The sequence below is a fragment of the Ctenopharyngodon idella genome, unplaced genomic scaffold (genome assembly GCF_019924925.1).
Source record: "Ctenopharyngodon idella isolate HZGC_01 unplaced genomic scaffold, HZGC01 HZGC01CH25, whole genome shotgun sequence".
Taxonomy (NCBI): domain Eukaryota; kingdom Metazoa; phylum Chordata; class Actinopteri; order Cypriniformes; family Xenocyprididae; genus Ctenopharyngodon; species Ctenopharyngodon idella.
In genome coordinates, this window is record NW_026138716.1 from 644,133 (window position 1) to 788,311 (window position 144,179).

At 37.9% G+C, this 144,179-nt stretch overlaps 4 protein-coding genes, 5 long non-coding RNA genes and 1 pseudogene across 19 annotated transcripts; 7 read left to right on the forward strand and 3 right to left on the reverse strand.

The window, feature by feature from the left end:
- The first annotated feature begins 499 nt into the window (after positions 1–499).
- LOC127507917 (cytoplasmic polyadenylation element-binding protein 1-like) lies at positions 500–28,812 on the forward strand. Of its 9 annotated transcripts, none has more exons than XM_051885337.1 (16): positions 500–629; positions 5,671–5,805; positions 6,670–6,794; positions 6,917–7,172; positions 8,866–9,099; positions 11,450–11,526; positions 11,649–11,904; positions 14,266–14,342; positions 14,465–14,720; positions 16,385–16,498; positions 23,342–23,431; positions 23,804–23,940; positions 24,026–24,224; positions 27,501–27,595; positions 27,679–27,759; positions 28,540–28,812. In XM_051885337.1, exons 2-16 carry the CDS (start codon positions 5,697–5,699, stop codon positions 28,651–28,653), a joined length of 2,220 nt encoding a protein of 739 aa, XP_051741297.1. In that variant the 5' UTR covers positions 500–629; positions 5,671–5,696; the 3' UTR covers positions 28,654–28,812. The 9 variants fall into 9 exon arrangements, with proteins under 9 accessions (XP_051741297.1, XP_051741296.1, XP_051741298.1 ...); XM_051885336.1 differs by lacking the exon at positions 500–629 and adding an exon at positions 4,184–4,331; XM_051885338.1 differs by lacking the exons at positions 500–629; positions 16,385–16,498 and adding an exon at positions 4,184–4,331.
- Positions 28,813–28,814: 2 nt separating this feature from the next.
- On the reverse strand, positions 28,815–31,292 carry LOC127507925 (transcriptional regulator Myc-2-like). The gene is made up of 2 exons (XM_051885375.1): positions 29,847–31,292; positions 28,815–29,698 (listed from the first exon to the last, which is right to left on the reverse strand). The coding sequence occupies exons 1-2, from the start codon at positions 30,379–30,381 to the stop codon at positions 29,142–29,144; spliced, it is 1,092 nt and encodes a 363-aa protein (XP_051741335.1). The 5' UTR covers positions 30,382–31,292; the 3' UTR covers positions 28,815–29,141.
- A 7,792-nt stretch (positions 31,293–39,084) lies between these two features.
- LOC127507933 (synaptic vesicle glycoprotein 2B-like) lies at positions 39,085–44,913 on the reverse strand (annotated as a pseudogene).
- Positions 44,914–47,335: 2,422 nt separating this feature from the next.
- Positions 47,336–48,245, forward strand: LOC127507930 (gremlin-2-like). The gene has a single exon (XM_051885383.1). The coding sequence runs from the start codon at positions 47,344–47,346 to the stop codon at positions 47,842–47,844; it is 501 nt and encodes a 166-aa protein (XP_051741343.1). The 5' UTR covers positions 47,336–47,343; the 3' UTR covers positions 47,845–48,245.
- Positions 48,246–59,993: 11,748 nt separating this feature from the next.
- On the forward strand, positions 59,994–84,046 carry LOC127507950 (uncharacterized). Its single transcript, XR_007928610.1, has 9 exons — positions 59,994–60,258; positions 61,425–61,553; positions 80,079–80,854; positions 80,960–81,684; positions 81,796–81,947; positions 82,056–82,259; positions 82,361–82,566; positions 82,689–83,254; positions 83,367–84,046. It is a non-coding gene; the product is annotated as an uncharacterized LOC127507950 (long non-coding RNA).
- On the reverse strand, positions 64,981–69,088 carry LOC127507954 (uncharacterized). Its single transcript, XR_007928615.1, has 3 exons — positions 68,358–69,088; positions 67,634–68,216; positions 64,981–67,557 (listed from the first exon to the last, which is right to left on the reverse strand). It is a non-coding gene; the product is annotated as an uncharacterized LOC127507954 (long non-coding RNA).
- On the forward strand, positions 73,310–74,374 carry LOC127507961 (uncharacterized). The gene is made up of 3 exons (XR_007928623.1): positions 73,310–73,415; positions 74,120–74,167; positions 74,310–74,374. It is a non-coding gene; the product is annotated as an uncharacterized LOC127507961 (long non-coding RNA).
- Positions 84,047–87,460: 3,414 nt separating the features above from the next.
- LOC127507962 (uncharacterized) lies at positions 87,461–97,780 on the forward strand. Of its 3 annotated transcripts, none has more exons than XR_007928624.1 (3): positions 87,461–88,103; positions 88,720–88,826; positions 97,718–97,780. It is a non-coding gene; the product is annotated as an uncharacterized LOC127507962 (long non-coding RNA). The 3 variants fall into 3 exon arrangements; XR_007928625.1 differs by lacking the exon at positions 88,720–88,826 and adding an exon at positions 97,130–97,236; XR_007928626.1 differs by lacking the exon at positions 97,718–97,780 and adding an exon at positions 89,308–89,370.
- A 908-nt stretch (positions 97,781–98,688) lies between these two features.
- On the forward strand, positions 98,689–105,956 carry LOC127507913 (uncharacterized). The gene is made up of 5 exons (XM_051885310.1): positions 98,689–98,726; positions 101,190–104,986; positions 105,080–105,208; positions 105,286–105,453; positions 105,553–105,956. Exons 1-2 carry the CDS (start codon positions 98,689–98,691, stop codon positions 102,289–102,291), a joined length of 1,140 nt encoding a protein of 379 aa, XP_051741270.1. The 3' UTR covers positions 102,292–104,986; positions 105,080–105,208; positions 105,286–105,453; positions 105,553–105,956.
- A 22,315-nt stretch (positions 105,957–128,271) lies between these two features.
- LOC127507958 (uncharacterized) lies at positions 128,272–132,360 on the forward strand. The gene is made up of 4 exons (XR_007928620.1): positions 128,272–128,978; positions 129,120–129,699; positions 129,776–130,064; positions 130,204–132,360. It is a non-coding gene; the product is annotated as an uncharacterized LOC127507958 (long non-coding RNA).
- The last annotated feature ends 11,819 nt before the right edge of the window (positions 132,361–144,179 follow it).

Below are 144,179 nucleotides of genomic sequence, written 5' to 3' on the forward strand. Positions count from 1 at the left end.
AGCAGTAGTATTAAATGTATTAAAAATATACTTGCAATGCAAATAGTATGTTAATAATACATTTGTATTCCCAACAGGCTTATTTGAAGTGCATTAAAAATATATTGAATTGCATTTTTCCAAACAGTATAATAGAAGTACATTGGTAATAAATATATGCTTAATTACACTTTTAAGAAGCATGCTAAACACAAGCATACTTTTAGTGAAGTTAATGTATTTACAGAAAACATATACTTATGTTACTCTTACTTAAAGTATATTTTTTGTGTACTTTAAGAACATTCAATTTTAGTGGGTTTAAATACATCATGTGTAGGCCTACTGCAATATATTATAAATATTTATATATTTGTAATTTTAATATTTTCAAAAGAAAGATATTTTGAAAAACATTTTTAGCCGTTACAATGTGTAAACAATATGTTACAACGCGTGTAACGCACGTGACGAAACCTGATTGGTTCCAAGGCCATTGAACGGCTTTTGATTGGTTCCGGATCGCTCGGTCTGTGCGCGTGAATGTCGCATGCGCGCCCGATGCTGAGATCATTCACTTGTTTAGTTGAGGATTGAATTAGTATGTCGTGCAGCAGCGTTTATCAGTCATTTTAATGGATTTCCGCAGGGTAAGTCTCAAAAGCTAGCGAGCTCACTGCTTAAAACAGTTATTAGGTGTTGTTTATATTATTTATCTTCCTTATGTATGCCTTAATGATCATAATCTTTTCTGTAAGCACTGGGCTATTTTTATTATACAGAGCTAAACTGTATATCGTCACCGCAGAAATTCTGTCTCTACATCCCAGCAAGCGGAATATACTTTTTAGTTACTTTCTTTAATTACTTCTCATGTTACGTTTGTAACCCTGGTTCCCTGAATAGGGAACGAAGCAGCGTCGATGTTCCCATGAAAGGGAACTGACTGCCGTCCGCGGGAGCGCGCATCATGGTTAAAAGGTATCGTCCCTGTTTCTACACGTCTACAGCTGCTTTTATCATGATCAAACAGCCATAATCTGCAAATACATATAACTCTGTGTCCGTGGTAATATGTCCGTGATAATAACAAAGAAACTTTTCCTGTAACGGATTAATCAAAATTATTAATTTAATTAATTTTCCGTTTATTGCTTAATCGAGCCTGATTTTTACGTGATTATAACAGAAAGCCTATTTACTTGCTTTGTGCCAAACAATCCAGTCCTTTTTACCAGGTAAAATATTTTGTAACATTTCTGCCTGAAAATGACTTGATTTCATTCATTGCTGTTATATTTGTAAGATTATAGCTCATTCAGTCCTTTTTACCTGTTGAAATACCTTTAAATGACCAATAAAATCCATTAAATGCAGTTTTACACCTGCTGAAAAGTGATTACAGCCTCTATTTATTGAGTAAACTGTCCTTTCTGCCTCAAAATGACTTGATTTCATTCATGGCTGCTATATTTGACAGATTACAGCTAATTCGGTCATTTTTACCTGTTGAAATACCTTTAAATGGTCAATAAAACCCATAAAATGCAGATTTACACCTGCCGAAAAGTGATTACAGCTTCTATTTTTTGACTAAACTGTTCTTTCTGCCTCAAAATGACTTGATTTCATTCTTGGTTGTTATATTTGACAGATAATAGCTCATTCAGTCATTTTTACCTGTTGTAATATCTTTAAATGGCCAATACAACCCATAAATTGCAGTTTTACACCTACTGAAAAGTGATTACAATCTATTTATGGACTGAACTGTTCTTTCTGCCTCAAAATGACTTGATTTCATTAATGAGGGTTATATTTGACAGATTCTAGCTCGTTCAGTCCTTTGTACCTGTTGAAATACCTTTAAATGGCCAATAAAACCCATAAAATGCAGATTTACACCTGCCGAAAAGTGATTACAGCCTCTACTTATTGACTGAACTGTTCTTTCTGCCTCAAAATGACTGAATTTCATTCATGGCTGCTATATTTGACAGGTAGGTGTAAAACTGCAATTTATGGGTTGTATTGGCCATTTAAAGGTATTACAACAGGTAAAAATGACTGAATGAGCTGTAATCTGTCAAATATAACCCTCATGAATGAAATCAAGTCATTTTGAGGCAGAAAGAACAGTTCAGTCCATAAATAGAGGCTGTCATCACTTTTCGGCAAGTGTAAAAATGCATTTTATGGGTTGTATTGGCCATTTAAAGATATTACAACAGGTAAAAATAACTGAATGAGCTATTATCTGTCAAATATAACAACCAAGAAGGAAATCAAGTCATTTTGAGGCAGAAAGAACAGTTCAGTCCACAAATAGAGGCTGTAATCACTTTTCGGCAGGTGTAAATCTGCATTTAATGGATTTTATTGGTCATTTAAAGATATTTCAACAGGTAAAAAGGACTGAATGAGCTATAATCTTACAAATATAACAGCAATGAATGAAATCAAGTCATTTTCAGGCAGAAATGTTACAAAATATTTTGTTTGGCACAAAGCAAGTAAATAGGCTTTCTGTTATAATCACGTAAAAATCAGGCTCGATTAAGCAATAAACGGAAAATTAATTAAATTAATAATTTTGATTAATCCGTTACAGGAAAAGTTTCTTTGTTATTATCACGGACATATTACCACGGACACAGAGTTATATGTATTTGCAGATTATGGCTGTTTGATCATGATAAAAGCAGCTGTAGACGTGTAGAAACAGGGACGATACCTTTTAACCATGATGTGCGCGCTCCCGCGGACGGCAGTCAGTTTTCGGCAGACGATCAATTTTCGGCACGACACCTGTCAACCAAACAAGCACATTCTTTCCACGAGTGTTGTCGTGAGTCGCGCTCTCACTGATTTCTGATGATCAGTATCTCACTAAATTAAATAATTCAATAAATACCTATTTACAATAAGCACTTACAATAAGGTTTTCACATGGCCCTATGACCCTGCCGAGGGTGTGACTCATACATGGAGTGGGATTTTTTGATTGCCAGTACGATATAATTTCTTTCAAACTAATTACACACATTAAATTTTCAGTAAACACATGCAAACTACACTCTGACATCCTTACCAATATACCCACACAATTATAGCTGCATTATTTTTCAAATTGACTCTATAATAGACTATAATATGCATAAGCAGAAAACACAAATAAAGCGAGTATTTCTTTTATATGCCAAATTTGAAAATATGGCACAATCTAGTAAATAATGGTAAAAGTGTAAAATTTGAAGCCTTGCCGATAGAATGAATGCCTATTTGCAAATATTGTATCATTTTATAGTCAAATGGCCCTGGGTTAAAAAATTGCAGTTTTAATGGGTTTCAATGTGGACATTTTTGTCCTTAAGGTCCTGAGTGTGAGTATTTTTTGTACGAAGGGTAAAATTGATTTTTTGAAGGAAATGAGGGTAAAATATTAAAATTCCAATAAAAATAAACACCTGAGCCAAAATTCATGTAGTTGGTATTAACAAAGGCACACTTATAACAAAAAACAAAACTGAAATGGACAAAAATGTCCATAAGGTTGCACAAGGGTTAACCCTTGATTGCACTTTTTCACTTGTTATTGTTTTTGTACGGAGATAAAAGGTATGCTTGAATTTGAAGTAGAAGTTCAGAAGCCTGTTTTTCCACCACAAGAAAATGCAGATTTTTTTAGTCTGGTAGATTTTATACAAAGTTTGAGTTCACACAGGTGTCCTCACAGCCAAACCTATAAATATGTGGTGCTTGAGGGGTTGATCATTTCATTGTTTGAAGAGACGTTACTCAGCAGAGGAAGCTCTGAAGCTAGTGTTGCCCACTGACAGTGAGCACACAGGTGCATTAGAAGCCGAGGATGTAAAGAAACCGATCTGTTAAAATTCTGAAAATAAATTCTGAAAATAATATTTCTATGACCGTTTTTTGGTATGGACATTTTTGTCCATTATGGACCTAAGTGTTAGTTTTTTAAAAAATCTGACACTACATAAAAAATATAAATGCCTCAAAATTAATGTTGTTGTTCTTCATTGACCCACCCAAGAATCTAATAAGCAAAGAAAAAAAATTCTGCTTAGCATTTAGTTTATGAAAATAAACTACTATTTTTAATTTTTTCATAAAAAAACACCTATACTTTACAAAAAGGTCTCAGTAAGGTCAACGAAGCGGAAATTGCGATTGTCTGGCATCCGAAATGAGAGGGCGGGACTTGATTTCGTCCTTCGGGAATTGATTGGATCGTTGGAAGTTGGCCGTTGCTAACAAAATGGAGGCCGAGCAGAACGTGCGTTTGGAGTCTGTTATGGCGGAGTTATCTCCACCAGTCTCACGTTATTGTAAGAGCTTTATTTTTTGAGGATGACAAGAGAGAGAGCGAGCGAGCGCGCGAGAGACTGACTGACTGACTGACTGTGCGTGTCCGTTGGCACGGAGCGAGCGTTTTCGGTTCATTCCTATTGGGAGTGAAACGGTTCTCGGTAAAACATCGATCCGTACCGTTCTGCACACTCGGTTCGGCACGCACTTGCACCGCGGTTCATCTCATATCTGACGACGCATGCGCATCTATAATATGGTTTGTAGAAAATAAATAAAACAGACAGACAGAGTTAGGCTAATGTATGTTTCTGTCGATGGATACACATTCTGGCTTCTTGCGCGAGCTCTGTGAGAAGGTTTGTGCACTCATCCGATCCTAAGCGCGTGTATAGCGCGCAAAAATTCATTGAGGTCCCTTTTAAGTCTTGTTCTTGAACGGACAAATTCACACAAAATTATGTCAACATGCCCGTCTTGGCGAGTTCAGTATCAGTGTACTGGTCCGTGTATTATGTCTTAAAGAGACAGCAGCCCTTGCATTCCTGCTGTCTGAATGTGTTTTTAATAATTTACACAGTAAAGATCACATGCAATGTTGTTTTACATTTTATTAGCTACTTTATTCAATTTCTGTACCTGAAAACTGGATACATGAAAAACCTGAAAAGCTTTGTTTATTTGTATCTTTGCTTTACTGTATTTATTTGTGCCGTTTGATTATTTGTTCTTATTTTCATAATTTTTATTTGACAGTAGTAATTTTTTACCTGAACATAGCACATACCGAACCGTACTGAAACCGTGAGCCTAAAACCATGATACAAACCGAACCGTGAGTAATCTGAACCATTGCACCCCTAATTCCTATGGAAGTTGAGCGACACTCAACTTCTACAATGAATCTTAAAAAAACGCTCTGGTCGCTTGTTCTGCTCCAGTAGACACGCAGTCTGACTGACTGACTAAGCGTGTCCTCCATCAGGTTCCTTTCAATGTTTGAGGGTACTGTACACCCCAAAAACTGGCATCAGCCCCAACGACAGCATTTTCCTCTTACGTCACTGGATCTGCTGGTGGTGCACGGACAAATTATTGATAATAAATACTACAATATTCCATTAAAAAAAAAATAAGAGTTGTCAATTTGATTTCATGCCGACTTTAACAGACTTTAAAAAAAAAAAAAGCTAAAAATGTTGAAATGAACATTAACTAAGATTAATAGATGCTTTAGTAGTATTTTGTTTAGAAATATAGTGTTATTTTAGACTAGGGTGACTGTTGTCAGACTAATGTTAACCAATGATAACCAAACAGCTATCAAAGAACTGTTTTAGCAAACCCTCTCTCTCTCAGATGCTTCGGGCACAAGCTACTCTCCGATGGATAGCAGAGACCACCTGGATCCTGTGGCTCCTCTGCAAAGTCTTAATGACATAAGTCTGGACCTTTCATGGAGCCGTCCAGATCCCCAGCACTCGACCCAGCCCGGTGAGTGAACCTGTGTGCCCAATGTGATGTTTAGAGCTTTGTATGGCCGCTCCTATCTGCCTGTTGAAGCTAGTTTCAGACACTTTGGGAGTTGGTGAGTGAACTGACAAAAAATCATTGCGTTTGTCTTGATCATCTGAGAATATAACATATATATGATATAAATAACAATAGAGAATATATTTTATAATACAAATATTTAAAAAATCGTGTAAAGATAAGACTTGACGTCAGAGAATCTATATTTATATACAAGGTATAAACTTTATTTATACTCAAGCATTAACCTCAGTCAGTGTTGTTGAATTTAAATAAAATATACAAATTTATACCTTGTACTGACATTTCTTAAAGTATGTCAGTGTTATTGTTTCATCTCAAGATTCACACCAGTAATGTTTTTTTTTCTTCTAAGTTTGTAAAAGCTACTAAAATGTCCTAATTGAACTAAGGCCTGGTTTAATCTAAGCCCTGTCTGTGAAACCAGGCCTTTATGTACTTTTAAACTGTAATTGTAATTTATTCCAGTGATCAAAGCTGAATTTTCAGCATCATTACTCCAGTCTTCAGTGTCACATGATCCTTCAGAAATCATTCTGATATGATGATTTGATGCTCAAGAAACATTTATGATTATTATCAGTGCTGAAAACAGTTGTGTGGCTTAATTTTGTGGAAACCATGATACATTTTTTCAGGCTTCTTTGCTGGAAAAAAGAGCTGTATTTATTTGAAAGAAATATTTTGTAATATTATAAATGTCTTTACTTTCCATTTTGATAAATTTAATACTTCCTTGCTGAATAAAATTGAATTTCTTTCAAAATAAAATCGTACTGAAAGGTAGTGTAAATAAATGTGTAGTATTAGGAGGAGCAGATCCAATGGACCGCTTCTGCAGCCTGTTACCAGCACTAGAGTCTCCTTCTGGATCCAGCAGTCTCGTCAACACAGAGAAAAGTGCCATTTCTGTAGGATTCGACCACCTGGTGAGCAACAACATTCCAATCTGATACGGAACCCAGAAGAGTGCAGTGGAACCTTTCAAACATTCTGTTTGTCAGTTTTTCAGTAGTTACAGTGCAGTTATTTGTTTGTGCATCTCCATCAGGTCTCTCTCAGAGCTTCAACCCCGTCACCTCCGGCGCTGCCTGAACTGCAGGCGGAGGGTGTGAAACTGGACGAAGTTGCCCATTGGAAGCAGAATCCCCTGAGCATCTTCACGAATGCCCCCAGTGCTCAGGCTGAAGGACCAGTGGTTGGGTGCTGCTCCACAGGTCCCATCTGGCCCGGCTCGGACGCTTTTGACTTGAAGAAACCTTCGTTCTACATTGAGAGAGAAGCGATGCGTCATGAACAAGCTTCAGGTACATTTACATTAGACACCTATGTTAAACTATTAGATTCTCTATGCATGATATTTATGTAACTTAATTTATGTAACTTAATTGATGAATTTTGCAACATTAAAGGCTTAGTTCACCCAAAAATGAAAATTAACCCATGATTTACTCACCCCCATCCTAGGTGTATATCAGTGCGTTAATATGCACCCTTATAATGCAATTATAATGGGATTTTAGTAATATTGTGATTAAACTTGACCTCATGTAAACGCAGTAATTCGATTAAAGCAATGCGATTAAGCTCTTAATCACTCTGTATCTTCATCCAGACGGCGTGAAGAACGCAACGGTAGTGTAGGCAAACCCGGCATCGTGATGTTCATCACAGCGCCAAATAATATCCAGTACGTCCATAAAAATGTATTTTGAATCTGATATGAGTAGATGATACTTATTAGCGAATAATAAGAGTAATGAAAGATGCATGTAAACTGGAGTGAAGAGTTCTGTCGAGTCATGTGAACATCTTACTGCGATTAACACCTTACTCTGATTATGAGAAATAATCGCATTATTGGAGCACATGTAGACGCAGTCTATGACTATCTTCTTTCATACGAACACAATCAGTGATTTATTTAAAAATATCCTTAGTCCTCCAAGCTTTATAATGGTTGTGAATGGGGGGCCAGATTTTGAAGCTCAGAAAAATTCATCCATCCATTATAAAAAATAATCCATACGGCTTCAGGGGGTTAATAAAGGCCTTCTGAAGTGAAGCGAGGCGTTTTGTAAGAAAAATATTCATATTTAAAACTGTATAAATTCAAATAACTAGCTTCCGGCAGACGACCGTACGCATACTGCTCAAGTCAACTTGCGCCAAACGAGTAATCCACTGACGCGATGTATTACGCTGGATGTAGGAGTATCGTAAGCTTAGACGCGTCTCGCGGTTCAAACTACGGTGTTTTGTTTTGCTCTTTCCTCTGCACTTCCACGTTTGTCATTATGTCGTGCATCAGGTCAGAGGTCACTCTTCCGGCGGAAGTCGATGTGTACAGGCGTTTATAGTTATTATAGCTATTATATTTTAAATATGGATATTCTTCTTACAGAAACCCATCACTTCTCTTTAGAAGGCCTTTATTAACCCTCTGGAGCCATATGGATTACTTTTATGATGGAGGGATGCAGTTTTTTTAAAATCCCCCCCCCTTCACTACCATTATAAAGCTCGGAGGATCCAGGATATTTTTAAATATATATCTGATTGTGTTCGTCTGAAAGAAGATAGTCATGTACACACCTAAGATGAGTTGAGGGTGAGATTTTTTTAAGATGCACAGATGAAGTCGAACTACTTTTAACTTGACATGCCATCTCAAACATGTGATGTGAGAGTGCCATATATCAAATTAACCCTATAAAACCTACTGTAGTATAGTATAGTAATTTCAGTTGAGTTTCAAGAACATTTTCTGGACTGAAGCAACTTACTTGATTATCCATAATTAGAAAAATCATGTTAAACTGTGAATATCAAATATGATACGTCAGTCTTTTGAGGAATGTTTTTTTTGTACATCTCTCAATCATCATTGTATTGTACACAATCACTGTTCATAAAAATTACAGTGGTTATACCTATTATAAAGATTTTATTGATTTACATTTCAAGAATTTCATCTTACTTTTTGGTCATAAATATCAGTCTCTCTCAGAGCTTCAACCCCGTCACCTCCGGCGCTGCCTGAACTGCACGAAGTTGCCCATTGGAAGCAGAATCCCCTGAGCATCTTCACGAATGCCCCCAGTGCTCAGGCTGAAGGACCAGTGGTTGGGTGCTGCTCCACAGGTCCCATCTGGCCCGGCTCGGACGCTTTTGACTTGAAGAAACCTTCGTTCTACATTGAGAGAGAAGCGATGCGTCATGAACAAGCTGCAGGTACATTTACATTAGCCACCTATGTTAAACTATTAGATTCTCTGTGCATGATATTTATCAATGTAACTTAATTGATGAATTTTGCAACATTAAAGGCTTAGTTCACCCAAAAATGAAAATTAACCCATGATTTACTGAATGCCGTATGTTGTTCACACATGATACTTATTAGCGAATAATAAGAGTAATGAAAGATGCATGTAAACTGGAGTGAAGAGTTCTGTCGAGTCATGTAAACATCTTACTGCGATTAACACCTTACTCTGATTATGAGAAATAATCGCATTATTGGAGCACATGTAGACGCAGTCTATGACTATCTTCTTTCATACGAACACAATCAGTGATTTATTTAAAAATATCCTTAGTCCTCCAAGCTTTATAATGGTTGTGAATGGGGGGCCAGATTTTGAAGCTCAGAAAAATTCATCCATCCATTATAAAAAATAATCCATACGGCTTCAGGGGGTTAATAAAGGCCTTCTGAAGTGAAGCGAGGCGTTTTGTAAGAAAAATATTCATATTTAAAACTGTATAAATTCAAATAACTAGCTTCCGGCAGACGACCGTACGCATACTGCTCAAGTCAACTTGCGCCAAACAAGTAATCCACTGACGCGATGTATTATGCTGGATGTAGGAGTATCGTAAGCTTAGACGCGTCTCGCGGTTCAAACTACGGTGTTTTGTTTTGCTCTTTCCTCTGCACTTCCACGTTTGTCATTACGTCGTGCATCAGGTCAAAGGTCACTCTTCCGGCGGAAGTCGATGTGTTTTAAATATGGATATTCTTCTTACAGAAACCCATCACTTCTCTTAGAAGGCCTTTATTAACCCTCTGGAGCCATATGGATTACTTTTATGATGGAGGGATGCAGTTTTTTTTAAATCCCCCCCCCCCCTTCACTACCATTATAAAGCTCGGAGGATCCAGGATATTTTTAAATATATATCTGATTGTGTTCGTCTGAAAGAAGATAGTCATATACACACCTAAGATGAGTTGAGGGTGAGATTTTTTTAAGATGCACAGATGAAGTCGAACTACTTTTAACTTGACATGCCATCTCAAACGTGATGTGAGAGTGCCATATATCAAATTAACCCTATAAAACCTACTATAGTATAGTAATTTCAGTTGAGTTTCAAGAACATTTTCTGGACTGAAGCAACTTACTTGATTATCCATAATTAGAAAAATCATGTTAAACTGTGAATTAGTGCTGGGCGATAAAACGATAACGATATGTATCGCGATAGACACGTGATCGATAAAACATTCGATATTTTTTTTATTCTTCGTCGGAAGAAAACAGAGGTTGCGAAGCAAGTTTGGTTGCATTAACAAAGGCACTCGCTTTCTGGTAACCTAGCAACGTAGGGAGTGACACGCTAACAGCCAATCATGTAACAGTATCAACTTTGGTTGCGCCATATCGTTGTCTCGTGCTGGTCTGCTGGATTCCTCTTCAGTAACCGGCGACTGATAAGCAGAAAATCAGTGCTGCAGCGAGTGAGGAAATTGTAAATAAAAGAGGAAAAGTCAGCTCGCCAGTATGGCAGTTTTTTTGGATATTATAAGTCTGACCGTAGTCAGACCAATGTCGTCTGCAAATTATGCAAGACCGTTGTCCCCGCCAAGACTGGTAATACCACGAACTTGATGTACCACCTTAGCCGTGCTCACCCTTTGGAGCACAGCCGTATTCAACCAGCAACATCTGTAGCTGCAACACCGCACAACATTTTAATTATTTGAGTTTTCCATGGTTGTTGACATTTCTGTCTTAATAACTGAGGGGATTATGATCAGAGGAAGGTTAAGTTTAAAATAAAAATGTTTAAATGTAATATATTTTTCTCCTGGTCCTTATTTTAAATGGGTCATAAAAAATATCAATAATTATCGATATCGACCGATATGAAACACTGATATCTGATATTTATGACCAAAAAGTACGATGAAATTCTTGAAATGCTTGAAATGTAAATCAATAAAATCTTTATAATAGGTATAACCACTGTAATTTTTATGAACAGTGATTGTGTACAATACAATGATGATTGAGAGATGTACAAAAAAAACATTCCTCAAAAGACTGACGTATCATATTTGATATTCACAGTAGGGCTGGGCGATATGGCTAAAAACTGTATCACAGCAACTGCACCAAAGTGCATATTTTTGCTCAGTTTGGGCCTCTGAATAAAATTGAGCTGTTTTTTCCCTCCTCAAGTATGAGATCCATATTCTCACTATATCATACCTATGTCAAAAGCTTGATGTATCAAATATGGTATTTATAAAACATATGCAATCTTTTAGATTTCTTTTTATATTTGATACCAGCACTAGAGTCTCCTTCTGGATCCAGCAGTCTCGTCAACACAGAGAAAAGTGCCATTTCTGTAGGATTCGACCACCTGGTGAGCAACAACATTCCAATCTGATACGGAACCCAGAAGAGTGCAGTGGAACCTTTCAAACATTCTGTTTGTCAGTTTTTCAGTAGTTACAGTGCAGTTATTTGTTTGTGCATCTCCATCAGGTCTCTCTCAGAGCTTCAACCCCGTCACCTCCGGCGCTGCCTGAACTGCAGGCGGAGGGTGTGAAACTGGACGAAGTTGCCCATTGGAAGCAGAATCCCCTGAGCATCTTCACGAATGCCCCCAGTGCTCAGGCTGAAGGACCAGTGGTTGGGTGCTGCTCCACAGGTCCCATCTGGCCCGGCTCGGATGCTTTTGACTTGAAGAAACCTTCGTTCTACATTGAGAGAGAAGCGATGCGTCATGAACAAGCTGCAGGTACATTTACATTAGCCACCTATGTTAAACTATTAGATTCTCTGTGCATGATATTTATCAATGTAACTTAATTGATGAATTTTGCAACATTAAAGGCTTAGTTCACCCAAAAATGAAAATTAACCCATGATTTACTGAATGCCGTATGTTGTTCACACATGATACTTATTAGCGAATAATAAGAGTAATGAAAGATGCATGTAAACTGGAGTGAAGAGTTCTGTCGAGTCATGTAAACATCTTACTGCGATTAACACCTTACTCTGATTATGAGAAATAATCGCATTATTGGAGCACATGTAGACGCAGTCTATGACTATCTTCTTTCATACGAACACAATCAGTGATTTATTTAAAAATATCCTTAGTCCTCCAAGCTTTATAATGGTTGTGAATGGGGGGCCAGATTTTGAAGCTCAGAAAAATTCATCCATCCATTATAAAAAATAATCCATACGGCTTCAGGGGGTTAATAAAGGCCTTCTGAAGTGAAGCGAGGCGTTTTGTAAGAAAAATATTCATATTTAAAACTGTATAAATTCAAATAACTAGCTTCCGGCAGACGACCGTACGCATACTGCTCAAGTCAACTTGCGCCAAACGAGTAATCCACTGACGCGATGTATTACGCTGGATGTAGGAGTATCGTAAGCTTAGACGCGTCTCGCGGTTCAAACTACGGTGTTTTGTTTTGCTCTTTCCTCTGCACTTCCACGTTTGTCATTACGTCGTGCATCAGGTCAAAGGTCACTCTTCCGGCGGAAGTCGATGTGTTTTAAATATGGATATTCTTCTTACAGAAACCCATCACTTCTCTTAGAAGGCCTTTATTAACCCTCTGGAGCCATATGGATTACTTTTATGATGGAGGGATGCAGTTTTTTTTAAATCCCCCCCCCCCCCCCCCCCCCCCTTCACTACCATTATAAAGCTCGGAGGATCCAGGATATTTTTAAATATATATCTGATTGTGTTCGTCTGAAAGAAGATAGTCATGTACACACCTAAGATGAGTTGAGGGTGAGATTTTTTTAAGATGCACAGATGAAGTCGAACTACTTTTAACTTGACATGCCATCTCAAACGTGATGTGAGAGTGCCATATATCAAATTAACCCTATAAAACCTACTATAGTATAGTAATTTCAGTTGAGTTTCAAGAACATTTTCTGGACTGAAGCAACTTACTTGATTATCCATAATTAGAAAAATCATGTTAAACTGTGAATTAGTGCTGGGCGATAAAACGATAACGATATGTATCGCGATAGACACGTGATCGATAAAACATTCGATATTTTTTTTATTCTTCGTCGGAAGAAAACAGAGGTTGCGAAGCAAGTTTGGTTGCATTAACAAAGGCACTCGCTTTCTGGTAACCTAGCAACGTAGGGAGTGACACGCTAACAGCCAATCATGTAACAGTATCAACTTTGGTTGCGCCATATCGTTGTCTCGTGCTGGTCTGCTGGATTCCTCTTCAGTAACCGGCGACTGATAAGCAGAAAATCAGTGCTGCAGCGAGTGAGGAAATTGTAAATAAAAGAGGAAAAGTCAGCTCGCCAGTATGGCAGTTTTTTTGGATATTATAAGTCTGACCGTAGTCAGACCAATGTCGTCTGCAAATTATGCAAGACCGTTGTCCCCGCCAAGACTGGTAATACCACGAACTTGATGTACCACCTTAGCCGTGCTCACCCTTTGGAGCACAGCCGTATTCAACCAGCAACATCTGTAGCTGCAACACCGCACAACATTTTAATTATTTGAGTTTTCCATGGTTGTTGACATTTCTGTCTTAATAACTGAGGGGATTATGATCAGAGGAAGGTTAAGTTTAAAATAAAAATGTTTAAATGTAATATATTTTTCTCCTGGTCCTTATTTTAAATGGGTCATAAAAAATATCAATAATTATCGATATCGACCGATATGAAACACTGATATCTGATATTTATGACCAAAAAGTACGATGAAATTCTTGAAATGCTTGAAATGTAAATCAATAAAATCTTTATAATAGGTATAACCACTGTAATTTTTATGAACAGTGATTGTGTACAATACAATGATGATTGAGAGATGTACAAAAAAAACATTCCTCAAAAGACTGACGTATCATATTTGATATTCACAGTAGGGCTGGGCGATATGGCTAAAAACTGTATCACAGCAACTGCACCAAAGTGCATATTTTTGCTCAGTTTGGGCCTCTGAATAAAATTGAGCTGTTTTTTCCCTCCTCAAGTATGAGATCCATATTCTCACTATATCATACCTATGTCAAAAGCTTGATGTATCAAATATGGTATTTATAAAACATATGCAAACTTTTAGATTTCTTTTTATATTTGATACCAGCACTAGAGTCTCCTTCTGGATCCAGCAGTCTCGTCAACACAGAGAAAAGTGACATTTCTGTAGGATTCGACCACCTGGTGAGCAACAACATTCCAATCTGATACGGAACCCAGAAGAGTGCAGTGGAACCTTTCAAACATTCTGTTTGTCAGTTTTTCAGTAGTTACAGTGCAGTTATTTGTTTGTGCATCTCCATCAGGTCTCTCTCAGAGCTTCAACCCCGTCACCTCCGGCGCTGCCTGAACTGCAGGCGGAGGGTGTGAAACTGGACGAAGTTGCCCATTGGAAGCAGAATCCCCTGAGCATCTTCACGAATACTCCCAGTGCTCAGGCTGAAGGACCAGTGGTTGGGTGCTGCTCCACAGGTCCCATCTGGCCCGGCTCGGATGCTTTTGGCTTGAAGAAACCTTCGTTCTACATTGAGAGAGAAGCGAAACGTCATAAACGAGCTGCAGGTACATTTACATTAGCCACCTATGTTAAACTATTAGATTCTCTATGCATGATATTTATCAATGTAACTTAATTGATGAATTTTGCAACATTAAAGGCTTAGTTCACCCAAAAATGAAAATTAACCCATGATTTACTGAATGCCGTATGTTGTTCACACATGATACTTATTAGCGAATAATAAGAGTAATGAAAGATGCATGTAAACTGGAGTGAAGAGTTCTGTCGAGTCATGTAAACATCTTACTGCGATTAACACCTTACTCTGATTATGAGAAATAATCGCATTATTGGAGCACATGTAGACGCAGTCTATGACTATCTTCTTTCATACGAACACAATCAGTGATTTATTTAAAAATATCCTTAGTCCTCCAAGCTTTATAATGGTTGTGAATGGGGGGCCAGATTTTGAAGCTCAGAAAAATTCATCCATCCATTATAAAAAATAATCCATACGGCTTCAGGGGGTTAATAAAGGCCTTCTGAAGTGAAGCGAGGCGTTTTGTAAGAAAAATATTCATATTTAAAACTGTATAAATTCAAATAACTAGTTCAAACTACGGTGTTTTGTTTTGCTCTTTCCTCTGCATTTCCACGTTTGTCATTACGTCGTGCGTCAGGTCAAAGGTCACTCTTCCGGTGGAAGTCGATGTGTTTTAAATATGGATATTCTTCTTACAGAAACCCATCACTTCTCTTTAGAAGGCCTTTATTAACCCTCTGGAGCCATATGGATTACTTTTATGATGGAGGGATGCAGTTTTTTTTAAATCCCCCCCCCCCCCCCCCCCCCCCCCCTTCACTACCATTATAAAGCTCGGAGGATCCAGGATATTTTTAAATATATATCTGATTGTGTTCGTCTGAAAGAAGATAGTCATGTACACACCTAAGATGAGTTGAGGGTGAGATTTTTTTAAGATGCACAGATGAAGTCGAACTACTTTTAACTTGACATGCCATCTCAAACATGTGATGTGAGAGTGCCATATATCAAATTAACCCTATAAAACCTACTGTAGTATAGTATAGTAATTTCAGTTGAGTTTCAAGGACATTTTCTGGACTGAAGCAACTTACTTGATTATCCATAATTAGAAAAATCATGTTAAACTGTGAATATCAAATATGATACGTCAGTCTTTTGAGGAATGTTTTTTTTGTACATCTCTCAATCATCATTGTATTGTACACAATCACTGTTCATAAAAATTACAGTGGTTATACCTATTATAAAGATTTTATTGATTTACATTTCAAGCATTTCAAGAATTTCATCTTACTTTTTGGTCATAAATATCAGCAACTGCACCAAAGTGCATATTTTTGCTCAGTTTGGGCCTCTGAATAAAATTGAGCTGTTTTTTCCCTCCTCAAGTATGAGATCCATATTCTCACTATATCATACCTATGTCAAAAGCTTGATGTATCAAATATGGTATTTATAAAACATATGCAATCTTTTAGATTTCTTTTTATATTTTGCCCAAATCTTAAAGTGTTCCATTAAAAAATATTTTTCTAATTATTTCGTATGTTAAGCTTTACAGGGTTAAAAATGGTTAAACATTAAAATCGCATCTTAAAACTGGCATTTAGTTGCTGCACTCTGTCTAGCTGTTATTGATATTGTAGTGACTTTATGATTGACTGTGTCTCACAGCCGTGAATTATGCCACTTACACCTGGGAAGGGCAACTTCCTCCACGCCACTACGAAAACCCTGTTTACTCCTGTAAAGTGTTCCTGGGAGGTGTGCCGTGGGGCATCACAGATGGTGAGCTGACAAACACACATTGAGATGTGAATTATTATTCACTATTATGCATCACGTCAGAGGATAGTGATAATGAAGGAAGGAGAAGATGGATACAATTCCAGCCGTTTTATTAAAGGGTCATGAAATAGATTTTTTTATTTTATTTTAAAGGGATAGTTCATCCAAACATGAAAATTATCCCATGATTTACTCAATCTCAAGCCATCCTAGGTGTATATGACTCTTTTCTTTCAGACAAACACAATCGGAGATATATTTAAAAAATATCCTGGCTCTTCCAAGGATTTTGATATAAGAGAAGAGGAGCTTGAGTTTGTTGCCCAGCCTTATTTGTTTGAACCTCCGACATTTCTCTTTTAAAAATGATCATTTCTAATTCATGACCTAAGTTTTAAATATGGATATTTTTCTTACAAAAATGCCTTACTTCGCTTCAGAAGGCTTTTATTAACCCCTGGAGCCATATGGATTACTTTTATGATGGATGGACGTGTTGTTTTGGATTCACAATGAGTAAATTGAACAATGAGTAAATCATGGGATAATTTTCATTTTTGGGTGAACTAACCCTTTAATGTTAATTGAAGATTACTTATAATGTTAATCACATTTTAAAACATCTTTAAAATAAATTCAAAATATCTCACTTCCTGTTGGGTTTTCAGATTTTGCTCTCAGGGACTTTTTTGTAGGTATTGGGCTGTTACATGGCTGCCGAATTTCATACCTGAACACGACACGTAGCGCGAAGGGCACTTAATTGAAATTTGCCACACCTAATTCTGAAACCCATATCAGACATAATTTTCACCACTTCTGGCGCGTGTGCAGAGTTTCCTGACTTTTCGATTTTAGCGATATTAGCTCAAAGGGGAAATATGAATAATTATTCATAACTCATTATGATTATTATGATTACTTATGAATATTTGAATCAGTTAATCAGATTAACTTCATGTAGCTACAGTAAAATTACAATCAATCTATCAATTTATTCTGTGAACTGATTGAACATTGATTATTAATTAATTCTAAGAGAAGTATATTTTTCATGGCCATAGAAAAATAATTCTTTCTTAGCATTTACAGCACTTAGAGCTGGTAATAAGATCTAAATCATTTAAGAGACGAATTATTCACAGACGGGGAGTCAGAATACAAATATGTATTGTGCACAAGTTTATTAACTAAATCACGAACACATAACTAAACTAACAAACACATTCTGTCATTAATTACTCACCCTCATGTTTTTCCACACCTGTAAGACCTTTGTTCATCTTCAGAACACAAATTAAGATCTTTTTGATGAAGTCTGAGACGTTTCTGTTTCTCCATAGAGATTCAGCGCAACTACAACTCTACAACTCAAGGTCCAGAAAGGTAGTAAAGCGTTGAGTCAACGCGCGAGTCTGAACACAACACGCGTGAGTCGTGATGCTCTGGGGAACACTTGCGCATGTGCGTTGAGTTGACGTGCGAGTCTGAACACAACACGCGTGAGTCGTGATGCTCTGGGGAACACTTGCGCATGTGCGTTGAGTTGACGTGCGAGTCTGAACACAACACGCGTGAGTCGTGATGCTCTGGGGAACACTTGCGCATGTGCGTTGAGTTGACGTGCGAGTCTGAACACAACACGCGTGAGTCGTGATGCTCTCGGGAACGCACGTTGCAGATCAATATTTTTGTAAATAAAGTGGCAAATTATGTTTTTTTTTTTTTTTTTTGCACAAACAAAGCAATCGCATTGCTTCATAAAATTGAGTTTAAGCCACTGGAGTCACATGGAGTACTTTAATGATGTCTTTTTCGGATTCTTCTGGACCTTGGGGTAAAAGTTGCGTTGGATCACTATGGAGGGACAGAAACCTCTCAGGCTTCATCAAAAATATCTTAATTTGTGTTCCAAAGATGTTTCTTTGTTTAAATTAGCTCAAATTTACAGTTAGATGTAATGTAATTACCTTGACAAACTATACATCATTAAAAAGATCTAAGTCTCAATCTTCAATTTTTGACCTGTTTTACTCTTCAAATCTTATAGTGGCCGTAATTTGTTAATATGCATCAGTAGTTATGAATATGAAAAACGGAGTCGTTACCTTGTCATTGAAATATGAGCGTCAGCCACATCCACTGAGAAAAAAACTCTTGTGAGGTCTTCATGAAAACACTTGACAAAACAACATCCCTCAGGGCTTTTAGCTTAAAAGCATGCACATTTGGAGAAATATTGATGGATTCTCATATGTTTGTCAAATTATACAGAGGAGTAATATTTATTTAATTTTTACCCAAAACGCGCCGTTGTCATCATTATGAGCGCTGGATACTCTGATGTACTGTGTTTTCAATTCATACTGGCAGCCGGAGGGTGCTCTGTGCACCTTTAGTCCACAAATAGCACATGATGAAGAACAGGCATACCATGTCAGAGCCACTGGAAGGCAAGCCTGTAAACTTTAGCCAAAAAAGCGTAACAGCTAATGCTAACGCTCCAGCTTTGGCGGTATGCAGGGAAAGAGCTTTGAACGGTGGGCACTGATGTCACGGCCATTACATGATAGGCTGAGAGGTGCCGCATGTGATTAAGTTAGCCGTTACGCTTTCTCCAATGGTGAGAGATACAGAACAGAAGGTTATTTAAAACACCCCACTTGTAAGTTTGAAGCAAAAACATGGTTTTAATCTCATAAATTGTCGTGTTTTGTTGGTGTGCTAAGCTAACATGCTAGCGAGCCCATAGAGATGCTCCCGTTATGAGCAAATGTAATAAATGCAAATACATCATTTTGAATTGTAAAGCTCGCTGAATTTTTTTTCGTTTTTCAATAAGGTGATATGATACAGTTTCAAAGAAGGTGAAGTGAGAAGTTTGATGAAAGAAAAGAGGGATTAAATCTCTGTGAATGGAAGGTTGTTAGCAGTTATAATAGAGACAAAAGAATAATTAGAGCCATAAGCAGGCTGGAGAGGTGTGAATGGATGAGTGCAGGAGAGAATGAAACTGAAAAAGGCAGTTTGCAACACAAAACCATAGAGGCATGACTGAAAAGGTGGCAATGAACATCAGTTAGCATTTTAATAAATAAAGTCACATGACATGATCTTGAAAAACATTTAATAAAACTGAGTTTTAGACTTATTAACTGCAGATTTGAAATATAATATGGTCAGACATGTGGCTTTAGCTGCAGTGCATTTCTAGATTGCTACAAGGCCAACTTCACTTTTATTTTCATAAAGATATTTCATAAATACATTTCTAATAATTTTACAAAACTTTGAAGCATTTTTTTTAATTGTGATAATAATTTATTATGACTTTACAATAAACTGCAAATTTGCTTTCAAATGAGACTATACTTACGCTTTTAGTTCAAAGGGTTCATGAACTGTATCTGTTTTAGTTTGGGTATGTCATTTCTCTGGATTTTTCGAAAGCGGGGGTGTTAGCTAACAGTCAGTGAGATATCAATAGGGGTCTATCATCTACCATGTCTTTCTCATCCGGTGGAAACTGCCCTGGTGGTTCAAAGAATTCCCATTGCCACAGTCCTTCAGATGAATAGTTGGGGCTGGGAATTGAGGATCTTGTGAGCAAAGAAAATAAAAATAAAATAAAAACACATTTCTCTAAATACATTGTACAGTTCTCAATGTTTAAGCACAGGTTAGAATTCTGCAACACGTCAAAGTGCTTTCTTGCCGTTGCAGTAACTGAATAAAACAAGATAACTTGGGTAACTGAATGGTATTCAAACAAAAACTTTTTCTGTTGCATTTGTTTGGACTGCTCTCTCATTGAATCATCTGGAGCGATTTCTCAGTCAGTAAAACAAACATACAGTAAGGAGACAATAACAAGCGCTGTTTTTCAGTTGTTTTCATCTGTGAACATGCGCTAAATGAATATCTGACAATTTCGTTGTTTTTTGAAATTTTTGGATTTAAAAAAAAAATTAAAACGTCTAGAGATAGGGTAGTCTGCACTCGTTCTGCGGTACCGTTGCTCTCACTGATGGTCCGGGAGGTGCGTAATAGTTAGGCTATATGTGCTTATTTAACTTTTTAGTGTTAAATAAAAAACCCTTTGAATTTAAAATGGACTGAATAAAGCTCTACAAACCTGACGTGCCACGCTGACTGACATGTATGTGCGTGAATCGGGGACACACACACACACACACACACACTCAGAGCAATATTGTAAATTACTGCATAATACATTTTTAACAAGCAGAATAATACAGTCATGATACACACACACAGTCTCACTTTTAGAACAAAAATATGAAGTTTCACTTACCTTCCCTTCGTCTGATGTAAATCTCTCAGAAAATACCGGATGCTGTCAGCGCGCGCAAGATTTGAATGGAGCACGAGCGGGAATAAACGACTCGAAACAACGTCGGGCTAGAAAATAGTTTGAGAAAATGATACAACATAGAATAAAATTTGATGTTATGTTCTGGCAAACATGCCATTTAAAATAGTTTTATGAATTCACATTTACGTTGCTGCTGTGCGCAAGAGCTGCAGTCAATGAAGGGGCCCGGGGGAGGGGAAAGAACAGACTCGAGAGTCGAGACAGTAAACGATTCCAAAAAAATTTGAGTCAAAGGCGTCAGCTCCAAATGCAAAATGTCCATGCATGATATATTATCGATTGTAAACCTGGAGAGTGAGTAGTGTGGATTTCGATCAATCCCAGATTCCCAGCCACTCAAATCTTGCGATTCTGTTAATCAAAAGACTTGTTTAGATTCATTTACTAATAATTCATTCGGTGACAGTTCTGTTGGTAACGTCTTTACACCAGTTGGTGCCTACCATTGAGTGGCTTTTTGAGTATTTTGAGTTAGTTTGAATCATTCAAAACAGGATTAATTTAAAATATGCATATAAAAGATGATTTTTAACTGATAAACACCACAACAACAACAAAAAAAGAGACATGACATCAGAGATTGCTGGTATATTGGAAACCTCTGCACACGTCTAGTGTGTCCGCATAATACAGAATAATTAGTTGTTTCTGCGAATTCATGCGAACTGGAATCATTTTGATAATGTTTTATCTATACATAGGGAAAGAGAAAAGGAAGGAGGCCTTCGCAGGGGATAGTTTAGTTTAGTTAGTGTGTAATCAGAAATATCCTGTGTCCGAAAATCTCTCTCCATTACAAAACAAAAAATCTCCAAACAAACATAATTAGGGCTGCCCCCGACCTAAAGATTTTTCTAGTCAACTATTAATTGTTCATTTAAGCCATTAGTCGACTAATCGCATATTTATATTAATTTAATTACTTAAAAATATACTGAGGACAATACTAAACCGTAATGAACCCTAACTATATATAAAGGCGTAATATAGCCTATTCTGTGCTCAAGCACATGCATAAAGTTTTCTGCAAAGCACCGACAAAAGTAACGATTGTGTCGGGGAAAAACTAGCAAGGAGACATTTTAATTCTGTATTAATAAACTAGTGTTTTCTGAGTCTGTGTTGGCTGCAAAGATGAAGTTGACCATGCTGACTCGCCATCTCCGCTGTACAGTGAACGCGCCTATAAAGAGAAATGCACCTTTCATACGGATTACATAAGCAGAGAGTATTTGTTTTCGATTTGAATTGGTTCGTTTAAAAGTAGACATGTCAAGCTTCACTTTTTCCACATTTTGTTATGTTACAGCCTTATTCCAAAAGGGATTAAATGCATTATTTTCCTCAAAATTCTACAAACAGTCCATAATGACAACGTGAAAGAAGTTTGTTTGAAATCTTTGCAAATTTATTACAAATAAAAAATGAAAAAAAAAATCACATGTACATAAGTATTCACAGCCTTCTTTGGCACCAATTACAGCCTCCAGTCTTTTTGAGTATGATGCTACAAGCTTGGTACACCTATTTTTGGGCAGTTTCTCCCATTCTTCTTTGCAGGACTTCTCTGGGACAGGGATGAGCGCCTTGGAGCAGGTTTTCATCAAGGATGTCTCTGTACATTGCTGCATTCTTCTTTCCCTCGATCTTGACTAGTCTCCCAGTTCCTGCTGCAGCCCTACATATAATCCTCCGACATGATCCAGGACGCTATTAAAAACATAACAGAAATCAAATTCTAATATATTTGCCCGTGTGGCGTCACAAATCCCACAGTATCCAAATGAGCCATTTTGGAGCTTGATTAAATAAATGTTTTGTTTACAATGGGGAGGACATTTTAAGCTCTGAAACTTGGAGGATATGTCAAAAAATCAAGGCAAATTTGATTTCTCATTTCATGACCCCTTTAACAAAAACCAAAAATCAAAGACGGCAATACAAATATAAACTCAAAACTCAGGAGTAGGAGAAAACATTACAGCTTACTTGGTCAGTAGCATAAGGACAATACAGGACACTGAACTGCAAACTTTAGGGGGGTTTAAATACACAGACAAGGCACAGGTGAGGATAAATCAATCAAATAATGAGTAACCATAGAAACAACCTAGAAATGGGGGTTACACTTTATTTTAAGGTGTCTTTGTTATGCTGTAATTTTACATTTAAGTGCTGAGTAATATTAAGTAACTACATGTACTTAAGATTAGAGTTTGGTTTGGTTTAGGGTTAGTTGCATGTAATTATGCATAATTTATAGTTTTTAGTATAGTAACTGCATGTAACATGTGTAACAATGACACTGTAAAATAAAGTGTTACCGAAATGGGAACAAAGGAAACAAAAACTACGGTGTGCAAACTACATAGTCCATGAAAACAGAACTGAACAGAACCGTTACAGTATGTTTCTAGTTGTGAATGACAATTTTTCTCTCTTTGTAGTGATTCTGTTGAACACATTTAGTGTGTTTGGTCCACTGAGAGTTGAGTGGCCTGGTAAAAATGGTAAAAACCCACACAGTCCTCCGGGAGGTAACAATTCTACATCTACAATTCAACAACATCTATCTATAATCATTCATAAAATTCAAAGTTGATTTTCATAATATTCTAACATATTTTTTCAGTATTCATAGTAATGTATTTTTTGAATATATTGATATATTTTTACATTTATATTTATAATATATTTGTATTAATCCTGGTTCCACAAATCAAAGTTCCTTTTATGAACAAAAATTATTAAATTAATAGAAAATGCTTCAGAGATTGTGAATGCAATGAAAAATACATGTTTATTGTGATCAATAAATTAGCATACAAGCAATCAAATATTACACATAAAACACACTTAGACATATTTTTATATGTTTGTTTTTTCAAGTGTTTGTTGTGTTTGTGTAGGTTATGCGTACCTGTTGTTTGAGCGGGAGGAGTCAGTGAAGAGGCTCCTGCAGTCCTGTACTCAACACCGCCTGCAGCCTGATGATTATATCGAGTTCTTCTGCAAACTGTCCAGCAGGCGGATCCAGAGCCAAAATGTGAGAATAACGTGCACTTAAACATAACATACACCGTTTTTGCCCCCTGGCCTCTGACCCCGCTCTCTCACTTCTTCTACTGCAGGTGCAGGTCATCCCGTGGGTTATCTCAGACAACAATTTCGTCCGTTGTCCCTCCCAGCTTCCTTGCTACAAAAGGACTGTGTTTGTGGGCGCTCTGCACAGGATGCTAAATGCAGAAGGTCTGGCCCACATCATGGACAGTCTCTTCGGAGAGGTCACCTACGCAGGCATGAACACAGACATGTACAAATATCCCACAGGTTTGTGTATACTGCTTTCATCTATATTAAGGGCTTTTTTCCTGCCGGCGCGACTTAATTTTGTTAGAGGTTGCACTGGTGCAACCACCACGTTGCACAACTGATCAGAGCTGCCATTTCTGTTTGACATGAGAAACATCAAACGGCAAACGAAACGAACTCGTTTAAACTGTGCAGCGCGGACCGTTTATCAGCACAGAGCAATAATAGACACAAACTCAGTGCGTGCCGATTTCGACCATGTGACACTGCTTACTACGCACCGCTGGGAGATCCAGTGAGAAAGCGTTTGAATTAACTGCAAAATTAATAACATCGCTGTGAGATCTAGTGAGAAGCACTCAAATTCAGCACAGAATTCTCTGCTAAACAACAGATATCAGATCAAATAGCGCTGACATGGAAACCAGGAGTCACCATGGATTTAATGTAGTAACGCTTACTGAAACTATGGTATTGTAGCAGAAATATTTGAATGTTTATACATTATTCATTTCAGGCGTTAAATCTGACGTCACGCAGCGGCGCTTCCGAGTCCAAACGCTCTATCTCATACCACAAGAAAACAACAAACGGTGCTAATATACACACACGATACTACCAAAAAATTATAATCATAACCTTTATCTCCATACCAAAATCCCAGATGGCCAGACAGCGATTCATCTTTTATAAATCGTTAAAATATTAATATCTGTAACGCTGTGAGCACGGAGACTGTTGTGTAGACTGTAAGTATTTTAAATGTTTAACTTTAAAATGTTAAATGTTTATTATGAATAAATAGCGCTCATAAACGGCCGTCGAGATGGCATTCTCAAGTGAAACGAGTCGAGGCTTGGACCCGGAAACAGCGTTCCTTACGTCACGACTTAACAAGCGGATAGGGCTAGCCTATAACCATTCGTATCTCACTCATCTCCGAGTATTCCATGTCTGTTGTGATGTAAATAATAAAGTATTAAAAACCGAAGAGTATTCTAACATGTAAGCAAGAAACTTACGTACACGTATTATCCTCTCATGCCGTTACGTAGTCTATGCAGCATTTTTGACTGTACTTCTGAGAACACATGAGAACACATGTGAGAAACACATTTCAAGAAAAAGTCGGAGTTTGCGCCCACGAAAAGCTCGCTCTGTCTGGATGCGCTTTCCTGTCATACACATATACTGTATGTGCACTTCAATAAGCCCAAAGAACGAAAGTTAATGTGTTTATGCGGGGAGAAACTAGGATAAGGGGCAAAAATCTTGCTGTGATGATCGGTTTATTACTTTAAATGGATAGTGAAAGTAAAAGCAAAACTTTTGTCATCTATCGCTGCATTAAAGGTGCATCCTGTCAGAGATGACGAGATGAATCTACGTCTGTGCCGATAACGGTATTCTATATCCTAGATCTTAATTTTACTGGCTTAATATTTTTCTTATAGGCTATTTTTAGCGAACCATGACAGTGAAAAATGAGATGAATCAATATTTCTTGTTAAACTACGTTTTTTAAGGCTCTGTTTAAAGCTGCTTTTGATTTTCACAGATAACTTTGCTGTGTTCAGACCTAAAGACTGTTATTAGTGTCATTAAATATTTTGTGAATAGTTTGCTATGGAAACAAAAAATGCTGGCAAACAGCAATGCTGTTTTCATCTTGGCTTAAACAACTGTATAAGAATGTTGCGTCTCTTTTATAACAAGCACTATTGACAATTTGTGAATATATCACCTTGAAATTCAATTTTGATGTGGGATATAGTTTTGTATTCTGTTTTAAAAACATTTTCATTGAGGAGTCCTCAATCCTCATGCACGCGTGTCGGTGTCGCAAGTGTAGTTGTGGTGTAGATGTGGTGATGTCGTTATAAAATTAGGCAAATGAATTGTAGGTCCTAATGTTAATTTAATATGAAATATTCCGATTGTCAAATATGTGGAAGTGAATGTGTTTTGTCATTTAAACACCTTTATAATTATCATGTTAGTTGAAATAACTTGTGGTGAGTTTGCACCGCAATTCAGAGGATCTGTCAGATTTACATCACATAAATTTATCACTTTTTTCCAGAAATGCATAAAGTAAGTGACTGGTGAACTGGGAGAAGAGAGTAAACTTTATAGGTGTGAAAAGCAGGTTTGAATTTAGCAGTGACGCACTGAACGTTCTAATCACACCGGTGTGATTGCACGCGTCAAAGGGTTAAAATCGTCACAAAGTCTCATGAAAAACAAAAACTTCTTCAAATCGTGACTGAATTAGACAGAAAGCAAGTAAAGAACACTCCTTTTTTTAATCACTGAAGCTGTCTGTCAGTTCAGTATGGTACATGTAATCAAGCTCAGTGCTTTACTGTCAAATTTCCAATAAATAAACATGTAATTTTATTAGTAACTGCACTTATTAATGCAAAACAATAGTAATATAATTAAATTACCATTATGATTAAAAATAAAATAAAAATAAAACAAAATAAAAAAACCCAGCGCCACCTTCGGTAGAACTTAGCGGCACCAGCGCCACTGCTCTCAAATGTTAGTCTGGAGCCCTGTGTGTTCACATTTGGCAGGTTTGGTTCGATTAAAATGAACTCTGGTGCGATTGTTCTGTTAGTGTGGTTCATTTGAATAAGTGTGAACGCTGCAATCCGAACCCAGGTGCGCACCAAACAAAGGGACCGAAACTCCTGAAAAGATGGGTCTCAGGCCACATCCACACGAACTCTGGTGCTGTTCGACTGAAATATGAATGCAACACGGACCAAAGACATCTAAACGAACCAAAACCAGGACATGATGTCACAAGATGTGAACCTAAAAAGGAGTTCTCAAGCATTCCTGTTTTTTCTTGTAATAGTCGTGATGTTGCCCATTACAGTTCAGTACAAGCGTCAATGACACGTCTTCGTTTGAGTTCCTGTTGCTGTTTTGACTCCTTCACACATTTTATAAACCCTTCATGAGTTCTCAGCTGGTAAAAACACCACCATGTGTAGGCTACGCACATACAGTGAGTGCATTTAGCCCAGCACAGAGCTTTGTTTTGGATGTTCGGTAACTTTTGTCTCAAAACATACATCGTAAAAGCCATTTGTTTTGTTTTGTATCTTTAGGTTTGTTGTTAAAAATGACAGTGTGAACGCTAAGCAAACCAGGACTAAATGTACCATTTTCTTTTTTGGTCCAGTCCAAAAAGATCTAAGAGAACCAAACTACAGTGTGAACACACCCTAAGGATATTTCTACACACATAGAGTGAATGTGTTGCATTTGTTCGTCTAGGTTCTGCCAGAGTGACATTCAGGTATGAGGGGAGCTACTTGAATGCCTTGACTGCAACGTTTGTGCAGATAAAAACCTGCAGGTTTCGCAAGAAGGTACAGAAGAGCAGGACTCAAATATACAGCTTCAAAGACCAGCCCACTGTCTTTACCTCACTCTCTCTCTGTTCCCTCTGTAGATCCAGATTGACCCGTTTCTGGAAGACTCCATATGCCAAATATGTAACCGTGAGCCCGGCCCGTTCTTCTGTAGGGCCCAGGTATGAACGCTGTAAAGCATCAAGAGTTACAGCTCAGTTAACTTAGTTTCAGCATGATTCTGCCCTTTAATGGTGCACACAAACATGCCAAATATTAAAAAGAAAAGGATTACAATGTAAAAGATTATTATTGTGTGCGTAAAGATAAAAATGCTTTGGTGGAATTCCGCTTTTCCCGTAGATGGTCTGCTCACGCTTTAACCTCACACACGAGCAGATCCATATCCTCACTAGAGAAGCGTTCAGTTTATCGCGAGTGCAACTGGTTTTTAAAGGGAAAGGGAGATGAGACTCTGATTGGTTTATTGCACAATACGCCCAAAACACACCCATTACTCATTAAGAGAATAGGGACAACCCTTTTAGACCATGCATAGGGCACGCCGACCATTTTTCCCGTCGTTAAACTAGCAAAAGTGGATTCAGACATGCCCTAAGTGCACTTGCGGCGTGTGCTTTAGACCATGTGCTTAAATCATTAAAATAGGGCCCCAAAAGTGAAATGAATAAGCCTCAGGCTGAAGGAAGTGCATATTTACGCCTGTACAGTAAAGGGCGCAGCTCAAACAAACCTTTCAGCTGTGCCGCCATTTTGAATTGCAGAAGAATCCAGACGCAGTAAAAAGTTCAACAATCTTACTTTAGTAATAAAAATGTCACGTGTCAGTACTGTTAAAAATGATGATTAGAGTACAAAGCATCAACCAAACAAACCACACTCCTGATGTATTGCACTGATATGTACATTTCTTCAACTTTTTTTTTGTTTTTGTTTTTTAGGCTTGTTTTAAATACCACTGTTGGTCATGCTGGCGTTGGCAGCACTCTCTGGATGTATCGAGCAGCAAGCATCAGCCTCTCGTGCGCAACCAGATGGGCCTGAACACCAAATAAACCCAGCACTGGCGTGGTTTATAGACCCACTGCAATCAGGCCCTTTAGACATTTAATGATGTCAAGGGTGGCTGGATTGACATTTGTTGAAAGTGATGTTGTTCTAATGTGATTTTTTTTTTTTTTGTATGGTGCTAATAAAAAGATCCAAACACAACATGTCATCTTGCTGATTCTTTATTACTTTCTAAAACAAAGTGCAGTTGAGGATGAACAGAACTTTTTTTTTTTTTATCTCTCAAAAACCTGCAAATGAACCCACGCTTTTAATTGAAAAAAAAAAATGAAATAAAGTTTCATATTAAGACTCAAGAACATGACTTTTGCACAATGCAAAGTCACAACACTGAAGAACGTTCCTTGCATTGAACATGCGTGTTTCCAAACAGAATTTAATTTGGCATAAAATCCAAAATCTCCTCATTAAAGTCTTTACAGTCAGTCAAAAGTGTTACAGTCCTCAAACTGGCGACATTAGTCCCAGACGTTCACAGTCTCTCGAGCTGTCCCAGTTTGACTTTCAGCTGTTCTTGTCGTTCTCTGAGTTTATCTTTCTTCTGTGTAAGTCTGTGGTTCTCTGTTTCCAGATTTCTGATGCTTTCTTTTGCGCACTGTAAAATCACCACCGTGGAAGCCTTGTCGTTATTGGACAGTTCAGGGATGTTGTCCTGTAGCCTAAGGAGACCGTTCTTTAGCTTGTTGCGCCTCTGCCTCTCCATCGCGTTGTGTGTCATCCGCCTCTCTTTGTCCTCTGTGTCCACAGCCTGTTGCGAGGCCAGACTTTGAGAGTGTCCTGAATTGTGTGTGCTTCGGTGGGAGTCTCCGGACCCTCGGGAGTGTTTGAGAGGGGGCGGGGGAGGAGGAGGAAAGGCGGGCCATGGGATGATGATGTTGTGCTGTTGTTGAATTTTAAAGTGACACACACTGAGAGCAATGAGATTGAGAGCACACTGCTGCTCACGCCGGCTGTCCTCCAACTGCTGCTGGTGTTGAGAACATGTCGGTGTGCTTGACTGCCAGATGGTCACAACATCAGTCTTCTCCACTGTGAAGCACAAACAGTTAAAATCACGTTAGTTACAAGTTTGATACATTGCTTCAATCTGGGAACAAACTAACTACCATCTTTTAAATGGACACAAGTGCATGCATGCAACAGAAAATAAACGTTCTAAATGAATCCAAAGACTCACCAGAATCGCTTGTAGATGATTCTCCTCCGGTGGACAGTGAACCGTAATCAGATGTAGGCTCGATCTGCCCCTGGGTGTCCAGCGGTAAGTCCGCACTCTCCAGAGCTTGAGAAGAGAGCGCCACATTGTGGCAATCCAGAGTACAGCCGGTGATTTCAGCAAAAATCTCAGTGTTAACATCGGAGAGCAAGGGACTCGTGGAGAGCACCGCTGAGAGTTTGTCCTCGATCGGTTTGTCTCCGTCGGTGCGCCACAGGCAGTCCTCCAAGAGCGGATCCTCCGCGGCTGAAGCGCTGTCGGTAAAGTTCCAGTCCAGTTGGAGAAAGTCGTTATCCTCCGTTAAAAGTTCAGACACCAACTCCAACTGGTCCACCGTGGACAAGTTCTTCGCGAGCCCGGGTTTCATCGGAGGGGACTGGGGCGGTGTGGGGATAGACTGCAAATCCTTCATGAGACTCGGGCAAAACTCGTCGTCAAACAGCAGCGGCTTGGAGTCGCAAAGCCAATCGTGCGATGGAGAACAAGCCTGCAACATCTTCGCTGAACCTGTCAGGAAAGCGGATGAGAAAAGAATCCTTTAAAGAGAGGAAAAGTTTGCATCCAAAAGTAAAAGCCCTCCCGGCTTTCAGCTAGCGACTAACAGCGACTTGTTTCTACACAGACTGCGAAGTGTTGTTCTTATGCACTGCCGATTGCAAAGTTTCCCAGCTCACGTGCCCATTTTATTCGTGTTTACAATGGTGGCTTCGCCCAAGTGGGTGGAGTTGTAGTCGATCTTGCCAGTGATGTCACTGAACAGCTGGAAAGGTCCTGCACGAGAGTTGTTCCAAATTAAATTCCTCACATTAAAAAAAAATATTTAAGTCATTCGTTTGACTTTTAAAAAGCTTAATAAACAAAAACGCAGTAAAACATGTTTAAGTCATAAATTAATTAATTCATGCTCGATTTTCAATATTATTGATAATACTACTGTGACTATCTAAAACACCTTTTCTATATTCCTGTGGCATTGAATCAAGTTTTTAAAGTTTTGCTTATGTAAAAAAAACAAAAAACAAAAAAAAACAATTCACTGCAGATCTAAACGTCATTTATACTTTATCAAACTTTTAACAGTATTATTTAAATCGAATGAAACATATAGTTGCACAAAAAGTACACATAGAGTACAAAAAGCATTTAAATTGATGTCAGTGAATGAATAGACAATGAATGAAATGACATGCAATTAGGCCATGTGAAATCGCGTGTTTAAAAAAAAAAAAAACAACAGATCAAAAGTCATAAACTATCTGCAAAACATAAAAAGCAGCATTTGGCGAAAAACAGGTTGAAAACAACGGTCAGTCTAAAATAATTGTTTATAAAATTATTTTAAAAATAGTTGAAAAACCGCAGACCCTCCTTGCGGCGTTACTGTAATTAAATTACTTCTCTGCTGAAAAAGTAAAATAAGGGATTACTGTTCATTTTTAGGTAATTTAATTACAGTTACTTATAATGTACTTGCGTTACATACTGTAAATTAGTTCAACAGTTCTGTATAAATCGATATTGAATTTAAAAATCTAAATTTGACATCTAAAGGTAAAAGTGAACGCTTCCTCTCTAAAGTCGTCATGAAATCAAAATTGACCCTATTTACTTTGTTAGTGCATATTACTAGTCCTGTGGTGAACAATTAATCCGTGCAAGTTAATACACAGAAAAAAAATTGTTTGTCGTGGTAATCTTTAATCAAAATCTGAAAAGGTCTGGAATGGCGTTCCTTCCCAGATGACGTCAGTTTGACGACTTGGGTTGAAAATGCTTGACTTGGGTTGAAAATGCTTAATACTCCCCTCCAACCGCTAGTCTGCTATGAGTGAGAGATGGAGAGGAGGAGCGTTAAAGTAAAACCCTGCCCTCTATTCAATATTCTGTTTCACTTGGAAATACGTCACAACATTGGAGAAAAGTCGTTTGCAACTTCCGGTTCAAGGGGCGATATGACCAAAATCTTATATTACGATATGAGTAATTTTATATCATGATATATTTATTTTTGCTTTAAATAAGATTTTTATGATGTCAACATTTTCCATTTCATTGAAATTTCATAATTATCATCAATTTCAATATAATTAAAAAAATTAATATTAGCCTAAAAAACTCTCAAGCTTACTGAAGACAAACTGATAAAGAAAGAGCAAAGAAAACAAACTACAATAGAACAAAGACGGATAAAAAAGACATACATGAAAAAACTTCAAATGTACAAAGTAATCAAAGGTTTAAAAAACAATGCATAGCCTTTACTGTGTTAGTTAAATATACATTTATTCTTATTAAAGTTACAAAAGCAAGCAGGGAGAGATTTACTCTTTTTTTGTTGTTTGATTTGCATTAATAATGACAGCAGGTACATTTGGATGCTGTCCCTTTAAGACTGACTGCACCGATCCATTCACTCGAGCCTTGTCTTTCTCAACTGTACCTTCACTTAAGACATAAATTACTGTGTTAACTTGCACATACATGGCCACTTTGGCACAACCGTTCAAGCCCAATTAGGTAGCAATAAGCACTCAGTTCAGTGCTCACACGCTCTAGGAGCAGCTGCTTCATGTCGCGCGTCTGACAGCGCTGGAAATGAGTTGTCTTTCGCTGCTAATTGCACTTAAACGGTTTAAAGCCACTTGTTTTAAACCACAATGCTTAAAAACTCATGCAAATTATAATTTTTTTATAATCTTATAAATCTATAATCTTGGTATCGTGACATCCCTATTTGTTACTAAAAAATTTAAGTTTTGTAAAGGTTTTGCTGGCAAATTGTCAATGGATGATAGTAAATTTATTTATTTATTTATTTATTTAACCTAAAATTATGTGCTTGGTGTACCGTTAATCGGTGACGTCACTTACATGGAGCGCAAAAATTAAAGGTGATTTGTACTTCTGCGTCGGATCTCTGCGCCATAGGCTATGTCTGTTTTCATTTATATGAGTATCAAAGCAAAAGCCGAAGAAGAAGGAGCTTGTCATGTCCGTTGTCAGAAAAGCTTACAAACAGAAAGCGGCAGAGAAACAGCAAATAGGTAATGACTTTTGTTGCAGTTTGACTGCACGTGTCCCCTGAAACAGTGTTTTTTCATTCCTATGGAAGCTGAAAACGCTTGCTCTTCTCCGTTTGCTCCGCGCCAGTTTTTTGACCTGAGGGAGGGGTTAGCTACGGTGGACACTCGACGCAGAAGTATAAATCAGGCTTTAGCTGGAACTATTTCAAATACGGCGACAGAAAACCCCCTCTACAACAAAGGGGAAGCTCCAAAGATTGCAGCATTTCTGGAGGAGGCCGCTGACTAAGGAAGCAGGTGAACTGAGAAAGCTCATTAAATAATTTAATATGCATTTATTTCACAATATATTTCACCTATATCGCCATGCATCTGCCATTTTCTTTTGCAAAATTATATATTTTTAATTTATTAGTTTAGAAGGCTTTGACTGACATCCAAGCGTAAGTGACACTGTATGTACACTGAATTCTAAAACTAAAAATATAAATTGTTATCTTAAAAAAAACAAACAAAAAAAACACTTTTTTTTTTTTAATATTATGTATATTATTCTTGCCACCTCTGCTCTAGCTTGGTTCCTTGTAATAAACCTGGCATTTTATACTAAATAATGTTGGATCTGTGACAAATTGCATGTTATGTTCCTAGATCCTTCCATGCTGATGGCCTCCTGCACCCCAGCAGAGCTGAGCGACCTCCTGTCAAAGGCTATGAACCAGATGACTATAGTAAGCAAAACCTCAATCATACAGTACACTACTGTTGAAAACATTATCCTTGAAAGGCCTGTAGGCTAAATAATCAGCTAAATGAGGTAACATAGGTGACAAGTATAATGTTATAATGGTTGTAGTTATAATCATTCATTTAACTATTAAGATAACAGGATATCATGGTCATTAATCTATTTTATTGTATTTCTCTGTCTGTTTTGAGTTATGTTTGCTAGTAAAACACACACACCATACTGTTCCACTCAAAGGTATTTATTTATATACATCTGTTTTTTTTTTACTGATAAATTCTTAAATACTTTTTACTTATAAATGCTGACTGTGGTTTGGGTGGTCGACAATGTGAGTTATTTTTGACAAAATTCTGGTCAGCTTACTCATTGCTCATACTCTTAGCCTCTAATATGTTTGAATTTATATCACCAATGCAATATCAGGGGGTAAAGATATCATTAGAGTTCTTACAGTTATGGCTATACTATGCTCTTGTTTACCAGATGAGATGTAATCCCTGGCGTTTGGTGCTGAGATTCTTCAGGACAAGGCCTTGATGCCATTCACACTCAGTACATGAAGATGGTGAGTTTCACAATAGCTGCACAGTCACAAATCATGAGACTGACACAACAGGCTTTCATCCTTATGAACTTACCATATGTAGGTATGGGTACTAAAACCTGGTATTAAACAGGCACTGGGGCTAAATTATGAAAGACCGCAGTATCGATAAGCTTGGACATTATCGGTTCTGCCATCGGTACTGGAGAAATCACACACACTATTTATTATTGCTTAGGGCTGGGCGATATGACGATATCGTTACCATGAAATAAAATGTCTATCGTTAGAGATTTTGCGATATCGTATATATCGCAGTATGTAAATATATTGCACTATTGACACTTCAGAGTGATGAAATGCATGAATGACAATATAAAGAGCGGGATGTGCTTGATGTTAAAAAGAGTTATTGGCGCAATTAGCCTGAAAAGGAACTCACGCATTTTACTGGTAGTGCACTGTATGAATTTTTGGGTATAATATCCAGGGGAAACAATATAAACCTGCATTGGAAGATACACGCTAAAAAACAGACCACAGAAAGTAAGTGTTTTAGAACGAATAGTGTTGTTGTATAGTTTGTTTCCAGTCCCACTGTAATTGAACTGTAAAATGTAAGTATTAAATGATAATATATTGATGTTTTTGTTTTTACTTATACACAGTAGTAAAGAGAGTGGACAAGTGAAGAGAGATGAAGGGACGGCACCAGGAACTTGAGCTGCGACGGTCTTGGATCACCCAAACTACGCTATGTGTCCAAACACTAAACAAGGCTTTTCTCCTTTACATATTAAATGTATTTAATTTAAGGCAGGGTTTTATTTTTCCTGCATAGTGAATTACAAGGTGGCTGCCTCTGTCAAATTTGATGCTGTCTCCAGCTATTAACAAAACATTCACATGCTCCGATACCCTTTTCCACCAACACGGTTCTGTTGCAGGCTCCTGGCCTGTGTCCATTCTCAAACTGTTCCACGCACCTCCACTGCACAAAAGGGAGTTCCAGGTCGGAAATATCGGTACCCTCCCTCTTCGACATCCTTTGCCAGTCATCACATTCACAACCACCACAGTCAATGCAAGTCAAGGTCCCTGGTCCACAGCTTCACCCATCTTTGTAGGAAGATGAATACTGCATTTCTTGATTTATCTTTAAAATTTACAGTTTTCTTATGGAGTGCCATGCCATGTCTATCCGTCTTACAAAATACTGTCAAACACTGCATATGATGTTCTCTAAATAAAAAAAATAAAAAAATCAAATTATTAAAATACTTAAGAATTTGTGCTTATAAAAAGTGTTTTTTCTTCTTCTTCTTCTTTTTTCTAATCTAGTTGAAGGTACTTCAACTAGGGTTAATCTTTATTATGTAGTTGAGTACATAATAAAGATTTTACTTCTGCATGTGCTGTAATTTGTGCTGTAATTGTACAAAAAAACTTGTATTTTCATATTATATTCTACAGGTTTTTAATATTACCTCTAAACATTGCAAGTTGAGATGTTTTATACAGTATTTTAAGATTTCTAAAATAAAACTGTTTTACAGTCTTGAACGTGGTAATTTATTGAAGGTGTTTGTAATTTGCTGCCACTCATTTGATCGTTTGTAACTTCTTTTTATTGTATGTACAGTAAAACACTTATTTAATATTGTCATGTTCGTACAAACGCAATCTAGGCTAATTTAATGTAAAATAGTGTATTCATCCATGTTGAAGGTAAGAGGGTGAAAACGTCGCATTATCAACGTTGATTCAATTTGCAAAATCAACAGCTAATTCAACCATAAGACGGTGAAACCATGTCGCGATATCAACTGGATTAACTTTCGATTTTGCAAATTAGATCAACGTTAATATTGTGACGTTGTTTTTTAATAATGCTAAAATGTTTTTAAAAGCTATAAAAAAGGCTAAACTGTTCCATGTTTGAGACTATTACAAAGAGTTACCTTTCTATTGTCTATCCGGTCAAGGTTTATAGGGATTTTATAGGGAAGTAATTAGTTGAATTACTTATTGAGTAATTCAATTACTTTTCAGACAGAGTAATTAGCAACGTATTTTAAATACAACATTGATGATGTAGCTAATTGGTAACTTTTTTTGAAGTAACTTACCCAACACTGGTCATAGCCGTGTGTGCTTCATAGGTCCTGAAAACTGAAGCTGCGGGCTCTTTGATCGCCCCCTGGTGGCTGGATGCAGTACAGGTCATAAACCTTGCCCTTCTCCATGCAAGCGAACTGGAGTCGAAACAAAAAAAAAAAAAATTATGCTTCAAATCAAATTTTCCGAAAGATGGTTTTGGTCGTTTAAGGTAGTTGTTTTACATGTGCCATTCATTACTATATATACTTTTTATTTTCAGAAGCAGAAGCGGAGATAGTTTGTGCAACAGCAACAAGGTGAGAATGATCATGAGACACTTTAAGAAGTAGAATATTTTTTTTTAAATTATTTTATTTGTGTAATTTATGAATTGATATGTTCTCTGCACTTGTGTCTTTGTTAATATCTGTTTCTGTCTGTCTGGAACAGGTGCGGGTCCAAACCCATTTGTCAAGACGCTTCTTTGTCCACATGCTGTCCGCCCCACCAGCCCAGAGATTGTGCTGGAGAGCCTCTGACCACAAGTCATAGGTACAGGATAATGTTCATAGTCAAGTCATCTTCATTTCTGTAGCACTTTATACAAAACAGCTGCACAGTAATAAACATGAAAGAAAAATACTAATATTTTATAGTCTGTGCTTCCAAATGACTCCTCAAGCTTTAAAACAGTTGGCAAATTTATAGTGTAACAAATTTACCATAATAGTATTTTCCTCAGACACACCTATTGTTTCACTTCAGAAGACATTGATTCGTCAACTGAGGTCATGTGGATTACCATCATGTTCACTTTGTTTGGTTTTTGACCTTCTTGCTTGAACTCACAGAGATGGATTATTTTTCTTAAAATCTCTGTTTGTATTCCACAGAAAAAGAGAATGTCATAAACATCTGGAACAGCATGAGGGTAAGTAAATGATGAGATGATTTCTGTTTTTGGGTGGATTATCCCTTTAAGTTAGCTTAAATGAATGTGCCTTTGTGATATTCCACTATCCCTTCATTTGTAAAAGTGAAAATGCAGAGCAGAAGTGTAAAAAAAAAAAAAAAAAAAAAGGCTGATTCGACCTCTCCTCAATCATCAGTTTCTTTACTGTACTGTCCAAAAATATGCCCATTAAATATCTTTAAAATCCAGTATACCTGTAATTGTTTTAGTTCCAGTGTAAACAAAAATATCAGGAAATCCAAAACTAGTCAGAAAAGAAAGTGCATGCCCTCTGTACCTGTACAGATGTTCAGTTATTGTTTTGTCTGTTGAACATTTTTATTCACGTTTACATCTTATAGACAACAAATAAAAGTTTTTTAAGTGTCACATGTGAATGTATTTTCTTGGGTTGAAATATATGTAGGGCAAAATATATTTTTAAATGCTTTTGAAAAATATACAAAAAATGGCCAAAAAATATATTTTAGCAAATATATTTTGAAATATATATATTTTTACCATATGGGGCGATGTACCCTAATCCTCCATGATAGAAAACTCGCGCCAAATCTCATCTCATCTCGTCTATCTCATCTCACACACACACACACAAATATATATATATATATATATATATATATATTCCATCTTAAACTATTTAAACGACTATTATAGCCTATATAATTCTTATGTATGCCCTTTTCATGACCCAATATTAAAGAGACAATATGGGTTATTTGCATTTTTGAAAACTCATTTGACACATTAAGTGCAACATGGTTTTCAGGAAATTCCAAAACACCAAGTATGAAAATGATTCTGAATGAGGTTAGTGTACCAAGAACCAGTGAACTTCAGACACATGCACAGCATTACAACACTGCTCGTTTGCTTCAGAAGCTGCCCTGTTTAACAACCTCTCTATATTAGAATAGTGTTTTTAGTGTATCCTTCACACTTTGATCTAAAATGCATTTAATATTTGTATATGTTCCACTAATGAATTGAGATTTAATGTATTCCACTGCACAAAGATGAGCAGAGTATTGCAATGCTCAGTAATAAGTTATGCATTGCTCTTAACTATAAATTTAAATCAAAAATCTACTCTACATTTAAATTAAGTAAAAGTTTGTGAACCCATTGCAAAATCTGTGAAAATGTGACTAATTTGAACAAAATGAGAGATCATACAAAATGCATGTTATTTTTTATTTAGTACTGTCCTGAGTAAGATATTTTACATAAAAGATGTTTACATATAATCCAAAAGACAGAAAAAAATAGCTGAATTTATTAAAATAACCTCATCCATAAGTATGTGAACCATTGATTCCTTAATACTGTAAACATCTTATGTAAAATATCTTATTCAGGACAGTATTAAGTAAAAAAATAACATGCATTTTGTATGATCTCTCTTGTTTTGTTCAAATTATTCACATTTTCAGAGGGCCAGTGGTTTTAAATTTCTTTGTTAGAGCAGACTGATGTGAAATCCTTGCATTGTGTTTTTGTATTCATTTTTGTTTAAACTAACCAGTAAGTTCTTGAAGCATCCAACCATTGGCTGTTCTGTTTAAGTGTGCAAATGTGAAAGTGTTAGGGAAAAAAAAAAAAATATGACTCAAAAGAGAATTATGCAATTAGATACAAATATAGTTAACTGAATATCCTATGATTTCAATTAAAAACTATTAAAATTCATTAATACCATAAAAATGAACTGAAAAGTTGTTAAAAATAACAATGATGATTATAATTTCTATGACTTATTATACAAATACATCAGATTACAGAAATCAAACGGGTTGAGGACAGATTTTGACTTTAATAAGATTAAATTTACTAAAGATTTCAGTACAGAAAACATGGCCGACTTCTCACATTGCACTTGTGCAACATTAAGGCAAATCTGCATATTGTCAGGCTCTTTGGTTTGGTATTTTGGTCCCAAAACCCCACGTTTGGCTTGGCTGTATCCTGTCAGTTCAGTCTGTTTGGTTTGAGGCAGGTGTAGAGCTGCCAGTCCTCCTGCCAGCAGGAGCGCAGACACCATCAGCAGAGGTATGGCACAGTTGGAGTCCACCAGCTGCCCAAAAACTACATTTCCCATGATGGCCCACTCCAGTGGAAACCCCCAGAGCTGATGAGCTGCAAAACAGAAACTGCATTCTGTGAATTCTGTTTAAAGAACCCATATTCTACACTTTCCTATTTATTTTTTAGAATTCATATAATGTTAGTCAAAGTTTCATTGAGGTCATTATTTAGTATTTTTATAACTATTTTCCAGTCTCTAGACCTTTTTTGATACTGTACATTTATTATGTAACTTCTCTATGTACACTAATGGTCAAAAGTTTGGAATAATTAAGATTTTTTTTTAAATGTTGTTGAAAGATGTCTCTTCTGCTCACCAAGGCTGCATTTACTTGCTCAAAAATACAGTAAAAACAGCAATATTGTGAAATATTACCATTTAAACAAACTGTTCTCTATGTGAATATATAGTAAAGTGTAAATTTATTCCGTGATCAAAGCTGCATTTTCAGCATCATTACTCCAGTCTTCAGTGTCACATGATCAAACAGAAATCATTCTGATATGATTTGAAGAAACATTTCTGAAGGATCATGTGACACTGAAGTGATGATGCTGAAAATTCAGCTTTGCCATCACAGGATTTTATTTTAAATATTAAAACAGTTCTTTTACACTGTAACAATATTTCACAATAATACTTTTTTACTGTAATTTTTAATCACTTCTTTCAAAAAGATTTAAAAAAAAAAGCTTCATTATTCCAAACTTTTGGAATTATGATTGGCTGGCCTCTTTGTATGTGAAACTAGTTGCAGTATTACAAGATTACATATGAATACTGGGGTTTACCGTAGTTGTGTGGGGTAAAGTTCCGTCCATCCAGGAGATGACAGAAGCACCGCTGAACACGCAGGACACGATCAGACTCGAGTTTTGGTCTTCACCGCGTAGAAGACGAACACCAGCAAACTGACAGCTACCAGATAGAAACAAAATCATCATTATAGCTGGACTTTCTGCACTTTATTAGTTCTTTAATATCGTGACATAATTAATGTGGTGATGAGGAGTCTCATTTGGTCTAGTTTTAGTAACATTAACCTGCAGTTTTGACTGGAGAGCAGCTTTCACTCTCTGAGCTTTGGACTCGAGACGTGGAGACCCTCCATCCCCGGCTCTCTTAAAAAGCTCCGGAAACCACATCGTTGACTCTACTGAATAAAAAATAAAAAAGGTAATTGCAACTTTTTATCTCAAAATTCCGCCTTTTTTTTCTTGCATTTGGGAGTTATAATGTCAGAATAGAGAGATATACAGCCAGAATTCAGTCTACCCAAATGAAATGCAGAAAAATAAAGTCAGCAGAACGACGCTTCTGGAAGCCAGCGGTCCACTGAACAGCTGTTTCACGGGGTCCAGTGCCTGTAAAAGAAGAAGCAAGGCCATCAAGACCTTAGTAAGGCTTTATGTTTAGCATTAATACCCTTCTAAGAAAATCTGGATAACATATCAAATGTGATCTGAACCTGTTTGACTTGACGGCTGAAGCGTTGACATCTTGAGCTGCTACTGGGTCTGTTTTTCTCTTCATCGTCTTTGGGTCTGATCACAAGACCTACTGCCTGTTAACACACACACACACACACACACACACACAATATACAAAAAAGGAAAGAAAAAGATAAGTAGAACTTACCAGACAGCATTGTAGAGACGCTCCTCTTTCAGCTCAGTTTACCTACTGCTAAAATATTTCCTGCCATCCAGAATGTAGCTAGAGCGCTGATCATAGCTCCCCTCCGCAAACATGGTTGAAACTGGGAAAAAAGAGAGGATGACAGGAATGCATCCATGTATAATCTATCTAAACCTTCAGAATGTCTCTATGTAAAAACTCTTTCGGGATGTTGTTACCCGACTCCACTGAAGAACCGCAGGAGCCAGAAACTCTGGGCCAAACTGGCTACCCCAAACGTGCCATTCACTATCAGAGAAATGACCAGAACACTCCGCCTCCCTCTGTGACCAGCCAGATACCGCCAAACATAACCGCCCACCATCATCCCTGCCAAAGGAAATGGTAGTTATCTTACTGAGGAGCATGAGAAATGGTCAGATGACAGTAATGTGAGCAGTTTCAATCAATGACAATTTCAGACATCTGATAAGGCAAATACAATTCAAAGTGCAACCAAATAGAGAACAAACTGCATTTCTGACCTGACTTAACAGTTTATTTAATAAAAATGACAAGTTAATGTTTCATTTTCCTTGTTTGACCTGCTGTTTAAGAAACCATTTTCTCTTCTGAATCACAAATTCCCATGTTTTTATATTTGTAACATGATCATTATTGATTATTTTTAACTGATATTTAGTTAGAAAAATCAAATGATAATAACCAAGGAATATGCTGGCGGCGAGGAGCCGCATGTCTGCTGAGCTGAGATGAAGGTCGCAGCGTGCCGTTGGGCAGGAGGAACGACACGCACAGGATCTCCACCGCATCTCTGATGTTCGCAGACCCGCAGACGACCAACAGCAGCCAATGGAAGAGCCCGAACCCTGCACACAGACAGAAACATGAGAAACATACGGAACTAAATGTAGGGAAAATAATTCATTCACCTTAAAAACATAAAGGTGAAATAAACATGATTTAACTTGCTTTCTCAACAGCCTCCTCATAAGAATGTTTCTTTGTACTGGACACATGGTCATCTGATGGACACTCATATATCAGTAATATATATATATATATATATATACACACACACACACACACACACACACATCATTTTTTCTTTTATGTTAGATACGATTAATCGATTTGACAGCATTTAGATAGATAGGAGCAAAAACCCTCGTGTTCATGCTGGATCCAGATTTAAGTTTAGTCTATAAAACTGGTGAAAAAAAAGTTTTTAAATCAACTCATCTACTACACTCCACCAGGATATCAACCTCTAGAGATCTAGTCATATTCAACATACATTTTACATGATTAATAATGCATTTTGTCCATATTAGTGGACAATAGCAGGGGTTCTGTGTCTTCATGAGCCCGTCGAAGCATAACATTTCAGATCAAAGCATTTATGAGTCTAAAAATTTGACTTTTGTTCCCATGATTACATGTTTTAATATTTATACTGAATAAAAAAGTATTGGTACTAATAAAAGAAAAGAATGAAATTAAGCAATGGGTTAAGGGAGATTATTTATTATTTTAAAAAAAGAACTATATACAAAGCACAGCATAACAAAACATGAACAATAAAAGAAAGTAAACTATTGAACAAACAAGAACACACAAATCAATCAATACTAATTAACAACCAAATAACAATAAAAACTCTTAGGAAACATGGGGAAAACTAGAAATTAACAAGATTAAAAGTTACATGAAAGCATAAAACAACGTGAAACCAACTATATACACACAACAAAACCAAAGCAACAGCAACCTAAATAAAACAAACGCAGTGTGCTGCTCTTCTAGGGCTTCTCTCTCCACTGGAGAAAGAAGCCCCTCTGTACTATGGCTTTGCTAAATACCCCACGGAGCGTGAGCAGAAGCTGCCGCCTTCGCTGACTTCCTCCAGAGTGACTGTCTAAATAATGAACAAATACAAAAACACATTAACTACAAACAAAAGTTAAGAGCTCAGAAAGAAACTGCAATGAAAACTGTAAAGGTAAAGCGTGTGCTCATACCTGGTTGCCCAGAAAGCATGTCTGTCCTCTTCTGGTCATTTTTAATGACTCACCTGGCCCACTGAGATGCTGGATGGGTCAGAGGAACCACTGCTCTCTCACCCCACAGGCTCGTGCACCTCCTCTTTCTGCTGTGTCATTCTTTCTGTTTCTGTCATGCTTCTTCATTTTCATTCAGGCGCTGCTGCCTTCGCTGACTTCCGTCTAAATAATGAACAAAAACAAAAATTAACTACATACAAAAGTTAAGAACTCAAACACGACGTGTGAACGGCCCCTTAAACACGGTGCATTTCTTCAGATTAATGCAGTGTTGAAGCAAAAGTCAGTGCCGATTGTAATGAACTGCGTATGTGCGTGATAAGGCCTTTGTCACAGGTCCTAGCAGATAGATACAACTGTAAAACGCTCACTGCCATTCGCCGTGCGAGAATGACTGAAAAAAAGAATCGAAATGCGCGCATCGTATCAGATTCCCGGTTCTTTGAAATTTGGAACCGGTTCTCGATACCCAACCCTAGCCTAGACATGAAAACCAAATACAAAACTCTATTTCAATAATCAAACACTGATTTAAAAAAAAAAAAAAAAAAAAAAAAAAAAAAAATCACTAAATGACTGTAGGACCCAGACTAGGGTAAACATGACGCAGTGAATACATAGAAAAGGATTAACAATGGCAAAAATCGTTTGGGAGGAGGTCTGGAAAAGTATGGAATTTTGAAATGGAAAATGTGTAGGAACCCTGTGAACAGTAACTATTTACAGAAAGGATGAAAGTAAGTGCTTTCAAATGTGTGAAGGCATGCTCTGAAAACTGAGTTTGCCTCTCTAACAGTTGGTCAAATGAAACAAAAGCCAAAGAAAACCATATTTGTGTAGCCCCTCCAGTTCGCAGCTGCCCGCTCCAAGCGGGACACAAACCCGGGCCCGTCCGCATGGGAGGTGGGCGCTCTAACAAGGCCACAGTCTCTAGCGCCAGTCACTAGAGATCAGGAGAGTGAGGTTTACACGCACAGCTCTTAGCAGCCTACGTCTGTTAGTTTCTTAAAGCTTCACAAAATGTAGAAGACAAAAAAAGCAATTAAAGACTGAAATTGTAGTCTACAGAGAAGCTTCCTCAAAATAAGAGGGGAACTACTCATTTACATCTAAAGCACACAATCTGCAAATAAAATATCAAAAGCCTCTCTAAGCGTTTTCAACCCAAGTCGTCAAACTGACGTCATCTGGGAAGGAACGCCATTCCAGACCGGAAATAACTTTTCAGATTTTGATTAAAGATTACCACGACAAACAGTTTTTTTTTCTGTGTATTAACTTGCACGGATTAATTGTTCACCACAGGACTAGTAATATGCACTAACAAAGTAAATGGGGTCAATTTTGATTTCATGACGACTTTAAGGCATATTTGAGATGCAACCCTTGGCACGTCATTAGAAGTGTGGTAAACAAATGGAAGAACCACTGATTTATTTTTCCTATAGGGTATATACAGGAATCGTGGAGTTAAATTTAATACCTTTTAAGACCTTTTTTAAGACTTTTCCCATACATTTTAACACCTCATCACCACTTCAAGTTTAACCGGTTACATCAGCGACACTTTAACTTAAATTTACTATATATTGATTGCAAGATAGCACAACTAAACAGTCTTAGTTTGTGATAACTCCTTATCAATGCAACATAATTCAGAAGGGTGGGAACAAAGTACAAGAGAATTATTTGAGTGACTAACCCAATGCAAGGTTTATTAGAAAGAGAAACCAGAAACAAGAATTAGACCAATAAACAAAACAACTGACAAAACTTACTGAAGAGGGAAAATAAAGCTCTCCAAGCATTTGCGCGATAGAGACCTGCATTTTGCATCCCATAGCGGCTTTGTGGCTAGCACTTAGCATGTGGGACTGGACAGCGTTGATCCTTATCGAGGCTACGCTAACTGCCTTCCGACACACAGAGCAGTACGCCTCACGGTTATACCCAGAGACAGCCCTCACCCATGGCTCCAACTAGGGGTGCAACGGGTCAGTTTTTAATCACGGTTTTAGGGTCACTGTTACGGTACGGTTCGGTATGTGCTATGTTCAGGGAAAAAAGGACTATGGTCAAATAAAAATAAAGAAAATAAAAATCAAACTGCAAGCAACAGCACAAATAAATACAATAGAGCAAAGATACAAAGGTTTCAGGTTTTTCTGGTATCAGTAGTTTTCAGGTATACAGAAACTGAATGAAGTAACGTTAGCTATTAAAACAACACTGCATAATCTTCACAAGATTAATCATTATTAATTATTAATTAAGTTACAAAAGCCATTTCATCAAGAGCAGTGAGTGATTTCCTTGTCTTTTGTTGTTTGATTAACGTTAAAAACACACAGACAACAGGAATGCAGGAATGTCTTTAAGACATAATGCACGGATCAGTACACTGACACTGAACACATGCGTTCTTTCTCGAGTGTATAAGTTCACTTAATAACCGACTATGTTTGCTAGGATACTCGCCAAGACGGGCATGTTGACAATTTGTGTGAATTTATCCATTCAAGCGCAAGACTTGAAAGAGAACTCAATGTTTGCACACTGTACACGCGCTTCCACGTGCACGCTTCGGATGAGTGCACAAATCTTCTCACAGCGCGCGTGTAAGTTCTCTTTCACGCCTTGCGCTCGAATGTTTAAATTAGCCAGGCTTAAATGAGTTTAGTTTAAAGGCAGATAGCAATGTGTTCTGTTCAGGTCTCACCTGTGCTTGCGCGCTATCAACACTCGGATGATGACGGCGGCAATGACTGCTCATATAGAGCATACAGCACTCGCATTGAACAAAGTTTAGGGGAAGCCAGAATGCGTATCCATCGACAGAAACATACATTAGCCCAACTCTGTCTGTTTTATTTATTTTCTACAAACCATATTATAGATGCGTATGCGTTGTCAGATATGAGATGAACCGAGGTGCAAATGTGTGCCGAAACGTGTGTGGAGAACGGCACGGTTGGATTTTTTACTGAGAACCGTTATACCCCTAGTTCCAACTCCTTATCCTCCAACCATTTGCATGAAAACGTCTATTTTCCCATTAGTCAACGATGTTGCTCAACAACCGAGCGTGAAAGGACCTGTGCTATCAGTCAGTCAGTGAGCGCGGTAACAGACGACATCAAATCTAGCGGGATTCTATAAATAAACTACACAGAATCACACTATTCGCCTACGCAATGATTAAATTCAGGTAAACTTTAGCATACAACCTCTTTGGACAAATATACATAATGAAGATTATACAAAATGTAATACCTTGGAAAATGGCTTTTAAGACTTTTTAATACTTTTTAAGGGCCTTAATTTTCTCTAAATTGATTTATCAACTGGCTGTATAATGAAATTAAATATTGAACAATTTTTTTTAATTCATTATTCTTATTAATACCACTACTATTAATATTTCATATTTAGACAATTAATGGTAATATGTTTAAAATTAATAACAATAATAATTGTTATTATATTTTATTTTAATTATTATTGTTAACAGTATTAATAACAACATTATTTTATTTTTATTAACAGTATTAATAAAACTAATAACTTATTTTAACTTTATTTCACATAGATTAAATTGTTTTTATATGTTTTGTTTTGTGTATATATATTTCTACTTGCATACAGTGTCTATATATACGTTTTATTCAAATAACTTTTTTACTTTTAATTATTTTTTAAATATTGAATTATAATGAGTTTGCACGGAACAGCTGCATTTTCTGAATTCGGAGTGGCAGTTGAGAGTTGCCATGACGACTGTGTGGCATCCTCAAACAACACAGAGGACCACTTGAATGACACCAAGTTCTGTCTCTCACTCTCACTTACTGATAAAGGTAAGAAAAAATGATCAAATTGCAGAAAAATAACTTTTTCAAATGTTTTAGCATCTACTATTTTAGTTCAACTGAGTTTATTTTATTAATGATTTTGTTATTTTATAGAAAAGTCTGTTAGTGTATCATCTGCTGTATAAATGAATTGTGTAAGAGAGTCTGAAATATTTATTACTATATTTATTTGTTGATGTACATTTATTTATTTATTTATTCAGATTTAAGCTGCTTCATGGTATTCAATACTATGCTTAAATAATAAAAACAACACAGAGGACCACTTGAATGACACCAAGTTTTGTCTCTCTCACTTATTGATAAAGGGAGTACTACATGTATATTGTCTAATCGTAGGCTTGTTTAGAAACAGTTACGAAATTTTGATGAATTTAATTAATTAATTTTCTGACCGTCTGTTCCAGGATGAGCGGTAAGGTGGCGCTGTGGCTGCTGCTCACCGCCGCGCTGTGCGTCGTCTCCGCCGGCCGCAAGATCCGGCCGCAAGGCTCCATTCCGTCTCCCTACAAAAACAGCTCCAACACCTCAGACCGGCTCACTCGCAAACAGGAAGTGCTGGCCTCCAGCCAGGAAGCGCTGGTGGTGATGGAGCGCAAGTACTTAAAGAGCGACTGGTGCAAGACGCAGCCGCTGCGGCAGACGATCAGTCAGGAGGGCTGCAGGAGCCGGACGGTCATCGAACGCTTCTGCTACGGCCAGTGCAACTCCTTCTACATCCCTCTATACGTCAAGAAGGAGCAGGAGTCGTTCCAGTCGTGCGCCTTCTGCCGGCCGCACCGCTTCACCAGCCTCACCGTGGAGCTCGACTGCCCCGACCTGCAGCCACCCGTCAGATACCGCAAGATCCAGCGCGTCAAGCAGTGCCGCTGCATGTCCGTCAGCGTGTCCGAGTCTAAAAAAAAGTGAGAGGACAAATGTGACCCTGGTTAAACGAAGGCTTTACCCTAGACACCTGCTGTGAAACCTTCAGCACAGTCTTCAGACAGACAGAGGATTTGAGAGAGTTTGTTTCCACCATTAAAAAAAAAAAAAAAATGTAATTGCGCCTTTTTCTCTCACAGTTCTTCTGAATATACTGGGATGGCTTGAGGGTGAGAAAATCATGGGATAATTTTCATTTTTGGATGAACTATCCCTTTATTTAAGAGTACTGGAGAGGTATCCTAACTTATAGTTAGGAGTAACAAGATGGCAGCAGAGCTGAGGAGACACATGCTTTCAAATGAAGATATGATGTATTGGAGCTGAATGATGACACGGAGTTGATAAAACGATATAAACTTGATTGTCAAGGAATTCTTTTTGTAACTGACCTAATTAGAAATGTAATAACTTCTCCCACTCTACAAATCAATGCTCTCAGTGGCTACGTTTACATGCACCCATTTTTGTCAATCCGAATGAATTGAATCCGATTGCAGATCTTTTTTACATGTACGCTAAACATTGTAATCTGATCCGTTTATATGCGTTTCATATAACCTACATTCCGATTAAACCCGGGTTGCGTCAACAGACGTTAATCGTATATTCACGATAGCAAGAGATATTGTCAAAAGCATCAAATATTGGCAATATTAAGAGAATTTGGTGTTTGCAATTAATGTAGGCCTGTTACATTCTAGTCTATTATTATTTCTATTAGATTAGGCTTCTTTTATTATTAAATTAATATTATAATAAATTTGCCCTGCAATAATTTCATAGCGCATCACCGCATAACTGAACATGCTGTGAGGATAAAAGATTAGGCTATTAGCTCCTCTTAGAAAATATTTTAAATATTTTTTAGGTCTATTATACAATGAATTATAGACCTATAATTAAAATTATTAACAGTGTATAATATTTCCTAACACTGCAGTCATCAATGAAAATAAAGCGCAGCTTTACCTCAAGCGCCGACTTAAAAAACAAACAACCTGTTTAACACGAAATAGTATTATTCTCATTTGTTTCATCAGCCTACATGTACAACTTGCATAGTTTTACATGTCCAATCACTCATTTCCTGTTAACAGTGACTCAGACTGGCTTTGACCTTTCCAGAATTTGATACCTTGGAAACAACTGTGTTCTCCATCAAACCACCCTACTGCGTCCAAATCTGCATCATTCAGGCGCTGCTGCCTTCGCTGACTTCCATCTAAATAATTAACAAAATATGAGCAAAAACAAAAATTAACTACAAACAAAAGTTAAGAGCTCAGAAAGAAACTGCAATGAAAAAATGTAAAGGTGAAGCGTGTGCTCATACCTGGTTGCCCAGACAGCATATCTGTCCTACACGTCCTACGGTGTGGAGCTGTGCCACTCAAACAGGTCACAATCTGACACAGAACACCCCTGTTCAGCTCCTCTGAGAGCGCCAGAACCGGCCTGGTCTGCTCTTCTTCAGGCAGAGTGGGTGCAGCCTGGAGCACATCTACCAAATACAGGAAAAATTAGCATTTGCGTACAGTTTTGAATGCGTTTAGCAAATGCCAAAGAGCCAAATAGAAACATGACTGAACAGATATAACACGGACAATAGCTGCTGCCTCCTGGTTCGACTCTGTTCGGTCACTGAATCACAGGCTTCATGTCGCAAGTGTCGTCAGAGTTTGGCCCTGTCCAAGATGCAGCGAAGAACCATCTGTACAATGCATCACTATTGACATTTCTGGACAAGATACTGACATAATCAAGGCATCACAGAGCTGTTACAGTCCCATTCTGGTTATCGACATGATCAGTGCCTTGAAGCAGCAGTGGCTGGTTCAGACGGCTCGTTCTCTCTCTCTCATGGCTCAAGAACTCCGCACACGTGGAATAGACAGACCACCTCATGATCGATCGGCTTGGTGTTGTCCTCCACATGTGATGCTGTCGGACTAATAAAATGATTGGCATAAATATAAGCCCACAAGCCTCCTGGCTCATCAGGGACAGAGCCCATAGCAGCGATGTTCAGGTACCTGGCACATCTCTGCTCCGGTCCAAGACAAATCCATCTTCCTGGCACCTGTTTTCAATTTGCAACAACAGTTTTTATTATTAAATTATTAACTGTGTTCTTCAGAGAACACGTGTGTGAACGAGAAGACGGCCACACAGCTGCTTTATGGCAGAAGTATAAATGAGTGTGAAGCTGCATTCATTACATCTACACAAACACCCACACATGAATCGAGCACGATTTACTATTTCGTTCCCTCGATTTGCTCAATCATGCGCACGATATGAAAAAATACTATAGTAATTTGTATACTACAGTGTTTTTGAACCATGGGGCTCTGTATATCTACACAAATAAAACTCAAGTTTCTGGTCTTACAGTTTTTGTAATAATCGCTAGGACAGATTTGTCAAGAATTTGGCCATGCTTTCAAAACACTAAGTTACACACAGTTTTCCTAAGAAATAACGTTAAAAAAAAAAAAAAAACAAGACATCAGCGCGAGTAATAAAGAAAATGCGGTTCACAATCAGAAAATAACGACATAACATTGAACAACCTCTGGTGTTGTTTTATGTAAACATGTTATTTACAATGATTTTGTGAATCTGCACTTACCTTCCCTTCGTCTGATGTAAATCTCTCAGAAAATACCGGATGCTGTCAGCGCGCGCAAGATTTGAATGGAGCACGAGCGGGAATAAACGACTCGAAACAACGTCGGGCTAGAAAATAGTTGATACAAAATAGAATAAAATTTGTGGTTATGTTCTGGCAAACATGGTTTTTAAAACAACTCTACGAACTCACATTTACCATTTAGATTTTCTCTCTCCGCCTCAGAACAGAACGCTCTCTGCTGCTGCGCGAAAGCTCTCTCGAAGCGAAGGTGAAAGCGTCACAAATGGCGTGGGCGTGTCTACACGTGTCTACAAATGGCGCGGGCGCGTTTCTACAAATAGAACGGACGCGGCCACGTTAAATGCATTCTGGGAGTTGTAGTCACAGCCTACAGTCTTTTTTCTCAAAAAACAGCAACCGATAGAATAAAAGACTAATTATATTGACGTGCACAGCTTGTGTTTAATGTTGAAAATGATGTTAAACTAAATTAGATTTAATTTGAAAGGATAGTATGAATAGGGGTGCTCGGGGCACAAAGTAACACGGGGTTAGTTGTAACACACATGGTTTAACACTATTCACACATGCCAGCATGAAACTTAGTGTATTTACTAGTTGCCATATCAACACCACATTGAGAAAAAGTTGCGGCAAAATTAAAAAAATCTTTGGAAGATATCACTGAACATTTATTTAACTACTGCTCATGACAGGTATTTGAATTGTAGCTACGCCCACACTGACGGGCAAGCACGAACAAGTTTGGACTTCAGCAGGTAAGCTTATTTCTTTCTGACTTTATTTCAGTGAAACAGTGTGAGAATATTAGATGTCAAAGATGTTTTATTATTTCAGCTCGTTTTGGACTGTGGGTGTTTTTATATTTGTTACTCGCTGTGTGTTTTTCACACTATGATCTGTTTTGACGAACTATCATAATACGGTGTAGTCACAACAGTGCTGATCAAGCGCGGATTTTAACTCGTTTATTTCCACTTTGGCCACAAACCCCTCCGAGGGGATTTATCGCGTACAGTTTTTTATCTGCTTACACACATTTTTTAAAACTGCCTCTTTTTTTTCAAAACTTTACACACCAAGAATTGCACACACAAAATGCCTGACAAACACATCTCAAAAGCACACATTTGTCTCATGTAGCAAACACCTTTGCCATGATATTCTGTTTTTGGAGATATCACATACACACAGTTATTCAAAACCTAAAGCTCTTCTTTCATGAGCTCCTGTGTACATTTCTGTACAAGATTGAAAGTAATTGGCAGAGAGATGTTGAATAATTCACGGTAAACACGAAAGCAAACTATTTATTTTTTTACTGTACATGTATTACACAGTACGAAAGAAAAGAAAAACATCGATCGTGTGTAGTTGTTTGAAAAAGGAAGTCAAGATACTTCCTGTTAGTTTTTTGTGTGTTACATAGAGAACTGTGTGTTGTCGAAGACCGAGAATTAGTGTATGGTTTTGCAGATTTGGTGTGTGGTTCTGCTGTTTGAGTGTCAAGTTTCAGAAATTGTGTGACAAGTAAGGATTTTGTGTGTAAGCAGTTGAAAAAAAACTCTAAGTACATGTTAACACTAAAAAAGCCTGCATTATTGTGCATTTACTTCAATTATAATGCGTCCATAAAACTCAGTTAGCATAAAAAGCATAAAAAATATTAATTAAAAAACGGGGACAATACATTTTTGAATGTTTTTGTTTTTTAATTGTTGTTGGTTCCTTATATTATTACATTAAAAATTATTAGGATTTAGTATATTAGTCTGTTATAACAGAAGTATGACTTTACAAAAGCACATTACAAAAATGAAACAATAGACATAAATAAAACATCTTTTAACAAATATTTTTAACATGTATTATTGGATTTAATATTTTAAGGAGTCACTAGTCTTGTTCGAGCAATGCATTCTGGTTAGAAAGTTTGTCCGACTTTGATCGGCGCTGCAGCCGCCTTACGATCACGTGTGGCGTCAAAGTACCGCGAGAGCTAAAAGAGACCAGGCGCTGCAGTTGCTCAAAATCGCCTGCGAAAGCCTTGATGATGACACATTTCATTCTCATTGGTCAGATTCTGTATTTAACCAATCTTGATATCCATGGGTTTCAAAGACGTCACTTCCGCTGTGCCCGCCGCCATTTTTGTGTCCGACATGGCAACTAACACAGCAGCGCTTCATTGTACTGATGATCGTCTTTAGCTTCTAGCGAGCACTCAAACAGCAACATAAAACATTAATAACGATATCTTGTACACAGTCCATCGCCATAAACCAGAGAAAGCGTTACCAGAAAAATCTATTACCTAACAAAAATATAAATAAAATAACATAAAATACCTAAGTGCAAACAAGTCATTTGACAACTTTATTTAGACAATAAAGAAACAAAATGCATCTGCCATGGTGGAATAAATAATTGGAAATAAGGAAATTATTTTGTTGATGAAAATAATACGAAAACAATACAAGTTCTAGTTATTAAAAATAATGCATTAATGTTTTTGAAAAAATATGAAACATTTTTAATATTACAGTGATAGTAAACAGCTTTAATGACTGTTTGAAACATCATCATTGCTGTTAGAGCTGCATACGCACGCTGAAGCTGCAGAGAATGAACACCCATAAACCAGTGGTCTCAAACTCAATTCCTGGAGGGCAACAGCTCTGCACAGTTTTGCTCCAACCCTAATCAAACATACCTGATCCAGCTAATCAAGGTCTTCAGCTAGAAGGTTAATTAACTCAACGGAACACATCCTATATAAGATCATTCAGATATTTATACAAAATAAAAATAATATTACATCTAGTATTTGCAGAAAATCACGCACAGATGAACTTGAACTAAGTAACGTAGTCAGAATAATGTAGCTGTTGTGGATGCGTTCTTCCTGTAACAGCACGCCGAAACACAGCAACTAAGCCCAAAGAATTCACAACATTTTATTACAATAGTGTATACGATTATAATGCCATGTATAAGACAGCCCCAATCATAGTTATTAATGTTTTGCGTTGATGTTTGAGAGGAAGATGATCATCAGTATTGTACTGAATCAGTACAATAAAGCTCTGCAGGTTATTAACCTCAACGAAACGCATCCTATATGAGATTAATCAGATATTTATAGGCTACTACATAAATTTAATATTACGACTTTTATCTGCACAAAATGACGCGAATGCACAAGTGAAGCTTTAACTGAGTTATGTGCTGATCAGAATGTTTAACTCCAGTAGATGCGCTCTTCCCACAACAACACGCTGAAACAACAACACAGAGAATTCACAACGTTATTACAATAGTGTTCTCATTATAATGTTATGAAAATGACAGTCCCAGTAGTTATTAATGTTGTGCATTGCTGTTTGGCTGCCAGTGGTCCTTTCTGATTGAAGCCATCCATTTCTTCCACCGATCTAAGTCCTTTGGGATCAAATAAAATTGTAGTTCGGAGTTTCTGTTAAAACAGCTAACAGCACCACATATCCCAGGCATATTGTAACCTTGTTGTGAACCTTCTGAGAGTGTTTGGTTGGCCTTCCTCTGGTAGACCATAGACTGAAACAGGTCACGCAGCTGTGACCGGACACAAAAATGGTGGCGATAAAACACAATGACGTCACATGAAACTCATGGATTGAATATCTGATATTCAAAGCATGGGAATTTCAATTGCATCAACTTCTTCGACTACAACCAACGCAAAAATCAACGCATCTGAGCGATCAAGTCCTGCAAAATCGTGCGGGACAAAATCACAGGTGGTTTTGTAGCAGTTTTTATGTTGGTTCGTTACGTTTTTAAGCGACTCTCTCCGTCTCTCTAGTCTCTGAACTAGGGTTGGTTGATCTGATCAATTTTGTATTCCAATTTAAACATAAAAATGGTTTTGAAATAAAAATAGTCAAACTTTAGTCACTGAGAATGAAAATGATGCTTAACATTGTTAATTGGCTCTAGTTTTCAAGATAGTGATTAAAGAGAAGCGATCACAATTTAAACCAGAAATGACTAAAATCTATAAATAAAGAATGATGCGATCTGAAGCTGGTGTTGTCATACGTGATATGAATTGCTTCATGTTATTCCTTGAAGTCATGGATGATGCAGTCATAATGAAGCTTACATCTGCTGAGCAGATCACCGTATATCAGCTCTAGAAATCATACAGCAGGGACTCAAACTCAGTTCCTGTAGAGTTTATACATACCTGCTGTTTTCAGATTAAGCCTGAATGACTTGATCTGAATCAGCTGTTTAATTCGGGTTGAATAGGGCTCTGGTCCTGTCGTACTGTGTGTATTTGTCAGTGTTTGGTTTTACAAAGCGACACATTTCTGTTTAATCGATGCTTGACGAGATGCTCCATTTAATGAATACAGGAGACAATCCAAGAAGCGCCGAGTAGATGCTGAATAGGACTAAACTATGTGAATAATACGCTTTTGCTTGTTGTTTCGTAATAAATTGGATTTATATAACCCTTGTTTGATTTTTAAAGTGTTACATAAACAGGACAGGTGGCAGGTAATATCTACACAATAAACATGAACGAAAAATGTAAAAACTGAAAAATCTTGGAAACAGCAGCCAATCAAATGTTTAATTAGGGATGCACCGATACCATTTTTTAAGGACCGAGTACAAGTACCGATATTTTCTTTTAAAGTCTTTCTATTGGTTACATATTTGTACAACCCACATACAGACGTAAAGGATGACCAATAGGATTAATTTTATAAAACAAAAATGACGAAATATCGAGACACAAGGTTTTGGCCCAACAGCGATGAAATATTTTCATCTGTAACATTTATTTTTACATACTTTTTGGAATTTGATCATTTTCCACGGCACACTAGTGTAAAAGAAAATGCCATCAAAACTCTTCTGGCCAGAATGCAAGTTTACAGGTACAGCGCCATGATATAAATAACTCAAATTATACAAAATATTTAGCCTGTTATTCATCAGCAGTAGATCAAAATAATCACTTGGCATAAATGTGGGCTGTTTGGTGATTGCAAACTGCTCTAAAAAAAAAAAGCACGAGCATTTTTTTTTTTTTTTTTTAAATGTGCGTTGCTGGCATTTTTATTAATCAAATCATAGCCTTTTAACGTTTAATTATTATTAAAACTTTTTTTTTTTAAAAGGTTTTAAAGCAGCACCGATGGAACAGTGACTGGATCCTTCAGATGACACACAGATTATATCCGCGCTAAGTTACTAAACCCGCATTCAGCGCAGGGCGGCTCTCTCGCACTGAATGACGTTACAAAAAAACTAGTTGTCCAGTCTGGTTCCGTTCACACAGCAGGGCTTTGCCAAAAATGCAGTTGAGAGTCCTGACATTTTTTGGGTGTGTGAGTTGGTCTAATGCTTTTGCCACTGCTGCGAACTCCCATATATACATCTAATTATTTGAACATTTTTGAAATTTTAGTGCAGCCAGTAGGCCCCTCCCCATTGTAGGCCCCTGGAAGCCTGTGTTAATGCGCCCCTGGGTACGCTGTGTCAGATTCTGCTTCTGTCACGAACAGTAAGACCCCCTCGACCACCAAACGAACTATGATTAAAGAATCATTTATGTCTCAATCTGAGGACAGCAAGAAGGCCAAGCAGAGCGACAACAGGGATGATGAGATTTGCAGGTGACGGGGGTAAGGAACGGTTTGAAATGTTAAAGATCAACAGCAGCTTTGAACTGAGCGATGTTATGCCTCCATGCGACATGGTCAAAGACCGGCAGAAATTGACTCTCTCGGCTCAAACAAGTCTTGATCTTCACAGCCCAGTCAGAGCAGAACCTCTAATTTTTTTAATCACCGACTCATCACTTGGACAGTCAATGAGATTTCAGCTTGGTTTTATTTTTAATTTTATTTCATTCCCCCCCCCCCCACAGACTCTCCTCTTGCCAGAGCTGTGATCAAGATAGCGATCAGCCCAACAGACCAGGCAATCTGAACTTGCCACCATTCTAGATGACCCAATAGGACTCTAGCACTGGCATCGTGTGTGAGAAGCTGCGAGGTATATCAATACTACAGATAAGAGGTTGATTTTTTTATGTTATTTGCATTATCAGAGTGGTAAAATGTGTGGACGTGTGACAGGCCAGGCCATGGAGCTTCTGGCCAGCAGCGGCTCCAGGATCAACAGGCTGCAGGTAGTGCTGTGACGTACCTTGTGAACTGACTTCACGTCACTTCTTCAGGCAGTTTTTTTTTTAACTTACCGATGATGAGATCTACATTCTACATGTCCGTGGGAACGAGTGTTTTGAGATGCTAAAAGTGTCTTCTGTGTCTCTGTACATCAGCACACAGGCCTGTGGATGAACGTGCTACTGGTCCCAGGAGAGAGCAGTGGTTCTGACCCGTCCGTCTCAAAAGTGGGCCAGGTGAGTTACAAAATATTGGTTTACTCAGTAAATGTACATCCATTACATTTAATATTTTGGCTTTCTTCAGGAAAAAAAAAAAAAAAAATCAAACATTTGAGCAGAGAAAGTTTCTGAAATTTGGTTGATTTTGACACAAAATTACCCAAAAGTGTTTATGTCTGAGAACCTTCTATACATCTTATATACACATACTTAACTGAAGATAATGAAATGACATACACTGTGTGATACAGTGCAAATATTTATATATATTATATTATATATAATAGTTTTTTTTTTTTTCACTGTAGCCTTAGTTGTAGTATCTTATGTCATACTTTCTTTTCTTAATTTTTAAGGCCCAATATGGTTAATTTCCTGCAACAGAGATCTCAATGCGCCTCCATGAGTAAATTGGTACACATTTTCAATGGACACACATTTTTCTGAAGAACAAATAATGTTGAAACTAGAAATGTATCTCATTCCTGAGTGCCATCAGTTTGTGTGCCTGTAATTCTAAAAGTATTAAAGATATCTCAATATCCATCAGTATTCTCATACCTGGGCTCTGCGATGGCAGAGCCTTTCTTTTGTAATCTTCATTTTAAAGGCCCTATAATATGGTTCAATTCCATAGATATAATGTGGCTCCATGTGCAAATTGTTGAATTTTACCCATTTTCTATATATATATATATATATATATATATAGATAGATAGATAGATAGCTACACCAACAGATATTAAACATCAACCTCTATTCAAAACCATAAACTTTAAAAAAAAAATTGTCAGGAAGATAGGCCTAAATAGATGGCATAAAATTTGAAAGCATAATAACTGAAGATCTTTGAAATTCCAGCCGATAAAGCATTTTTTTAAACAATGGCATTTAACGAATTACAAACAAATTACCCATATGACGCCTGCTGGATATTTGGTGGCTGTACTGGGAGGCTCAGTACATTAAATGTGGGGTCACAGTGGTGGCCCCAGTCACCCCCTAGCTCTGCCCCTGGACCCAGAGAGAGGCTAATTTTGGTTGAGAAAAGGCCATCGCAGAGCCCAGGTAAGACCATTAAGAACTTCAGTGAAGATCAACAAGGAGCTCCTTAAATTTACCCAGGAATCTTCTGCTTTTTGATTTTGTAAGTACAGTTCAGTTGACTTGGTGAGATATTGCTTTCATTTGTTTGCAGAAAATCCTGGACTGCCCACTGTGTCGCACCAGCCTGGTCAACCTGGTCACAAACCCCACTTTCCCCATGATCTCCACATTTGACGTACTGAGACCGCCAGTACAGCCACCAAACAACCAGCAGGAGGAACACAGGTGTCATATGGGTAATTTGTTTGTATTATTATTATGTATTATTATTATTATCGCTGTTGTTTGTTTGTATATTTATTTACCCATCCATCTTATCCAGAAGACATCCTGGCCATGGAAAGCAGTTCTTCGTCCTTTCCAGAACAGTCTGTGGATGGGCTGCTGGGTACGTGTTGATTGGGCTATACTGTCTTAATGGTCCTCTATTGTCTGCCCCTAAATGGAACATCAAACTAATGGTTTGTTTTTCAAACTTCCTGCCAGATATCCAGAACCAGCAACTTGCAGAACTTCTTCTGGCAGATTTTGAGGACTTCTGCAGTGTTGACCTACAGGATCTTGTGGACATGGATGTCCTCTGAAAAGCTCTTCATGATTGACTATTATTTATTTATTTTTTAGGGGCATTTATTTTTCCTTATGTCTTTTCTTTCTTGGTACTTTAACTGTATATGTGTGGTTTTAAATGTAGCTTGTAAAAATATTTTCATATTTATACACAAAATTGTTCAGTTTTTAACATTTTAATTTCCTTTTAACCTTGCACCTCCATTGTAATTTAATAATAATAATAATAATAATAATAATAATAAAAGAATTCAAATATTTGTATTTCTTTACGTGTGTGTGTGTGTACCTACCATATTTTGGGGACAAAAATATTATATATTATATTGATACTGTATGTAAACAAATGTTGTCGGATAATAATTATTACATATTATTACAATATTTTTTTTTTTTTTTTACATAAATTCAACTATGAATGAAATATCTTTCAAAATTGAAGTTAAGCCTGACAGAGTTGACAATACTGAATATTTGTCCATCTTAACCACAATGTACAATGGAGCCATTTCACAAAAAAGACAAGATTTATCCCACCACTATTGACAGTAATGATCACACTGGATGACAGGGTTGGCAGGTTAAAGCTGTGACCAAGAGATCCTTCAACATTGTGTAAAAATATATATATATACCTACCATTTAAAACATTAATATTTTAAAATGTAAAATATGACTATCAAACCCGACTCATGACAGAAGAACTTCAAAAATTATAAACAACATCTCAGGCTTATATTTTTAAAGAATTTCATTAGTATTGTTTTACAATCATGCTCTCTTGGAAAACACTTGTAATTTAACTTGTCCTCAGCATGAGGTCCCAATGTAAAATCAGGCAATATCATGGGCAGCTGGGGAAGCCATCCTATTTCCTGCTCTGGAAATGTCTCCCTTACTGTGTTCGAAATCGCCCCCTATACCCTCATTCAAAATTGCCACTAATATAACATGAAGGACTGAATGAAACGAGTGAGTGAATTCGGACACTGAGTGCACCGGAAGGGCTGCCGATTTCGCATAGTTTGTGCTGCTGTTTAATAATAATTTGAAACGTAGCTCCAGAACATTTATGTTAAACTCTGCCATGAAAACTAGCATGTACAAACCTTAATTAAACGATTTAATGATTAATTAAAAAGGAATTTATACCTGTATGATATTATACTGGACCTGCGCGGTTTGGAGAATGAATGGATGATTGATTCAGCTGCCGGCGCCATCTCCTGGCGAGACGCGGGAATTCATTCAGCACACGACTCTCACAGTGCATTATGGGTATTCTCTAGCCGTTGAGCGTGTTAGGGGGCGATTTCGTACACAGCCCCGTTTCTCTTTCTCCGGTCATTACTGCTACTTAGACTCAGCTGTTCGCTATTGCAATCAGCGCTCGCCCTGATCATCTCCACACCTGTTCTTTTTCTACTCTAATTTTCTCTGCTGTTCTCTCAGCTCTTTGCCAGATTATTGTGTATTCTCTAGCATGTAACTCAGCTCTTTATGCTTACTAGACTTCATTAGATGTTTTTCCGTATTGTTAGTCACAGTCTTAGTCTTGTCTGTATTATCTAGTCGTGTCAGCGGCGCAAAAATAGGGTATGCAGTATATGCAGTGCATAGGGGTGCTGCATGGAGTGGGATAACAAGAAATTGGTAAGCGTAACCTATCATTATCACTGTAAGCCTCTGATGTCAGTCTGTGTGTATCGCCGCTTCAAGTCTTTTATGAATGGTCCGCTGAATCACTTTTGTTACGTTCAAAACGCAGATTCAGAAATTAAACACTTGCTGTGTATTGCGTGGAGACGAACAGTTCTGCTTTGTCTTTATAGTTTCATTGGCAAAATTGAACAAAACAGACAATATTTTGTCTAAAATAACACAATATCAACTTGCTGAACTATTGCATTTGCACTTTGCACTCATTTATATTTAGGACAAAATAAACATGAGACAAACTCAATAAGGGGCATTTTTGCTCCAATATCTTGAGTTTTGTGGACATTCTAACTGCGTTCTATAAGCTCTATCGGGGGAAGAGATACCCCTGTTCTCTGCCTAGTCTTCCTGCTGCCTGAGATCGCTTGGCCACCTGCCTTCTGTGGTGCTGTGTCTTCTGGTTCGGGACTGTGCAACCTCTTCACCGTGAGCCCTCGGACAAGCTCGGGACCCTTTTCTTCATTTAGTTTGATGTGGACAATTTAAGTTCTCCAGCTGCGTTTACCCTAAGAGCCGGTGCTCGGCAGACTGCCTATGTTTCATTATCTATTAAGAAACGGTTTCTGTTCCTGCCATCGCTTTTGGGTCCTCTGTCCCTCCTGACATCTTCCTTTCTATACATTTCTTAATTTAACTATCAGTTAAGCGGCAAGTGAGGAGAGGGGGGAAAAACATCGTATTGTGCCAACATGAATTATAAAGCTTTTTAAAAAACAGTTACCTTAATGATATATAAATAAAGTTTTTAATCAAAAGTGCAAATGAAAAAGTCTGTAGAGCTTTTTTTGTTCATCCTAAACAGGTCCACAGTTCTGTTAGAGGATCACAAAAAGGAGAGATAAATAAATAAATGTAAAGCAACTATATCCTAGTTCTCCTTTCTCTCAAAGCATGCTCAGTGTTTTCCCGTTCTCTTCTGGTTCTTGTGAGACCCTGCACAGTGTGAGCTTTTGACAGCACTGCCTTTCTTTGTTTAATTGAGTCCTCGTGAGTGTTGTCACCTGTTCCTAATGTTCTCTGCTCCCTTTATATTGTGCCCTCTTTCTCTCATGTCTTGGCTAGTTTGTTACGTGCTGACTTGTTTCTCCTGTTTGTTCCAGTTCCTGCAAGCTGAGCTTCTCTGGCAGCTTCCTCTCTCCACCAAGCAGCAAGGCCGGTGTAGTGCCTGATCGTGCCCTGTGAGCCTATCTACGTGTGCTGTGTGGTCCTGTCTGGCTCTCACTGTGTTAGTAAGTCAAAAGAGATGGGTATAGAGGTTTTTGAAAGAAAAAGCTCCCTTTGCCAATGTGTAATCCGACAAACTGACTCCACTGACAACAAGACTCTTATAAGGAAAAGTTTAATTCTTTTATTGAGAGAGTTCAGTTTTCCAATGTGTAGTCAAATTCAAAGTTTGCTGTGTATAGCTGCCTTGTTTTTATTAGTGTGAGATCTAAGATCTTTTAACAAAGTGTGTGAAAATTCAGTAATGTTATTTTGGGGATAGTGGAGTCGACATACACATTTGCATCTTGGCACTACAACTTTTGTGTTTTATTTATGTTTTTGTGGTTGTTTTTGAAGAGTTGTGCTTCTTTACTATGCTGCAGACTAAGAGCATTTTATGCTTTGCTCCTTTGTCATGTCCTGTTGCAGTGCAATACTGTCTGTGTGTGTGTGTGTGTGTCTGTCTGTCTGTGTGTCTGTCTGTCTGTGTGTGTGTCTGTCTGTGTGTGTGTCTGTCTGTGTGTGTGTCTGTCTGTGTGTGTGTCTGTCTGTGTGTGTGTCTGTGTGTGTGTGTGTCTGTGTGTGTGTGTGTCTGTGTGTGTGTGTGTCTGTGTGTGTGTGTGTCTGTGTGTGTGTGTGTCTGTGTGTGTGTGTGTCTGTGTGTGTGTGTGTCTGTGTGTGTGTGTGTCTGTGTGTGTGTGTGTGTCTGTGTGTGTGTGTGTCTGTGTGTGTGTGTGTGTGTCTGTGTGTGTGTGTGTCTGTGTGTGTGTGTGTCTGTCTGTGTGTGTGTCTGTCTGTGTGTGTGTCTGTCTGTGTGTGTGTGTCTGTCTGTATTCACTGTTATGTATTTTATTTCCTTAGGTTGTTAGAGGAGATACAGAAGAAGGGCCTGGTTGTAATGAACACACCTCCAGTTCTCCCGGCCCCCCCGCTGCCTGCGCCCTCTCCAGCTACATCTGCTCCTCAAAGCCCTGGAGAAGGTGCGGACGAGCCAGACGAGGAGCCAGACCGCGAGCCATCGTCTGAGGAGAGCTCTGGAGAGTTCTATCAGAGGTAAAGTTTCACATCATCATTCTCAGATAACATGTGCAGCGATTGGACATGATTTCTCTTGAACATGTTGTAACAGTCACTGCCTGTCACAAGATTTATTTGCAATTATGGTTGCTATGTTCTTCCCGGACACTAGGGGGAAAGGTCTATATGGTGTTTGTGTTTTGTTTAATGTGTGCATTGTATTATAGAAATGTCAATATCATGTGGTGCAGAGGATGAGTATGAACCCCATGCTGATTTCACAGCTGGTCCTTTAGTCAAGTCAAGTCACCTTTATTTATAAAGCGCTTTTTACAATGCAGATTGTGTCAAAGCAGCTTTACAGGAACTGTACCTTACCTCAGACAATGAAAATGAATCTGATGTTCAACCTGACATTCCCCTTTCTCCTCCAGATGATATGGTTCCTGATTTTCGTCCAACCGAACAAATTTAGTCATGGACTGATTGAGCGAGTTACAACTCCTAAAGGGTGGTGTACAAACTTGTCTGCAAAAGGTAAGTCAATGCTGCTCACAAACTAAGTTTAACAGTCAGTGTAAGCTCCTGGAAGAAAGATTGAATTAAAAAATTGAAAGAGAATGTGAGCAAGTTAAGCATCCAAGTTTTGGGAAAGTCAATGGTTGACTGTCTGAAGAGAAGAGACACTCAAATTGATGCCAATCTTAAGTTATGCTCATGTTATGTCTACTCCAGTTTCTCCTCCATTGTCTGCACCAGCTTACCATGCAAGACCTAACCAAATTACCAGCTTACCAGACAATGTAAATTACGTATTTTATCGTCCACCTGTAAAAGCTAAATTTCTTCAATTTGATTCTGATGATCCTATCTCCTTCGTAGAATGCTGTGAAGAGTATTTTGCAATTAGACCCCTCACAGATTCTGAAATCCTAGCATCTCTTACTTCTGTGCTAAAGGGTACGTCTAAAGCCTGGTGGTTGGCTGAGAGAAGACCTGTACTTACTTAGGAGCAATTCATACAAGAGTTTTTACATGCTTTCCTTACCGATTTACTATGAAGCTGCAGCAACAAAACATATTTTAGAAAGGAAACAAGGTTCCAGAGAATCCATTCGTGATTTTGCTTACCACTACCGAGCCCTTTGTCTAAGATGGAAGAAAGAGATGACCGAGAAAGAGATTGTTCAAGCCATTTTGAGAAATTATAACCCCAGATTTGCAAGTTTACTGAGAGGAAATGTGAAGGAAGTGAGTGAGTTGGTGAGAACTGGAACACAAATTGAGAAGCAAAGCGTTATTTGAGCCAGGTTAATGTAGAAAATGAGAAAAGAAAATCCCCACTTGAACGAGATTTTCACCCTAAGTTAAGTCCTCCTTCAACCCGCATTCTACAATCTACGACAGATGAGTCCAACTTAAAAACACTGTCTTTGCCCCTGTTGGTCAGAGGAAGATACTTTCAAGCTTTGGTTGATACTGGAAGCTCACTCCCTCTGATACAAGAGTCATGTTGGAGGCAGCTGGGACATAAAAAGCAGAAATTCAAGCTGTGGTCAAACTTTCAAGCAAGCCAATGGTCAAGTATTATATGCTATGGGAGATGGGGTTGTGAATGTGAGCTACAAAGAAGGTATGAAGTTGAACTGTTTATAATGAAGGAGGATGATCTTACAATAACCATGGTGCTAGGTATGGATTTCCTGGTAACAAGTGGAATTAATTTGGCTATTGGCAATGCTCTGTATACTTTACCTTCGCCCTGAAATCGCGAGATGTCAAGGAAAACATATATAATGCATATAATTTGGTAGTAAAATATAACGTGTTGCGCATTTTATTGATGCAAAGATGAGTGGGTTATGTGTATTTTAGTACATCATTTGCAACTGCTTTTTATCACTTTAAAGAAGGACCACATTTTCTGGGTGGCAGCTGTAGTCCTAGTGCCAAAGAAGGGAGGTGGACGAAGATTTTGTATTGATTTCAGAGGTCTGAATGCAAAGATGTGTCTGGACAGATATCCCATGCCTCAGATTCATGATATCCTCGAGTCTGTGCACAGAGCTGCAGTTTTCAAAACTGCTTTTGTGACACAATCAGGGCTGTATGCATTTTTACGATTACTTTTTGGCCTTAACTCAGCAGCCTCATTTCAATGTCTTATGGAGTTTGTGATGAAGGATTAGAAAGGAAAACACTGTTTTGTGTACATTGATGATATTGTAGTGTACTCAAAGTCTGAGCAAGAGCATCTTAACCCTCTGAGAGAAGTATTGCAATGCTTGCACAAAGCGGGCTTAACGTTGAATCTTCAAAAGTGCAATTTGAAGTCAGAAGTCATTGAAATTTCTCGGACATGTGATTTCAGTTGAAGGAATAAAGACAGATCAAGACAAAGTCAATGCTGTTAACGATTTTCCTGTACCAAAATCTCTGAAGGAAGTGCAACGATTTCTACGAATGGCAGGCTGGTACCAGAGATGTATTCCAAAATTCTCAGAAAAGGTTGCACCATTGCATGCCTTGAAAAAGAAAGGAGCTACGTGGATGTGGACCGAAGAATGTCAGAATTCCTTCGAGTTGATTAGTGCACCAATCACAATTCCCCCTGACCTGAGTGCACCATTCAGAGTCCAGATGGACGCAAGCGACCTTGGAGTAGGAGCTGTTCTAACCCAAGAAATTGCAGGAGTGGAACATGTAGTCGGCTATGCTTCACGTCTTTTAAGAGGAGCTGAAAAGTCATACTCCGTTTCGGATAAGGAGTGTTGTGCTGTGGTATGGGCAATAGAAAAATGGAGACCTTAGCATGATCACTTCAAATGGTCATCCCTAGAGCTGCTCTTACCTGGGTTTTCAACGATCCAAAACCCTCATCTCGATTGATACACTGGGGAATCTGTCTCCAAGAATTTGAATTCTCTGTCAAGTACAGAAAAAGACAATAGTATTTTTCCAGACACACTTTCCCATAGTTGTGTTCCCATAGATTCTTCAACTTCCTTTGCAGCCTTTCCAATAGAATGGTCAGACATTGCCAAAGCCCAACAAGAAGACACAGAAATCCAAGAACTCATTGCTGAAACCAGGTGAAAAAGTACATTTCAATAATGTACTTAAAGTGCTCTATTTTTGTGCACTAATTCTGTACTTAATATACTAAAAATTCTACTTCTAGATGTTCTTAAGATGAACTAAAATGTGCTTTTAATATACTATCTCTGTATTTAAAAAAATGTTTAGTTAGCACTTATAGTACATTTGAACCAATAGTGTACTACAAGTAGTTTTTTTTTTTTGTTTGTTTTTTTTTTTGTAAATACAGAGATAGTATATTAAAAGCACATTTTAGTTCATATTTCATGGTGTCTCAAAATAGCACAGTTGAGTACACTTAGATGTTCTTAAGATTCTTAATTCTACTTTTTAGTATAAAAGTACTAAAGTACAAAATTAGTGCATGAAAATAGAGCACTTTAAGTACATTATAGAAATGTACTTTTTTTTTTTTTTTTTTTTTTTTTTTTTTAGAAAAATGCAAACCTGCATTCATTGAATTGATTGATTTTATTGTTTTGTCTGATTGTTTGAAGGAGGATGAAGCCAGTTGTTGAAGAAATAGGCATGTATTCTCCTTTTCTACTTGTGCTGACACTGAAAACACTCAGTGCTGACTTCACACCTGTGAGATAATTGTGGAAGGATTCTTTTGACCCATACCTCCAAAAACCTCCAACAGGAATCAATAGTAAGTCCAGTGCAACAATTATAAATAATAGTATTATAAATTGTTTATTGATTTTACCACCTCCTAATGCATGTTTTCTTATGTAAGGACTTCATCCCCTGCTTGAGAAAAGGCTACACCGCATCAGTGGCGCTGATGAGCTAAGTTTCTTCTTGTTCCCATCACCAGGGGACCACACATGGTCCATCCACACCGACGCTTTGCTGAAGAAGGCTCATCGGTGTCTTTTCTTCTGCAAACAGCTGAGGAAGTTCAGTTTAAGACCCAAAACCTTCAAATCATTTCACACATGCACTGTGGAGAACATCCTGACTGGCTGCATCCCTGCCTGGTATAGGAACAACACTGTCCTCAACTGCAAAGCTCTGCAGAGAGCGTTACAAACTTTTGGTTGGTGGCTGGCCCTCCAGAGAAACCGGAAATCTGGTCACAAAGGCAGAGAAGTCTTTCCGCGAACTGGTTCCAGCTGTACCCAGTTCAGCTAAGGAGGTGTCATCGTCCGAAGAAGTGCTGTACAAGTGAGGAATACAGGGTTTAAGATATGAGAAAAATGAGGACAACTTGCTCATTTCAGCTGTACAAATCGTTGGTGAAGAGACATACCCGGCCAACGAGTCCAACAGCTCAGCTGCGTCCACAACATCCCGAGGCCGGACTGCACCAGCGCTATGGGTGTACTTGGCATTGAAAACAAAGCAAATTAACTGATGTCATGAAATCACGAGTCGGATGAGTTTTGTTTTAATTTAAATACCTTTGTCGTGTTGATGTGAATATGTCTTGCAAGCTTGATCCAGCGTGTGCCCCCCTCTGTCAAATTTCCCCATGGTCCTGCTGGAAGAAGAAGGTTTTAGGGGAAGTGTAATTTTGTGGACTGAAGTTTTGAGCACTTGGAGAGCATAAACACATCCAACACTAGACAATGAACCGAATAAACTGATATACGGAGAGAAGCAATGAACAGGTTCATTACTGTGTACTGTGCATCATGGCACATACTGTCTCCAGTTGTTAAAAGGTGGGACGAACGCTAAAACTTCTTCTTCTTCTTCTTCTTCTGAGTGAGCTGCTGATGTTTGGTTATTTGTAGCTGCAACGAAGAAGAAATCGCAGATTAGACTCAGACTGTCTGTGTGAATCGAATGATTAGTGGAGCATATAAAACAGTTGGTTGAACTTATCTTGGCTGGAGAAGTCAGTGATCTTTCTCTCTCCAGGACAAACAGATGATGGGCAGCAGGGGTTTCTGTCACAGCAGACTGTAATAAGGACACGTTACTGATGTGACTCTGTTTGTGAGTGTGTGAGAGTGTGCATAAAGGTTTGTATCATTACCTGGTGCACTTCCACTATGAATATTGAAAGAAAAAAAAATATCTGTATTGGTCTTTTACTTTTTTTTTTGTGGCTAAAGAGAAAAAAAGTAGGCAAGGAGAAGAATGAGCGGGCTAATTTCCAAGCCACATATCTCATCTTTGTGTAACCTACTAAAAAAAGTACATGGAAGCCTACTCATCCAGCCACTCCAGGTTCAGGCCCTCTCCACGGAAAGACTTTCTCTTTACCCCATAGTCAAATTTGAATTGTGTGTCCACGGTGATGTCCTGCAGTGCCTTGAAGAGGATGACATCCTTGTCTTCTCCGTTCACCTTCAGCACACAGTGAAAGGGCTTTAAGTTGGGCCTTTTGGAAGAATGGTTAATTCTTCTGCCAACTGTGTTTGCGTCGGGGTGGCACTCGCAGGGGAAGGTCTGGGCGTCGATGCACAGGTCTCTCTGTCCAGCTTTAAAGAAGAACACGTACCCGGCCTCGTCATGAATGTTCTGCATCATGGCCCTCCCTTCTGCAGCTGGGATTACCTTCCCGTGGTAATCGCACACAATGTCGCCTTTAGAAAACCGTCGTGTTGCAACCACTCCTATAATCAAGAGAGCATTACATTTTGAGTTACTGAATAAACATGACATGTAGACAGACATTTCAGGATTTCATTTTAGTTCTTGGTGCAGTTAATGGCAGCTAAAATGTACATTTACATTATTGCATAAGGTTTTCTTACCTAGACCTTGCTCGGCACCAAAGTCCTTGATGGCCAGGCCTGTCCAGGTCTGCTCAGACACACATTTAATTATGACCTCATCAGTCTCGATGGTGCGCTTGGGAGCCGGTTTCCACAACCGTTCGATCTCTTCGGGCTTGGGATGGTTGGCCTTCCACCCCTCCTGCGCGATCAGCCTCGCCACCTTTACGGCTGAAGGCTTGCGGAGTGTGAAGCGTGCTGAACAGATACTCCTCTCTCTGGGCGTACTGAGAAGTCCGCCACTTGTCGTAAAAGACACGGTCTGCAGGAAACCCTGAATCAACCCGCTGCCTTTTGGTTGGTGGCTGGCCCTCCAGAGAAACCGGAAATCTGGTCACAAAGGCAGAGAAGTCTTTCCGCGAACTGGTTCCAGCTGTACCCAGTTCAGCTAAGGAGGTGTCATCGTCCGAAGAAGTGCTGTACAAGTGAGGAATACAGGGTTTAAGATATGAGAAAAATGAGGACAACTTGCTCATTTCAGCTGTACAAATCGTTGGTGAAGAGACATACCAGTCAGTCTGCAGTTTATACAGGATGATTTGATTTGAATCTCAGAAATATCACCACATGCGTTTAAACCCTTAACCCCGTCTTGTCACACAACTTTTATTCTGAGATCGTAAAATCAACACTGCAAAAATACTTTTCTTACTCAGTATTTTTGTCTTGTTTAAAATGCCATAAGATATTGTCTTGTTTTCTGGAGGAAAAAATCTAAATGAAGTGAGTTGTTGCTTAAAACAAGCAAAATTGTCTTCCAGTGGGGTAAAAAATATATTGTTTCTGTTTGAATTTTCTTACCCCACTGGAAGACAATTTTGTTTTTAAGCAACAACTCACTTCATTCAGATTTTTTTTTTTTTTTCCCTCAGGAAAACAAGACAATATCTTATGGCCTTTTTTAGAGAGATCTGGACTGTCGACACTTGATAACTGCGGGCAATATGTATATCGTGTGACCTGCTTACCTGTTCTCTTTTTTCCTCAGGAATAAAGAGCAATTAACTCTTATCAACTCTCAGCCTAAAGTCTGAATAGGTCAGCAAGAGAGCTTCAGTATTGGTGTTTAGCACTTTAATCTGTAAACTCTGCTGGTTTTGCCAGTAGGTTGTACAGGTGCATCTCGATAAATTAGAATATCATGAAAGTGTGTTTTTTTTTTTTTTTTTTTTTCTGTAATTTAATTAAAAAAAGTAAAACTTAAATATATTCTAGATTTATTAGACATAGTAAAATATTTCCAGACTTTTTTTGTTTTCATGGTTACAGCTTGCTGCTCATCAAAATAAAAAAATCAGTATCTCAAATTATTAGAATATTTAATTTCAAGTTCTATTATATTACCATTCTCAGGGTATAAATACTGGGTTTAGGTCAGTAATCCCAACAGCAGTCATGGGGAAATCTGCAGACTTGACAGTTGTCCAGAAGACGATCATCAAGACCCTCTACAATGAGGGTAAGCCACAGAGGGTCACTGCTGAAAGAGCTGGCTGTTCGCAGTGTGCTGTGCCAAAGAATATTCATGGAAAGTTGACTGGAAGGAAAAAGTGTGGTAGGAAAAGGTGTACAAGTGAAAGGAATGACCGCAGGCTTGAGAAGATTGTCAGGCGACGCTGATTTAAGAACTTAGGAGAGCTTCAAAAGGAGTGGACTGAAGCTGGAGTCAGTGCATCAAGAGCCACCGCACACAGACGTCTTCAGGAAATGGGCTACAACTGTCACATTCCACGTACCAAGCCACTTCTGAACCAAAGACCACGTCAGAAGCGTCTTACCTGGGCTAAGGAGAAGAAGAACTGGACTGTTGCTCAGTGGTCCAAAGTCCTCTTTTCAGATGAAAGTAAATTTTGCATTTCATTTGAAAATCACTGTCCCAGAGTCTGGAGGAAGAGTGGAGAGGCACAGAAACCATGTTGCTTGAAGTCCAGTTTCCACAGTCAGTGATGATTTGGGCTGCCATGCCATCTGCTGGTGTTGGTCCACTGTGTTTTCTGAAGTCCACAGTCAACGCAGCTATCTACCAGAACATTTTAGAGCACTTCATGCTTCCTTCTGCTGACAAGCTTTATGGAGATGCTGATTTCACTTTCCAGCAGGACTTGGCACCTTCCCACACTGAACCAGCTTTTGGTACCTTTGGCAATGACCATGGTGTAACTGTGCTTGATTGGCCAGCAAACTCGCCTGACCTGAACCCCATAGAGAATCTATAGTCAAGAGGAAGATGAGAGACACCAGACCCAACAATGCAGATGAGCTGAAGGCCGCTATCAAAGCAACCTGGGCTTCATTACACCTGAGCAGTGCCACAGGCTGATCGCCTCCATGCCACGCCACATTGATGCAGTAATTCATGCAAAAGGAGCCCCAACCAAGTATTGAGTGCATAGAAATGAACATACTTTTCAGAAGGCCAACAATTCACTAAAAATGTGGTGTTTTTTTTTTTTTTTTTTTTAAATTGGTCTTATGAAGTATTCTAATTTGTTGAGATGGTGAATTGGTGGGTTTTTGTTAAATGTGAGCCAAAATCATCACAATTAAAAGAATTTTATTTGGAAAGCTTTGCCAATGTGTAATCAGACTTAATTTATCTGCATATTCTTAGCGTGATGCAGCACAAACTGACTCCACTGACAACAAGCATTTTACAAGGAAAAGTTTCATTCTTTTATTCAGAAAGTTCAGTTTTCCACTGTGTAATCAGTTAATCAGTATAAATATTACCACCATATATTAAATCATATAATAAAGATGTATTTATGTATGAAAATGTGAATTTTTTTTTTTAACCCCTTCCCCGGCGTTTCAGGTTTTTGAATGAATGAATCTATACGTATATTAATGAATACACTATAAATCTGAAGCAGCACAACTGTTTTCAACATTGATAATAATCATAAATGTTTCTTGAGCAACAAATCATTATATCAGAATGATTTCTGAAGGAAAATTCAGAACTAACTTACCGTTTTTGGTAAGATTAAAACAAAAGAGAAATACTTTTATTCATCAAGGAAGCATTAAGTAATGATATTTCACAATAATGCTGTTTTTAATCAAATAAATGCAGCCTTGGTGGGCATAAGAGACTTTAATGACTTCCATTAACACTAGTCACTCGTTAGTTAGTCCTGTCGTTTACACATTAGACATGATGTGCTGTAAATCACCGCATGATCTGATAATGACACATCGTCTGAGGACCTTTATGGAAAATTGTTAAAGCAACATTCATCTGTTATAACTGTATGCATAATGAGAACTAAAAGTTATTTCAATTCCTTTTCATATCTCCTCTTTATTCAGTTTCCTAAATGTGTGTGCCATTTTTATTACATATGTGTTACAGCCTCAGACATGAGGCAGGGTTATATTGGATTTTTTTATAATTTAATAATATTTATTTAAAAAAACAAAAACACTACTGCTGATTTGGGATTTGCTGCAATAAAGCTGTGCTATTACCAGAAGCGGTTTTATTCGGCTGATATCACTAACTACGTTCTCGATGTGAGATTTGAGTTGGAGAACTCTTTTAACTCTTTTAAGTGTTTCCAAAACAAATGCAGAGCGTTTCAAATATTTTTTTATATATATAAAATATTTATAATAATTAAAAAAAAAAAAAAAAACGTAATATTGTAAAACTTGAAATAATGGTTTTCTGTTTTCATATAGGCTACTTTAAAATATTATTTATGTTCAGCATCTTTACTCCAGTCATCAGTGTCACATGATCCTTCAGAAATCAATGTAATATGCTGATCATCATCAACGTTATTTGTATTAATAAAAAAATAGAAACCGTTCAAAAGTGTGGATTATTTTTTTTAAAGACGTTAATGCTTTTATTCAGCAATGATGAGTTAGATTGATTTAAAAAAAAGTGACAGTAAAGATTTATATTGTTAGAAAACATTTCTAATAATATTTATCTAAAAAAAAGGTTATTTTAGATACATAGGGCAAACAGAAAGTTTTAAAGTAGGCTAGGGTTAGATACCCAAACCTACTTTATTTGTGTTCCATGTGGACATTTTATATTGATATATCTGAACTAAGTTCCATTTTTATATGTAAAGTCACAAGATTTCCTATCATTGTTTGTGATATTTGGCAACAGAAGATTTGTAAGAAACAGACGACTTCTGGTTAGGTAAATTCAAATATTTCAACACCACGGCAAAAGTTATAAGCCTTAGTGAAGAAAAAATTACTTGAAGTGATGAATGGTTGACATTTTAGCACTTTATGAACAGACAGCGACTCCACTGTTAATGGTTAACGTCAGTCCATTTTTGAGAAACTAACATAAACGTTTGTAACCTCACACACAGAAACCATCTTAAATGCTATCCATCGAGAAACACAGTATTGTTTACCTTGTTTATTATTACAGAAGCTGTTCATCAGGCCAACAGTGTAGCATTTCACATTACCGATCAAAAGTTTGGGGTCAGTAAGATTAATTTTTAATGAATGAATTCTTTACTGTCATATTTGATCAATTTGATGGGTCCTTGGATTAATGTATTCATTAATATACATATAGATATGTAATCCACATAAATCTGAAGCAGCACAACTGTTTTCAACATTGAAAATAATCATAAATGTTTATTGAGCAGCAAATCATCATATCAGAATGATTTCTGAAGGATCATGTGACACTGAAGACTGGAGTAATGATGCTGAAAATTCAGCTTTGATCACAGGAATAAATTACAAATTGTAATGCTAGTTATTTTAAATTGTAATCATTTAAATATTACTGTTTATATTGTATTTTTGATCAAATACAATGAATGTACCCTTGGAAAGTACAAGTGAATTCTTTCAAAAACATTAAACAAATCTTACAGGCCCAAACTTATGAACAGTACACTTTCTTATGTTGATTTTCTTTTATTTCTTTACTCAACAGGCTATTTTCTTACTCATAGTTTTCAGTCAGGCGACTGGAGCAGAGACCTGGAGGGCAAAACATCCATAGAACTGCAGGACAGGCCTGTCAATTGCGTCTCAAAAAAGGTAAACAAAATATTTGTGAGTCAAATGCACGTTTCTGGCACTTGTGATCCATAAACAGCACCTGCTGCAGTATTTCAATCACTAAACAGTAGAGTATTCACCTTAAGTAGCTTAAAGTAATAAAACAGTGAGATTGACAGATCAATTTCTTTATACAGTTTATCCATGATGCATACTACTGTATATACAGGCGAGCAGATGAGCCCAGAATATGAACGCCACACACTAACTGGGCAAGCGGATGAGCCTAGAACATAAATGCAATGCCTACCGACAAACTCAAACTGTGCGTTGCATTTATGTTCTAGGCTCATCTGCTTGCTCGACCTGTATATATAGTATGCATCATCAAAAAGGTGTATATTGAATTTGGCCTTGTTTTACCCTCCAGGTGGGTGTTCCTATAAAAACTAGCAATGAAGGTAAGCATACGCTATTTTAAGTATTTTCTACAGTCAAATGGGTCTATTAATGAATCTAATAAATTTAATACAATTTAAAGATTGTTAATTGAACTCATCTGCAGGGCTCAGTAACAATAAAAAAGTAAGTAACACTTTCAGAATGTTTTCATTTGTGAGATTCACCTCAGAGCAGTGAAGCTGTAATTCCTGATGGATGGATGCAGTAGATAACATAAGTACTGTGTGAAAGTGTTGTTAGATACAAAAATCTCTCTCTCTCTCTCTCTCTCGTTTTTTTAGGCAATATCAACACCATACAACAGGCCCTGCTCTCCTCACCAAGAACAAGTAAGAAATTATCTAAAAAGATTTTTATTTATTTATTTATTTATTTATTTATTTTTTACTGTGAACTATAACTTTGTTGTCATTTGTCTATAACAGCAGATAGTAATATTATTAAAAATATGATTCTGCATTGTATTTTCAGCACCCGAGCCATCACGGACATGGAAAGGTCTTGACACCTTGCCAAGAGCTGGATTTTTTTGGTAAGCATAAATAGATACGCAGATTGACACAGCAACATTTAGATCATTTCTCTTTTAAGGTACCTCAAAAGGTGCAATGACATTGCTGCCTATGTGTGGATCAGAAACCCTCAGATTTCATCAAAAATATCTTAATTTGTGTTCCAAAGACAAAAATAAGGTCTTACGGGTTTGGGACGACATGAGGGTGAGTAATAAATGACAGAAATTTCATTTTTCGGGTGAACTAAGCCTTTAAAGTCTCATTTGTTAACATTAGTTTGTGTAGAAGTAACTAACATAAACAATGAGCAATATATTTGATACAGTATTAATTATTCATCTTTACAAAAGTTAGTTAATAATAACATGGCCGTTCGTTGTTTTTTCTTATTTGTTCACAGTGTGCTAACTCATGTTAATAAGTACACCAACTGATTTTAAACATGAATTTGTAAATGTTGAACTTACATTAACATAAAATGTTGCAGAAGTATTGTTCATTGTTGCTTTATTTTAACTAATTGGTTAACATTTTTTTTTTAAAAATGGTATACAGTGGTATACAATTTTACAAAGTCGTAATTTGTTCAAGGTTATGTCTCATCAATTTGAAGGTAAGATAAATAGAGCCTTTTATGAAAAATAATCAGCATTTTACCATTTTGAGATCACGCACACAGGACTTTTTGAGAAGCTGTTCCTTGTTCCACGACAGCACCAAACTTCTGTCACGGTCCCCAAAACTGAATCATGAACAGTTTTTAAAAGCCGTTTTTAATACCAATGTACTCGGCAAATGTGTTTATTTTAACCGTGTGGTGGCGCCAGATATTCTTTAATCGGTAATGACAAATGGAGACATAATTAATTTACAACATTAACAGGATGACTCGTTGAATTCATTTTGGGAGCGACGACTGAATGTATTTTTAGTCAAATGCCTGTATATAAGATTAGTACTGGCAAAGTTCAGAGGCTGTCATATATGTTAATCAACTTACTATGTTGTATATTTTCATTATGAAAAATAACTTTTATATCGATGGATTAATTGCATTTTGAAAAAAAAAAAAAAAAAACGTGTCATGGATTTATTGCATTTTGGGGGAAAAATAATCCGTTTTTAATAACAAATCTTTGAAAATCAAAATCTAGATTTTAATGTTTAATGTTTTTATAACCAAAAGATGCTATGTGAAAGTTTGAAACAGAAAATAGTGGGTTTCATCTTGCTGGTTTCTTGATAAAGAAAACACATTTTTACTCAAATTAATCAAAATGGATTTATATCATTTTGGAACCAAACTCTTCATATATCATCAAGCCTGCATTTATTTGATCAAAAAATACAGGGGGGAAAAAACAGCAATATTGTAAAATATTATTACAGTTTAAAATAATGGTTTTCTATTTTAATATACTTGAAAATTTAATTTATTTCTGTGATCAAAGCTGAATTTTCAGCATCATTACTCCAGTCTTCAGTGTCACATGATCCTTCAGAAATCATTCTAATATGATGATTTATTATCAGTGTTGGAAACAGTAGTGCTGCTTAATATTTTTTATAACCTGTGATACTTTTTGATGAATAAAAAGATTTATATTGTTAAAAAAGATTTCTATTTTGAATAATTGCTGTTATTTTTAACTTTTTATTAATTAAAGAATCCTGAAAAAAAGTATCTCAGCAGGTTATAAAAAATATTAAGCAGCACAACTGTTTCAAAAATCATCATATCAGAATGATTTCTGCAGGATCATGTGACACTGAAGACTGGAGTAATGATGCTGAAAATTCAGCTTTGATCACAGAAATAAATTATATTTTAAAGTATATAAATAAATGTAATAATATTTCACAGTATTGCTGTTTTTGACCATAAGAGACTTATTTCATATTGCTAATTTAAAAATTCGCCAGCCTACACTTCACATATAATAATAGGCCTGTAGGTGGCACTTGGGCCTCATTAAATATACATACATAACATAAAATACATAAAATACTATAAATCAATTGAACACTACTTACCATTAATGCCACTTTTGGTGCAGTTCTTTGTTGTCAGTTATGGCTCCACGGAAGAAAAAAACTTTTTTTTCATCAATAATCAAAGCCCAAGTGCATATTTTCAAGTATATCAAAATAGAAAACCATTATTTTAAACTATTTGATAAAAAAAAAATGCAGGCTTGATTTTTCTGGGTCTCAGGAGGATATCCTTTTTAGATTCTGGTTCTCAACAAACTTTTCTTTTGGTATCTTCATTTTAAAGGCTCTCGATGGTTCAATCTCAGAGATATGGAGATCTTAATGCGGTCCCATCAGTAAATTGGTTGAATGTACACATTTTCAGTGGTCAAAATCCAAATGTGGGTCACTTTTATACAAACAGCCGATGCTGTTTTTATTTTAAAGAGGAATATCTGAAGAACAAATAATGTTGAAACTAGAAATGCATCTCCTTTTTTCTATCACCTGAAATGCATAGAACACACCTGAGTGCCATAAATATTCTTTTTCTAAAGTTTCCATGCCTGTTACTCTAAAAGTATTCAAGATATCTTAATATTCTTCTCATTCTTAATAAACATTTTTTTTTTGGAATCTTTATTTTTATTTTTAAGCTATGCTTTGTTGTATATCATTCTTTTTTTATAAACAATCTTGAGAACAAAAATCAGTTATTAACTGCAACAAGTTTAAGATAAATTTAACTGGGTTGTTGGGAACAACCACTTGTTGTTGTTGTTGGGAAGATCAACACTTGTTTTGCAAAGCAAATTATTTGTAAGAAACAACATCACTGTCTCATTAACAGATGATGCAGTGATTATCAGAGTTTCATCTCTAATGTGTAAACGACAGTACATCGAGTGTTAATGGAGTCACACATTACAGCTCACAAAAGATGCTTTTGTACTGGTGAAATATTATCACCATGTAAAATAATGGTTTTCTATTTTTACTATGGGCTACTTTAAAATACAATTTATTTCTGTTGTTCAGCATCATTACTCCAGTCGTCAGTGTCACATGACATATTTCTTTATTTGGAAAGCTTTGCCAATGTGTAATCAGACTTAATTTATCTGCATATTCTTAGCGTGATGCAGCACAAACTGACTCCACTGACAACAAGCATTTTATAAGGAAAAGGGAAAAGTTTCATTCTTTTATTCAGAAAGTTCAGTTTTCCACCGTGTAATCAGTTAATCAGTATAAATATTATCTCCATATATTAAATCATATAATAAAGATGTATTCATGAAAACGTGACATTTTTAACCTGTTAGCCAGCACATCCTCCCCCCTTTGAATAAATCCCAAGAAATGGCAGACACTATGCAGTTTATTGTAAAGTCATAATTAATTATTGTCATAATAGTTATTCAAAATTTATTTTTTATGAAATATCGTTATGAAAATAAAAGTGAAGTTGGCCTTGTAGCAATCTAGAAATGCATTGCAGCTAAAGCCACATGTCTGACCATGTTATATTTCAAATCTGCAGATGAGAAGTTTAATTATGATGTTTTCAAGATCAAGTCATGTGGTTTTACTTTGAAAAGACTCTAAAATGCTAACTGATTATAGCATGACTTATTGCCATCTTGTACGCACCCATTCAGTGTATTCATTCTTTTGTTATGTGGTGCAAACTTCCCCGTTCAGTTTCAGTCCCCTGCACACATTCACACCTCTCCGACCTGATTATGGCTCAAATTATTCTTTTCTTTTGTCTCTATTATAATTACTGACGATGTTGTATTCAAGCAGATTAAATCCCTCATTTCTTTCATCAAACTTCTCACTTCACCATCTTTGAAACTGTATCAATGCAATGAAAAAAGAAACCTTCTTTGATGTGATGTGGCATCGGATCAAAAAATCAGACCGAAAACATATTCTTTTATGCCATTATAAATACAATATATTATTATGAAATACCCGACGTGGCATGGAGAACACAGATAAATGTTCTTAGGCCTGATCTGCTTGCAGTAAAGCTGAAAAAAGACCTTTTCCAATTGTAAGACAAAGAGGTTCTGATCGATCGATATTTATTCATAAACTGACGATGCATAGTTTAACATATATCTTACAAAAATAATGCAACATTTCTTCCAGGTGAGCATTTATAAATTTGCTTTAAAACAAAACACAGTAACTTTTCTTTGCTAATATAACCTCTGACCTTAACTGGTTATTTTTGGATAACTTATTTCTCAAAATGAAGAAAACCTCTGAAGGATACACATACAAGTGACATACAGGTTTTTATATAGAACTACAAAGGAACAATTTCCTTATTTCTATTTAAAATAGAAACACATTAGTATACAGTGCTTACATTTATTAGACCCCCTGTCATAATAAAAAGAAAACACAGATATTTGACTGTCAAACACTTGTTTAAAACTAAAATCTTGGTTTCTGTGAAGGCTTGACTTGACCTCAAAGACACCATGTCAAGGACTTAGTTCAAATATATCAACATAATATCAATAGTATTATTATATGAAAGGAGGTAAAGAGTTTTTTTTTTTTTTTTTCTTACTAAACTAAACTAAAGCAGTAGGGCATGATGGGCCATCAACACCTGGCCATGGGCTGCAGGATGCTGATTGGTTGTTTGATCCGGGGCTGTTGGGTGCTGAGATGCGATTGGTTGTCTACCGCTTCATCTGGACATCATTGTGAAAAGTTACCAACAGCTATTTTTCAGTTTTATCTGGAAATCAGTCTATTGCTTGTGACTGTGAAGACTTACAAGAGTTGTTTTCAGTATCATCTGGAGAATTATCTGTTCTTTGTGACCAGTAACAGCTTGTTTTGGATATTCAGCATTTGAAATGGCTTCTGAAAGGTAAGTACTTTCTATCTATTATCTGACTACACCGCATAGAATGCTTTACTTATTTATTTATTTATTTTTTTTCTTGTTTCCAGTCCAAGAATCTAAAAAAAATATTAAACAAAGAAGCATTTACTAGATAAGTAAAAAGTATTGTGTTGTTTTCTGAAGAAAAAAACAATCAAAATTAAGTGAGTTTTTGCTTGAAACAAGCTAAATTATCTGGACTGGAAACAAGAAGAAAAAAAAACTAAAGAAAAGCATTTTTAAAGAAACACACACACACACACACACACTGTGTAGCTGTCTTGTTTTTATTTGTTAAAAGATCTTACTGTTAAACAAAATTTGTGCAAATTCAGTAATGTCATTTTGGGGATAGTTGAGTCGGTGACACAAAGCTTTCAGGCCAGAGTGAAAAGATACACATTTGCACCTTGGCACTACAATTTGTGTTTTATTTTTATATTTTTGTGATTGTTTTTGAAGAGTTGTGTCTGATTAAACCACTGTTGGTCTTCTTATTGTTCGCACAGCTCTTTCCACAGCAGGATCTACTTTCTCTGCTCTCACTGCAAGAAGGCTCCACGCTCCCTTCCTGGGCACCTCAGGACGGCGTGCATGCGCGACCGCACAGAGGCAGAGATACAGGCCACTGTGATTGAAGCCAAGAAAGAGATGTCTGAATTTACCCACAAGGGACGTTTCTGGGATTACCAGCGTATTCGAGACATCTTGGCAACTGCTGATCCTCTTGCCAGGTGTGTAAATTTTTGCTCCTTTGTCATGTCCTGTTGCAGTGCAATACTCAGTGTGTGTGTGTGTGTGTGTGTGTATTCACTGTTATGTATTTTATTTCCTTAGGTTGTTAGAGGAGATGCAGAAGAAGGGCCTGGTTGTAATGAACACACCTCCAGTTCTCCCGGCCCCCCCGCTGCCTGCGCCCTCTCCAGCTACATCTGCTCCTCAAAGCCCTGGAGAAGGTGCGGACGAGCCAGACGAGGAGCCAGACCGCGAGCCATCGTCTGAGGAGAGCTCTGGAGAGTTCTATCAGAGGTAAAGTTTCACATCATCATTCTCAGATAACATGTGCAGCGATTGGACATGATTTCTCTTGAACATATTCACAATCATTTGAGCACCTGGTTTATTTTCTTTCAGCACTGAGGGACCGAGGTGGACCGATGAAGTCAGGGTGGAGATGTCAAAAAAGGGCCTGTACAAGAAACACTCCATCGATCACCCCCTCCTTCGGGGATTTAATCGATATTTGCGTGTTGACTTGGGCAACAAAAAGAGCAAACAAGAGGTAAGTGAAAGAAAAGATACCTTTAAGTGTCACCCACACACTCACGCTTTCACACAGAAAAATAAAGAAATAAATGTGAAGACAAATGCTCTTCTGAACTGTGTGCTGCGGTCACATGTTAACCTGTGTTATATTCAGCCCTGCAGATTTTAATGTGAAATGTATACTTACAGGTGGAAGAAGTCTCCAGGTTCATGTATTACGTGGACCCCAGTGAGCCGAACCTGAATTTTGTGCGGGAGGTGGAGAAAGTGCGAGAGTACTTCAATACACTGACCCAGACAAAGCTCTCGAAGCAGACGGTGCTGAACTACTGGAAGAGTCTCAAGAGGTCAGTACTGTGTAACGTAAACATCTCATCTGAATTTCAACTAATATTTATGGGATGATTATTCGTCTTCTGACTGTAACAACCCTTCCTGTCTCTCTCTTCAAGGTTCATGAGGTACATTGTTACCAGCACCAGCATCCGTGTCAAAGATCCCAGCCTGTACAACGACTGCAAGAGCTTCACTGATCCTCTGGATGGCATACGGGCTGGGATGTCTAAGAAGGTCAACAAGGAGCAGACACAAAAAAGGTCAGTTTTTTTTTTTTTTACTCTTTTTTTTTTTTTTTTTTATCTATTTAATGGAAAGCACAGGTGAGTTCAAGTTCAACATTACTATTTTTTTTTTTTCCCTCAGGTTCCGCGGCTACGGCAAGGAAAAATTTCCGGCTGACTGCATCACAATCTTGGATGCTGCTTATACGGATTTCCTGGCTGTCATGGGCAAACTTCAGGGTCCAGGAGCCATTTCAGGGGAGGAACTCAGCAAAAACGAACGTCTGCTTGTCCTCTATTATCTTGAGGCCATAATTATGCTTAAACTTCTACAACGCCCAGGGGTTGTTACGAATATGACCGTAAGTGTATTTTAGTAACAACAGCATCTTTTATTTTCCTTTACCCATATGCCTCCTGATCTTGTGCTTCACAGATGCGTGTACCTTTTGAGTGTTTGTGACGCCTGTCATTGAAAGCACACAACTGTCTGTTTTCAGGTTGAGGAATGGAAGGGGAGAACCCGGCATCCAAACGGAGCTTCCGTGGCGGTGAAGGAGCATAAAACGGCCGCGTCGCAAATAGCAGAAGTACCGCTGACTGATGACCAAGAACATGTGAGTTTAAGTTCAAAATTACACTCAGATTAAATGTATTGTGGATAAAGGCATGCAGGACTACAGGGCTATATGTATTAATGTGTGAGTGTTATTTATTTATTTTCCCAGTGGTTTGGCCTGTACTTCGATGAGATTCGGCCGGTGATGTTACAAGGTAATAAGTCAGTGGACAATGCAGCAGCAGAGCAGAGTTTTTTTGTTTCAAGTACTGGAAGGCCAATTTATAACCCCTGCAACGACTTGAAAAGATTCCATGCCAAGTAAGTGCCATTATACATATCTGTATCATTTTTTACAAAATCTAAAGTACACAAATTTGTTCATGGTCCCCTTGTTGTTTTGCATACTTATGTTGCTGTGTGTCCTAGATACAACATTCCCAGGGTGACCAGCAGCGACGCTCGGACAGCCTTTGAGACGGCTGCTAAAAATCTGCCGGAGGTGCAGAGGAATGCGGTGGCACGTCTCTTGGGACACACGCCGGAAACAGCAGAGAAGCATTACCGGATGAAAACTCCGGCAGATGCATTCCTGGCCAAGGTTGTGGTCGATGAGCTCACTGCAAAAACACGGTATGCAATCTGAAATCTAACGAATGAGATTATTGTGATGTTGCTACTCAAAGCCATCATTAATTAGCACTTTCTTTGCTTTTTATTCTTTGATCTTATAGAGGTGCGTCTAGTGGGGCTTCTGGCCAAGAGAAAAGGATGGATGAACAGACGGCGTTTGACTTGCTGGTTCAGTCCTGCCCAGTGACTCTTGACGGGCCTCCTCCGAAAAGGGCACGCAGACACGAACTGTGCGCTGAACACGAGAGGCACTGCTACGACCGCTGGCGCAGCGAGCAGCTCAAGCTGCGTGAACAGCGTGTCCTTGGTGAGGAGCCACATACGTGTTCTGTGACAGTCATATATGTAATGTCAGGGCTGCACAAATAGTGAAATCTCATAGAACATGTAACCACAATGGCTAATGCTTCTCGTGATTTGTCTTTATAGAATATTTCGGTCGGTGTCAGCTGTCTGAGTCACAAGTGGAGGCCTGGGTGGAGAAACAAGGATGGACGTCTAACGTCCCACAGGCTTCCCTAATACTCAAGAAATACTCCAAGTAGCCTTGAACAGCTCCCCTGCGGCTCTGTGGGTTACAAAAATAAATGTGAGCGGGCTACTTCCAAGCCACATTATTTTTGTGCCTACTTTTCAGCCACAAAACACCACCTCTCTTGCTCTCCAAGTTGCCCTGAATGACTCTGTCTCTTTTTTTAGTACTTTACTCAAAGATATGTGAGCGGGCTAATTTCCAAGCCACATATCTCTTCTCTTTGTCTACTTTTTTGTTTTCAGCCACAAAACACCACCTCTCTTGCTCTCCAAGTTGCCCTGAATGACTCTGTCTCTTTTTTTAGTACTTTACTCAAAGATATGTGAGCGGGCTAATTTCCAAGCCACATATCTCTTCTCCTTGCCTACTTTTTTGTTTTCAGCCACAAAAAAGTAAAAAAAGACCACCAATACAGATTTTTTTTTCTTTCAATATTCATAGGCAACTGGAAGTGCACCAGGTAATGATACAAAACCTTTATGCACACTCTCACACACTCACAAACTCACAAATGCTCCACTAATCATTCAATTCATTAAGTTGAACTACTGTGATTTTTTTCTTCATTGCAGCTACAAATAACCAAACATCAGCAGCTCACTCGAGGACCACTACATGAGGACTCCAGAGAAGAAGAAGAAGAAGACGAAGACGAAGAAGAAGGAGGAGGAGGATTTGACAGAGGAAGGCGCACGCTGGATCCATACGCTGCATCTCATTTCGGAGACTGCGTCCTACGGAGGTCGCATTTGAAGGCTGCATACGTCATCAAGGATGTCTTATTTAAGAAAAGTAAACGTAATTAAACAAACTGTTATTCCTCGTGAGACGTAAAATACTATAATTTCTTTCTTACTTTGCAATCTAACAGTTAATTTTTTTTCAAATGAGACCGCCTCGATGACATATGCAGCCTTCAAAAGTGACCTCCGGAGGACACAGCCTTCAAAACAAGACAGCTATAATCATTATATTCTTATTCTGTACATACAGATGCTATTATAATTTTTTGTTCATGTTTTCAATCTACGTTTGTCATTTCTTCTTTTGTTGTTAATGATCTGTATTTGTCATTATTCAAGTCTTATTTGTTGCACTTTATTAATCGTGTACCTGTCATAGGTATTCATGTTTATATCAGGCAACCAAAAGTTGCAGAGGTCAGAGTGTCAAAATGCTCAAAGACAAACTAATTTTGTTAAAACTCTAATAGAAAGTTGACATTTTTATACTTGTATTGATTTTTCATGTTTTTTTTCCTCTGTTGTGCACTTTAAGTTGTGTAAGTTTCATGAATAAACATGTTTGAACAAAATACATTTCTTTTTACAATTTATTTTCTATACGCTATGTGTTCTTAAGTACCCAGATAGCATGGTGACATTGATACGATGTAGATTTTTGGTCCAAAGCATCATTTTGGTTGAGACTGACATTTCAGTGTTTAAAGAGTGCGTTGGATCAGCGTTGAAATTTTGATGAAAGCCGACCGCACACATGGGTGAAGACAGTTGAAAGGTGAATTCTAGAATCCACTGCCGCGTCAATACATGTCTTTTGAGTTATTAATCATCATTTATGATGATTAAGTTCATTTCATCAACTTATGTTAAAGCATTTATTTTCCTTTTCAAACATTAGAGAATAATGATGAATATTGTCTGTGCCTCTCACTGAGAGAAAAGTACAACTTATCAGTATGTTTTGAGGAACGTTCCTGTTTACAGTTGGAGACAGGGCCAACTTCAGCCTTGAAGAAGCTGTGAATCATGTGTATCTGTGTATGTGCGCTAGTGTTCTGTGTCTAGGTCCTGTATTGGTATCAATGGACAGATGGCATTTGGCCGGAGACCTGAAGACGTCATGTCATGACCCAACAGGACATCCAGTACCTAAATCCAGGGTCCCCTTGTCAGCATCCTGACGAATGGAGATATGCTTCTGACTATCTGTCCATGTGTGGAAGATTCCTAATCTTGTCTATTTTTCTTAGCCAATCCGAATCATTTTAACCCGTGGTAATGACGTAGTTAGTGGAAATGTGAATGTACGCAGAGCGGCCTACGAACTCCATGTGAGACTTGAAGCTGGCTTCTGCTGATGAGGCTGCAAACTATTCTTCAACAAAATTTTCTTCAATTTATTTTTGACTCCTGATCTTCATTCATCATATCTGGCCTTTTGGGTCTTTAATTGTAAAATTCCCCTACACAGTGACACTGAACTAACGGTGATTTGTAGTTGATGACCACAAGATCATGCAGGTATGTTTGAAACTCTGGCCACTGATTGGTAAACGCCCATTTTGGTTTTGCATGTGCACTTCTCAGTAGTCTAACAATTCCTCCTCATTCAAGAGAAAACACAGGTGCATCTTACACAGTAGTGTTGTTTGTTAAACTACCTGACGTCTCTGGGTTTATTCCTCTGTTCTTCTATTTTGTTTTCTGTGCTTGTTATGTGCATTGGATTTATTGTTACTGAATCTAATAAGATGTATTCATTTAAAAAAAGTTTTAAGGTGTTTGAACAAATTATCCTAATTAATTATATTATTTATTATATTTTCTAAATTCTTAAAAAGTGCAGGCATCTTGCTTTACTAACATTTATTAGGAATTTTATGATTGTAGTTCCAACAACATTTCTTGAAGTGCAAGGACATGAACGTAAGCAAGAATATCATACTTTACAGCCCATGAATTGCATCTATTACTCAATGCTTGCAGAGCACCTTGACGTCTTTCCTTTAATAGGAATGAAGGCAGATGACAAATGAGACATTGGTAACTTTCAAGTCATATTAATGTATAATTTGCATGCAAAATGACTTGGAGTTGCAGTACATCACACTGGAAACAGTGTAACACATTAGCAACAGCGCTGTAATTATGAAAAATGACCTATTAATGTATTGTCAGCATACCAGGACCCTGTCAGATAAACAACAGGCAGACACATTATTGTTTGGGTTACTTAAGCAAATAAATAGACACAAACAGCATCAAAACTCTATGCCCTTACAGACCAATTTGATCATGTTTACTTATTTATTTATTTATTTATTCATTCATTTATTTATTTATTTATTTATTTATTAGGCACCATTAGCCTCGAAATGATTAACAGTTATGATGTTGTTTTGAGTGGTTGGAATCCTGAGCCATGCCCACACTGATTACAAGGTGTTTGGTTTCATATCTTTGACGTTCTATTGCGTAGGCTGTGCGTAGCCACGATTTAGCTCGTAGTCAGACCGGCTATTTGTAGCCCACCTATAGTCAATCCTGATTTATTGTATTTTTTGAACAGGAAGTGCATGAGATGATTGATATCCCATCATGTTTGCAATGTCAATGATATCTACAAGATGTAAGTGACATTTCATGACATGGTCTATCTGTAGTCACGATTTAGCTCTGAATTTGATAGGTTATGTGCAGTCTGCTTTTAGCCCACCCGGCGAAATCGAGGCAATCTATAGTCTAATTTTTACAGCTTGACTATAGCCCTGATTCAGACCAGCAATTAGTGTAGCCAAAATAGTGTTAAGCAGCCTAATTTTCGGCCACAAAGCTTGTGGGATTCATTATATATGCTACCATCAAATGCAAGTCGCCCATACATTTGAAACAGCATATTTTTGGTGTCACACAATCATACACATTCTACAATGTATGTGAAGAGTTTGGTTCCAAAACGCTATAACTCTGATTTTGATTAATTTGAGTTAAAAGCTGTTTTCTTTACCAAGAAAGTGGCAAGATGAAAACCACTATTTTCTGTTTCAAACTTTCACATAGCATCTTTTGGTTATAAAAACATTAAAAATTCAAATCTACATTTTGATTTTAAAATGTTTATTATATAATGGATTATTTTTTCCCAAAAATGCAATAAATCCATGACACGTTTTTTTTTTTCCAACAATAAAGTTGATTCACATATATGACAGCTTCTGAACTTTGCCAGTACTAATCTTATATACAGGCATTTGACTAAAAATACATTCAGTCGTCGCTCCCAAAATGAATTCAACGAGTCATCCTGTTAATGTTGTAAATTAATTATGTCTCCGTTTGTCATTACCGATTAAAGAATATCCGGCCCCACCGCACGGTTAAAATAAACACATTTGCCGAGTACATTGGTATTAAAAACGGCTTTTAAAAAACTGTTCATCTACTATTTAAGCTTATTATTATTATTCTTCCGATTCTTAGACTAAATTTCTAAATGCTACTCCTCCTAGACTGTACAAGCTACAACCACCAAACTCAGACTAAAGACTCATCAGACTCCATTAGCTGCCATTCTATGTACTATTTCTAAACCATTGAGACTCATTCAAACTCATAAACTCATTTAATCTATCTATCTATCTATCTATCTATCTATCTATCTATCTATCTATCATCTGACCATTTCTATCTATCTCTCTATCTATCTGACTATTTCGATCATATCTTTCTAACTAAATCGATCTATCTATCTACCATCTCATAGCAACCACCTAGAACAACCTAGCAACACCCTAGCAACCACCCAGAATTCCTTAGCAACCGTATAGCAACACCTTAGCAACCACCCTGAGTACCCTAGCAACCACATAGCAACACCCTAGCAACCACCCCGAGTACCCTAGCAACCGTATAGCAACACCTTAGCAACCACCCTGAGTACCCTAGCAACCGCATAGCAACACCCTACCAACCATCCAAAATACCTTAGCAACCACATAGCAACACCCTAGCAACCACCCCTAGTACCTTAGCAACCACAAAGCAAAACCCCAGCAACCATATAAAACCCTTGCAACCACTCAGAGTACCCTGACTCTATCTATCTATCTATCTATCTATCTATCTATCTATCTATCTATCTATCTGTCTGTCTGTCTGTCTGTCTTTTAAACTACTAAACTAAAACTTAAACTTTCAAACTTTCAAACTTCAAACTTTTAAAACTACTTCAAACTTTCTGGACCGGCTTTTTCAAGCCAACTTAAAGTTTGCCTAAAAACTTTTTTATTTTATTATTATTATTATTATTATTTATTTTTATTTTTTTTTACACACATTATATGACTGTCTTTAATTTTAAGTTACATAAAAATTGACAATTACAATTCTCAACCGCTAGATGGCAACTGTGGCTCTACTGAGACATGACTACTGGCAACGCGAGACTTGTTAGTTAGTAGAGATCACTGTTCCCAGATCTCGCGATGAACATTTCCACCATTTTACAACTGTCGGACAGCAAGCAAGAGCAAATGTTGAAGCAAATTCTTTCCTGCTTTTGGTCTTGTAAGTATCTGTGTTTTTCATTTTGACATGTGTTCGTTATTTATGTACATTATTTGTTATCATGTGTAGGAACCATGACATTTTAGCGGGTAACAGTGCAGACTCAGAGTAAGCCGTTTTGTGGTTAGATTAACATGCTACATGGACATGTCCTTGTGCCCTAAAACTCTTTAATTATCTAAATACAAGGGGGTAAACATGAAACCCGTGCTATCCATCGAGAAACACGGTATTGTTTACCTTGTTTATTATTACAGAAGCTCTTCGTCAGGCCAACATTGTAGCATTTCACATTACCGATCAAAAGCTTGGAGTAATGATGCTGAAAATTCAGCTTTGATCACAGGAATAAATTACAAATTGTAATGCTAGTTATTTTAAATTGTAATAATTTAAATATTACTGTTTATATTGTATTTTTGATCAAATACAAGGAATGTACCCTTGGAAAGTACAAGTGAATTCTTTCAAAAACATTAAACAAATCTTACAGGCCCAAACTTATGAACAGTAGTGTGTGTTATGCACTCAATATTATAATCATGTAAATCTTTGCTAGGGTTGGAATAAAGCAATTATTCTTATGTTGATTTTCTTTTATTTCTTTACTCAACAGGCTATTTTCTTACTCATAGTTTTCAGTCAGGTGACTGGAGCAGAGACCTGGAGGGCAAAACATCCATAGAACTGCAGGACAGGCCTGTCAATTGCGTCTCAAAAAAGGTAAACAAAATATTTGTGAGTAAAATGCACGTTTCTGGCACTTGTGATCCATAAACAGCACCTGCTGCAGTATTTCAATCACTAAACAGTAGAGTATTCACCTTAAGTAGCTTAAAGTAATAAAACAGTGAGATTGACAGATCCATTTCTTTATACAGTTTATCCATGATGCATACTACTGTATATACAGGCGAGCAGATGAGCCCAGAATATGAACGCCACACACTAACTGGGCAAGCAGATGAGCCTAGAACATAAATGCAATGCCTACCGACAAACTCAAACTGTGCGTTGCATTTATGTTCTAGGCTCATCTGCTTGCTCGACCTGTATATATAGTATGCATCATCAAAAAGGTGTATATTGAATTTGGCCTTGTTTTACCCTCCAGGTGGGTGTTCCTATAAAAACTAGCAATGAAGGTAAGCATACGCTATTTTAAGTATATTATTAAAAATATGATTCTGCATTGTATTGTCAGCACCCGAGCCATCACGGACATGGAAAGGTCTTGACACCTTGCCAAGAGCTGGATTTTTTTGGTAAGCATAAATAGATACGCAGATTTACACAATACACTATATCTGAAAAATGGTCGTAATTTACTAATACAGAGCAAATATACACACATTCATTGATGACACAGCAACATTTAGATCATTTCTCTTTTAAGGTAATCTTTCTTTTGGTAACACTTCGTTCGTCTTCGGAACACAATTTAAGATATTTTGGATGAAATCCGAGGGTATCTGATCCACACATAGGCAGCATAGTATTCAACAAAAATAAATTACTGAAGTACTTAAATATTTAACAAATTAAATCTTTTTTTTTTTTGCACATTTCTCATGGTTACGTCTGAGCTGTAGGCAAAAGTTGGGTTTGAAAATTCTGCCCTTACAGACAATTAGCAGAAACAAACTAGATGTTTCAGTTCATACCTCATGTTTTCTGTGGTTTGCACAAATAGAAAGTCTCTGAAAAATTAAATAGCATCATCTAAAAATAATTAGATCATTCTCGGATTTGAAATACATGGTGAGACTTGTGTCTTTAGCTACAATGACTTTCTAGACTCTAAAGTTTCCTTCTGACAAATGTGCCAAAATCTGCAACACAGATTCCCAATAGTGTGCACTCCAGCGAGTTCGGTTGTTTAGCAAAAGTACAGCAAAACCGATTGTTGGTGAGTGTGATGGCATTGACTTTGTTCAAAACATATCAATCATTGTGGTTCAACCAATAGTAGGACGTTGGGGCAGGCCAATGGGGGTCAAGGTTTAGCTTCAGCAGTTACAAGTAAACAATGTTGTAATGAATTACTGGTCAGTTTAAATAGAAGTTTAGAGGCCACTATATTATCACGAAGTAGTTAAGGGATGATTGTAATTAATACAATCTAAGGTTAATTTATGTAAATTTACTTTTTTTTTGGTATAACTTGATCTTTATGGTTTTAATAAAAAAGAAAACATCATCTGTTAGAAGGTAAGGCAAGTAGGTAATTATATCTGCTAATTTTAGTAAAAATGTTAATTTCAAAAACCATTTGAGTATTTTTACTTTTTTGTTAAACATTTGAAAGGCTTTGAAATCACAGAGAATTTGGTATTGTGGCATCAAACAATATAAATATGACTATGTTTCACTATGTTATTGTGAAACCAAAAGTGTAATTTTCATGTCTAATAGAGAGATAAATAAATACCTTGCTAATATCTTAATTTTATTTTTTACATGCATTCATTGTTGGTGAAAATTAATTTCTAATGGCTTTTCTAATTTAAAATCTGACATGTTACTAATGGTTCGGTAACTGGACATAGATATAATTAATTGTAAGTGCTAAATAAATACAACATGTTGTCCTGTGTAATGTCAATTTCAGTGGATACTCAGTTATTCGAAACTGAGTATTCCCTTGGGGTTTAAGCCTAGAACTAGTAGGAGGAAACAAAATGGAAAATGTTTTTAATAAAATATCTAAATAACAATAACATTTTTCTCTTTGTAATTTACATTACAGTGGATGAAGTGACAGATGGTCCTGAAGGGAAGACCAAGGTAGGCTATGTCCACATATGACGACACACATATATGTGCCATTTTTTCAGTACCCAAACTCAACCGAGCCATTACTGGAACAAAGGTTAGTTGTATTTAATCGTTTATATGCCTTCTGTTGCTAGGTCAGTCTTATGTTTGTAAAAAAAAAAAAAAAAAACAAACAAAAAAAACTTTGTGGCATTTTTTTCAACATCATAATTTTGAGCTTTTTCAGGCCACATTCACACAGCAGCAGAATATGGTAGTCACTCCTGTCTTTGAGTCCTTAATATGGTTATGTTCACATACAGTACGGTTATTTACGCATTCAACCGCATTCTATAACCGAACTCACACCCGTACATTTTCAGGACTCACAACTGCATTCTCGGAATATTTGAGCTGTGTGAACGGAACTGGACAACTAGTTGTCTGTCATGTCATACAGTTCGAGTGTTTTGTTTGTGGTTTCGCTTTCGGTAACTTAAGCCCCGGGTATACTCGCGGCCGGCCGCACGCCCCGTCCGCGTGCAGCCCAAATGTCGCCTTAGGGGCTGGCTGCAGCGTGTGGAGTTCCACTTAAGGGCGGAAATACGTCACCTCCACTAGAGGAGCTAGCTACTGTGGCCGCTGGGCATGCGCACATCAATATTGCGTCATTTAATTACTGTATTTGCATTATTGTAAGGGTAGGTTTAGGGTTGGGGTAGGTGTAGACGTTAGTAAAACACAAGTGGAGGTGACGTATTTCCTGTTCGAGAGTGGAGCTCCACTCGCCCATGGTCTGGCAGCCAGACCCTTCTCAAATTTCGAGATCGTGCGGACAGCAATACGCACAGTACTGAGCGCAATCTGCAGTCGTCGAAGAAGAGTGTGTAAAGAGCGATTCAAAAACAAGACGAGTAAACACTTCCTGTTCTCTTGGTGTATCTTCTGAACTATGTTGCAATGGTGAATGCACTATTTTTCTTCTCCGATCCTGCACAGCGAATGTCCGGTTGATGACACGAGGCGTTTCTCAATACCAAGTTCGCAAAGTTCAGAGTTGCATCCTTGGTAGTTAGGACTTGGCAAGTTCAACTCAGGAGAACGGACTCCCGTGAACGGGAGAACACAAGTCCGGTGATTCAGCAAATGGCACAGCAGCATACTTGATAATGTCACTCAGCTCTCCGGTTATCTCTGTGTATATTTTAGACAACAATAAAACAAAATGTGTTATAAAACACCACTCTGCCTCTTTTCAATTTATTTAAAAAACAAACAAACAAACGAACAAAAAAAATATATTAATAGCCTCACAAATGTGGTTCAGGAACGTGTTCACTGATTATCTTCAATGTCTGCATATATAGTATTTATAACAAAACGAAATATTAAACAACCCTGCCTCTTTTTGTTTATATTTAAAAAATATTAAACATATTAATATTGTTACATCCACGCCTTCCCGGACTCCAGTTCCCAGAATCCTCCTGTTCCGCACACCTGTCTGCACTTCCCTCATCAGTCTTCCCGCCATCTCCCCGGATTCCCAGCACCTGTTGTCCTTGTCAGCACTCCCTTTTGGACTCATTCCCTGCACTCCTTGTCCGTTATCTTGTTTGATATGTCTGTTCATGCTGTTTCTTAGTTCCTGGACTGTTCAATAAAGCCCATATAATTGTGGATTTCTGTATTCGCCTCATCTATGCAGCACAGCACGTAACAGAATAACGGACCTAAACAGCTTGGAAGTCTACAAGGAAGATGGGTTTATTCTTCATTTCCGAGGTCCCCGCTTCTCCCGTGCCGGTTCGTCAATCTCCATCTTCCTCCGCCTGCCTCTCCAGTGAGCTTTTCCCCGGTGTCCTGCCGGACCCAAAACCCCGCATGGCCAACAAAAATTCCTCCGCTGGGCCCAAACGGCTAAAGAGGAAAAGGAAGAAGGCCGCCAAGCAACCTCAGTCTCCTGAGTTTTCTGCCTCCGCGCAGCCCCAGTCTCCTGAGTTTTCTGCCTCCGCGCAGCCCGTTCCAGTGTCAGTGGGTCTTTTGGTTGAGTATGAGGGGATGGACTGGACCCCGTTTTCAGACCCCTCGCCAGCCCTCACTGCCAACGAGCCCGCTCCAGCCGCCGCCGCCGCCAAGGCCCGCTCCAGCCGCCGCCGAGGCCCGCTCCAGCCGCCGCCGAGGCCCGCTCCAGCCGCCGCCGAGGCCCGCTCCAGCCGCCGCCGAGGCCCGCTCCAGCCGCCGCCGCCGTCCACAGCTCCTGAGAGGTACAGACGATATTCAAAATTATTTTCTAGTGTTTGAAAAGGAAAATAAATGCTCTAACATACATTGAAGAAGCCTTTCTTTATCAGAAAGATAAATGTTGATTAATAACTTAAAAGATGTATATTGAAGCGGCAGTGGTTTCCAGAATCCACCCCCCCTTCAGTAGGCTACAACGATTAGATATACAAAAAACAAATTATATCATGTTTAATCCGGGGATTTGAACTTGGCTAGATGTGAACTTTGAATTGGAACAGTAATCAACTGATGACGTTTCACAAGTCCACAAGAACACAAGTACAGACAAGAATGCATATTGAGAAACGGCTACGATGTCTGGTAAAAGTACAGAAAAAATTTGTACTGCGCATGTGTTGGCATCCGTGGTTTAGTATGCTTTGAACGCGTCCGGGCGCAGACGGTAAATAAAAATGTAATAATTTAATAAAAAATACTTTTTATTAAATATAAAACTTTTAATACATTAAAAAATAGATAAATGTGTTTGTTCAAGTTTCTACTTAAATAAATAGATGTTTTCAATAAGTATATTTCCTTTTTCTACATGAAAATGCCAAATGAAAATGTTTATTGATATTGATAAAGTGACCAATTTTAAGCAGGAAAAACGGTCTTTGCACTTGACCACTTGTCTACTTAGATGACGTATTTCCTGTATGTTACGACCCTCTATTAATGCTGTTTAAAGTATGTAAAAGAGTATGTAACATATTAATGTTAAAGTTAAATATAAAAATAAATAAATAAATAAATAAACGGGTTTAGTTACTGATATCTTATGTGATGAGATGAATCAGACAGAGACAGATTGGAATTAAAGCTTTTTAGTATTTTATCTTGAGGAAAATACAGCCGATGGTGTTGATATGGCAACTAGTAAATATACTAAGTTTCATGCTACTAACCTTTCAAATTAAATCTAATTTAGTTTTATCATTTTCAACATCAAACACAAGCTGTGCACGTCAATATAATTAGTCTTTTATTCTAATCGCTTTCGCGCAGCAGCAGAGAGCGTTCTGTTCTGAGGCGGAGAGAGAAAATCTAAATGGTAAATGTGAGTTCGTAGAGTTGTTTTAAAAACCATGTTTGCCAGAACATAACCACAAATTTTATTCTATTTTGTATCAACTATTTTCTAGCCCGACGTTGTTTCGAGTCGTTTATTCCCGCTCGTGCTCCATTCAAATCTTGCGCGCGCTGACAGCATCCGGTATTTTCTGAGAGATTTACATCAGACGAAGGGAAGGTAAGTGCAGATTCACAAAATCATTGTAAATAACATGTTTACATAAAACAACACCAGAGGTTGTTCAATGTTATGTCGTTATTTTCTGATTGTGAACCGCATTTTCTTTATTACTCGCGCTGATGTCTTGTTTTTTTTTTTTTTAAACGTTATTTCTTAGGAAAACTGTGTGTAACTTAGTGTTTTGAAAGCATGGCCAAATTCTTGACAAATCTGTCCTAGCGATTATTACAAAAACTGTAAGACCAGAAACTTGAGTTTTATTTGTGTAGATATACAGAGCCCCATGGTTCAAAAACACTGTAGTATACAAATTACTATAGTATTTTTTCATATCGTGCGCATGATTGAGCAAATCGAGGGAACGAAATAGTAAATCGTGCTCGATTCATGTGTGGGTGTTTGTGTAGATGTAATGAATGCAGCTTCACACTCATTTATACTTCTGCCATAAAGCAGCTGTGTGGCCGTCTTCTCGTTCACACACGTGTTCTCTGAAGAACACAGTTAATAATTTAATAATAAAAACTGTTGTTGCAAATTGAAAACAGGTGCCAGGAAGATGGATTTGTCTTGGACCGGAGCAGAGATGTGCCAGGTACCTGAACATCGCTGCTATGGGCTCTGTCCCTGATGAGCCAGGAGGCTTGTGGGTTTATATTTATGCCAATCATTTTATTAGTCCGACAGCATCACATGTGGAGGACAACACCAAGCCGATCGATCATGAGGTGGTCTGTCTATTCCACGTGTGCGGAGTTCTTGAGCCATGAGAGAGAGAGAACGAGCCGTCTGAACCAGCCACTGCTGCTTCAAGGCACTGATCATGTCGATAACCAGAATGGGACTGTAACAGCTCTGTGATGCCTTGATTATGTCAGTATCTTGTCCAGAAATGTCAATAGTGATGCATTGTACAGATGGTTCTTCGCTGCATCTTGGACAGGGCCAAACTCTGACGACACATGCGACATGTGATCCAGTGACCGAACAGAGTCGAACCAGGAGGCAGCAGCTATTGTCCGTGTTATATCTGTTCAGTCATGTTTCTATTTGGCTCTTTGGCATGGCTAACATACCTTGAAGCAGCAGTATCGTTCAGACGGCTCGTTCTCTCTGTGATTCGTGGCTCAAGTTCTCCGCACTCTTGGATTTCTCAGCAGTCTTGTTGCCCTCTTCGCTGGTGATGTTTGGGACATTGTAGCTCCAGTGCACTCACTTGTGATTGAGTTTGTCCTGATTGTTTCAGGTGAATGCAGCGGCACCGGCATGAGTAAAGAAGTGCATATGCTACTTCCAGATCAACCAGGTAGCCCCGGATGGAGAACTGTGACACGCTGGCTTCCTACACGCGGGTCTCGCTCTGCTCGGGCCCGAGGCTCATATCATCATCATCATCATCATCATTATTAACACAAGGTAAGTTTATTTTATTTTTTCTAAAGATCCAGGGGTTACATGCTGCTTTTCCTATCCGACCGAGATGGCCTGTCCCCGGGCGCCGTCGGATTGAGCCCCGGTCTGGAACTCGAGTCTAGCGCAGAAGCGTCGAAACGAGGCCATCGCGGTACTGGGGAGAATGTGCTCTCTCGGACTTTGTCAAAAAAACGAGTCCGTGCTCGAAAATTGCACTAAGTCTTTTGGTGTGCACTCACCCCGCCCGGAGGATCGGCCTACCTCCAGGGACGAGGCCGGAGACGATGCGCCGTCCTGGGCATCGTGGAAGGAACGGAGGGCATATACCAAACTGTATGGTGGTGGTTCTGGGAGCTTGGGGAACTCCCAGAAGCGAGGCCGGAGACGATGCGCCGTCCTGGGCATCGTGGAAGGAACGGAGGGCATATACCAAACTGTATGGTGGTGGTGCGAAATTAGAAACGGGTTATGGTGCACCCGCCCGGAGGATGGGCTCACCTCCAGGGACGAGGCCGGAGACGATGCGCCGTCCTGGGCATCGTGGAAGGAGACGGAGGGCATATACCAAACTGTATGGTGGTGGTTCTGGGAGCTTGGGTAACTCCCAGAAGCCAGGCCGGAGACGATGCGCCGTCCTGGGCATCGTGGAAGGAACGGAGGGCATATACCAAACTGAACGGTGGTGGTGCGAAACTAGAAACGGGTGAGGTGGCACCCGCCCGGAGGTGCGCAAAGTCGCTTATGTACATTATTTGTTATCATGTGTAGGAACCATGACATTTTAGCGGGTAACAGTGCAGACTCAGAGTAAGCCGTTTTGTGGTTAGATTAACATGCTACATGGACATGTCCTTGTGCCCTAAAACTCTTTAATTATCTAAATACAAGGGGGTAAACATGAAACCCATGCTATCCATCGAGAAACACGGTATTGTTTACCTTGTTTATTATTACAGAAGCTCTTCGTCAGGCCAACATTGTAGCATTTCACATTACCGATCAAAAGCTTGGAGTAATGATGCTGAAAATTCAGCTTTGATCACAGGAATAAATTACAAATTGTAATGCTAGTTATTTTAAATTGTAATAATTTAAATATTACTGTTTATATTGTATTTTTGATCAAATACAAGGAATGTACCCTTGGAAAGTACAAGTGAATTCTTTCAAAAACATTAAACAAATCTTACAGGCCCAAACTTATGAACAGTAGTGTGTGTTATGCACTCAATATTATAATCATGTAAATCTTTGCTAGGGTTGGAATAAAGCAATTATTCTTATGTTGATTTTCTTTTATTTCTTTACTCAACAGGCTATTTTCTTACTCATAGTTTTCAGTCAGGTGACTGGAGCAGAGACCTGGAGGGCAAAACATCCATAGAACTGCAGGACAGGCCTGTCAATTGCGTCTCAAAAAAGGTAAACAAAATATTTGTGAGTAAAATGCACGTTTCTGGCACTTGTGATCCATAAACAGCACCTGCTGCAGTATTTCAATCACTAAACAGTAGAGTATTCACCTTAAGTAGCTTAAAGTAATAAAACAGTGAGATTGACAGATCCATTTCTTTATACAGTTTATCCATGATGCATACTACTGTATATACAGGCGAGCAGATGAGCCCAGAATATGAACGCCACACACTAACTGGGCAAGCAGATGAGCCTAGAACATAAATGCAATGCCTACCGACAAACTCAAACTGTGCGTTGCATTTATGTTCTAGGCTCATCTGCTTGCTCGACCTGTATATATAGTATGCATCATCAAAAAGGTGTATATTGAATTTGGCCTTGTTTTACCCTCCAGGTGGGTGTTCCTATAAAAACTAGCAATGAAGGTAAGCATACGCTATTTTAAGTATATTATTAAAAATATGATTCTGCATTGTATTGTCAGCACCCGAGCCATCACGGACATGGAAAGGTCTTGACACCTTGCCAAGAGCTGGATTTTTTTGGTAAGCATAAATAGATACGCAGATTTACACAATACACTATATCTGAAAAATGGTCGTAATTTACTAATACAGAGCAAATATACACACATTCATTGATGACACAGCAACATTTAGATCATTTCTCTTTTAAGGTAATCTTTCTTTTGGTAACACTTCGTTCGTCTTCGGAACACAATTTAAGATATTTTGGATGAAATCCGAGGGTATCTGATCCACACATAGGCAGCATAGTATTCAACAAAAATAAATTACTGAAGTACTTAAATATTTAACAAATTAAATCTTTTTTTTTTTTTTGCACATTTCTCATGGTTACGTCTGAGCTGTAGGCAAAAGTTGGGTTTGAAAATTCTGCCCTTACAGACAATTAGCAGAAACAAACTAGATGTTTCAGTTCATACCTCATGTTTTCTGTGGTTTGCACAAATAGAAAGTCTCTAAAAAATTAAATAGCATCATCTAAAAATAATTAGATCATTCTCGGATTTGAAATACATGGTGAGACTTGTGTCTTTAGCTACAATGACTTTCTAGACTCTAAAGTTTCCTTCTGACAAATGTGCCAAAATCTGCAACACAGATTCCCAATAGTGTGCACTCCAGCGAGTTCGGTTGTTTAGCAAAAGTACAGCAAAACCGATTGTTGGTGAGTGTGATGGCATTGACTTTGTTCAAAACATATCAATCATTGTGGTTCAACCAATAGTAGGACGTTGGGGCAGGCCAATGGGGGTCAAGGTTTAGCTTCAGCAGTTACAAGTAAACAATGTTGTAATGAATTACTGGTCAGTTTAAATAGAAGTTTAGAGGCCACTATATTATCACGAAGTAGTTAAGGGATGATTGTAATTAATACAATCTAAGGTTAATTTATGTAAATTTACTTTTTTTTTGGTATAACTTGATCTTTATGGTTTTAATAAAAAAGAAAACATCATCTGTTAGAAGGTAAGGCAAGTAGGTAATTATATCTGCTAATTTTAGTAAAAATGTTAATTTCAAAAACCATTTGAGTATTTTTACTTTTTTGTTAAACATTTGAAAGGCTTTGAAATCACAGAGAATTTGGTATTGTGGCATCAAACAATATAAATATGACTATGTTTCACTATGTTATTGTGAAACCAAAAGTGTAATTTTCATGTCTAATAGAGAGATAAATAAATACCTTGCTAATATCTTAATTTTATTTTTTACATGCATTCATTGTTGGTGAAAATTAATTTCTAATGGCTTTTCTAATTTAAAATCTGACATGTTACTAATGGTTCGGTAACTGGACATAGATATAATTAATTGTAAGTGCTAAATAAATACAACATGTTGTCCTGTGTAATGTCAATTTCAGTGGATACTCAGTTATTCGAAACTGAGTATTCCCTTGGGGTTTAAGCCTAGAACTAGTAGGAGGAAACAAAATGGAAAATGTTTTTAATAAAATATCTAAATAACAATAACATTTTTCTCTTTGTAATTTACATTACAGTGGATGAAGTGACAGATGGTCCTGAAGGGAAGACCAAGGTAGGCTATGTCCACATATGACGACACACATATATGTGCCATTTTTTCAGTACCCAAACTCAACCGAGCCATTACTGGAACAAAGGTTAGTTGTATTTAATCGTTTATATGCCTTCTGTTGCTAGGTCAGTCTTATGTTTGTAAAAAAAAAAAAAAAAAAACAAACAAAAAAAACTTTGTGGCATTTTTTTCAACATCATAATTTTGAGCTTTTTCAGGCCACATTCACACAGCAGCAGAATACGGTAGTCACTCCTGTCTTTGAGTCCTTAATATGGTTATGTTCACATACAGTACGGTTATTTACGCATTCTATAACCGAACTCACACCCGTACATTTTCAGGACTCACAACTGCATTCTCGGAATATTTGAGCTGTGTGAACGGAACTGGACAACTAGTTGTCTGTCATGTCATACAGTTCGAGTGTTTTGTTTGTGGTTTCGCTTTCGGTAACTTAAGCCCCGGGTATACTCGCGGCCGGCCGCACGCCCCGTCCGCGTGCAGCCCAAATGTCGCCTTAGGGGCTGGCTGCAGCGTGTGGAGTTCCACTTAAGGGCGGAAATACGTCACCTCCACTAGAGGAGCTAGCTACTGTGGCCGCTGGGCATGCGCACATCAATATTGCGTCATTTAATTACTGTATTTGCATTATTGTAAGGGTAGGTTTAGGGTTGGGGTAGGTGTAGACGTTAGTAAAACACAAGTGGAGGTGACGTATTTCCTGTTCGAGAGTGGAGCTCCACTCGCCCATGGTCTGGCAGCCAGACCCTTCTCAAATTTCGAGATCGTGCGGACAGCAATACGCACAGTACTGAGCGCAATCCGCAGTCGTCGAAGAAGAGTGTGTAAAGAGCGATTCAAAAACAAGACGAGTAAACACTTCCTGTTCTCTTGGTGTATCTTCTGAACTATGTTGCAATGGTGAATGCACTATTTTTCTTCTCCGATCCTGCACAGCGAATGTCCGGTTGATGACACGAGGCGTTTCTCAATACCAAGTTCGCAAAGTTCAGAGTTGCATCCTTGGTAGTTAGGACTTGGCAAGTTCAACTCAGGAGAACGGACTCCCGTGAACGGGAGAACACAAGTCCGGTGATTCAGCAAATGGCACAGCAGCATACTTGATAATGTCACTCAGCTCTCCGGTTATCTCTGTGTATATTTTAGACAACAATAAAACAAAATGTGTTATAAAACACCACTCTGCCTCTTTTCAATTTATTTAAAAAACAAACAAACAAACGAACAAAAAAAATATATTAATAGCCTCACAAATGTGGTTCAGGAACGCGTTCACTGATTATCTTCAATGTCTGCATATATAGTATTTATAACAAAACGAAATATTAAACAACCCTGCCTCTTTTTGTTTATATTTAAAAAATATTAAACATATTAATATTGTTACATCCACGCCTTCCCGGACTCCAGTTCCCAGAATCCTCCTGTTCCGCACACCTGTCTGCACTTCCCTCATCAGTCTTCCCGCCATCTCCCCGGATTCCCAGCACCTGTTGTCCTTGTCAGCACTCCCTTTTGGACTCATTCCCTGCACTCCTTGTCCGTTATCTTGTTTGATATGTCTGTTCATGCTGTTTCTTAGTTCCTGGACTGTTCAATAAAGCCCATATAATTGTGGATTTCTGTATTCGCCTCATCTATGCAGCACAGCACGTAACAGAATAACGGACCTAAACAGCTTGGAAGTCTACAAGGAAGATGGGTTTATTCTTCATTTCCGAGGTCCCCGCTTCTCCCGTGCCGGTTCGTCAATCTCCATCTTCCTCCGCCTGCCTCTCCAGTGAGCTTTTCCCCGGTGTCCTGCCGGACCCAAAACCTCGCATGGCCAACAAAAATTCCTCCGCTGGGCCCAAACGGCTAAAGAGGAAAAGGAAGAAGGCCGCCAAGCAACCTCAGTCTCCTGAGTTTTCTGCCTCCGCGCAGCCCCAGTCTCCTGAGTTTTCTGCCTCCGCGCAGCCCCAGTCTCCTGAGTTTTCTGCCTCCGCGCAGCCCCAGTCTCCTGAGTTTTCTGCCTCCGCGCAGCCCCAGTCTCCTGAGTTTTCTGCCTCCGCGCAGCCCCAGTCTCCTGAGTTTTCTGCCTCCGCGCAGCCCCAGTCTCCTGAGTTTTCTGCCTCCGCGCAGCCCCAGTCTCCTGAGTTTTCTGCCTCCGCGCAGCCCCAGTCTCCTGAGTTTTCTGCCTCCGCGCAGCCCCAGTCTCCTGAGTTTTCTGCCTCCGCGCAGCCCCAGTCTCCTGAGTTTTCTGCCTCCGCGCAGCCCCAGTCTCCTGAGTTTTCTGCCTCCGCGCAGCCCCAGTCTCCTGAGTTTTCTGCCTCCGCGCAGCCCCAGTCTCCTGAGTTTTCTGCCTCCGCGCAGCCCCAGTCTCCTGAGTTTTCTGCCTCCGCGCAGCCCCAGTCTCCTGAGTTTTCTGCCTCCGCGCAGCCCCAGTCTCCTGAGTTTTCTGCCTCCGCGCAGCCCCAGTCTCCTGAGTTTTCTGCCTCCGCGCAGCCCCAGTCTCCTGAGTTTTCTGCCTCCGCGCAGCCCCAGTCTCCTGAGTTTTCTGCCTCCGCGCAGCCCCAGTCTCCTGAGTTTTCTGCCTCCGCGCAGCCCCAGTCTCCTGAGTTTTCTGCCTCCGCGCAGCCCCAGTCTCCTGAGTTTTCTGCCTCCGCGCAGCCCCAGTCTCCTGAGTTTTCTGCCTCCGCGCAGCCCCAGTCTCCTGAGTTTTCTGCCTCCGCGCAGCCCCAGTCTCCTGAGTTTTCTGCCTCCGCGCAGCCCCAGTCTCCTGAGTTTTCTGCCTCCGCGCAGCCCCAGTCTCCTGAGTTTTCTGCCTCCGCGCAGCCCGTTCCAGTGTCAGTGGGTCTTTTGGTTGAGTATGAGGGGATGGACTGGACCCCGTTTTCAGACCCCTCGCCAGCCCTCACTGCCAATGAGCCCGCTCCAGCCGCCGCCGAGGCCCGCTCCAGCCGCCGCCGCCGTCCACAGCTCCTGAGAGGTACAGACGATATTCAAAATTATTTTCTAGTGTTTGAAAAGGAAAATAAATGCTTTAACATACATTGAAGAAGCCTTTCTTTATCAGAAAGATAAATGTTGATTAATAACTTAAAAGATGTATATTGAAGCGGCAGTGGTTTCCAGAATCCACCCCCCTTCAGTAGGCTACAACGATTAGATATACAAAAAACAAATTATATCATGTTTAATCCGGGGATTTGAACTTGGCTAGATGTGAACTTTGAATTGGAACAGTAATCAACTGATGACGTTTCACAAGTCCACAAGAACACAAGTACAGACAAGAATGCATATTGAGAAACGGCTACGATGTCTGGTAAAAGTACAGAAAAAATTTGTACTGCGCATGTGTTGGCATCCGTGGTTTAGTATGCTTTGAACGCGTCCGGGCGCAGACGGTAAATAAAAATGTAGTAATTTAATAAAAAATACTTTTTATTAAATATAAAACTTTTAATACATTAAAAAATAGATAAATGTGTTTGTTCAAGTTTCTACTTAAATAAATAGATGTTTTCAATAAGTATATTTCCTTTTTCTACATGAAAATGCCAAATGAAAATGTTTATTGATATTGATAAAGTGACCAATTTTAAGCAGGAAAAACGGTCTTTGCACTTGACCACTTGTCTACTTAGATGACGTATTTCCTGTATGTTACGACCCTCTATTAATGCTGTTTAAAGTATGTAAAAGAGTATGTAACATATTAATGTTAAAGTTAAATATAAAAATAAATAAATAAATAAATAAACGGGTTTAGTTACTGATATCTTATGTGATGAGATGAATCAGACAGAGACAGATTGGAATTAAAGCTTTTTAGTATTTTATCTTGAGGAAAATACAGCCGATGGTGTTGATATGGCAACTAGTAAATATACTAAGTTTCATGCTACTAACCTTTCAAATTAAATCTAATTTAGTTTAACATCATTTTCAACATCAAACACAAGCTGTGCACGTCAATATAATTAGTCTTTTATTCTAATCGCTTTCGCGCAGCAGCAGAGAGCGTTCTGTTCTGAGGCGGAGAGAGAAAATCTAAATGGTAAATGTGAGTTCGTAGAGTTGTTTTAAAAACCATGTTTGCCAGAACATAACCACAAATTTTATTCTATTTTGTATCAACTATTTTCTAGCCCGACGTTGTTTCGAGTCGTTTATTCCCGCTCGTGCTCCATTCAAATCTTGCGCGCGCTGACAGCATCCGGTATTTTCTGAGAGATTTACATCAGACGAAGGGAAGGTAAGTGCAGATTCACAAAATCATTGTAAATAACATGTTTACATAAAACAACACCAGAGGTTGTTCAATGTTATGTCGTTATTTTCTGATTGTGAACCGCATTTTCTTTATTACTCGCGCTGATGTCTTGTTTTTTTTTTTTTTTAAACGTTATTTCTTAGGAAAACTGTGTGTAACTTAGTGTTTTGAAAGCATGGCCAAATTCTTGACAAATCTGTCCTAGCGATTATTACAAAAACTGTAAGACCAGAAACTTGAGTTTTATTTGTGTAGATATACAGAGCCCCATGGTTCAAAAACACTGTAGTATACAAATTACTATAGTATTTTTTCATATCGTGCGCATGATTGAGCAAATCGAGGGAACGAAATAGTAAATCGTGCTCGATTCATGTGTGGGTGTTTGTGTAGATGTAATGAATGCAGCTTCACACTCATTTATACTTCTGCCATAAAGCAGCTGTGTGGCCGTCTTCTCGTTCACACACGTGTTCTCTGAAGAACACAGTTAATAATTTAATAATAAAAACTGTTGTTGCAAATTGAAAACAGGTGCCAGGAAGATGGATTTGTCTTGGACCGGAGCAGAGATGTGCCAGGTACCTGAACATCGCTGCTATGGGCTCTGTCCCTGATGAGCCAGGAGGCTTGTGGGCTTATATTTATGCCAATCATTTTATTAGTCCGACAGCATCACATGTGGAGGACAACACCAAGCCGATCGATCATGAGGTGGTCTGTCTATTCCACGTGTGCGGAGTTCTTGAGCCATGAGAGAGAGAGAACGAGCCGTCTGAACCAGCCACTGCTGCTTCAAGGCACTGATCATGTCGATAACCAGAATGGGACTGTAACAGCTCTGTGATGCCTTGATTATGTCAGTATCTTGTCCAGAAATGTCAATAGTGATGCATTGTACAGATGGTTCTTCGCTGCATCTTGGACAGGGCCAAACTCTGACGACACATGCGACATGTGATCCAGTGACCGAACAGAGTCGAACCAGGAGGCAGCAGCTATTGTCCGTGTTATATCTGTTCAGTCATGTTTCTATTTGGCTCTTTGGCATGGCTAACATACCTTGAAGCAGCAGTATCGTTCAGACGGCTCGTTCTCTCTGTGATTCGTGGCTCAAGTTCTCCGCACTCTTGGATTTCTCAGCAGTCTTGTTGCCCTCTTCGCTGGTGATGTTTGGGACATTGTAGCTCCAGTGCACTCACTTGTGATTGAGTTTGTCCTGATTGTTTCAGGTGAATGCAGCGGCACCGGCATGAGTAAAGAAGTGCATATGCTACTTCCAGATCAACCAGGTAGCCCCGGATGGAGAACTGTGACACGCTGGCTTCCTACACGCGGGTCTCGCTCGGCTCGGGCCCGAGGCTCATATTATCATCATCATCATCATCATTATTAACACAAGGTAAGTTTATTTTATTTTTTTTACTCACCGGCTCATCACTAGCACAGTCAATGAGATTACCGCTTGTTCTTTTTTTTTTGTTTTTTTTTTTAGATTTTCTTTACAGACTCTCCTCTTGCCAGGACGATGATCAAGAGAGCGGTCAGACCAACAGATTGGCAACATACCAGACCGGGCAATCTGGACTTGCCAATCCCAGGTGATCCAAGAGGGCTCAACGAGGTGTATAAATATGAACATGTTTTTGCTAAATGCATTCAAAACTGTATGCAAATGCTAATTTTTCCTGTATTTGGTAGATGTGCTCCAGGCTGCACCCACTCTGCCTGAAGAAGAGCAGACCAGGCCGGTTCTGGCGCTCTCAGAGGAGCTGAACAGGGGTGTTCTGTGTCAGATTGTGACCTGTTTGAGTGGCACAGCTCCACACCATAGGACATGTAGGACAGATATGCTGTCTGGGCAACCAGGTATGAGCACACGCTTTACCTTTACAGTTTTCATTGCAGTTTCTGAGTTCTTAACTTTTGTTTGTAGTTAATGTGTTTTTGTATTTGTTCATTATTTAGACAGTCACTCTGGAGGAAGTCAGCGAAGGCGGCAGCTTCTGCTCACGCTCCGTGGGGTATTTAGCAAAGCCATAGTACAGAGGGGCTTCTTTCTCCAGTGGAGAGAGAAGCCCTAGAAGAGCAGCACACTGCGTTTGTTTTATTTAGGTTGCTGTTGCTTTGGTTTTGTTGTGTGTATATAGTTGGTTTCACGTTGTTTTATGCTTTCATGTAACTTTTAATCTTGTTAATTTCTAGTTTTCCCCATGTTTCCTAAGAGTTTTTATTGTTATTTGGTTGTTAATTAGTATTGATTGATTTGTGTGTTCTTGTTTGTTCAATAGTTTACTTTCTTTTATTGTTCATGTTTTATGCTGTGCTTTGTATATAGTTCTTTTTTTAAAATAATAAATAATCTCCCTTAACCCATTGCTTAATTTCATTCTTTTCTTTTTAGTACCAATACTTTTTTATTCAGTATAAATATTAAAACATGTGATCATGGGAACAAAAGTCAAATTTTTAGACTCATAAATGCTTTGATCTGAAATGTTATGCTTCGACGGGCTCATGAAGACACAGAACCCCTGCTATTGTCCACTAATATGGACAAAATGCATTATTAATCATGTAAAATGTATGTTGAATATGACTAGATCTCTAGAGGTTGATATCCTGGTGGAGTGTAGTAGATGAGTTGATTTAAAAACTTTTTTTTTTTTCACCAGTTTTATAGACTAAACTTAAAGTAGGTAAACTGAGCTGAAAGAGGAGCGTCTCTACAATGCTGTCTGGTAAGTTCTACTTATCTTTTTCTTTCCTTTTTTGTATATTGTGTGTGTGTGTGTGTGTGTGTGTGTGTGTGTGTTTGTGTTAACAGGCAGTAGGTCTTGTGATCAGACCCAAAGACGATGAAGAGAAAAACAGACCCAGTAGCAGCTCAAGATGTCATAAAGCCTTACTAAGGTCTTGATGGCCTTGCTTCTTCTTTTACAGGCACTGGACCCCGTGAAACAGCTGTTCAGTGGACCGCTGGCTTCCAGAAGCGTCGTTCTGCTGACTTTATTTTTCTGCATTTCATTTGGGTAGACTGAATTCTGGCTGTATATCTCTCTATTCTGACATTATAACTCCCAAATGCAAGAAAAAAAAGGCGGAATTTTGAGATAAAAAGTTGCAATTACCTTTTTTATTTTTTATTCAGTAGAGTCAACAAGCTTCCATAGTATGCAGGTAAAGTAGGATAAACTATAAATCCAAATTTAAAATGAGCTCTGTTCTGATTGGCTAACCTTCACACAGGCTGTTTTTGCTACTGTACCTTTAAGATTTCTAGATTTAAATCTGTTGTGATTAGCTAACTTAATTTTGGATTACGATAAGTTTCATACAGATAAGTAAGTATGATCGAATGATGTAAAGCTCTCTGTGCTATGGGTTATGGATGTGGTTTCCGGAGCTTTTTAAGAGAGCCGGGGATGGAGGGTCTCCACGTCTCGAGTCCAAAGCTCAGAGAGTGAAAGCTGCTCTCCAGTCAAAACTGCAGGTTAATGTTACTAAAACTAGACCAAATGAGACTCCTCATCACCACATTAATTATGTCACGATATTAAAGAACTAATAAAGTGCAGAAAGTCCAGCTATAATGATGATTTTGTTTCTATCTGGTAGCTGTCAGTTTGCTGGTGTTCGTCTTCTACGCGGTGAAGACCAAAACTCGAGTCTGATCGTGTCCTGCGTGTTCAGCGGTGCTTCTGTCATCTCCTGGATGGACGGAACTTTACCCCACACAACTACGGTAAACCCCAGTATTCATATGTAATCTTGTAATACTGCAACTAGTTTCACATACAAAGAGGCCAGCCAATCATAATTCCAAAAGTTTGGAATAATGAAGCTTTTTTTTTAAAATCTTTTTGAAAGAAGTGATTAAAAATTACAGTAAAAAAGTATTATTGTGAAATATTGTTACAGTGTAAAAGAACTGTTTTAATATTTAACCCTTTCATGCATGAATTATTAAATCACAAAGTAATTTTTTTTTTTTTTTTTTTAATGTTTGTTTTGAGAACCTTTATGGAAAATTGTTAAAGCAACATTCATCTGTTATAACTGTATGCATAATGAGAACTAAAAGTTATTTCAATTCCTTTTCATATCTCCTCTTTATTCAGTTTCCTAAATGTGTGTGCCATTTTTATTACATATGTGTTACAGCCTCAGACATGAGGCAGGGTTATATTGGATTTTTTTATAATTTAATAATATTTATTTAAAAAAACAAAAACACTACTGCTGATTTGGGATTTGCTGCAATAAAGCTGTGCTATTACCAGAAGCGGTTTTATTCGGCTGATATCACTAACTACGTTCTCGATGTGAGATTTGAGTTGGAGAACTCTTTTAACCGGGATCGTATGCGTTTCCAAAACAGATGCAGAGCGTTTTCAATTTTTTTTTTATTTTTTTTTTTTTTATATAAAATATTTATTTAAAAAAAAAAAAAAAAAAAAAAAAAACTCTTCAAACTCTAATCAAACAAAACATTAACAAAACAAGGGCAACTAATACAATAATCTCCGTCTAAAAATCTCCGCACTGTTTAATGACAGCTTACTGTCCTGCTGATGAGTACGGTGGTTGCCTGCCTAAAATAAAATATTAAATCTTAAGAGCCTGATACGTAATTTCACCATAAATGCATATAATTTAAAGTCTCTGTTACACAGTTTACACATGGCTTTTTTGCCTTGGGTAAAGCAAGGAAACAGATACATTACTTGGCATTTAGGTGAACAAGAAGACATAAAGATAGCACTCGTCTCTTCGTGAAGGTGGAAAAACAAAGATCTTTATGACCTGAGGGATTTCTTGTAAAAAGATTTAAAAGGAAAGAAAAGATGAGAGTCGCCTGTTTTTGTCTATTTTAAGTTTTACTTCAAATGTTTTCTTTGTGATTTTAACATAAAGCTTATGCATCACTTTTATATCTTTTTATCCAGAATATACTAAGTTCTGCGTCTTCAACCAAAGCCCAGAGATGACAGAGACGACTCGGAACTCCGGCTGCAGGTGGAGCCATGAGTGACGAGTGACGGGGAGTTCGTTTCTGACCTCTGTGCTGTACATGGTTTTAATCAAGACTTAGCACTTTTTTAAACAGCACTACGGAAATGTTTGGATTATTCTGCCAGATCGCTTGCATTGAGATCTGACGGGAGTATGCTGGGTCAGATTGAGGCCTGCTTAGTTGGCACCGCCACAGCTCGGCTACACTGAGAAAACAAATAGTTTCCTCAATTGAGAGAGTGTGCCTCAATAAAAGAATTTTTTACTGTACTGGCCCGTTTCTTGGATGGGTAATAGGAGGAGGAAGACGCCTCATCACCAGACGCCCAGTGTCCTGCAGAAACCACTGTTTCCCCCTCAAGTCCTTCAGCAGGAAAGCCCATTAATCAAAATCACGCAGACCTCTTGTCCTCCAGCACACAAGCCTCCCGGCTTATCAGGGACTGTTGTTTCTGTTGTGTGTCGTCATGTCTGTTTACCCCCAGTGCATCCTGGGATGTGGTGTCCCACAGCACACATTACTGCCAACCAGTAATACTAAATCTGTATTGTTTTTTTGTTTTTTGTTTTTCCACTGTAGTCATAATCATTGTATCTTATTCCATACATACAAGTGGAATTGTTACATTTTTAATGACTCACCTGGCCCACTGAGATGCTGGTGCTGGATGACTGAGAGGAACCACTGCTCTCCAGGGGCCAGTCGAGCGTTCACCCACCACAGGATCCAATGCATTTTTTTTTTTTTTATAAGAAGGATGGGTACAGTGCCAAGCATTTGAAGACAGCAACACAAGGTTTTAAAGGAGTTCTTTACATAGCTCCTCTTCAAATTGAATTGGACACCACTGCTCTGCCACCGAACGGCATTACTTTAAGCCCATTGTTTTAATACTGCAAGGACATGTCTCTTTGAAGGTGAACCAGGTCATCTTGTTCCATCATCATCATCACAATTTCTGTTCCTAGTTGCAGGACGCATGATAGGACACTCTTTCCAACATGGTGGACCTCGGATGGCTGGAGTCAGCCAAGCAATAGTCCATGTACTTCTAGGAGGTTCACCCGAGACTGCTACAGTTATTCGTGAAACCATAAAACTGGTATGTAGCATAATCAGTAATTGAAACAATTCATAATTTTTTTTAATTCATTTATACTGTTCTGCATGGAGCTTGATGGAGAGGCTGAACTCAGTTGTGATGTTGGGCCAGGAAGATCCCAAGCAAGACTAAGGTCAAGGACAGCTTGATATTCAGTGCAATACTATAGGTCATTGGACGCAGTTGAAACAAATACGTAAAGGACTCAAAGAAACTAGAGTGTGGCCACTGCTGATCGAAAGGAAAGATGTGGATATCTTTCCGAAAGAATATGAAAATTCACATATAGTAAAATTGTGAAATATTTTTACAATTTAAAATAACTGTTTTCAATTTGGATATATTTTAAAATATAATTTATTCCTGTGATCAAAGCTGACTTTTCAGCATCATTACTCCAGTCTTCAGTGTCACATGATCCTGCAGAAATCATTCTGATATGATGATTTGCTGCTCAAGAAACATTTATTATTGTTATTATTATCGATGTTGAAAACAGTTGTGTACAATTTCTTTTCAGGATTATTGAAGAATAGAAAGTTCAAAAGAACAGCATTTATCTGAAATAGAAACAACATTATAAATGTCTTTACTGTGACTTTTGATCAATTTAATGCACCCTTGATGAATAAAAGTGTTAATTTCTTTCAAAAAAAAAAAAAAAAACTCTGACCCCTAACTTTCGAACAGTAGCAGTAATGTTACAAAAGCTTTCCGTTTCAGATAAATGCTGTTCTTTTGAACTTTTCTATTCATCAAATAACCCTGAAAAAGTTGTACACAACTGTTTTTTCAACATTGATAATAATCATAAATGTTTCTTGAGCATCAAATCATCATATCAGAATGGTTTCTGAAGGATCATGTGACACTGAAGACTGGAGTAATGATGCTGAAAATTCAGCTTTGATCCCAGGAATACATAACTTTTAACTGAATATATAGTAAAGTGTAATTTTAAATTTGTAAAAATATTTCAGACTTCTTCTAAAACATGATTTAATTTAAGAATTTTGGCCACCACTATAGATAGGTAGGTGTGTGTGTGTGTGTGTGTGTGTAATACATATACACATCAGTTTATAGCTATAGATAGATGTTGAAACAGAAATATACTATAATTGTTTCCAGATGCTGCTTCCCTGTATCTGCTGGCAGTGTGGATTTGCATCACTTCATTGAGACCATAGTTTTTTAAAAAGTTCTTCAGTTTTTTCTTAGCCAAGAACAAAGAGTTTATCACTGGCCAAAAACAATTACCTGCAGAAATCACTTGCAGAAAGTGCGATGTTCCGGAATGCTGAGGTTTGACATGTGAGAGTATTATTTTCAATGGTGTTTAGTCTTGTGTTGCCACTTGCAGCAGTTAGCTAATGCTATTAACTGCTTTTCACAACAGTGCAGAACTTCGTGAGATTGCGCTGCAGTGATTTAAAAGGGAACTCGTTATCTCACAAATTCAAAAAAATTCTCACAATTGCGAGCTTACATAATTGTGGATTTGTGAAGATATAAAGTCAGAATTGTGATTCTGCAACTCGCAATTGTGAGGGGGGAAAAAAAGTCAGAATAGCGAGATAAAAAGATGCAATTAACTTTTTTTAAGCTTCCATAGTCATAATGTATGATTAAGAGCTCATATAAAAAAAGAATTTTATAGTTAAGTTATGGCAACAAACTGTAGCTACGCCTTTTAAAGACTTAGAGAGCAATATATTACTTTAGAGTGTGATCCTTGTATTTTATTCCTGCTATCGTAAAATTGAAAATGTCCTGGAAAATGATCGCTGAAAAAAAGAGTGGGAATCCTGTTTATGTAGGTCTGTATTTCACGTACAATTTGCTTTAATTTACAATGACTACATGTTTGATGACCTGGATTATATAATGGTGTGGTGGCAGGGATGACATCAGGAAAGACTATTTCATCACTTGTTCCTTTGAGATTTTCCTATGGGGTTTTATAATTTGAGTAAAATAAAGCCTGTGGTAAACATAACTTGATGATGCTTTTTCTTCTACAGTGTGCTTGGGGTGTGAGTGTGCCGTGTTTATTGTAGAACAAACTCTCAAAGTATTGTCACGTTATGTTCATCACAGAACTTATTTTACTCTTAAATTCAAGGAACTCATTAAACCCCATTAAGAAAATCTTGAGGGAACCAGGGGTGGGGTTTTGACATCAGACTTCCTCCACTCTATTTCTTAAATAGGAAAGAGGTAAGGCTGACTGTTAGGAAGAACAACTACTTGTATTAGGAATTCATCTACTAATTTGTTTGTTTGTTTTTGTTTTGTTTTGTCTTTATCTAGCATCCAGCTCTGACCTTGAGCACTTAGTAAAGTTGTGGCTGGGGTGGGAAGTGCCAGATGGAAAGATGGCAGTGAAAGTTGTTAATGCTGACATGCCGAAGTCCTCCACTTGCTTCAACATGCTACGCTTACCAGGTCATTACACGGATTTCAGCCATTTTAAGGACAAACTCCTTATGTGCATTGGCACTTCTGAGTTTGGTTTTGAACTTGTTTAGATCTATGAAATCCGACACAGTTGACACAAAGACACCATGTCTATAAGTTAAGTTACAGTACCATAGTTTGACCTGTTGTTTGGACTTGTTGGGACATTGATTTTGATGCAGTTAACCTATGCACATGTTCATGTAGTATTGCTGTTTTATTTTTGAGAAGGGGAAAAACCTAATGCAATATTTTATTTACAACAGACCTACACTGGTTTTAAAGCACTTTAGCTATCCATTCTTCTATGTATAAATGAAACAGTTTTTGAAAACAAAATACACATTGAATGTTATGGTTGAATTATTCATCAAATAAATTTAAATTCAATTCCAGCAGTCCAGTTAATGTGTCATTACTCAAGTGCTTGGCAAAACTACAGTGCAGCCATGTAAATGTCTATCCCATGGGATTGTGATGGTGACCTAGGATCCACTGTGCTTTGGTGTAAGTGGACCTTTTTTTCCAAATATATATTGTTTTCAGGGAGTTTCAGCATCATTTCAGCATCATTACTCCAGTCTTCAGTGTCACATGATCCTTCAGAAATCATTCTAATATGATGATTTTTGAAACAGTTGTGCTGCTTAATATTTTTTTATAACCTGTTGTGATACTTTTTTCAGGATTCTTTAATTAATAAAAAGTTAAAAATAACAGCATTTATTCAAAATAGAAATCTTTTCTAACAATATAAATCTTTTTATTCATCAAATATCACAGGTTATAAAAAATATTAAGCAGCACTACTGTTTCCAACATTAATAATATAAATCAGCATATCAGAATGATTTCTGAAGGATCATGTGCCATGGCACAGAAATGAATTATATTGTCAAGTATATTAAAATAGAAAACCATTATTTTAAACAATATTGCTGTTTTTTCCCTTGTATTTTTGATCAGATAAATATGTTGTGGGCCTATCTTGTTCAGATACATGGTATCATGAATTCTATCAAATACCAACAGATAAAAAAATCAAAACATGACCGCTTCTGCTAGAAATCCAATGATGGGCCGTGGTTGGATCTTCCATCAGGACAATGATCCAAAACAAACATCAAAACCAACACAAAAATGTGTCGCTGAGCACAAAATGAAGCTTCTGCCATGGCTGTCTCAATCCCCTGACCTGAACCCTATAGAAAATGAGTGGAGTGAACTGAAGAGAAGAAGCACCAACATGGAGCTGGAATCTGAAGGATCTGTAGAGATTCTGTATGAAGGAATGGTCTCTGATCTCTTGTCAGGTGTTCTCCAAACTCATCAGGCATTATAGGAGAAGACTCGGAGCTGTTATCTTGGCAAAAGGAGGTTGCAAAAAGTATTGAATAAAAGGGTGCCAATAATTGTGGCCAACATGTTTTGGAGAAAAACATTTATTTCATAATGTGATTTATCAATATTCCTATTAATTATCTAAAGTCAAAAAAAAAAAAAAAAAGATTCTGGTTCTCAACAAACTTTTCTTTTGGTATCTTCATTTTAAAGGCTCTCGATGGTTCAATCTCAGAGATATGGAGATCTTAATGCGGTCCCATCAGTAAATTGGTTGAATGTACACATTTTCAGTGGTCAAAATCCAAATGTGGGTCACTTTTATACAAACAGCCGATGCTGTTTTTATTTTAAAGAGGAATATCTGAAGAACAAATAATGTTGAAACTAGAAATGCATCTCCTTTTTTCTATCACCTGAAATGCATAGAACACACCTGAGTGCCATAAATATTCTTTTTCTAAAGTTTCCATGCCTGTTACTCTAAAAGTATTCAAGATATCTTAATATTCTTCTCATTCTTAATAAACATTTTTTTTTTGGAATCTTTATTTTTATTTTTAAGCTGTGCTTTGTTGTATATCATTCTTTTTTTATAAACAATCTTGAGAACAAAAATCAGTTATTAACTGCAACAAGTTTAAGATAAATTTAACTGGGTTGTTGGGAACAACCACTTGTTGTTGTTGTTGGGAAGATCAACACTTGTTTTGCAAAGCAAATTATTTGTAAGAAACAACATCACTGTCTCATTAACAGATGATGCAGTGATTATCAGAGTTTCATCTCTAATGTGTAAACGACAGTACATCGAGTGTTAATGGAGTCACACATTACAGCTCACAAAAGATGCTTTTGTACTGGTGAAATATTATCACCATGTAAAATAATGGTTTTCTATTTTTACTATGGGCTACTTTAAAATACAATTTATTTCTGTTGTTCAGCATCATTACTCCAGTCGTCAGTGTCCAACGTGATCTCATGAGAAAACGTGTGTATTTTTACGTAAATTGTGGCTCTACCACACGTACATTTACTTACATTTTCATACACACAAACGTACAACATTGACGTATTTATAGCACTAAAACGTAAAAATACTTACGTATTAACAGCAATAAAAACGTAAATCATGTAACGTAAAGTGTGAATGTATATGAATTCCCATGTATTCATATTAAAATCGTGGCTTGAATGATTTAATGTTGTTTTTAGTCTAATTTATTGAAAGCAGTTTACTCATCTACTTAATATGAAATAACATTTCTGTTCGTGACTTGTGCTGCTCATTTCAGAGGATTGCATAATGTTAAACAAGACTACAATTTAAAACCTTATGAATAAATTTTCTGTAATTGTTTAACCATTTTGTAATATTTAGTGTGTTTGCTGTGAGACACAGAAAGGCGTTTTCTCCTGCAGCGACTGACAATACAACCATAAGATACACCAAAACACAACATAAATTCACAAATCACATCAATCTTATTTGTTCGCTGTACTCCCAATCTTTAGAATCCATATGTTTGTAAGGAACAGATCCAAATTCAGCCCTTTATCCGCCGATCTTCATCTTCATTCTCAGCAACAGCGCCCGTCACAGTCAAAGCTCGCGCTCGTTATGATTCAAATTGAAAGTGGGGCCACCCTCGAGAAGCGTTACGACATGGTTTACGGCACTGATATCAAACGCTCATTGGTTCTCACCTGCTTTGTCACAGATTGCGACATGCCGTGTTTCAGTGGATTGACATTTGAAATGAGTGCGCGCCTTCACGGAGAGAAGCCGGATTTATCATATTTTCATGGATTAATAAGCTAAATTCTGCTCTGTACCCTATAAAAATAATTACCGCCAGAGAAGACTGACTGGAACTCATCAGCATTTGAACTACTTTTGGTACCACTTTTGACATTTTCGCAAAAAAAAAAAAAAAAAATGATTGTGATTACGCTTGTTTGTCTGTCACTCTTTTATTTATATTAGTAGGTAGTTTAAAGAAATGGTTATGGGTAGGTTTAGGGATAGGTGTAGGATTAGTGGCTCAAAATATCGTTTTAATGTTATATTTTTACTAAAATTGTCATTTTCCTACACATTTCTGCCCATTATGTTTTATTCTTTTAACATTCTGTATAAAATGGGTAGGTTTTTAGGTTCGGGATGGGGTTTAGGGATCTTACATTTATCTACAAAACGATAAAAGGGAAATTATACATATATCTTTAAGACATGATAAGATTCGTAAATATTTTACGTTTTTTTTGCTGTAAAAACGTAAGTATTTTTACGTTTTAGTGCCATAATTACGTCAATATTGTACGTTTTAGCACCTTTCTAAACGTACAAAAATGTACGTTTTGTGTCTTTGAAAGTTACGTATTAATACCTACGTATTAACAATGAGACCAGGCTGCAGTGTCACGTGACATGTTTCTTTAGTTTTTGAAACAGACAAACTCAGAATTGTTGAACAGGTCATTGATTATACATAAATTCACTGAAGGTTAAATAATTTTTGAACTACAGTTATCTGCATGTCTCATCTATGAAGATGCAACAATGGAGCACACGCTATTAGGAGTTTTGAGAACCAGAACAAGCTGAACGAACAAGTTGAAATTTAGCTATAGTGTGAGCCCCTTTATTAATATGCCTGCAGTCTGCAGGTAAGTTTTTTTGTTTTGTTTTGTTTTTTAAATGGTCAAATTCACTCAGCCTTCCATGATCTCAATTACAATTAAGAACAAATTAATTGTATTCAGTTGTGTTGTAGGCACAGTCCAGTACATTACATTTTCTTCTTAAAATAATGAAGATTCCTGTGCCACCCCAGACTGGTTGCTGGCCACCCCTATGAAAAAATCCTGGCTCCGCCACTGATTCTGCAGAGAAGGGTGACTGGCGTTTGTCCCGTTTTGGGGACGTTCTAAAACGCTTAACGTGGCTTAATGCACTAAGACAGTGATTTTAACGGACCAAACTCACTAAATATCACACTAATAAAGTATACTATGTGCAAAAAAATAGATGAGCCCAGAATATGATCTCTATTTTTAGTCAAATGCCTGTATATAAGATTAGTATTGACAAAGTTCAGAGGCTGTCATATATGTGAATCAACTTACTTTGTTGTGTATTTTCAATATGAAAAATAACTTTTATATCGATGGATTAATTGCATTTTGGAGGAAAAAAAAAAAACGTGTCATGGATTTATTGCATATCCGTTTTTTTTTATAATAAGCCTTTGGAAATCCAAATCTAGATTTGAATATTTAATGTTTTTATAAACAAAAGATGCTATTTTAAAGTTTGAAACACAAAATAGTGGTTTTCATTTTGCCACATTCTCGGTAAAGAAAACACATTTTTACTCAAATTAATCAAACTGGATTTATAGCGTTTTGAAACCAAACTCTTCACATATTAATATGCTTTCTGAAGGATCATGTGACACTGGACACTGGAGTAATCATGCTTAAAATAGAAAACAGTGATTTTAAATTGTAATGATATTTCACAATAATGCTGTTTTTAATCAAATAAATGCAGCCTTGGTGGGCATAAGAGACTTTTAAAAACATTAAAAATCTGACCATTTTTTGTGAGCTGAATGACTTCCATTAACACTAGTCACTCGTTAGTTAGTCCTGTCGTTTACACATTAGACATGATGTGCTGTAAATCACCGCATGATCTGATAATGACACATCGTCTGAGGACCTTTATGGAAAATTGTTAAAGCTAAAAGTTATTTCAATTCCTTTTCATATCTCCTCTTTATTCAGTTTCCTAAATGTGTGTGCCATTTTTATTACATATGTGTTACAGCCTCATGAGGCAGGGTTATATTGGATTTTTTTTTATAATTTAATATTTATTTAAAAAAAAAAAAAAACACTACTGCTGATTTGGGATTTGCTGCAATAAAGCTGTGCTATTACCAGAAGCGGTTTTATTCGGCTGATATCACTAACTACGTTCTCGATGTGAGATTTGAGTTGGAGAACTCTTTTAACTCTTTTAAGCGTTTCCAAAACAAATGCAGAGCGTTTCAAATATTTTTTTTATATATAAAATATTTATAATAATTAAAAAAAAAAAAAAAAAAACGTAATATTGTAAAACTTGAAATAATGGTTTTCTGTTTTCATATAGGCTACTTTAAAATATTATTTATGTTCAGCATCTTTACTCCAGTCATCAGTGTCACATGATCCTTCAGAAATCAATGTAATATGCTGATCATCATCAACATTATTTGTATTAATAAAAAAATAGAAACCGTTCAAAAGTGTGGATTATTTTTTTAAAGAAGTTAATGCTTTTATTCAGCAATGATGAGTTAGATTGATTTAAAAAAAAAGTGACAGTAAAGATTTATATTGTTAGAAAACATTTCTATTCTGAATAATATTTATCTAAAAAAAAAAAAAAAAGGTTATTTTAGATACATAGGGCAAACAGAAAGTTTTAAAGTAGGCTATATTTAGATACCCAAACCTACTTTATTTGTGTTCCATGTGGACATTTTATATTGATATATCTGAACTAAGTTCCATTTTTATAAGTCACAAGATTTCCTATCATTGTTTGTGATATTTGGCAACAGAAGATTTGTAAGAAACAACGTGTCAATATATTCTAAACAAAATAGGTGATGTGAGGAGTGTTACAAACCTTTTAAATTGTTCAAGTCACATTTATTTGTATAGCACTTTTCACGACACATATCGTTTCAAAGCAGCTTTACAGAGAATGCATGTCAACATTATAATTTAGAGAATGCAGTTAGCTAATAATGTAATAATTTAGGCAATTAATTTACAATCACTGTTAGCAATTTAATTGAAGGTAGAAGCAAAGAGCTCCTGGAAAAATGAATTACATATTAACAATAATTAGGATATATAGAAATTTGCGAATGTGTTGAAATTGTTTAGGGAAAACAAGGGTGCAACATTAACATTGAACGTGTACTGGAAAATAATTACACACCATTAAGTCAGCAACGTTTGTGTTTATTATAGTGAAACCAATACCAATTAATCCAAAAAATATTTACATAAATTTTAGTTATATACATTCGTTAACCAAGCCAAAAATAATTCACAAAAGAACGGGGAAAAGAGAAAAGAACGAAAACAAAAGCAAAACTTCTAATCTAACTCAACCACCAATATTCACAAAAAAAAAAAAAAATAAAAAAAACCCTACGTAAGGGTAGTGTATTTAGGGCGTCTTGGACGCTGAAGGTCTTTCTTTTTGTTCAATTAAAACCAAAAATACAAAAAGTGGCACGTATCACTAAACTAGTGTTCTATACAAAAATTGATAGCTCAGTGTGGCACATGTATATCACGTGATATCTTACCTGTTCTTTATCTCTTTCCCCGTTTAGTAATGTCGTTTTATCAACCAGATAACAGAAACGGCGAGAAACACCAGAGAGGAAAGATCGAATGGCCATTAACACCGACTTATCAAAGAACACAGACTTAACCAACAGGTATCAAACACAAAGATGGTACAGGGCAAAACAAGCACGCGAGTCAACCACCAAACAACAAAGAATATGTGGCGTGCCAGAGAGCTCCCGCTTCCCACACAGGTGCGCTCTTTAATCATCAACTACGGCGCCCTCATTGGTGACGCCGCGCGTTGTCGTCAACCACGCGTCACGGTGATTGGCAAAAGACTTGACCACTCAGGTACCCGCATCACCCTGCTGAAACGAAAGTAAAGACAAAGAAAAAGAGAAGAGGGAAGAAAACAAAAACAAAATATCAATCCTAACAGGAGACTTAAAGGAAAATGCTCTTTATTATTTAGTGGGTAGCTCTTAAAAGAGCTGTTTTTTGTTGTTGTTGTTGTTTAATTCGGCTTCATCTCCAGAGTTCCACCTGCAGAGATTCTCGGATGTTGCTCAGCAACAGCTCGTTTCCCTCTGGGCTCAGGTGAACTCCGTCTCTGCTAAGATGAGGCAAGCCAATGTTGGGGTGACGAACACAGAGCATCTGCCTCTCTGATAAAAAACCAGATATCGCCCCGTTGAGCCACCGCCGGGCTCTGTCGACGCCGTAGGCAGTCCGGCCTGTCTGACCTCGCCAGCTTAGACGGGGCAGAATGTCCGAGAACAGCACCCTTGTTCTCGGAAACATCCGGAAGACTTCCTCCAGGTCAGCCTTCATTTGCCGAAGCAAATCACGGCGTTTGCAGCCCTCCCGACACAGACTGTTCCCACCGAGGTGGATGACCAGAATGTCAGGAGCAGGACCCCTGGACCTGAGAGAACGGAGCTCTGGAAGCAGCTGCTCCCAGAGTCTGCCGCCACTGCCTTCCCAGGTGATCTTGCAGCGCAGACCAAGGTTCTGGTCGAGGTGCTGCTCACGGATGTGAGCGTGCAGCCTGCGAATGATGGAGCTACCAACGATCCAAACTCTGGGAGCCATCTCGAAGAAGAGTGAGGGAGGCGTGATTTACCTCCAGTATTTATTCTGCCTTGGTGGTGTGGGCGGGATTGTCCCGCCTACTGTGAGAGCCCACCAATGCTGTGCCAGCCAGACGTGTAGCCACACCCCTGTGTCTCGGCCCGTCCCCTTGTCAGGGAACAGTTTATTATTTGATGAATAAAACATTTAAAAGAACAGCTTTTATTCAAAATACAAATCTTTTCTAACAATATATAATATCACTTTTAACACATCTTTGCTGAATAAAAGTATTAATAAATAAAAAATTACTGACGTTTTGGAATAGAACATAGCAAATAGTAATTCAAAAAATGATAAACAAATGTGTTTGTCTTTGAGCAGTTTTGACACTCTGATCTCTGAAATGATTAGCGTTTCCATTGTATATATATATATATATATAGGAAAACCTCTGTGAAATCAAGTCAATGAATACCTCAAAAAATAAGCTTGATTCAAAAGTTTGATGAATTAATGAGATGGTTGTTGTTTTCACACTTTTCCATAAAGTCATAAAGTCTCCCAGTGCATTTGTTATGTAGAGAATGTGTCATTAACAGATGATGCAGTGATTATCAGAGTTTCATCTCTAATGTGTAAACGACAGTACATCGAGTGTTAATGGAGTCACACATTACAGCTCACAAAAGATGCTTTTGTACTGTGAAATATTATCACCATGTAAAATAATGGTTTTCTATTTTTACTATGGGCTACTTTAAAATACAATTTATTTCTGCATTTATTTCTGTTTATCATCATTACTCCAGTCTTCAGTGTCACATGACAAGTTAGTCCTGTCGTTTACACATTAGACATGATGTGCTGTAAATCACCGCATGATCTGATAACGACACATCGTCTGAGGACCTTTATGGAAAATTGTTAAAGCAACATTCATCTGTTATAACTGTATGCATAATGAGAACTAAAAGTTATTTCAATTCCTTTTCATATCTCCTCTTTATTCAGTTTCCTAAATGTGTGTGCCATTTTTATTACATATGTGTTACAGCCTCAGACATGAGGCAGGGTTATATTGGATTTTTTTATAATTTAATAATATTTATTTAAAAAAACAAAAACACTACTGCTGATTTGGGATTTGCTGCAATAAAGCTGTGCTATTACCAGAAGCGGTTTTATTCGGCTGATATCACTAACTACGTTCTCGATGTGAGATTTGAGTTGGAGAACTCTTTTAACTCTTTTAAGCGTTTCCAAAACAAATGCAGAGCGTTTCAAATATTTTTTTTTATATATAAAATATTTATAATAATTAAAAAAAAAAAAAAAACCGTAATATTGTCAAACTTGAAATAATGGTTTTCTGTTTTCATATAGGCTACTTTAAAATATTATTTATGTTCAGCATCTTTACTCCAGTCATCAGTGTCACATGATCCTTCAGAAATCAATGTAATATGCTGATCATCATCAACGTTATTTGTATTAATAAAAAAATAGAAACCGTTCAAAAGTGTGGATTATTTTTTTAAAGACGTTAATGCTTTTATTCAGCAATGATGAGTTAGATTGATTTTAAAAAAAAGTGACAGTAAAGATTTATATTGTTAGAAAACATTTCTAATAATATTTATCTAAAAAAAAAAAGGTTATTTTAGATACATAGGGCAAACAGAAAGTTTTAAAGTAGGCTATATTTAGATACCCAAACCTACTTTATTTGTGTTCCATGTGGACATTTTATATTGATATATCTGAACTAAGTTCCATTTTTATATGTAAAGTCACAAGATTTCCTATCATTGTTTGTGATATTTGGCAACAGAAGATTTGTAAGAAACAGACGACTTCTGGTTAGGTAAATTCAAATATTTCAACACCACGGCAAAAGTTATAAGCCTTAGTGAAGAAAAAATTACTTGAAGTGATGAATGGTTGACATTTTAGCACTTTATGAACAGACAGCGACTCCACTGTTAATGGTTAACGTCAGTCCATTTTTGAGAAACTAACATAAACGTTTGTAACCTCACACACAGAAACCATCTTAAATGCTATCCATCGAGAAACACAGTATTGTTTACCTTGTTTATTATTACAGAAGCTGTTCATCAGGCCAACAGTGTAGCATTTCACATTACCGATCAAAAGTTTGGGGTCAGTAAGATTAATTTTTAATGAATGAATTCTTTACTGTCATATATGTTTAAATTTGATGGGTCCTTGGATTAATGTATTCATTAATATACATATAGATATGTAATCCACATAAATCTGAAGCAGCACAACTGTTTTCAACATTGAAAATAATCATAAATGTTTCTTGAGCATCAAATCATCATATCAGAATGATTTCTGAAGGATCATGTGACACTGAAGACTGGAGTAATGATGCTGAAAATTCAGCTTTGATCACAGGAATAAATTACAAATTGTAATGCTAGTTATTTTAAATTGTAATAATTTAAATATTACTGTTTATATTGTATTTTTGATCAAATACAAGGAATGTACCCTTGGAAAGTACAAGTGAATTCTTTCAAAAACATTAAACAAATCTTACAGGCCCAAACTTATGAACAGTAGTGTGTGTTATGCACTCAATATTATAATCATGTAAATCTTTGCTAGGGTTGGAATAAAGCAATTATTCTTATGTTGATTTTCTTTTATTTCTTTACTCAACAGGCTATTTTCTTACTCATAGTTTTTAGTCAGGCGACTGGAGCAGAGACCTGGAGGGCAAAACATCCATAGAACTGCAGGACAGGCCTGTCAATTGCGTCTCAAAAAAGGTAAACAAAATATTTGTGAGTAAAATGCACGTTTCTGGCACTTGTGATCCATAAACAGCACCTGCTGCAGTATTTCAATCACTAAACAGTAGAGTATTCACCTTAAGTAGCTTAAAGTAATAAAACAGTGAGATTGACAGATCAATTTCTTTATACAGTTTATCCATGATGCATACTACTGTATATACAGGCGAGCAGATGAGCCCAGAATATGAACGCCACACACTAACTGGGCAAGCAGATGAGCCTAGAACATAAATGCAATGCCTACCGACAAACTCAAACTGTGCGTTGCATTTATGTTCTAGGCTCATCTGCTTGCTCGACCTGTATATATAGTATGCATCATCAAAAAGGTGTATATTGAATTTGGCCTTGTTTTACCCTCCAGGTGGGTGTTCCTATAAAAACTAGCAATGAAGGTAAGCATACGCTATTTTAAGTATTTTCTTGTAAACAGTCAAATGGGTCTATTAATGAATCTATTAAATTTAATACAATTTAAAGATTGTTAATTGAACTCATCTGCAGGGCTCAGTAACAATAAAAAAGTAAGTAACACTCTCTCTCTCTCTCTCTCTCGTTTTTTTAGGCAATATCAACACCATACAACAGGCCCTGCTCTCCTCACCAAGAACAAGTAAGAAATTATCTAAAAAGATTTTTATTTATTTATTTATTTTTTACTGTGAACTATAACTTTGTTGTCATTTGTCTATAACAGCAGATAGTAATATTATTAAAAATATGATTCTGCATTGTATTTTCAGCACCCGAGCCATCACGGACATGGAAAGGTCTTGACACCTTGCCAAGAGCTGGATTTTTTTGGTAAGCATAAATAGATACGCAGATTGACACAGCAACATTTAGATCATTTCTCTTTTAAGGTACCTCAAAAGGTGCAATGACATTGCTGCCTATGTGTGGATCAGAAACCCTCAGATTTCATCAAAAATATCTTAATTTGTGTTCCAAAGACAAAAATAAGGTCTTACGGGTTTGGGACGACATGAGGGTGAGTAATAAATGACAGAAATTTCATTTTTCGGGTGAACTAAGCCTTTAAAGTCTCATTTGTTAACATTAGTTTGTGTAGAAGTAACTAACATAAACAATGAGCAATATATTTGATACAGTATTAATTATTCATCTTTACAAAAGTTAGTTAATAATAACATGGCTGTTCGTTGTTTTTTCTTATTTGTTCACAGTGTGCTAACTCATGTTAATAAGTACACCAACTGATTTTAAACATGAATTTGTAAATGTTGAACTTACATTAACATAAAATGTTGCAGAAGTATTGTTCATTGTTGCTTTATTTTAACTAATTGGTTAACATTTTTTTTTAAAAAATGGTATACAGTGGTATACAATTTTACAAAGTCGTAATTTGTTCAAGGTTATGTCTCATCAATTTGAAGGTAAGATAAATAGAGCCTTTTATGAAAAATAATCAGCATTTTACCATTTTGAGATCACGCACACAGGACTTTTTGAGAAGACTGATTTCTCATGTCTGCTCACTAGTCACTCTGGTCAGTCCTGGTCTAGTCCTGTCATGTCAAGCTCCGATCTGCTCTGTTCTCTGCCCAGTTTACCTGTGCCTGCAGTTCAACCCTCTCTGGTCCCGGATGTCTACAGGTTTCGGACTCATGCCTCACGGTTTCTGCGCTTGCATCTCTCCTCTGGATTTGTTGATCTTTCCTGGACTCATTCTGGTTACCAAACTTTTCACCTGTCCTTCGACTATGCTCACCTGTCAGCCATGTGCAGAGCCCACTTTTGTTCAATACATTTTCTGAACTGCCTTTGCTGCTTATTTTTTATTTATTAAACTATATATGAAGAGTTTGGTTCCAAAACGCGATAAATGCCATTTTTTTAGAGAAAAAAAAAAAAAGGAATTGAGTTTCCGCCAAAATCAGTATTGTATCTGGTCGGTTTTGAAAAGTCACTTATTAATTTTGCGTCGTGTTATTCTTTCATGTTTTCTCCCTTTCTTTTCAAAACGCGACAAATGCCAGTCTCCCTTCTCTGCAGAATGAGATATATCCGCTCATCCAATCACAGCGCACCATTCCACGCACTGTAAACAGTAATGGCGGCGCTCTGAATACACCCGGCATCCTAGATTTCCTTACCTGCTTTGTACTTTGTGATCAACAAAAACAGAAAAATGAATAATTTTGACGGCATTGATGAACCTGTGGTGGTTTCTGCGGTGGGGAAGAAACGCAATTCATCGAAATGTAATCATTTACGTGAGGAGATTAAGAAGATGAGGCACTCGAGTCAGGAGGAGGAAAAATGCTGTTCCTTGTTCCACGACAGCACCAAACTTCTGTCACGGTCCCCAAAACTGAATCATGAACAGTTTTTAAAAGCCGTTTTTAATACCAATGTACTCGGCAAATGTGTTTATTTTAACCGTGCGGTGGCGCCAGATATTCTTTAATCGGTAATGACAAATGGAGACATAATTAATTTACAACATTAACAGGATGACTCGTTGAATTCATTTTGGGAGCGACGACTGAATGTATTTTTAGTCAAATGCCTGTATATAAGATTAGTACTGGCAAAGTTCAGAGGCTGTCATATATGTTAATCAACTTACTATGTCTTAATGTGTCATGGATTTATTGCATTTTGGGGGAAAAAATAATCCGTTTTTAATAAACCTTTGAAAATCAAAATCTAGATTTTAATGTTTTTATAACCAAAAGATGCTATGTGAAAGTTTGAAACAGAAAATAGTGGTTTTCATCTTGCCGCTTTCTTGGTAAAGAAAACACATTTTTACTCAAATTAATTTTGGAACCAAACTCTTCATATATCATCAAGCCTGCATTTATTTGATCAAAAAATAACTTAAACTTGATTGCTTAAAATTTCAACTTTGCAGATGCAGGTACAATAAGACGTTTTGTACATGCAAAAAAAAAAAAAAAAGAAGCCAAAGGCACCAAATGGCATTTGCCTGCATAGGGTAATGCACATCTCTTAAAATCAGATCTCAATGGCTGTCTTGTACTTCAAATTGGAAGCAATCTGCTGCTGTTTAAAGGTCTCTCAGCGTGCCGCGCTCTGTGTGTTCAGGTTTTGCCTTTGTAACATTTAAATAGATTTTCCTAAACAAATCACGAGAATTTTATAACATCCTGCTATTCCTGAGAAAAGCAGAGACTTCATTTACACCAAAAGAATGACTGAAATCTGTTTGAGATGACTGTGAGGCGTTCTGATGAATCAGATAAGACTAAACAAACAATGTAAAAATAACAAAATTAATCTGATAATGCCTTTTAAAAAAGATTAACATAAAATAACAAGAAACCATAAAATAAAAATGTACCACAATGACCAATGAGTAGTTAAACACTGAACATGAAGATAACACTCAGTTAAAAAAACATAAGCACAGCTGGTTGTGATTACCAAGCAGATGATCTTTGTGATCTCAAATTATCTGCTAAATAAGTGCACGTGTTTGGCTTTAATGCTGGACAGACCAACATTTCAAAAGAAAGACGTTGCATACAGGTGCATCTCAATAAATTAGAATGTTGTGGAAAAGTTCATTTATTTCTGTAATTCAACTAAAATTGTGGAACTCGTGTATTAAATAAATTCAGTGCACATAGACTGAAGTACTTTAAGTCTTTGGTTCTTTTAATTGTGATGATTTTGGCTCACATTTAACAAAAACCCACCAATTCACCATCTCAACAAATTAGAATACTTCATAAGACCAATTTAAAAAAAAAAAAAAAAAAAAAAGTGGTGTTTTTTTTTTTTAGTGAATTGTTGGCCTTCTGAAAAGTATGTTCATTTCTATGCACTCAATACTTGGTTGGGGCTCCTTTTGCATGAATTACTGCATCAATGTGGCGTGGCATGGAGGCGATCAGCCTGTGGCACTGCTCAGGTGTAATGAAGCCCAGGTTGCTTTGATAGCGGCCTTCAGCTCATCTGCATTGTTGGGTCTGGTGTCTCTCATCTTCCTCTTGACTATAGATTCTCTATGGGGTTCAGGTCAGGCGAGTTTGCTGGCCAATCAAGCACAGTTACACCATGGTCATTGCCAAAGGTACCAAAAGCTGGTTCAGTGTGGGAAGGTGCCAAGTCCTGCTGGAAAGTGAAATCAGCATCTCCATAAAGCTTGTCAGCAGAAGGAAGCATGAAGTGCTCTAAAATGTTCTGGTAGATGGCTGCGTTGACTGTGGACTTCAGAAAACACAGTGGACCAACACCAGCAGATGGCATGGCAGCCCAAATCATCACTGACTGTGGAAACTGGACTTCAAGCAACATGGTTTCTGTGCCTCTCCACTCTTCCTCCAGACTCTGGGACAGTGATTTTCAAATGAAATGCAAAATTTACTTTCATCTGAAAAGAGGACTTTGGACCACTTCTTCTCCTTAGCCCAGGTAAGATGCTTCTGACGTTGTCTTTGGTTCAGAAGTGGCTTGGTACGTGGAATGTGACAGTTGTAGCCCATTTCCTGAAGACATCTGTGTGTGGTGGCTCTTGATGCACTGACTCCAGCTTCAGTCCACTCCTTTTGAAGCTCTCCTAAGTTCTTAAATCAGCGTCACCTGACAATCTTCTCAAGCCTGCGGTCATTCCTTTCACTTGTACACCTTTTCCTACCACACTTTTTCCTTCCAGTCAACTTTCCATGAATATTCTTTGGCACAGCACACTGCGAACAGCCAGCTCTTTCAGCAGTGACCCTCTGTGGCTTACCCTCATTGTAGAGGGTCTTGATGATCGTCTTCTGGACAACTGTCAAGTCTGCAGATTTCCCCATGACTGCTGTTGGGATTACTGACCTAAACCCAGTATTTATACCCTGAGAATGGTAATATAATAGAACTTGAAATTAAATATTCTAATAATTTGAGATACTGATTTTTTTATTTTGATGAGCAGCAAGCTGTAACCATGAAAACAAAAAAAGTCTGGAAATATTTTACTATGTCTAATAAATCTAGAATATATTTAAGTTTTACTTTTTTTAATTAAATTACAGAAAAAAAAAAACAAAAACACACTTTCATGATATTCTAATTTATCGAGATGCACCTGTACAACCTACTGGCAAAACCAGCAGAGTTTACAGATTAAAGTGCTAAACACCAATACTGAAGCTCTCTTGCTGACCTATTCAGACTTTAGGCTGAGAGTTGATAAGAGTTAATTGCTCTTTATTCCTGAGGAAAAAAGAGAACAGGTAAGCAGGTCACACGATATACATATTGCCCGCAGTTATCAAGTGTCGACAGTCCAGATCTCTCTAAAAAAGGCCATAAGATATTGTCTTGTTTTCCTGAGGGAAAAAAAAAAAAAAATCTGAATGAAGTGAGTTGTTGCTTAAAAACAAAATTGTCTTCCAGTGGGGTAAGAAAATTCAAACAGAAACAATATATTTTTTACCCCACTGGAAGACAATTTTGCTTGTTTTAAGCAACAACTCACTTCATTTAGATTTTTTCCTCCAGAAAACAAGACAATATCTTATGGCATTTTAAACAAGACAAAAATACTGAGTAAGAAAAGTATTTTTGCAGTGTTGATTTTACGATCTCAGAATAAAAGTTGTGTGACAAGACGGGGTTAAGGGTTTAAACGCATGTGGTGATATTTCTGAGATTCAAATCAAATCATCCTGTATAAACTGCAGACTGACTGGTATGTCTCTTCACCAACGATTTGTACAGCTGAAATGAGCAAGTTGTCCTCATTTTTCTCATATCTTAAACCCTGTATTCCTCACTTGTACAGCACTTCTTCGGACGATGACACCTCCTTAGCTGAACTGGGTACAGCTGGAACCAGTTCGCGGAAAGACTTCTCTGCCTTTGTGACCAGATTTCCGGTTTCTCTGGAGGGCCAGCCACCAACCAAAAGGCAGCGGGTTGATTCAGGGTTTCCTGCAGACCGTGTCTTTTACGACAAGTGGCGGACTTCTCAGTACGCCCAGAGAGAGGAGTATCTGTTCAGCACGCTTCACACTCCGCAAGCCTTCAGCCGTAAAGGTGGCGAGGCTGATCGCGCAGGAGGGGTGGAAGGCCAACCATCCCAAGCCCGAAGAGATCGAACGGTTGTGGAAACCGGCTCCCAAGCGCACCATCGAGACTGATGAGGTCATAATTAAATGTGTGTCTGAGCAGACCTGGACAGGCCTGGCCATCAAGGACTTTGGTGCCGAGCAAGGTCTAGGTAAGAAAACCTTATGCAATAATGTAAATGTACATTTTAGCTGCCATTAACTGCACCAAGAACTAAAATGAAATCCTGAAATGTCTGTCTACATGTCATGTTTATTCAGTAACTCAAAATGTAATGCTCTCTTGATTATAGGAGTGGTTGCAACACGACGGTTTTCTAAAGGCGACATTGTGTGCGATTACCACGGGAAGGTAATCCCAGCTGCAGAAGGGAGGGCCATGATGCAGAACATTCATGACGAGGCCGGGTACGTGTTCTTTAAAGCTGGACAGAGAGACCTGTGCATCGACGCCCAGACCTTCCCCTGCGAGTGCCACCCCGACGCAAACACAGTTGGCAGAAGAATTAACCATTCTTCCAAAAGGCCCAACTTAAAGCCCTTTCACTGTGTGCTGAAGGTGAACGGAGAAGACAAGGATGTCATCCTCTTCAAGGCACTGCAGGACATCACCGTGGACACACAATTCAAATTTGACTATGGGGTAAAGAGAAAGTCTTTCCGTGGAGAGGGCCTGAACCTGGAGTGGCTGGATGAGTAGGCTTCCATGTACTTTTTTTAGTAGGTTACACAAAGATGAGATATGTGGCTTGGAAATTAGCCCGCTCATTCTTCTCCTTGCCTACTTTTTTTCTCTTTAGCCACAAAAAAAAAAGTAAAAGACCAATACAGATATTTTTTTTTCTTTCAATATTCATAGTGGAAGTGCACCAGGTAATGATACAAACCTTTATGCACACTCTCACACACTCACAAACAGAGTCACATCAGTAACGTGTCCTTATTACAGTCTGCTGTGACAGAAACCCCTGCTGCCCATCATCTGTTTGTCCTGGAGAGAGAAAGATCACTGACTTCTCCAGCCAAGATAAGTTCAACCAACTGTTTTATATGCTCCACTAATCATTCGATTCACACAGACAGTCTGAGTCTAATCTGCGATTTCTTCTTCGTTGCAGCTACAAATAACCAAACATCAGCAGCTCACTCAGAAGAAGAAGAAGAAGAAGAAGAAGTTTTAGCGTTCGTCCCACCTTTTAACAACTGGAGACAGTATGTGCCATGATGCACAGTACACAGTAATGAACCTGTTCATTGCTTCTCTCCGTATATCAGTTTATTCGGTTCATTGTCTAGTGTTGGATGTGTTTATGCTCTCCAAGTGCTCAAAACTTCAGTCCACAAAATTACACTTCCCCTAAAACCTTCTTCTTCCAGCAGGACCATGGGGAAATTTGACAGAGGGGGGCACACGCTGGATCAAGCTTGCAAGACATATTCACATCAACACGACAAAGGTATTTAAATTAAAACAAAACTCATCCGACTCGTGATTTCATGACATCAGTTAATTTGCTTTGTTTTCAATGCCAAGTACACCCATAGCGCTGGTGCAGTCCGGCCTCGGGATGTTGTGGACGCAGCTGAGCTGTTGGACTCGTTGGCCGGGTATGTCTCTTCACCAACGATTTGTACAGCTGAAATGAGCAAGTTGTCCTCATTTTTCTCATATCTTAAACCCTGTATTCCTCACTTGTACAGCACTTCTTCGGACGATGACACCTCCTTAGCTGAACTGGGTACAGCTGGAACCAGTTCGCGGAAAGACTTCTCTGCCTTTGTGACCAGATTTCCGGTTTCTCTGGAGGGCCAGCCACCAACCAAAAGTTTGTAACGCTCTCTGCAGAGCTTTGCAGTTGAGGACAGTGTTGTTCCTATACCAGGCAGGGATGCAGCCAGTCAGGATGTTCTCCACAGTGCATGTGTGAAATGATTTGAAGGTTTTGGGTCTTAAACTGAACTTCCTCAGCTGTTTGCAGAAGAAAAGACACCGATGAGCCTTCTTCAGCAAAGCGTCGGTGTGGATGGACCATGTGTGGTCCCCTGGTGATGGGAACAAGAAGAAACTTAGCTCATCAGCGCCACTGATGCGGTGTAGCCTTTTCTCAAGCAGGGGATGAAGTCCTTACATAAGAAAACATGCATTAGGAGGTGGTAAAATCAATAAACAATTTATAATACTATTATTTATAATTGTTGCACTGGACTTACTATTGATTCCTGTTGGAGGTTTTTGGAGGTATGGGTCAAAAGAATCCTTCCACAATTATCTCACAGGTGTGAAGTCAGCACTGAGTGTTTTCAGTGTCAGCACAAGTAGAAAAGGAGAATACATGCCTATTTCTTCAACAACTGGCTTCATCCTCCTTCAAACAATCAGACAAAACAATAAAATCAATCAATTCAATGAATGCAGGTTTGCATTTTTCTAAAAAAAAAAAAAAAAAAAAAAAAAAAAAAAAAAAAGTACATTTCTATAATGTACTTAAAGTGCTCTATTTTCATGCACTAATTTTGTACTTTAGTACTTTTATACTAAAAAGTAGAATTAAGAATCTTAAGAACATCTAAGTGTACTCAACTGTGCTATTTTGAGACACCATGAAATATGAACTAAAATGTGCTTTTAATATACTATCTCTGTATTTACAAAAAAAAAAACAAAACAAAAAAAAAACTACTTGTAGTACACTATTGGTTCAAATGTACTATAAGTGCTAACTAAACATTTTTTTAAATACAGAGATAGTATATTAAAAGCACATTTTAGTTCATCTTAAGAACATCTAGAAGTAGAATTTTTAGTATATTAAGTACAGAATTAGTGCACAAAAATAGAGCACTTTAAGTACATTATTGAAATGTACTTTTTCACCTGGTTTCAGCAATGAGTTCTTGGATTTCTGTGTCTTCTTGTTGGGCTTTGGCAATGTCTGACCATTCTATTGGAAAGGCTGCAAAGGAAGTTGAAGAATCTATGGGAACACAACTATGGGAAAGTGTGTCTGGAAAAATACTATTGTCTTTTTCTGTACTTGACAGAGAATTCAAATTCTTGGAGACAGATTCCCCAGTGTATCAATCGAGATGAGGGTTTTGGATCGTTGAAAACCCAGGTAAGAGCAGCTCTAGGGATGACCATTTGAAGTGATCATGCTAAGGTCTCCATTTTTCTATTGCCCATACCACAGCACAACACTCCTTATCCGAAACGGAGTATGACTTTTCAGCTCCTCTTAAAAGACGTGAAGCATAGCCGACTACATGTTCCACTCCTGCAATTTCTTGGGTTAGAACAGCTCCTACTCCAAGGTCGCTTGCGTCCATCTGGACTCTGAATGGTGCACTCAGGTCAGGGGGAATTGTGATTGGTGCACTAATCAACTCGAAGGAATTCTGACATTCTTCGGTCCACATCCACGTAGCTCCTTTCTTTTTCAAGGCATGCAATGGTGCAACCTTTTCTGAGAATTTTGGAATACATCTCTGGTACCAGCCTGCCATTCGTAGAAATCGTTGCACTTCCTTCAGAGATTTTGGTACAGGAAAATCGTTAACAGCATTGACTTTGTCTTGATCTGTCTTTATTCCTTCAACTGAAATCACATGTCCGAGAAATTTCAATGACTTCTGACTTCAAATTGCACTTTTGAAGATTCAACGTTAAGCCCGCTTTGTGCAAGCATTGCAATACTTCTCTCAGAGGGTTAAGATGCTCTTGCTCAGACTTTGAGTACACTACAATATCATCAATGTACACAAAACAGTGTTTTCCTTTCTAATCCTTCATCACAAACTCCATAAGACATTGAAATGAGGCTGCTGAGTTAAGGCCAAAAAGTAATCGTAAAAATGCATACAGCCCTGATTGTGTCACAAAAGCAGTTTTGAAAACTGCAGCTCTGTGCACAGACTCGAGGATATCATGAATCTGAGGCATGGGATATCTGTCCAGACACATCTTTGCATTCAGACCTCTGAAATCAATACAAAATCTTCGTCCACCTCCCTTCTTTGGCACTAGGACTACAGCTGCCACCCAGAAAATGTGGTCCTTCTTTAAAGTGATAAAAAGCAGTTGCAAATGATGTACTAAAATACACATAACCCACTCATCTTTGCATCAATAAAATGCGCAACACGTTATATTTTACTACCAAATTATATGCATTATATATGTTTTCCTTGACATCTCGCGATTTCAGGGCGAAGGTAAAGTATACAGAGCATTGCCAATAGCCAAATTAATTCCACTTGTTACCAGGAAATCCATACCTAGCACCATGGTTATTGTAAGATCATCCTCCTTCATTATAAACAGTTCAACTTCATACCTTCTTTGTAGCTCACATTCACAACCCCATCTCCCATAGCATATAATACTTGACCATTGGCTTGCTTGAAAGTTTGACCACAGCTTGAATTTCTGCTTTTTATGTCCCAGCTGCCTCCAACATGACTCTTGTATCAGAGGGAGTGAGCTTCCAGTATCAACCAAAGCTTGAAAGTATCTTCCTCTGACCAACAGGGGCAAAGACAGTGTTTTTAAGTTGGACTCATCTGTCGTAGATTGTAGAATGCGGGTTGAAGGAGGACTTAACTTAGGGTGAAAATCTCGTTCAAGTGGGGATTTTCTTTTCTCATTTTCTACATTAACCTGGCTCAAATAACGCTTTGCTTCTCAATTTGTGTTCCAGTTCTCACCAACTCACTCACTTCCTTCACATTTCCTCTCAGTAAACTTGCAAATCTGGGGTTATAATTTCTCAAAATGGCTTGAACAATCTCTTTCTCGGTCATCTCTTTCTTCCATCTTAGACAAAGGGCTCGGTAGTGGTAAGCAAAATCACGAATGGATTCTCTGGAACCTTGTTTCCTTTCTAAAATATGTTTTGTTGCTGCAGCTTCATAGTAAATCGGTAAGGAAAGCATGTAAAAACTCTTGTATGAATTGCTCCTAAGTAAGTACAGGTCTTCTCTCAGCCAACCACCAGGCTTTAGACGTACCCTTTAGCACAGAAGTAAGAGATGCTAGGATTTCAGAATCTGTGAGGGGTCTAATTGCAAAATACTCTTCACAGCATTCTACGAAGGAGATAGGATCATCAGAATCAAATTGAAGAAATTTAGCTTTTACAGGTGGACGATAAAATACGTAATTTACATTGTCTGGTAAGCTGGTAATTTGGTTAGGTCTTGCATGGTAAGCTGGTGCAGACAATGGAGGAGAAACTGGAGTAGACATAACATGAGCATAACTTAAGATTGGCATCAATTTGAGTGTCTCTTCTCTTCAGACAGTCAACCATTGACTTTCCCAAAACTTGGATGCTTAACTTGCTCACATTCTCTTTCAATTTTTTAATTCAATCTTTCTTCCAGGAGCTTACACTGACTGTTAAACTTAGTTTGTGAGCAGCATTGACTTACCTTTTGCAGACAAGTTTGTACACCACCCTTTAGGAGTTGTAACTCGCTCAATCAGTCCATGACTAAATTTGTTCGGTTGGACGAAAATCAGGAACCATATCATCTGGAGGAGAAAGGGGAATGTCAGGTTGAACATCAGATTCATTTTCATTGTCTGAGGTAAGGTACAGTTCCTGTAAAGCTGCTTTGACACAATCTGCATTGTAAAAAGCGCTTTATAAATAAAGGTGACTTGACTTGACTAAAGGACCAGCTGTGAAATCAGCATGGGGTTCATACTCATCCTCTGCACCACATGATATTGACATTTCTATAATACAATGCACACATTAAACAAAACACAAACACCATATAGACCTTTCCCCCTAGTGTCCGGGAAGAACATAGCAACCATAATTGCAAATAAATCTTGTGACAGGCAGTGACTGTTACAACATGTTCAAGAGAAATCATGTCCAATCGCTGCACATGTTATCTGAGAATGATGATGTGAAACTTTACCTCTGATAGAACTCTCCAGAGCTCTCCTCAGACGATGGCTCGCGGTCTGGCTCCTCGTCTGGCTCGTCCGCACCTTCTCCAGGGCTTTGAGGAGCAGATGTAGCTGGAGAGGGCGCAGGCAGCGGGGGGGCCGGGAGAACTGGAGGTGTGTTCATTACAACCAGGCCCTTCTTCTGCATCTCCTCTAACAACCTAAGGAAATAAAATACATAACAGTGAATACACACACACACACACACAGACAGACACACACACAGACAGACACACACACACACAGACACACACACACACAGACACACACACACACACAGACACACACACACACACAGACACACACACACACACAGACACACACACACACACAGACACACACACACACACAGACACACACACACACACAGACACACACACACACACAGACACACACACACACACAGACACACACACAGACAGACACACACACAGACAGACACACACACAGACAGACAGTATTGCACTGCAACAGGACATGACAAAGGAGCAAAGCATAAAATGCTCTTAGTCTGCAGCATAGTAAAGAAGCACAACTCTTCAAAAACAACCACAAAAACATAAATAAAACACAAAAGTTGTAGTGCCAAGATGCAAATGTGTATGTCGACTCCACTATCCCCAAAATAACATTACTGAATTTTCACACACTTTGTTAAAAGATCTTAGATCTCACACTAATAAAAACAAGGCAGCTATACACAGCAAACTTTGAATTTGACTACACATTGGAAAACTGAACTCTCTCAATAAAAGAATTAAACTTTTCCTTATAAGAGTCTTGTTGTCAGTGGAGTCAGTTTGTCGGATTACACATTGGCAAAGGGAGCTTTTTCTTTCAAAAACCTCTATACCCATCTCTTTTGACTTACTAACACAGTGAGAGCCAGACAGGACCACACAGCACACGTAGATAGGCTCACAGGGCACGATCAGGCACTACACCGGCCTTGCTGCTTGGTGGAGAGAGGAAGCTGCCAGAGAAGCTCAGCTTGCAGGAACTGGAACAAACAGGAGAAACAAGTCAGCACGTAACAAACTAGCCAAGACATGAGAGAAAGAGGGCACAATATAAAGGGAGCAGAGAACATTAGGAACAGGTGACAACACTCACGAGGACTCAATTAAACAAAGAAAGGCAGTGCTGTCAAAAGCTCACACTGTGCAGGGTCTCACAAGAACCAGAAGAGAACGGGAAAACACTGAGCATGCTTTGAGAGAAAGGAGAACTAGGATATAGTTGCTTTACATTTATTTATTTATCTCTCCTTTTTGTGATCCTCTAACAGAACTGTGGACCTGTTTAGGATGAACAAAAAAAGCTCTACAGACTTTTTCATTTGCACTTTTGATTAAAAACTTTATTTATATATCATTAAGGTAACTGTTTTTTAAAAAGCTTTATAATTCATGTTGGCACAATACGATGTTTTTCCCCCCTCTCCTCACTTGCCGCTTAACTGATAGTTAAATTAAGAAATGTATAGAAAGGAAGATGTCAGGAGGGACAGAGGACCCAAAAGCGATGGCAGGAACAGAAACCGTTTCTTAATAGATAATGAAACATAGGCAGTCTGCCGAGCACCGGCTCTTAGGGTAAACGCAGCTGGAGAACTTAAATTGTCCACATCAAACTAAATGAAGAAAAGGGTCCCGAGCTTGTCCGAGGGCTCACGGTGAAGAGGTTGCACAGTCCCGAACCAGAAGACACAGCACCACAGAAGGCAGGTGGCCAAGCGATCTCAGGCAGCAGGAAGACTAGGCAGAGAACAGGGGTATCTCTTCCCCCGATAGAGCTTATAGAACGCAGTTAGAATGTCCACAAAACTCAAGATATTGGAGCAAAAATGCCCCTTATTGAGTTTGTCTCATGTTTATTTTGTCCTAAATATAAATGAGTGCAAAGTGCAAATGCAATAGTTCAGCAAGTTGATATTGTGTTATTTTAGACAAAATATTGTCTGTTTTGTTCAATTTTGCCAATGAAACTATAAAGACAAAGCAGAACTGTTCGTCTCCACGCAATACACAGCAAGTGTTTAATTTCTGAATCTGCGTTTTGAACGTAACAAAAGTGATTCAGCGGACCATTCATAAAAGACTTGAAGCGGCGATACACACAGACTGACATCAGAGGCTTACAGTGATAATGATAGGTTACGCTTACCAATTTCTTGTTATCCCACTCCATGCAGCACCCCTATGCACTGCATATACTGCATACCCTATTTTTGCGCCGCTGACACGACTAGATAATACAGACAAGACTAAGACTGTGACTAACAATACGGAAAAACATCTAATGAAGTCTAGTAAGCATAAAGAGCTGAGTTACATGCTAGAGAATACACAATAATCTGGCAAAGAGCTGAGAGAACAGCAGAGAAAATTAGAGTAGAAAAAGAACAGGTGTGGAGATGATCAGGGCGAGCGCTGATTGCAATAGCGAACAGCTGAGTCTAAGTAGCAGTAATGACCGGAGAAAGAGAAACGGGGCTGTGTACGAAATCGCCCCCTAACACGCTCAACGGCTAGAGAATACCCATAATGCACTGTGAGAGTCGTGTGCTGAATGAATTCCCGCGTCTCGCCAGGAGATGGCGCCGGCAGCTGAATCAATCATCCATTCATTCTCCAAACCGCGCAGGTCCAGTATAATATCATACAGGTATAAATTCCTTTTTAATTAATCATTAAATCGTTTAATTAAGGTTTGTACATGCTAGTTTTCATGGCAGAGTTTAACATAAATGTTCTGGAGCTACGTTTCAAATTATTATTAAACAGCAGCACAAACTATGCGAAATCGGCAGCCCTTCCGGTGCACTCAGTGTCCGAATTCACTCACTCGTTTCATTCAGTCCTTCATGTTATATTAGTGGCAATTTTGAATGAGGGTATAGGGGGCGATTTCGAACACAGTAAGGGAGACATTTCCAGAGCAGGAAATAGGATGGCTTCCCCAGCTGCCCATGATATTGCCTGATTTTACATTGGGACCTCATGCTGAGGACAAGTTAAATTACAAGTGTTTTCCAAGAGAGCATGATTGTAAAACAATACTAATGAAATTCTTTAAAAATATAAGCCTGAGATGTTGTTTATAATTTTTGAAGTTCTTCTGTCATGAGTCGGGTTTGATAGTCATATTTTACATTTTAAAATATTAATGTTTTAAATGGTAGGTATATATATATATTTTTACACAATGTTGAAGGATCTCTTGGTCACAGCTTTAACCTGCCAACCCTGTCATCCAGTGTGATCATTACTGTCAATAGTGGTGGGATAAATCTTGTCTTTTTTGTGAAATGGCTCCATTGTACATTGTGGTTAAGATGGACAAATATTCAGTATTGTCAACTCTGTCAGGCTTAACTTCAATTTTGAAAGATATTTCATTCATAGTTGAATTTATGTAAAAAAAAAAAAAAAATATTGTAATAATATGTAATAATTATTATCCGACAACATTTGTTTACATACAGTATCAATATAATATATAATATTTTTGTCCCCAAAATATGGTAGGTACACACACACACACGTAAAGAAATACAAATATTTGAATTCTTTTATTATTATTATTATTATTATTATTATTATTAAATTACAATGGAGGTGCAAGGTTAAAAGGAAATTAAAATGTTAAAAACTGAACAATTTTGTGTATAAATATGAAAATATTTTTACAAGCTACATTTAAAACCACACATATACAGTTAAAGTACCAAGAAAGAAAAGACATAAGGAAAAATAAATGCCCCTAAAAAATAAATAAATAATAGTCAATCATGAAGAGCTTTTCAGAGGACATCCATGTCCACAAGATCCTGTAGGTCAACACTGCAGAAGTCCTCAAAATCTGCCAGAAGAAGTTCTGCAAGTTGCTGGTTCTGGATATCTGGCAGGAAGTTTGAAAAACAAACCATTAGTTTGATGTTCCATTTAGGGGCAGACAATAGAGGACCATTAAGACAGTATAGCCCAATCAACACGTACCCAGCAGCCCATCCACAGACTGTTCTGGAAAGGACGAAGAACTGCTTTCCATGGCCAGGATGTCTTCTGGATAAGATGGATGGGTAAATAAATATACAAACAAACAACAGCGATAATAATAATAATACATAATAATAATACAAACAAATTACCCATATGACACCTGTGTTCCTCCTGCTGGTTGTTTGGTGGCTGTACTGGCGGTCTCAGTACGTCAAATGTGGAGATCATGGGGAAAGTGGGGTTTGTGACCAGGTTGACCAGGCTGGTGCGACACAGTGGGCAGTCCAGGATTTTCTGCAAACAAATGAAAGCAATATCTCACCAAGTCAACTGAACTGTACTTACAAAATCAAAAAGCAGAAGATTCCTGGGTAAATTTAAGGAGCTCCTTGTTGATCTTCACTGAAGTTCTTAATGGTCTTACCTGGGCTCTGCGATGGCCTTTTCTCAACCAAAATTAGCCTCTCTCTGGGTCCAGGGGCAGAGCTAGGGGGTGACTGGGGCCACCACTGTGACCCCACATTTAATGTACTGAGCCTCCCAGTACAGCCACCAAATATCCAGCAGGCGTCATATGGGTAATTTGTTTGTAATTCGTTAAATGCCATTGTTTAAAAAAATGCTTTATCGGCTGGAATTTCAAAGATCTTCAGTTATTATGCTTTCAAATTTTATGCCATCTATTTAGGCCTATCTTCCTGACAATTTTTTTTTTAAAGTTTATGGTTTTGAATAGAGGTTGATGTTTAATATCTGTTGGTGTAGCTATCTATCTATCTATCTATATATATATATATATATATATATATAGAAAATGGGTAAAATTCAACAATTTGCACATGGAGCCACATTATATCTATGGAATTGAACCATATTATAGGGCCTTTAAAATGAAGATTACAAAAGAAAGGCTCTGCCATCGCAGAGCCCAGGTATGAGAATACTGATGGATATTGAGATATCTTTAATACTTTTAGAATTACAGGCACACAAACTGATGGCACTCAGGAATGAGATACATTTCTAGTTTCAACATTATTTGTTCTTCAGAAAAATGTGTGTCCATTGAAAATGTGTACCAATTTACTCATGGAGGCGCATTGAGATCTCTGTTGCAGGAAATTAACCATATTGGGCCTTAAAAATTAAGAAAAGAAAGTATGACATAAGATACTACAACTAAGGCTACAGTGAAAAAAAAAAAAACTATTATATATAATATAATATATATAAATATTTGCACTGTATCACACAGTGTATGTCATTTCATTATCTTCAGTTAAGTATGTGTATATAAGATGTATAGAAGGTTCTCAGACATAAACACTTTTGGGTAATTTTGTGTCAAAATCAACCAAATTTCAGAAACTTTCTCTGCTCAAATGTTTGATTTTTTTTTTTTTTTTTCCTGAAGAAAGCCAAAATATTAAATGTAATGGATGTACATTTACTGAGTAAACCAATATTTTGTAACTCACCTGGCCCACTTTTGAGACGGACGGGTCAGAACCACTGCTCTCTCCTGGGACCAGTAGCACGTTCATCCACAGGCCTGTGTGCTGATGTACAGAGACACAGAAGACACTTTTAGCATCTCAAAACACTCGTTCCCACGGACATGTAGAATGTAGATCTCATCATCGGTAAGTTAAAAAAAAAACTGCCTGAAGAAGTGACGTGAAGTCAGTTCACAAGGTACGTCACAGCACTACCTGCAGCCTGTTGATCCTGGAGCCGCTGCTGGCCAGAAGCTCCATGGCCTGGCCTGTCACACGTCCACACATTTTACCACTCTGATAATGCAAATAACATAAAAAAATCAACCTCTTATCTGTAGTATTGATATACCTCGCAGCTTCTCACACACGATGCCAGTGCTAGAGTCCTATTGGGTCATCTAGAATGGTGGCAAGTTCAGATTGCCTGGTCTGTTGGGCTGATCGCTATCTTGATCACAGCTCTGGCAAGAGGAGAGTCTGTGGGGGGGGGGGGAATGAAATAAAATTAAAAATAAAACCAAGCTGAAATCTCATTGACTGTCCAAGTGATGAGTCGGTGATTAAAAAAATTAGAGGTTCTGCTCTGACTGGGCTGTGAAGATCAAGACTTGTTTGAGCCGAGAGAGTCAATTTCTGCCGGTCTTTGACCATGTCGCATGGAGGCATAACATCGCTCAGTTCAAAGCTGCTGTTGATCTTTAACATTTCAAACCGTTCCTTACCCCCGTCACCTGCAAATCTCATCATCCCTGTTGTCGCTCTGCTTGGCCTTCTTGCTGTCCTCAGATTGAGACATAAATGATTCTTTAATCATAGTTCGTTTGGTGGTCGAGGGGGTCTTACTGTTCGTGACAGAAGCAGAATCTGACACAGCGTACCCAGGGGCGCATTAACACAGGCTTCCAGGGGCCTACAATGGGGAGGGGCCTACTGGCTGCACTAAAATTTCAAAAATGTTCAAATAATTAGATGTATATATGGGAGTTCGCAGCAGTGGCAAAAGCATTAGACCAACTCACACACCCAAAAAATGTCAGGACTCTCAACTGCATTTTTGGCAAAGCCCTGCTGTGTGAACGGAACCAGACTGGACAACTAGTTTTTTTGTAACGTCATTCAGTGCGAGAGAGCCGCCCTGCGCTGAATGCGGGTTTAGTAACTTAGCGCGGATATAATCTGTGTGTCATCTGAAGGATCCAGTCACTGTTCCATCGGTGCTGCTTTAAAACCTTTTAAAAAAAAAAAGTTTTAATAATAATTAAACGTTAAAAGGCTATGATTTGATTAATAAAAATGCCAGCAACGCACATTTAAAAAAAAAAAAAAAAAATGCTCGTGCTTTTTTTTTTTAGAGCAGTTTGCAATCACCAAACAGCCCACATTTATGCCAAGTGATTATTTTGATCTACTGCTGATGAATAACAGGCTAAATATTTTGTATAATTTGAGTTATTTATATCATGGCGCTGTACCTGTAAACTTGCATTCTGGCCAGAAGAGTTTTGATGGCATTTTCTTTTACACTAGTGTGCCGTGGAAAATGATCAAATTCCAAAAAGTATGTAAAAATAAATGTTACAGATGAAAATATTTCATCGCTGTTGGGCCAAAACCTTGTGTCTCGATATTTCGTCATTTTTGTTTTATAAAATTAATCCTATTGGTCATCCTTTACGTCTGTATGTGGGTTGTACAAATATGTAACCAATAGAAAGACTTTAAAAGAAAATATCGGTACTTGTACTCGGTCCTTAAAAAATGGTATCGGTGCATCCCTAATTAAACATTTGATTGGCTGCTGTTTCCAAGATTTTTCAGTTTTTACATTTTTCGTTCATGTTTATTGTGTAGATATTACCTGCCACCTGTCCTGTTTATGTAACACTTTAAAAATCAAACAAGGGTTATATAAATCCAATTTATTACGAAACAACAAGCAAAAGCGTATTATTCACATAGTTTAGTCCTATTCAGCATCTACTCGGCGCTTCTTGGATTGTCTCCTGTATTCATTAAATGGAGCATCTCGTCAAGCATCGATTAAACAGAAATGTGTCGCTTTGTAAAACCAAACACTGACAAATACACACAGTACGACAGGACCAGAGCCCTATTCAACCCGAATTAAACAGCTGATTCAGATCAAGTCATTCAGGCTTAATCTGAAAACAGCAGGTATGTATAAACTCTACAGGAACTGAGTTTGAGTCCCTGCTGTATGATTTCTAGAGCTGATATACGGTGATCTGCTCAGCAGATGTAAGCTTCATTATGACTGCATCATCCATGACTTCAAGGAATAACATGAAGCAATTCATATCACGTATGACAACACCAGCTTCAGATCGCATCATTCTTTATTTATAGATTTTAGTCATTTCTGGTTTAAATTGTGATCGCTTCTCTTTAATCACTATCTTGAAAACTAGAGCCAATTAACAATGTTAAGCATCATTTTCATTCTCAGTGACTAAAGTTTGACTATTTTTATTTCAAAACCATTTTTATGTTTAAATTGGAATACAAAATTGATCAGATCAACCAACCCTAGTTCAGAGACTAGAGAGACGGAGAGAGTCGCTTAAAAACGTAACGAACCAACATAAAAACTGCTACAAAACCACCTGTGATTTTGTCCCGCACGATTTTGCAGGACTTGATCGCTCAGATGCGTTGATTTTTGCGTTGGTTGTAGTCGAAGAAGTTGATGCAATTGAAATTCCCATGCTTTGAATATCAGATATTCAATCCATGAGTTTCATGTGACGTCATTGTGTTTTATCGCCACCATTTTTGTGTCCGGTCACAGCTGCGTGACCTGTTTCAGTCTATGGTCTACCAGAGGAAGGCCAACCAAACACTCTCAGAAGGTTCACAACAAGGTTACAATATGCCTGGGATATGTGGTGCTGTTAGCTGTTTTAACAGAAACTCCGAACTACAATTTTATTTGATCCCAAAGGACTTAGATCGGTGGAAGAAATGGATGGCTTCAATCAGAAAGGACCACTGGCAGCCAAACAGCAATGCACAACATTAATAACTACTGGGACTGTCATTTTCATAACATTATAATGAGAACACTATTGTAATAACGTTGTGAATTCTCTGTGTTGTTGTTTCAGCGTGTTGTTGTGGGAAGAGCGCATCTACTGGAGTTAAACATTCTGATCAGCACATAACTCAGTTAAAGCTTCACTTGTGCATTCGCGTCATTTTGTGCAGATAAAAGTCGTAATATTAAATTTATGTAGTAGCCTATAAATATCTGATTAATCTCATATAGGATGCGTTTCGTTGAGGTTAATAACCTGCAGAGCTTTATTGTACTGATTCAGTACAATACTGATGATCATCTTCCTCTCAAACATCAACGCAAAACATTAATAACTATGATTGGGGCTGTCTTATACATGGCATTATAATCGTATACACTATTGTAATAAAATGTTGTGAATTCTTTGGGCTTAGTTGCTGTGTTTCGGCGTGCTGTTACAGGAAGAACGCATCCACAACAGCTACATTATTCTGACTACGTTACTTAGTTCAAGTTCATCTGTGCGTGATTTTCTGCAAATACTAGATGTAATATTATTTTTATTTTGTATAAATATCTGAATGATCTTATATAGGATGTGTTCCGTTGAGTTAATTAACCTTCTAGCTGAAGACCTTGATTAGCTGGATCAGGTATGTTTGATTAGGGTTGGAGCAAAACTGTGCAGAGCTGTTGCCCTCCAGGAATTGAGTTTGAGACCACTGGTTTATGGGTGTTCATTCTCTGCAGCTTCAGCGTGCGTATGCAGCTCTAACAGCAATGATGATGTTTCAAACAGTCATTAAAGCTGTTTACTATCACTGTAATATTAAAAATGTTTCATATTTTTT

Bases quoted from the DNA above. Each gene is read 5' to 3' on its own strand.
- LOC127507925 (XM_051885375.1), bottom strand. From the start codon at position 30,381: ATGTTGCAGGCTTGTTCTCCATCGCACGATTGGCTTTGCGACTCCAAG. The intron at 29,699-29,846 runs GTGAGTCTTTGG...TGTGCTTCACAG, and splicing joins ATCATCTACAAGCGATTCTG to TGGAGAAGACTGATGTTGTG.
- LOC127507917 (XM_051885336.1), top strand. From the start codon at position 4,262: ATGGAGGCCGAGCAGAACGTGCGTTTGGAGTCTGTTATGGCGGAGTTA. The intron at 6,795-6,916 runs GTGAGCAACAAC...CATCTCCATCAG, and splicing joins CTGTAGGATTCGACCACCTG to GTCTCTCTCAGAGCTTCAAC. The intron at 23,432-23,803 runs GTAACAATTCTA...GTGTTTGTGTAG, and splicing joins CCCACACAGTCCTCCGGGAG to GTTATGCGTACCTGTTGTTT.
- LOC127507913 (XM_051885310.1), top strand. From the start codon at position 98,689: ATGGTTTTAATAAAAAAGAAAACATCATCTGTTAGAAG. The intron at 98,727-101,189 runs GTAAGGCAAGTA...AAACGGCTAAAG, and splicing joins AAAACATCATCTGTTAGAAG to AGGAAAAGGAAGAAGGCCGC.
- LOC127507930 (XM_051885383.1), top strand. From the start codon at position 47,344: ATGAGCGGTAAGGTGGCGCTGTGGCTGCTGCTCACCGCCGCGCTGTGC.